General features: G+C 46.0%; 1 protein-coding gene and 1 long non-coding RNA gene across 4 annotated transcripts; one reads left to right on the top strand and one right to left on the bottom strand.

Annotated features, from left to right (window-relative positions):
- Positions 1-25574: 25574 nt before the first annotated feature.
- On the top strand, positions 25575-119828 carry WASF2 (WASP family member 2). Of its 3 annotated transcripts, none has more exons than XM_033227584.1 (9): positions 25575-25775; positions 94363-94535; positions 105471-105605; positions 106129-106282; positions 108768-108885; positions 109909-110039; positions 112178-112333; positions 114969-115483; positions 117076-119828. In XM_033227584.1, the coding sequence occupies exons 2-9, from the start codon at positions 94406-94408 to the stop codon at positions 117231-117233; spliced, it is 1497 nt and encodes a 498-aa protein (XP_033083475.1). In that variant the 5' UTR covers positions 25575-25775; positions 94363-94405; the 3' UTR covers positions 117234-119828. The 3 variants fall into 3 exon arrangements, with proteins under 3 accessions (XP_033083475.1, XP_033083477.1, XP_033083478.1); XM_033227586.1 differs by lacking the exon at positions 25575-25775 and adding an exon at positions 42152-42260 and having other exon boundaries at positions 117076-119796; XM_033227587.1 differs by lacking the exon at positions 25575-25775 and adding an exon at positions 91696-91863 and having other exon boundaries at positions 117076-119796.
- An 855-nt stretch (positions 119829-120683) lies between these two features.
- On the bottom strand, positions 120684-121581 carry LOC117093034. The gene is made up of 2 exons (XR_004441009.1): positions 121056-121581; positions 120684-121015 (listed from the first exon to the last, which is right to left on the bottom strand). It is a non-coding gene; the product is annotated as an uncharacterized LOC117093034 (long non-coding RNA).
- Positions 121582-125683: the final 4102 nt, after the last annotated feature.

Raw genomic sequence — 125683 nt, forward strand, 5'->3', positions numbered from 1 at the left:
GTGCTGTGGCCAGATCTCAGCTCACTGCAAGCTCCGCCTCCCGGGTTCACGCCATTCTCCTGCCTCAGCCTCCCGGGTAGCTGGGACTACAGGCGCCCGCCACCTCGCCCGGCTAGTTTTTTGTAGTTTTTAGTAGAGACGGGGTTTCACCGTGTTAGCCAGGATGGTCTCGATCTCCTGACCTCGTGATCTGCCCCTCTCAGCCTCCCAAAGTGCTGGGATTACAGGCTTGAGCCACCGCGCCCGGCCTAATTTTTGTATTTTTAGCAGAGACTGGGTTTCGCTATGTTGGCCAGGATGGTCTTGATTTATTGACCTTGTGATCTGCCTGCCTTGGCCTCCCAAAGTGCTTGGATTACAGGCATGACCCACTGCACCTGGCCTGATGTTTTTGTTGTTTTTTTTTTTGCTCTGTTGCCCAGGCTGGGGTGCAGTGGTGCCATCTCAGCTCACTGCAACCTTTGCCTCCTGGGTTCAAGTGATTCTCCTGCCTCAGCCTCCCAATTAGCTGTGACTACAGGTGCTTGCTGCCATGCCTGGCTAATTTTTGTATTTTTAGTAGAGACAGAATTTCGCCATGTGGACCCGGCTGGTCTTGAACTCCTGACCTCAGGTGATCCACCTGCCTCAGCCTCCCAAAGTACTGGTATTACAGGAGTGAGCCACTGCGCCCAGCCCAAAATGGATTTTTTTTCTTTTTTTTTGAGACGGAGTTTTGCTCTTGTTGCCCAGGCTGGAGTACAATGGCATGATCTCCCCTCACCGCAACCTCCGCCTCCTGGGTTCAAGTGATTCTCCTGCCTCACCCTCCTGAGTAGCTGGAATTACAGACACGTGCCACCACACCTGGTTAATTTTGTATTTTTAGTGGAGACATGGTTTCACCATGTTGGTCAGGCTCCTGATCTCAGGTGATCCGCCCGCCTTGGCCTCCCAAAGTGCTCGGATTACAGGCATGAGCCACCGCTCCCAGCCTAAAATGGATTTTTTAAAAAGACAGTCACAAGCACTGAGCTCACAAGGCTGCAGTACAGTAGGGGGGATGAGACATTAAACAAGGAATTACACAAATAATTGTTTAATTACAGTTGTGACAAGTGCTACAATCAAGTGGAAGGTGTCATGAGACATGGAGTAGGATGACCTGATCTAGTTTGGGAGTAGTCAAGGAAGACTTCTCAAAGGAGGTGGGGTATCAGCTGAACTGTAAAGAATAAGAGTTAACAGAGTAGGAATGATTCTCAACCCCTACTTCATACTGCACAAAAATTAATTCAACATGAATCATGGACCTAAATGCGAACACAAACACTTGAAGCTTCAAAACCTATGGGGCTGGGCGTGGTGGTAATCCCAGCAGTTTGGGAAGCTGAGGCAGGTGGATCACCTGAGGTCACAAGTTTGAGACAGCCTGACCAATAGGGTGAAAGCCTGTCTCTACTAAAAATACAAAAATTAGCCAGGCATGGTGGCGTGCACCTATAGTCTCAGCTCCTTGGGAAGCTGAGGTACGAGAATCACTTGAACTCGGAAAGCGGAGGTTGCAGTGAGCCAAGATCTTGCCACTGCATTCCAGCCTGGGCAACAGAGCAAGACTTTGTCTCAAAAAAAAAAAAAAAAAAAAAAGGAAAGAAAGAAAACATGGAGTTGGCCGGGCACGGTGGCTCAAGCCTGTAATCCCAGCACTTTGGGAGGCCGAGATGGGCGGATCACGAGGTCAGGAGATCGAGATCATCCTGGCTAACACGTTGAAACCCCATCCCTACTAAAAAAAAAAAAAAAAAAAAGGCAGGGCGCGGTGGCTCAAGCCTGTAATCCCAGCACTTTGGGAGGCCGAGACGGGCGGATCACGAGGTCAGGAGATCGAGACCATCCTGGCTAACACGGTGAAACCCCGTCTCTACTAAAAATACAAAAAACTAGCCGGGCGAGGTGGCGGCGCCTGTAGTCCCAGCTACTCGGGAGGCTGAGGCAGGAGAATGGCGTGAACCCGGGAGGCGGAGCTTGCAGTGAGCTGAGATCTGGCCACTGCACTCCAGCCTGGGTGACAGAGCGAGACTCTGTCTCGAAAAAAAAACAAAAACAAAAACAAAAAACTAGCCGGGCGATGTGGCGGGCACCTGTAGTTCCAGCTACTCGGGAGGCTGAGGCAGGAGAATGGCGTAAGCCCGGGAGGCGGAGCTTGCAGTGAGCTGAGATCCGGCCACTGCACTCCAGCCTGGGCGACAGAGCCAGACTCCGTCTCAAAAAAAAAAAAAAGAAAGAAAGAAAGAAAGAAAACATGGGAATATTTTCATGACCTTGAGACAGGCAAAGATTTCTTTTGTTGTTGTTGTTGTTGTTGCTGTGTTTTAGAGACAGAGTCTTGCTCTGTTGCCCAAACTGGAGTGCAGAGGCATAATCATGGCTCACTGCAGCCTTGGACTCCTGGGGTTAAGCAATCCTCCTGCCTTGGCCTCCCAAAGTGCTGTGACTACAGGTGTGAGCCACTCTTCCCGGCCTAAGCAAAGATTTCTGAGGCATTGAAAGCACTAACCATGAAACAAAATTATCAGGCAGTGGGGGAAACATTCAAGACAGAGAAAACAGTATATGTGAAAGCCCAGAGGAGAGAAGGGGAAAAATGTTGGAAGAGCTGAGGAAAGGCCAGAAGAAGCAAAGTCAGGGAGAGAGTGAAGTGAGAGAAGGGCCAAGAGGTTGGAGACAAAGGTCAGCGATAATGTGACTTTAACCAGAGTTTGCAAAAACCTAGTATTACCCTCTTTGACGTGCTCAGGACTACAAGGTGTTGCCTACACAAAAAGGAGAATAAAAGGGAACATGCCCCCTTCTCCCAGCTCAGCAACAAGGCAAGGCCAGGCTTGGATTCTGCTTCTTTGCAATCGAGACGTAGTTTTTTTTACAACTTGAAAAGTCACTTAATCCAGGTGCCAGGATGAGGTGGGGCATTGCAGGTGGGGACTCGGGCTGTTAGGCCCTGTCCTGCCAGGCCCAGCCCTGGTCTTAGAGGAGCTGGAGTTTGCCAGTTCCCACCCACGCCTCAGCTCCTGCTATAGCCCCACCCCACTCCTGCTCAGCACCTGGACCTCCTCATCTCCTCTTCCCTCTCTCCCTCTCTTGGAGGGCTGACAAGTCCCACAGGAAAGAAAGAGCTCAGAGGTGAGGAGTTTCCTCCACCCACTCGCACTCCCACATACATCCCAATATACCCTAAACCAGAGCTGGGGGCGGGGGGTGGCCTCAGGCAACCAAGTAGCCACAGAGTTCAACTGTCTCATCATTAAGGCCTCTTCCCTGCAAGGCGCTCAGGAAAGACTGATGGTGGTGACTCCATTCAATTCAACCAACATTGAGTACTTGCTGCATGCCAGGCCCTGTGTTAGAGTTAAGAAGGGTGTTGTTCCCACTCTCTGGGAACTCTTGGGGCAGTGGGGGAAAGATAGTGCACACAGTCCACAGTATTATATGTGCTTTATAGTGGTGCAAAGTGCAATTGAGTATAGAAAGTGAGACTGATTTCACTTGGGGAATGCTGAGTGGATATCAAGGAAGATTTCCTCAAAGAGGTGGCCTCTGAGCTGGGCCATAACGAATCAGTTCGACTGCCAGTAAGAAATGCTCTCTGAGGCCAGGCATGGTGGTTCATGCCTGTAATCCTAGCACTTTGGGAGGCTGAGGTGGGAGGATTGCTTGAGGCCAGGAGTTCAAGAGCAACCTGGCCAACATAGCGAGACCGTCTCTAAAGAAAACAAAAAGAAGCCAGGTGCGATGGCTCATGCCTGTAATCCCAGCACTTTGGGAGGCCGAGGAGGGCAGATCACAAGTTCAGAAGATTGAGACCATCCTGGCCAACATGGTGAAAACCCGTCTCTACTAAAATACAAAAAAAAAATTAGCTGGGCATGGTGGTGTGTGCCTGTAGTCCCAGTTACTTGGGAGGCTGAGGCAGGGGAATTGCTTGAACTTGGGAGGCGGAGGTTGCAATGAGCTGAGATCCTGCCACTGCACTCCAGCCTGGTGACAGAGCAAGACTCTGTCTCAAAAATTAAAAAAAAAAAAAAAAAAGAAGTGCTCTTTTTAACAGAGGAAAGTATGAGAATTATAGTGACTACCAGGAATGTGAGGTAGTTTGCTCAGCACCTTATGTATTCATTTAATTGTCACGATGACTTTGTGAAATTGTATAATTATGGCTATTCTCCAGATGTGGCAGCTGAGGCTTTGAGACACACAGCTAGTAAGAGGCAAAACTGGGATTTCAGCTCAGTGCTATCTGCTTCCTTGAGTTGAACTTCTGCCACCTAGAGTAGCCTGAGCAAAGGACATGTGGCAACATGAGCAGAAGGCCATGAGGTGAGGCTGGAGGGCTGAGTAGCAGGGGTTGGGTTGGGGGAGCCTTGGTTGAGGAGTGTGGGCTTTAGCCAGAGAGCAATGGGGGGGGGGGGCATGGGAGGTTCACTAATGGGGGTGTGGGGTAAAGAAAGATGATGCTTAAGATTAGCTTTCTGTTTTCAGAGGCCCACTTTGAAGAGAAGAAATTAGAGGCAGAGAAACCTGTGTGGGAGTTGCTGCAAAAATCCAAGAGAAAGATGGGGGTTGAGGGATGAAGAGGAAGGGATGCATCCAGGAGATACCAAGCGGAACCTGGGGATTGATTGGTTCCGGAAGACAAGTGGAGCGAGGAGTCCAAGGTGATGTCTCAGGCTTTTGGCCTGTGTGCTCCAAAAGGAAGCCCAATAATTAGGTTTTGTGTTTCGTTTTGTTTTTCGTTTTTTGAGACAGGGTTTCACTCTGTCTTCCAGGCTGGAGTGCTGTGGCACGATCAGAGCTCACTGCAGGCTCGACTTCTCTCCACACTCAGGTGATTCTCCAACCTCAGCCTCCTGAGTAGCTGAGACTACAGGTGTGCTCCACCATGCTCGCTCATGTTTTGAATTTTTTGTAGAGATGGGGTCTTGCCATGTTGCCCAGGCTGTTCTGGAACTCCTGGGCTCAAGTGATTCACCCACCTCAGCCTCCCAAAGTGCTCAGATTACAGGCATAAGCCACCATGACCGACCTTGGCTAATTTAATTTAATTTTTTTTTTTTTTGAGATGGAGTTTCACTCTGTCACACAGGCTGTAGTGCAATGGTGCGATCTTGGCTCACTGCAACCCCTACCTCCCAGGTTCAAGCGATTCTCCTGCCTCAGACTCCTGAGTAGCTGGGATTACAGGCACGCGCCACCATGCCCAACTAATTTTTGTATTTTTAGTAAAGACAGGGTTTCACCATGTAGGTCAGGCTGGTCTCGAACTCCTGACCTCATGGGGATCCACCTACTTCGGCCTCCCAAAATGCTGGGATTACAGGCATGAGCCACTGTGCTTGGCCAATTTTTAAAATTTTTTGTAGAGATGGGGTCTCGCAGGACAGGCATGGTGGCACACACCTGTAGTTCCAGCTACTCAGGAGACTGAGGTGGGAGCCTGGGAGGTTGAGGCTACAGTGAACCCTGATTGTGCCACTGTACTCTAGCCTGTGCAAGAGAGTGAGACCCTGTCTCAAAAAAAAAAAAAAAAAAAAAGACCAGGCGCAGTGGCTCACACCTGTAATCCCAGCACTTTGAGAGGCCAAGGCAGGCAGATCATTTGAAGTCAAGAGTTCAAGACCAGCCTGGTCAACATGAGAGAATGGTCTGTGTTGCCCAGACTGGTATTAAACTCCTGGGCTCGCCGGGCGCGGTAGCTCAAGCCTGTAATCCCAGCACTTTGGGAGGCCGAGACGGGCAGATCACGAGGTCAGGAGATCGAGACCATCCTGGCTAACACGATGAAACCCCGTCTCTACTAAAAATACAAAAAACTAGCCGGGCGAGGTGGCGGGCGCCTGTAGTCCCAGCTACTCCGGAGGCTGAGGCAGGAGAATGGCGTAAGCCCGGGAGGCGGAGCTTGCAGTGAGCTGAGATCTGGCCACTGCACTCCAGCTCGGGCGACAGAGCGAGACTCCGTCTCAAAAAAAAACAAAAAAAAACAAAAAAAACAAAAAAAAACTCCTGGGCTCAAGCAATCCTCCTGCCTTGGCCTCCCAAAGTGCTGGGATAAGAGGCATAAGCCACTGCATCCAGCCCCAGTAATTAGTTTTTAACAACATACTGGGTACCTCCTAGTCCCCTACCATGACTCAGCCCCACATGTGGCACCTGCAAAACTCACTCCTGAAAGGTGCTTTATTCTTCTCCAAATACTCATTTATATTCATCACCTATTTGTGCATGTATTTATCTAACATATATGGAGCACCTACTGTATGCCAGAGGCTGTGCCAGGAACCGGGGATACATCAGGACACAAACTAACCTCGTGTCATTAGTGATATAATGGTTACAGCCAGGGGTCTGCATTTGGGTCCCAAGTAGCAGGGACTACAGGCACATGCCACCATGCCTGGCTAATTTATTTTTTGTAGAGACAGGGTTTTGCCATGTTGCCCAGGCTGGTCTTGAACACCTGGTTTCAAGTAATCTTCCCACCTCAGCCTCCCAAAGTGTTGGGATTACAGGCCTGAGGCACCACACTGGCCAGTTATTTGATTATGTACAACCATGATAAATACAGCACTGCCGTCTTTCTTCTTCTGAGGTGCCTCCAGCTGGAGGTAAGGGAAGGTTTCAGGGCAGACGATAGTCCCATTGAGCTGAGCTAAGTGAGTTGGGGCTGGCCAGGGAAAGCATGAGGGACGGAGGGGCATTCCAGGCAGAGGGCACAGTGAGAAGGCAGACCAGCGGGTGGAAGGAAGCGCTGAGAGCTTTGTATTTCCAGAAGTTTACTTGGAGCCTCAAAACAGTGCTGAGAAGTAGATCAGGCAGATACTGTGCCCCCATTTTACAGAAAGGGCACTAAGGCCCAGAGAGGAACAATGACTTAGCAGGTCTGTGACAGAGGAGGTGCTCGTCAATGTTCTGCCAGCTGATCCAAGGGGCTGGAGAGGACAGGCCTGAGAAGAGGCCTTTGTCCCTTTGCCGGCTGGGGTGGGAGCAGCAGAGGCTGAGGCTGCAGCTGGCCACCAGCAGCTGTGGTGGCCAGAGCTGCATTCCTTCCCCTGCCAGCAAGCAAGTCCAGGTTTATGACAGGGGCTGGGAATTTTCTTTTTGTCTTTAAGAAAAAAAGCACTTTAGTCAACATTAAGTTGTGACTTCAAACAGACACAGCTCCTAAGTGTCCTCCTCAGCTCTCCAACTCCCCAGGGTAAGCCCCTAGGCAGCCAAGTTTCTGGGAAAGGCAGGAGGCCTGGACTTGGAGTCCAAAGACTGTGGTGAGCCTTGGCTCAACCTCCCACTTGCTGTGTGACCTCAGGCAGGTCACCACCCTCTCTGGGCCTGAGAGTCCTCTGCAAAACAGGGAAGGGAGGGTTGGATGACATAAGGTGGGGTGGGGAGCCCAGCAGCTGGCTCTAGCCAGTGGCAACACAGCTCTGCTGCTCTCCAAGTTTGAGGCAGTGGGGCCTTGGGGGTCCGGAAGCTGGGGACAGGCAGCCTTTCATCTCTGCTGGCCCAGGGTCGCTGCAGGTTGGCAGGCCCCACATCCCGAGATCGCGTTTCAGGCTGGAAGGGGCCTTCCTGTGACCTCAGCCGGCCAGGCCTGCCCCTGACTCCCTCCTCCCCATTCTCACCAGAGGGAAGCAGGCAGTATCCCGCCCAAGGTCACCAGCCAGCAAGTGGCTGTCCTTCGGCCTGCCCTTCCCTCCCACCCAAGCCGGCCCCCACCGGCCTCCCACTGTAAAGCCTCAGGTCTCCTGGGCCATTAGGAATCTGCCAGGCGAGGCGTGGTCTTTTTCCTCTCTCTTGTTTCTTGGCTTGTTTTCCCAGTTCTCCAACAGCCGCCTCCTGCAAAAGCCTCCGGGTGCGTGTACAGGAACATTTTTCTTTAAAAAAAAAAAAAAAGAGAGAGAGAGATTGAGAGAAAGACAGAGAAATACAGCAGAGTTTGGGTAAAAAAGCAAGCAACTCCTTAATCCTTTCTCTGTAACCTCTGGCTTCTCAGCTGGGTTGGCCCCAGGCACTGGGAAGGCAGGCTTTGCTGGGGTGAGAGGCCTGGGCTTGTCCCCCACTCGCCCCCTCCTCACCCGCCTCTGTTCTCCGGGGTTTGGTCTGGCTTTTGGAGCCAGGAGGAGACAAACTGCAGGGCTCAGCAGGGCTGGAAAAACATGGGGGTGCTGAGGGGCTTGGCTGGGACTTTGCCTCCCTGCCCACTTGGCCACCTTCTATGGAGGTTACAGGATCTGAATATTTCACCCGTAACCCATTCTCTCTCTTCCTGCTTTCATTCCTTTATCCTCTGTCTTCGGAATCACTGGCCTGTCCAGTGCTAGGTCCCTGAGTGCCGTTTCCCATCCCTGTACGCAGTCACCCCACATGGGGCGTGGCTTTCTTGTTGTGTGAAAGTCATACACTTTCACACTTTGTCTTTATCCAGTCAGACCCCTCTGTAGAGGTGGCACTCAGTGTCCTGCCCTTTGTCCTGTCTGAGGAACCCCTAATTATCTGCTGTAGTCACAGTTCCTGAGTCCATGCCTGACACATAGGAGGTATGTTGGGGCGCTTCTCGAATGAATAAATTCAAACCATAAATAGGTCACTCAAAATATTCAGAGTAAGCCGGGCACGGTGGCTCATGCCTGTAATCCCAGAACTTTGGGAGGCCGAGGCAGGCGGATCACAAGGTCAAGAGATCGAGACCATCCTGGCCAACATGGTAAAACCCCGTCTCTACTAACAATACAAAAATTAGCCAGGTGTGGTGGTGCGCACCTGTAGTCCCAGTTACTCAGAAGGCCGAGGCAGGAGAATCGCTTGAACCCAGGAGACGGAGATTGCAGTGAGCCGAGATCGTGCCACTGCACTCCAGCCTGGGTGACAGAGCCAGACTCCATTTCAAAAAATATATATATATATATTCAGAGTGATCCTGCAAAAGGGACATTTGATTGTGACACATCTCTGTTAAAACTCTTCCATGCCTCCCCAGCACCCCTAGAATCCAGTCTAATTTTCCATCTCCACCTGTCCCCACTCACCAGCCCTCATCAAAGGATGTCCTTTTTCCCCAATGAGTCATCATTTTTTCTCTTGCCTCTGGGCCTTTGCACATGAAATTCCGACCACCTGCCTGCCTCTCCTGGCTGACTGTCTCAGACCTGTTCCCTTGTCAAATTCAGAGCCCAGCAAAGCAGGGATACTCAAGACTTTTTTTTTTTTTTCAAATAGTTTGACATTCAATAATTTTTAAAAACCACTGAAATAGGCCGGGTGCAGTAACTCATGTCTATAATCACAGCACTTTGGGAGGCGGGTGGATCACCTGAGGTTCGGAGTTCAAGACCAGTTTGGCAAACATGGTGACACCCTGTCTCTACTAAAAATACAAAAAGTGGCCAGGCACGGTGGCTCAAGCCTGTAATCCCAGCACTTTGGGAGGCCGAGGCGGGTGGATCACGAGGCCAGGAGATCAAGACCATCCTGGCTAACACAGTGAAACCCCGTCTCTACTAAAAATACAAAAAATTAGCCAGGGGTGGTGGTGGGCGCCTGTAGTCCCAGCTACTTGCAAGGCTGAGGCAGGAGAATCGCTTGAACCTGGGAGGCGGAGCTTGCAATGAGCTGAGATTATGCCACTGCACTCCAGCCTGGGGGACAGAGTGAGATTCAGTCTCAAAAAATAAATAAATAAATAAATAAATAAATAAAAAATAAAAATACAAAAAGTAGCCAGGCATGGTCGTGGGCGTCTGTAATCCCAGCTACTCCAGCAACTGAGGCAGGAGAATCACTTGAACCCAGGAGGTGGGGGCTGCAGTGAGCCGAGATCCAGCCACTGTACTCACTCCAGCCTGGGCGACAGAGTGAGACTTCGTCTCAATAAAACAAACAAGCAAACAGAAAACCACTGAAATAGTGTTCATGGGAAAATTCAGAATTTTATTGGAGCTCCTTGGTCTTATTTTCTGGATGGTGAGTTTTGTTTTTATGTTGAATTTATACCTAGGCTGGTATGGCACTAGGTGACACGATCTGGCTCTGGTCTTGAAGTCTCAGCCTAGATGTCAACTACTCCTCCAGATGGGTTAGATCTCTTCTTGGTGCTCCTGAAGCCTCTCTTTTTTTTTTTTTTTTTTTTTTTGGAGATGGGATTCTCACTATGTGCTGGGATTGTAGGCATGAGCTGCCATACCTAGCCCCCTATGGATTTTTTATATCCATATTTTTGTTTTACTTATTACTTTCCATTTCCTTACCCCAAGTCTGTAAGCTCCCTGAGGGCCTAATATTTTTCTACTTTTTTTTTTTTTTGAGACGGAGTTTCACTGTTGTTGCCCAGGCTGGAGTGCAATGGCACGATCACGGCTCACCGCAACCTCTGCCACCAGGGTTCAAGCAATTCTCCTGCCTCAGCCTACCAAGTAGCTGGGATTACATGCATGTGCCACCATGCCCGGCTAATTTTGTACTTTGAGTAGAGACGGGGTTTCTCCATGTTTGTCAGACTGGTCTCGAACTCACGACCTCAGGTGATCCAGCCACCTCGGCTTTGCAAAGTGCTGGGATTACAGGCGTGAGCCACTGTGCCCAGCCGTATTTTTCTACTTCTATACCTGCAGTGCCTAGTATGGAACCTAACATAAAACTGACCCAAGACATGTTGGCCGGGCGTGGTGGCTCAAGCCTGTAATCTCAGCACTTTGGGAGGCCGAGACGGGCGGATCACGAGGTCAGCAGATCGAGACCATCCTGGCTAACACGGTGAAACCCCGTCTCTACTAAAAAATACAAAAAACTAGCCGGGCGAGATGGCGGGCACCTGTAGTCCCAGCTACTCGGAAGGCTGAGGCAGGAGAATGGCGTGGACCTGGAAGGCGGAGCTTGCAGTGATCTGAGATCCGGCCACTGCACTCCAGCCCGGGCAACAGAGCGAGACTCCACCTCAAAAAAAAAAAAAAAAAAAAAAACTGACCCAAGACATGTTACTCTCCAGTCTTTTTTTTTTTTTTTAATTTCTTCTAAAAAAAATGGGATACATATGCAGAACGTGCAGGTTTATTACATAAGTATTCGTGTGCTACGGTGGTTTGCTGCACCTATTGACCCATCCTCTAAGTTCTCTCCCCTTACCCTCCATCCCCTAAACAGGCCCTGGTGTGTGCTGTTCCCCTCTCTGTGTCCATGTGTTCTCAATGTTCAACTGCCACTTATGCATGAGAACATGCCGTGTTTGGTTTTCTCTTCCTGTGTTAGTTTGCTAAGGATGATGGCTTCCAGCTTCATCCATGTCCCTGCAAAGGACATGATCTCATTCCTTTTTATGGCTGCATAGTATTCCATGGTGTATATGTGCCACATTTTCTTTATCCAGTCTATCATTGATGGGCATTTGGGTTGGTTCCACGTCTTTGCTATTGTAAATAGTGCTGCAATAAACATACATGTGCATGTGTCTTTATAGTAGAATGATTTATATTCCTTTGGGTATAAACCCAGTAATGGGATTGCTGGGTCAAATGGTATTTCTGGTTCTAGATCCTTGAAGAATTGCCACAATACCTTCCACAATGGTTGAACTAATTAACATTCTCACCAACAGTATAAAAGCATTCCTATTTCTCCACAGCCTCACCAGCACACCAGCATCTACTGTTTCCTAACTTTTTAATAACTGCCATTCTGGCCAGGCGCAGTGGCTCACGCCTGTAATACCAGCACTTTGGGAGGCTGAGATGGGCAGATCACGAGGTCAGGAGATTGAGACCATCCTGGCTGACATGGTGAAACCCTGTCTCTACTAAAAATACAAAAAAAAAAAAAATTAGCCAGGCATGGTGGCGGGCGCCTGTAATCCCTCCCAGCTACTCAGGAGGCTGAGGCAGGAGAATGGCATGAACCTGGGAGGTGGAGCTTGCAGTGAGCCGAGATTGCGCCACTGCACTCCAGCCTGGGCGACAGAGCAAGACTCTGTCTCAAAAAAAAAAAAAAAAAAATTCGCTAGGTATGGTGGCACGCACCTGTAGTCCCAGCTACTGGGGAGCCTGAGGCAGGAGAATCACTTGAACCTGGGAGACGGAGGTTGCAGTGAGCTGAGATCACGCCACTGCACTCCAGCCTGGTGACAGAGATAGACTGCACTCCAGCCTGGTGACAGAGCGAGATGCCATCTCAATAAATAAATAAATAATAAATAAATACATAAATAAATACATAAATAAAAATAATCGCCATTCTGACTGGCGTGAGATGGTATCTCATTGTGGTTTTGATTTGCATTTCTCTCAAGGCCAGTGATGTTGAGCTTTTTTTCATATGTTTGTTGCCTACATAAATACCTTCTTTTGAGAAGTGTTCATATCCTTAACTCACTTTTTGATGGGGTTAGTTTTTTCTTATAAATATGTTTAAGTTCCTTGTAGGTTCTGGATATTAGACCTTTGTCAGATCAGTAGATTGAAAAAATTTTCTCCCATTCTGTAGGTTGCCTGTTCACTCTGAGAATAGTTTCTTTTTTTTTTTTTTTTTTTTTGAGACACAGTCTCGCTCTGTCTCCCAGGCTGGAATGCAGTGGTGCAATCTCGGCTCACTGCAAGCTCCGCCTCCCGGGTTCACGCCATTCTCCTGCCTCAGCCTCCGGAGTAGCTGGGACTACAGACACCCGCCACCATGCCCAGCTGATTTTTTTGTATTTTTAGTAGAGACGGGGTTTCACTGTGTTAGCCAGGATGGTCTCCATCTCCTGACCTCGTGATCCGCCTTTTCGGCCTCCCAAAGTGCTGGGATTACAGGTGTGAGCCACCGTGCCCAGCCGATAATAGTTTCTTTTGCTGTGCAGAAGCTCTTTAGTTTAAATTAGATCTCATTTGTCAATTTTGGCTTTTGTTGCAATTGCTTTTGGCGTTTTTGTCATGAAGTCTTTGCCCATGCCTATGTCCTGAATGGTGTTGCCTAGGTTTTCTTCTAGGGTTTTTATTCTCCAGGCTTTTTTAATTCAGTCTGCTTTGCAGGGTAGATCATATTCTGTTCCTACTTCCTAATTCTGCCTGAGGAACTCCTACTCACCCTTCAAAACCCCTTCCAAATGGCCCCTCCTCTGTAAGTCTGTCCCAATCTCCCAGTTAAGTTCTCTACTTCTGTAAGCTCATAACTCCTACTGCAATCAGTCTCTTCTGCTTTTATTGTCATTTTTATGTATATCTTCTCCCTCATCAGATTGAGAGCCACTCAAGGGCAGAGTCTGAGTGGACTGATCCCTCCATCCCAAGTGCCCTACACAAGCCTGGCCAGGGCAGGCAGCAATATATCCTTATTAAATGAATAGACTGGAAGATGTCACAAAGGAGGTAAAATTGGGGCAGGATTTTGGACTGGGTGCTGTGGCTCATACCTGTAATCCCAGCACTTTGGGAGGCCAAGGTGGGCAGATTGCTTGTGCTCAGAAGTTCAATACAAGCCCGGGAGGCTGGGCCGGGTGGCTCACGCTTGTGATCCTAGCACTTTGGGAGGCCAGGGCAGGAGGATTGCTTGAGGCCAAGAGTTAAAGACCAACCTGGCCAACATAACAAGACCCCCTGCCCCACTCCCCATCTCTATTTTAAAAAGGAAGAAGAAGAAGAAGACCAGCCTGGGCAACATGGCAAAACCCTGTCTCTACAATAAATAAATAAATAAATAAAAGTTAGCCGAGCATAGTGACATGCACATGTAGTCCCAGCTACTTGGAGGCTGAGGTGGGAAAATCACTTGAGTCCAGGAGGTAGAGGCTGCAGTGAGTTGAGACAGCACCACTGCACTACAGTCTGGTGCCAGAGTGAGACCTTGTCTCAAAAAAATAAAAAATAAAAAATAGGCCGGGCGCGGTGGCTCAAGCCTGTAATCCCAGCACTTTGGGAGGCCGAGACTGGCGGATCACGAGGTCAGGAGATCGAGACCATCCTGGCTAACACGGTGAAACCTCGTCTCTACTAAAAAAAATACAAAAAAACTAGCCGGGCGAGGTGGCTGGCGCCTGTAGTCCCAGCTACTCCGGAGGCTGAGGCAGGAGAATGGCGTAAACCTGGGAGGCGGAGCTTGCAGTGAGCTGAGATCCGGCCACTGCACTCCAGCCCGGGGACAGAGCGAGACTCTGTCTCAAAAATAAATAAATAAATAAATAAATAATAAATAAATAAATAAAAAATAAAAATAAATAAAAAATTCAGGCGAGATGTGGTGGCTCACACCTGTAATCCCAGCACTTTGGGAGGCTGAGGTGGGAGGATCACCTGAGGTCAGGAGTTTAAGACCAGCCTGACCAACATGGAGAAATACCGTCTCTACTAAAAGTATAAAATTAGCCAGGCATGGTGGCACATGCCTGTAATCCCAGATACTTGGGAGGCTGAGGCAGGAGAATTGCTTGAACCCGGGAGGCGGAGGCTGTGGTGAGCCGAGATCGTGCCACTGCACTCCAGCCTGGGCAACAGGAGTGAAACTCTGTCTCAGAAAAAAAAAAAAAAAACATTCAGGCAGGATTTTGAAGGTAGGAGGAAAGAGAATAACAGGTACTTACTGAGGACACAGTGCCAATAAGAACAGGCTGGGCATAGTGGCTCACACCTGTAATCCCAGCACTTTGGGAGGCCAAGGTGGGCGGATCATGAGGTCGGGAGTTCGAGACCAGCCTGGCCAACATGGTGAAACCCCATCTTCCAAAAATTAGCTGGGCGTGGTGGTGGGTGTCTGCAATCCCAGCTATTCAGGAGGCTGAGGCGTGAGAATCACTTAAACCCAGGAGGCGGAGGTTAGATTGCAGTGAGCTGAGATCATGCCACTGCACTCCAGCCTGGGTGACAGAGAGAGACTCCATCTCAACAAAAAAAAAAAATAAGAAAAAAGAAAAATCATAATCGTTATCAGCAGCAGCAGCAGCATGTCATCATGGGAACTATCACTAAGTGTGCCATAGTGTGATGAGTAAGGGCACAGATTAAGCTCCACCCCTTACTGGCTGTGAGAGCATGTGCAAGTTATAGAAATCTCCTTGTGTAGGCCGGGCGCGGTGGCTCACGCCTGTAATCCCAGCACTTTGGGAGGCCGAGGCGGGCGGATCACAAGGTCAGGAGATCGAGACCACGGTGAAACCCCGTCTCTACTAAAAATACAAAAAAAAGTTAGCCGGCGCCCTGGCGGGGCGCCTGTAGTCCCAGCTACTCGGGAGCCTGAGGCAGGAGAATGGTGGGAACCCGGGAGGCGGAGCTTGCAGTGAGCCGAGATAGTGCCACCGCACTCCAGCCTGGTGGACAGAGCCAGACTCCGTCTCAAAAAAAAAAAAAAAAAAAAGAAATCTCCTTGTGCCTCAGTCTCCTTATCTGCAAACTGGGGTTGGTAATAGGATCTACCGTATCAGGAGTTAAATAGGTAAATATGGCCGGGCGCGGTGGCTCAAGCCTGTAATACCAGCACTTTGGGAGGCCGAGACGAGCGGATCACGAGGTCAGGAGATCGAGACCATCCTGGCTAACCCGGTGAAACCCCGTCTCTACTAAAAAATACAAAAAACTAGCCGGGCAAGGTGGCGGGCGCCTGTAGTCCCAGCTACTCGGGAGGCTGAGGCAGGAGAATGGCATAAACCCGGGAGGTGGAGCTTGCAGTGAGCTGAGATCCAGCCATTGCACTCCAGCCTGGGCGACAGAGCGAGACTCCGCCCCCCCCCCAAAAAAAAAAGGTAAATATATGCAAGGCGCCGAGAGCCAGGTACACATGGGCACTGTGTATTTCCTATCACTGTTATTCTCTCAATCGCTGAAAACTTTGGTCCTGCCAGGCAGTTTGATCTGCCATCTCACTTGGTCCTCACAACAGCCTGAGAGACAGGGATTGTTGTCCCCTTTTACAAAGAAATGAGGCATAAACAGGCCAGGCAGCTTGCTAAGGTCACTTGCTGAGTAAGTGGCAGGAACGGGATTTGAACCTAGGTCTCTCTGGCCCTGCCACCCACCCCATTTCCCTGACCGTGGCACCTGCCTGAAGGAAGAGGAGGAGGAGGAGGAGGAGGAGGAGGACGAGGAGGAGGAGGAGAAGATGGCATAGTGGGAAGGCAGGGAGGCTTCACCGAGCCAGGGCCTCGGAAGCAGAGCAGCAGGCATTTTTCCAGAGCTTTCATTTCCGTCTGCTTCTTCTAAGCAGGTGAAAAACCCCACAGAGGGCCCTTCCCTGAGTACCCCCGCCCCCACCCTGTTTCCTCCCCCACCCAGCACTGCCTCCATCCCCCACGCTGGGAGGGGGGAGGTCAGGCATGCAGCATGGGGGATGTAGGAGAGGGGAGTGAGGAGGTGGGGGAGCATCATTCCAGATCCTTCTCCTCAGCAACCCCCTCTTCCCCATCAAAGGCACTCAGGGAGGAGAGAGCATTCCAGGTGGAAGGAATGGCAAATGCAAAGGCTGCAGATTAAGGATGTGGAGGTGGGGAAAGCCTGCAAGCTTGGCTGGAACCGAGGTTCGGGGCCCCCTGGGATTGCTCAGTGGAGAAGAACTTGTTTGACGAGAGAAAGACAGAGAGAGAGAGATTGTGGACCCAGTAAGAGCTCAGGATGCTAGAGGGACGGGGGTGACCTGGAGATCATTCTGGGCTCTGAGTACAGTGCTCTCCACCCTTCTCCCCTCAGATGGGGGTCGGGGAGAGGGGAAGAGTGATTTTTCCTGATCCCTGCACTTTGTTGCTCCCCCTGGAATTCGTCAGCTGACTGCACTCTGTCAGTTCTGTACCTAGTGCTGGCTCATAGCTTTTTAACACATTCTCTCACTGTATTTGTATTTTCTCTCCAGCTCCATAGACTAGTTTTATTCACTCCATTTTATAGGTTAGAAAACTGAGGCTCAGCCAGGTTTTTTTTTTTTTTTTGGCGGGGGGGCGGGGAACAGAGTTTCACTCTGTTTGGCTGAAGTACAGTGGCTTGATCTCAGCTCACTGTAACCTCTGCCTCCCGGGTTCAAGCAATTCTCCTGCCTCAGCCTCCTGAGTAGCTGGGATTACAGGTACCCACCACCATACCTGGCTAGTTTTTGTATTTGTATTTTAAAAAAAATGTTTTTTGAGACGGAGTCTCGCTCCATCACCCAGGCTGGAGTGCAGTGGCACGATCTTGGCTCACTGCAACCTCCACCTCCCGGGTTCAAGCGATTCTCCTGCCTCAGCCTCCCAAGCAGCTGGGACTACAGGTGTGCACCACCACGCCCAGCTAATTTTTTTGTATTTTTGGTAGAGACGGGGTTTCACCACGTTGGCCAGGATGGTCTCGATCTCTTGACCTCGTGATCCACCTGCCTCGGCCTCCCAAAGTGCTGGGATTACAGGTGTGAGCCACCATGCCTGGCCTCAGTCGGGTTTTGTAACTTGTTCAAGGTAAGACAAGGCATAAAAGGCAGATCTGAGACTTGAACCCAGATCTGTTTCCGGAGATGGCAATTTGGCCTGCTGTACTGACTTAGGCAGCTTTCCCAAAGTGCTCACTGTCCCCATAGCAACAATGAGAAGAACTCTTGTGTGGACTGCACTGTAGAGTTTATGCAGAGCCTATTTCTTCTCCTCACAACCGCCTTGTACACAGAGCTGCTACTCCTATTTCACAGATAAGGAAACTGAGGCTCAGGGAGAGTGTGTGACCTGGCCAAGATTATCCAGTCATTCAGCAGCAAAGTTCTGGCGACTTTAAATGTCTTTTTGCTTCTCCTTGTGGAGGAAGACCGTCTGTCACCAGGTCTTATCAGGAAACAGGCAGGGGTTCCTTTTGAGAATTCATAGGAAAGGAATAGGGGTTGGCCTTTGGAACTGGAGAATTTGCTACCGGCAGTGAGTAATTTCAGTGCTCTGGGAAACAGCTTTAACTCCTTGGGAAGCAGAGGAAAAAAGCTTGAGAGTGGTAGCAACCCCTCTCAAGTTCCATGGCTGTGTTTGAATTCTACCTGTGTTGCTTCGTAACTGGGTAGCATCCCTGGGCAAGTCACTTCCTTTACCTCATTTGTTATTGTTGTTTAGGAGACAGAGTTTTGCTCTTGTCACCCAGGCTGGAGTGCAATGGTGCGATCTCAGCTCACTGCAACCTCCGCCTCCTGTATTCAAGTGGTTTTCCTGCCTTAGCCACCTGAGCAGGTGAGATTACAGGTGCCTGCCACCATGCCCAGCTAATTTTTGCATTTTTAGTAGAGACAAGGTTTCACCATGTTTGTCAGGCTGGTCTTAAACTCCTGACCTCAGGCAATCTGCCCGCCTCGGCCTCCCAAAGTGCTGGGATTACAGGCATGAGCCACTGCACCTGACCCTGTTTTTTTACATTTTTATCTATTTATTTATTTATTTTGAGCCTAGATTATGAAACTGGCTAATTTTTGTATTTTTGGTAGAGATGGGATTTTGTCATGTCACCTAGCTGGTCTTGAACCCCAGGCTCAAGAGATCTCCTGCCTTGGCCTCCCAAAGTGTTGGGAATACAGACGTGAGCTACCACGCCTGGCCCTTTCCCCTCATTTGTAAAATGAGGATGATAATAACAGGACCTAATTTATAGGACTGAGGCTGGGCACGGTGGCTCATGCCTGTAATCCCGGCACTTTGGGAGGCCGAGGCAGGCAGATCACTGGAGGTCTGGAGTTCACAACCCACCTGGTCAACATGGTGAAACCCCGACTCTACCAAAAATAGAAAAATTAGCCAGGCATGATGGTGTGAGCCTGTAATCCCAGCTACTTGGGAGGCTGAGGCAGGAGAATCGCTTGAACTGGGGAGGCAGAAGTTACAGTGAGCCAAGATTGTGCCACTGCACTGCAGCCTGGACGACAGAGCAAAACTGTGTCTCAATAAATAAATAAACAAATAAATAAATAAATAAATAATTTATAGGACTGATACGAGGATTGATGAGTTAATGCATGTCAAGCAATTCGCACATTCCTGGCACACAGCAAATGCTCAATAAATGTTGGTCCCTATTAATATTACCACTAAATGCACAATACCACCTCCCACTCTAAAAGCAACTTCTTTTTTTTTTTTTTTTTTTTTTGAGACGAAGTCTCGCTCTGTCCCCCAGGCTGGAGTGCTGTGGCGGATCTCAGCTCACTGCAAGCTCCGCCTCCGGGTTCACGCCATTCTCCTGTCTCAGCTCCCGGGTAGCTGGGACTACAGGCGCCGCCACGTCGCCCGGCTAGTTTTTTTTTTTTTGTAGTTTTTAGTAGAGACGGGGTTTCACCGTGTTAGCCAGGATGGTCTCGATCTCCTGACCTCGTGATCCGCCCATCTTGGCCTCCCAAAGTGCTGGGATTACAGGCTTGAGCCACCGCGCCCGGCCTGAAAGCAACTTCTTTATCTGCATTGCCTAAAAGGAAAAATTAAGGCTCCTATTTTTGGACAACCTTCAAGCAATCAGTGTGCTTAGTTTTTCACATTTATGATCATGTTTAATTTGAACGTACCTGGGAAATAAAAATAATTATGGCCATGCCTGGAGGCTCGCGCCTGTAATCCCACCACTTTGGGAGGCTGAGGTGCTGAGTCCAGGAGTCCTAGACCAGCCTGGGCAACACCGCAAGACCCCATCTCTATTTTTTTTTTTTTTTTGAGACAAAGTCTCGCTCTGTTGCCCAGACTGGAGTGCAGTGGTGCAATTTCGGCTCACTGCAACCTCTGCCTCCGAGGTCCATGCCATTCTCCTGCCTCAGCCTCCCGAGTAGCTGGGACTACAGGTGCCTGCCACCACGCCTGTCTAATTTTTTGTATTTTTAGGAGAGACGGGGTTTCACTGTGTTAGCCAGGATGGTCTCAATCTCCTGACCTCGTGATCAACCTGCCTCCGCTTCCCAAAGTGCTGGGATTACAGGTGTGAGTCACTGCACCCAGCCAACCCCATCTCTATTTTTTTTAATTTTTTTTTTTTTTTTTTTTTTTTTTTTTGAGACGGAGTCTCGCTCTGTCGCCCAGGCTAGAGTGCAGTGGCCGGATCTCAGCTCACCGCAAGCTCCGCCTCCTGGGTTTACGCCATTCTCCTGCCTCAGCTCCCGAGTAGCTGGGACTACAGGCGCCCGCCACCTCGCCCGGCTAGTTTTTTGTATTTTTTAGTAGAGACGGGGTTTCACCATGTTAGCCAGGATGGTCTCGATCTCCTGACCTCGTGATCCGCCCGTCTCGGCCTCCCAAAGTGCTGGGATTACAGGCTTGAGCCACCGCGCCCGGCCATTTTTTTAAATTATTAAATAAAAACAATTATGATTTTCATTTTATCAATAAGGAAATAGAGGCTCAGAGAGGTGAAGTCACCTGCCCAAAGTCACACAGCTAGGAAGTGGTATAATAGTAATCCCAGCACTTTGGGAGGCCGAGGCAGGTGGATCACCTGAGGTCAGAAGTTTGAGACCCGCCGGACTAACATGATGAAACCCTGTCTCTACTAAAAATACAAAAAAATTAGCCGGTGGCCGGGCGCAGTGGCTCAAGCCTGTAATCCCAGCACTTTGGGAGGCCGAGACGGGCGGATCACGAGGTCAGGAAATCGAGATCATCCTGGCTAACATGGTGAAACCCCGTCTCTACTAAAAAATACAAAAAACTAGCCGGGCGAGGTGGCGGGCGTCTGTAGTCCCAGCTATTCGGGAGGCTGAGGCAGGAGAATGGCGTAAACCCGGGAGGCGGAGCTTGCAGTGAGCCGAGATAGCACCACTGCACTCCAGCCTGGGCGACAGAGCGAGACTCCGTCTCAAAAAAAAAAAAAAAAATTAGCCGGGTATAGTGGTGGGCACCTATAATCCCAGCTACTTGGGAGGCTGAGGCAGGAGAATCGCTTGAACCTGGGAGGCAGAGGTTGCAGTGAGCTGAGATCACGCCATTATACTCTAGCCTGGGCAACAGAGCAAGACTCTGTCTCAAAAAAAAAAAAAAATTAGCCGGGTATAGTGGTGGGCACCTATAATCCCAGCTACTTGGGAGGCTGAGGCAGGAGAATCGCTTGAACCTGGGAGGCAGAGGTTGCAGTAAGCTGAGATCATGCCATTATACTCTAGCCTGGGCAACAGAGCAAGACTCTGTCTCAAAAAAAAAAAAAAAATCAGCCAGGCACAGTGGCATGTGCCTGTAGTCCCAGCAACTTGGGGGCTGAGGTGGAAGAATTGCTTGAGCCTGGGAGTTCAAGGCTGCAATGAGCCATGATTGCACCACTGCAAGCCAGCCTGGGTGACAGATTAAAATCCTGTCTCAAAAAAAAAAAATTAAGTTCAGATGACAACTTGTCCAGTTCATGGATGTCTGTATCAGCTTGAACTCATCTGCTCCAACTGCTGCCTCAGGCTCACTTCCCTCCATGCTGGGAAGACCAAGCATTGTTTACTGAGCAACTTTTATATGCCAGACAATTTACATATATTTCCCATTAAATCCTCACCCCTACCTTATGACCCTCTATTGTTATCCCCATTCCTTAGAAGAGTAGCTGAGACACAGTGAGGTTCGATGACTGTTCAGGTCACACAATCCTTGGTGAGTTGGGAGAGCTAAGATTCAAACCCAGGTCGGTCTGCCTCAAAGCTTGCATTCTTTTTTTTTTTTTTTTTTTTTTGAGACGGAGTCTTGCTCTGTTGCCCAGGCTGGAGTGCAGTGGCAGGATCTCAGCTCATTGCAAGCTCTGCCTCCTGGGTTTATGCCATTCTCCTGCCTCAGCCTCCCGAGTAGCTGGGACTACAGGTGCCCCCCACCTCGCCCCGCTAGTTTTTTTGTATTTTTTAGTAGAGATGAGGTTTCACCACGTTAGCCAGGATGGTCTCGATCTCCTGACCTCGTGATCCGCCTGCCTCGGCCTCCCAAAGTGTTGGGATTACAGGCTTGAGCCAACGCGCCCGGCCAAAGCTTGCATTCTTTCAGGGCTATGAGAAAAGTACAGAGACCCTTGATGAACAGCACCACTTTATTTATTTATTTATTATGTTTTTAAATAAATGAGATGGGGATCTTACTTTGTTGCCCAGGCTGGTCTCAAACCCCTGGCCTCAAGTGATCCTCCCACCTTGGCCTCCCAAAGTGCTGGGATTACAGGCGACCCCCCACTTTCAAAGCTGAGTTTCCTTCCCTGTAACATCCTCACTCATTCATTAACAACCATGATACTTTCCTTGGTGGCCCACAGGACCTGAGTGCTCCACCCTTCCTCCCTACTGCCACTAACCCCTTTGGTTTCTATGTCTTTCCACACCCTTTCCCTTGGCCTGCGACACTTCTCCCAACCTCTAGTTCATTCAAGAACCCCAGGCCAGGTGTGGTGGCTCATGTCTGTAATCCGAGCACTTTGGGAGGCCAAGGCAGGTGGATCACTTGAGATCAGGAGTTTGAGACCAGCCAGGGCCACATGGAGAAACCCCGTCTCTACTAAACATACCAAAATTAGCTGGGTATGGTGGCACATGCCTGTAATCCCAGCGACTCAGGAGGCTGAGGCACAAGAATCGCTTGAACCCAGGAGGCGGAGGTTGCAAAGAGCCAAGATTGTGTCACTGCACTCCAGCCTGGGTTGTAGCCTGGGTAACAGAGCAAGACTCTGTCTCCAAAAAATAAAAAATAAAAAAAAAAGAGTAAATGAACCCCCTTTCATCAACTCACCTCAGACATCATCTCTTCAGGAAAGTCTCCTTTGACCCCACCCCATTCCCTGACATTCACTCTCATAAACACATTGCACTTTACCTTCTGCTTCCTTATCTCAGTTTCTGTTTTTGATTTGTCTGATCATTTGGTTAACAATTTTCTTCCTTCCCAGACTTTAAACTCCATGAGGGTCTGAGTCTGTTTTGCTTGCTATTGTAGCTACGCCACTGTCAGGCTGCCCCCGATGTGGGTGCTTAATAATTTTTCATTGAATGGATGAATCTATGAATGAATAAATAGCTACCCGGCACTTTATATACATGACTCACTAATGCCACAATTAACTCATTGAATCCTCACAACTGCCCTTTTGCCATCATTTCAGAGAAGAGGTAGGTGAGGCTCAGAGAGCTAGAGAGTGGTGGCGCTAGGACTCGATCTCAGGTCTGCATAACCCCAAAGCCACTGCCTTCGGCACAGCTGCCTCCCAGCACCCAACAGCCACAGCCAGGATTTAAATAGTCCTCGGTTGTCAGACCACATGTCCCAGTTTGAGCCTGGAGGACACCAATTCGGATGGCACCAGGGCCCTGCTGGCACCACCCCCTTGGCTGTCTCTGCCCTTCTGAAGTCTTAGGCTGCTTCCCCTCCCACTCCCTTCTTGGCCTCCTTCCTTTCCAGGGAGGGAAAAGGGCTAGGAATTACAGCCAAGCAGCTCTTCTGGGAAAAACAATCCTGCGGTGAAAAGAGCCCTGTTCTGAGAGCAGAGAAACCTGGATTTAAGTCCTGGCATGGAGGCAGCCCTGCTGAGGGCTCACAGTGGCATCACTGCCCCCCTCTGAGCCTCTCCATTCTCATTTGAGATTCTGCATAGGTTCTCGACCCATCTGTCACCCCCTTTTCACGTCCTGACTCCTCGGACCCCAGAAACAGCCTGGGCACACCCCTAGTGTCACTTTTCCTCAGGCACCCTGATGGTTAACAATAGCTGGGGGGTGGCCTGTGCCCAAGTCTACGTTGATCAGAGAGATGAGGGACTGGCCTGGCACCCTTAAGACCTTTCCTGGAATGCTAAAGGGATGCGTGAGGGAAGAGTGCGGGGGGAGAGGGGAGGGAAGTCATTCTCATATGATAATAGGCCTGAAAAGGGAGAAGTACAGGAATGGAAACCAAAAGAGACAGGTTTGAGTTCCGGGGCTGTTTCAAATTCCCTGGAGAACCCTGGGTAAGTCATGCAACTTCAGGAAGACTCAGTTTTGTCTTCTGCAAAAACGAGGGTAATAATCTGCCTTACAGAGTTGCCCTAGAGAACGAAGTGAGGTATCTTTGCTAACGTGTGAATTTGTCACATTTCTATCTAGCTGCGGCGCCCCCCTTTTTTTTTTTTTTTTTTGAGACTCGTTCTGTCTCCCAGGCTGGAGTGCAGTGGCATGACCTCAGCTTACTGCAACATCCACCACCCAGGTTCAATCGATTCTCCTGCCTTCCAAGTAGCTGGGATCACAGGCGCGCACCACCAGGCCCAGCTAATTTTTGCGTTTTTAATAGAGGCAGGGTTTCTTTTTTTTCTTTTTTTGAGACAGAGTTTTGCCCTTGTTGCCCTTTGGAGTGCAATGGCGTGATCTCGGCTCACCGAAACCTTCACCTCCCAGGTTCAAGCGATTCTCCTGCCTCAGTCTTCAGAGTAGCTGGGATTACAGGCATGCGACACCACGCCCGGCTAATTTTTTGTATTTTTAGTAGAGACCGGATTTCACCATGTTGGCCAGGCTGGTTTCAACCACCCGACCTCAGGTGATCCACCTAGAGGCGGGATTTCACTTAGCCAGGCTGGTTTTGAACTCCTGACCTCAAGTAATCCACCCGCCTCGGCCTCCCAAAGTGTTGGGATTTCAGGCATGAGCCACCGCGCCGGGCCTTTTTTTTTTTTTTTTTTTTTTTTTTTTTTTTTTTTTTTTTTTTGAGACGGGGTTTTGCTCTAGTTTCCTAGGCTGGAGTGCAATGGCGTGCTTTCCGCTCACTGCAACCTCTTTCTCTCGGCAGAGAATTCAAGCGATTCTCCTGCCTCAACCTCCTGAGTAGCTGGGATTACAGGCATGCGCCGCCACGGCTGGCTAATTTTGCATTTTTAGTAGAGACGGGGGTTTCTCCAAGTTGGTCAGGCTGGTCTCGATCTCCCGACCTCAGGTGATCCGCCCGCCTCGACCTCCCAAAGCGCTGGGATTACAGGCCAGAGCCACAGCGCCCGGCCATCTGCAGCCTTTTGTAATCAACAAGACGCGCATATTCCCCACTCATGCATGAATCCTCAACAAACACTCCCGCATGTGAGGCACAGACGACTGCTCCTATTTTGCAGAAGGACAAACTGAGACCCAGATAAATTCTGGAAGATGTCTGAGGTCGCAGAGTGAAGTGGCTCAATCAGGGATCCGCTCACTTTGACCATGGCTTTTCGGTGCTATCCCCCATTCCCAGGACCCGGGCCTCGCACCAGATGGACCGTGCAGGGCGGGCTAGAGTTTGTGACTCACTCTCCCCACCCTACTTTCTGCTCTGGCTGAGACAGGCGTGAAGGGACACCACCATCTGCAACTTGAGGGGTGTCCACAGAAAGTTTACGGGCTTGGCCCCTTCCTTTCACCAAATATAGCGGTTCTTTGAAGGCTAACAAGAATAATTCATATTTTAACACACTTTGTACGAGGTTTTACACTTTCTTCGGTGAGTTTTCCCTACTTCGAACTTAGGAGTCGGTTTGCCTTAATCTCTGCCCCCCACTTCACTTGGTTTGCACCCCGCTGTTTACTCGGATTGCGGAAGTCGCCCGGGTGGAGCTCCGGGGAGGGTACCCGTGAGTACGTCTTTTGCGTAGTTATTTAACTGGCATTTTACTCAGGCCAATGGAATGCCCCGAAGCCCCGGGTGGGTTGGGCAGTGAACCAATCAGGGCCATTGGCGGGGTGCGGCTGCGTCCCAGGGCGGGGAATACCGTAATGGCGGACACGGGCCGGGCGAGCGCGGCTGGGGGCGTAGCGCGCTGAGGAGGGTCCGGCCGTGTGGCACCCTGCGAGGCAGTCCGCAGGACTACACTCTGTGCGGAGACTGTGCGGCCGGCCGGCCTTTCCTGTCTCTGACGGCGACTGCAGGAGGCCAGGTGAGCAACAAGTCCCCTTGGGTAGATCCCGCTGGGAGGCGCGGGCCCCGGCCGGGCCGCTCCTCCCAAGCCGCAGGGTTCCGGGGGAGTGGGTGCCGCGACTCTTACTGCGGAGTGGCAGAGGCTGGGCGAGCGGTCAGCGCGGGGTGGTGTCTTAGTCCACCCCACCCCCTCAGGGAGGGAGGGAGTGACCCGGAGTCCCCTTCGGAAACTTGGAGGGGTCCGCAAGTCTGAGGGACTACGAGTGTCCCGACCTGACCTGGTTCTGCCATCAGCTCCCTGTGTGGTCTTGAGCAAGTCACTTTCCTCTCTAGACCTTAGTTTCCCCATGTGTAAAACGAGGGTTTAGTCGGCAGATGTATGTACAGGAGTTGGGTCCCAGCTGTTGTCTGAGATCTTGGACAAGTTCTTCCCCAGGCTGAGCCTCAGTTTCCATCTCTGGACTACGAAGTAACTGAGGTGCTCGTTGAGGCCCCGACCTGCTAAATATTGAGGAGCGGGAGGAGGACACTGTGTGTGTGTGTGTGTAAGAGTGCGTGTGGGTGTGTGCGCGTACAGGATGGTCTGCAGAGTAAGGAGGAGAGTTGTCTAAAGGGGCTATTCCAAGGAGGACGTGGGTGCTACCCAGACTATAATGGGGTGAGTTGGGGTCCTCTTGATTCTCCAGGAATGCTAGAGCCTCTGAGAGGGGAAGTTTTAATACGGTTGTCCATAGAACCAGAGAAGAGGAAGGACTCCTTGGAGCCCCTTGGGGCTCTGATTGGAATTTAGGCCGAGAAATCAGGAGGGTTAGAAGGAGGAGGAAGAACTTTTATGGCAGCCCTACTAGGTGCCAACCCTCGCTTAGGCCTATGAACTTTTACAGTGACCCTTGAGAATTTACACATAAGGAAACTTAAGTTTCAGAGGAGTTAAGTAACTTGCCCAAGGTCACACAGTAAAGAGCAGAGGTTACTTAACTAAATTGTTTCCTCTCAGAATCTCTAGGCAAGGGGGAAGTCACTGCCCACTTAAAAGATAGTGTTAGGGAAGTTTGCCTTGTTGCAAATGGGGGCAGAGGTCTGGCCCCAGATATGTGATACGACTTCTGGCATGGGGACAGTCTTGATCTCTGGAAGGTTAATTATAAGTCCAGCCCTTTATCCATTCTGTTAAGTTGAAAAGAATTATTTGTAAGTCGTAAAAGTCACTTTGAGGTGTGTCAGATCCTCAGAGAGCTCCATTTGAATCCTGGTGGGGTTGCCTGTAGAAGAAAGTTCAGCAGCTGTTGGTGTATAGACTAGACTTTGGTTCAGGGTGGTGCCAGCCCATTCACTTTTCTCGTGCATCAGAGGGCCACATTTTCTTGGGATGGGAGAAATTTCCCATTTTTTAGTTCAAATTTCTTTGGATTTCTTGGGGTGAAAGGTTCAATAGCCCGCCTCCGATTAAGCTTAATACCCCTTTCTTTGTGCAACCTGTTATTTGACTTCTAATGAGTGAAGATTGTGGATCTGAGGTAGGTGGTAGTTGAGTACAATAACTTGCTGCCCTTAATTTTTCCAAACCTCAGAGCTTTTGGTTAATCAGAATGGTAGGAATGGCTATGGGTATTGTTCTCATATGTGAATGGTGGAGAAGAAAACTGGAAGAGGAAGTTGCTGAGAAAAAGGGCGTTTCTTAGCAGTGGAGCCAGTATGTATTTCTTTGTTTGAAATTCTAAAACCAGAAAAGCAGCAACTAAAGGAGGAAGGAAGGAAAGAACTGTGAAACTCTTTTTCCCGTTCAAATATCTTTAAGAACTGCTCCTGTCTCTATCCATGTCCCAGGCTCTGCTTTCATAGAAAAAGTCAATTGTAATTTGTTCAGAGTTTTCTTCTAGAATGAAATAATTTTAAATCTTAAAACCTCTGAGAATAGTTGTTTAAAAATCAGAGCATTTTATTGAGTAAGTTATTTACAGTGGATTATTCTTTTTCTCAGCATATTACTAATTCGGTCTTATATATAAATATATAATATATAATAAAAAATATAATATATAAAATAAATATATAAATATAAATATGTAACATATACAATATATATTATAAATCATATATGAATTATATATAATATATAAATATGTCATATATCATATAAAAATATATAATATAAAAATGATTTATATATATAACATATATATAAATATATAATATAAAACTTATATATATAATACATATAACATATAAAAATATATGTATTATATATAACACACACACATATATATATATATCTGTATCTGTCACCCAGGCTGGAACGCAGTGGTGTGATCTCGGCTCACTGCAACCTCTGCCTCCCGGATTTGAGCGATTCTCCTGCCTCAGTCTCCCAAGTATCTGGGACTACAGGCATGCATCCCCACGCCTGGCTAATTTTTGTATTTTTAGTAGAGATGGGGTTTTGCCATGTTGGCCAGGCTAGTCTCAAACTCCTGACCTCAGTTGATCCACCTGCTGCGGCCTCCCGAAGTGCTGGGATTACTGTGAGCTGCCACGCCTGGCTGAGTCTTTGGCTGTATTTTAACTGTGATTTCAACCTAAGGAATTGATTTAGATATTACAGGATGCAAATATCACCGTCACTTGAAAAACACATAATAATGTGTTTGGCTTTTGACACGTTAAGTCTTTTTTTTTCTTTTGAGAAAGAATCTTGCTCTGTGGCCCAGGCTGGAGTGCAGAGTGATCTTAGCTCACTGCAAGCTCCGCCTCCTGGGTTCATGTCATTCTCCTGCCTCAGCCTCCTGAGTAGCTGGGACTACAGGCGCCCGCCACCACGCCCAGCTCATTTTTTGTATTTTTAGTAGAGATGGGGTTTCACCATGTTAGCCTGGATGGTCTCGATCTCCTGACCTCGTGATCCGCCCGCCTCGGCCTCCCAAAGTGCTGGGATTACAGACCTGAGCCACTGTGCCTGGCCTGACATGTTAAGTCTTTTTATGCTTTATTTTCCAGGATTGTGTGTACATGATAGTTGTGAAGACCCTGAATTTATTGCACATGAAGCTCTGTTAATACATTAATTCTCAATGTGTTGCATTTTCTGTAAAATAATTAGTCTTACTTAGTATACCAGTCCACAGTACCTTATTCAAAATCCTTGGCGCCAAAGAAAAAGTTATTAGGGGCCGGGCGCGGTGGCTCAAGCCTGTAATCCCAGCACTTTGGGAGGCCGAGACGGGCGGATCGCGAGGTCAGGAGATCGAGACCATCCTGGCTAACACGGTGAAACCCCGTCTCTACTAAAAATACAAAAACTAGCCGGGCGAGATGGCAGGCGCCTGTAGTCCCAGCTACTCGGGAGGCTGAGGCTGGAGAATGGCGTAAACCCGGGAGGGGGAGCTTGCAGTGAGCTGAGATCCGGCCACTGCACTCCAGTCCGGGCAACAGAGCGAGACTCCGCCTCAAAAAAAAAAAAAAAAAAAAAAAAAAAAAAAAAAAAAAGAAAAAGTTATTAGGACCAAATGTATATCCGAATTTAAAAATTTTTGGATTTTTGGGTTTTGGAAAATAAATATGATACTATGTGTTATGTAATACCCCAGAGAGGTCAGGGCAGCATTTTTTTTTTTTTTTTTTTTTTTTTGAGACGGAGTCTCGCTCTATCGCCCAGGCTGGAGTGCAGTGGCCGGATCTCAGCTCACTGCAAGCTCCGCCTCCCAGGTTTCCGCCATTCTCCTGCCTCAGCCTCCCGAGTAGCTGGACTACAGGCGCCCGCCACCTCGCCCGGCTAGTTTTTTGTATTTTTAGTAGAGACGGGGTTTCACGGTGTTAGCCAGGATGGTCTCGATCTCCTGACCTCGTGATCCACCCGTCTCGGCCTCCCAAGTGCTGGGATTACAGGCTTGAGCTACCGCGCCCGGCCAGGGCAGCATTTTTAAATCAGATGCATTATTATTTCTGTAGTAAAATGTCTGGATGTTCATACTAACTGGGATAAATAAATACTGCACTATCATTAGCCTCATATCATTTCTTGTCAGGTTTTGCCTCCAAATGAATAATGAAAAACGTATTTTTCACAGCCTTTGAATTTTGGAGATAAAGTGAAGGGATTTTAGATCTCTATAGGAAAAACTTACATGACAGGCTGGGCATGGTGGCTCAAGCCTGTAATCCCAGCACTTTGGGAGGCTGAGGCGGGCGGATCACGAGGTCAGGAGTTCGAGACCAGCCTGACCAACATGGTAAAACCCCGTCTCTACTAAAAATACAAAAATTAGCCGGGTGTGGTGGCGCCTGCCTGTAATCACAGCTATTCAGGAGGCTGAAGCAGGAGAATCACTTGAACCCAGGAGGTGGAGGTTGCAGTGAGCTGAGATCACACCACTGCACTCTAGCCTGGGAGACAGAGGGAGGCTCTGTCTCAAAAAAACAAAGAAAATTACGTGATAACAAGAGCAATTACAAGGAAAAATATTGTATAGCCCAGCTAATTTCAAAGTCATAAGTCCTAAAAATAATATTACATAGAAGATACCTTTTTTTGTTTCTGTCATACAGAAATCTTACTGTGATTAAAATGTGCCTGATAAGCATTTTTCCTTAAGTACCACAATTTATCTTTTAATATCTTCACTGGTCTCTGAAATGTTAGAATGACACCCTCCACCTCTTTTATTTTTAATTTTTTAAATTTTTATTTCTTTTCTTTTCTTTTTTTCTTTTTTTTTTTTGAGACGGAGTCTCGCTCTGTCGCCCAGGCTGGAGTGCAGTGGCCGGATCTCAGCTCACTGCAAGCTCCGCCTCCCGGGTTTACGCCATTCTCCGGCCTCAGCCTCCCCAGTAGCTGGGACTACAGGCGCCACCACCTCGCCCGGCTAGTTTTTTTGTATTTTTAGTAGAGACGGGGTTTCACGGTGTTAGCCAGGATGGTCTCGATCTCCTGACCTCGTGATCCACCCGTCTCGGCCTCCCAAGTGCTGGGATTACAGGCTTGAGCTACCGCGCCCGGCCAGGGCAGCATTTTTAAATCAGATGCATTATTATTTCTGTAGTAAAATGTCTGGATGTTCATACTAACTGGGATAAATAAATACTGCACTATCATTAGCCTCATATCATTTCTTGTCAGGTTTTGCCTCCAAATGAATAATGAAAAACGTATTTTTCACAGCCTTTGAATTTTGGAGATAAAGTGAAGGGATTTTAGATCTCTATAGGAAAAACTTACATGACAGGCTGGGCATGGTGGCTCAAGCCTGTAATCCCAGCACTTTGGGAGGCTGAGGCGGGCGGATCACGAGGTCAGGAGTTCGAGACCAGCCTGACCAACATGGTAAAACCCCGTCTGTACTAAAAATACAAAAATTAGCCGGGTGTGGTGGCGCCTGCCTGTAATCACAGCTATTCAGGAGGCTGAAGCAGGAGAATCACTTGAACCCAGGAGGTGGAGGTTGCAGTGAGCTGAGATCACACCACTGCACTCTAGCCTGGGAGACAGAGGGAGGCTCTGTCTCAAAAAAACAAAGAAAATTACGTGATAACAAGAGCAATTACAAGGAAAAATATTGTATAGCCCAGCTAATTTCAAAGTCATAAGTCCTAAAAATAATATTACATAGAAGATACCTTTTTTTGTTTCTGTCATACAGAAATCTTACTGTGATTAAAATGTGCCTGATAAGCATTTTTCCTTAAGTACCACAATTTATCTTTTAATATCTTCACTGGTCTCTGAAATGTTAGAATGACACCCTCCACCTCTTTTATTTTTAATTTTTTAAATTTTTATTTCTTTTCTTTTCTTTTTTTCTTTTTTTTTTTTTGAGACGGAGTCTCGCTCTGTCGCCCAGGCTGGAGTGCAGTGGCCGGATCTCAGCTCACTGCAAGCTCCGCCTCCCGGGTTTACGCCATTCTCCGGCCTCAGCCTCCCCAGTAGCTGGGACTACAGGCGCCACCACCTCGCCCGGCTAGTTTTTTTGTATTTTTAGTAGAGACGGGGTTTCACCGTGTAGCCAGGATGGTCTCGATCTCCTGACCTCGTGATCCGCCCGTCTCGGCCTCCCAAAGTGCTGGGATTACAGGCTTGAGCCACCGCGCCCGACCTCTTTTTTTCTTTTTTTAAACAGTAGAGATGGGCTTTCAAAATGTTGCCCAGGCTGATCTCAAACTTCTGGCCTCAAGTGTTCTTCCCACCTTGACCTCCCAAAGTGTTGAGATTACAGGTGTGAGACTTCATGCCCTGCCCCCACCTCTTATTTAAATAGTAATTTGTGGGGTCTTTGCCCATCATTTTTTTGTGTAGCATTTAAGAAAATTGTACTTTTTGCATATAATTCAGAGAAAAACAAATCGAATGCAGATCTGTAGATTCATGTTTGCCAATTTTTTTTTTTTTTTTGAGACAGAGTTTCGCTCTTGTTGCCCAGGCTGGAGTACAATGGTGCAGTCTCAGCTCACTGCAACCTCTGCCTCTTGGGTTCAAACGATTCTCCTGCTTCATCCTCCTGAGTAGCTGGGATTACAGGTGTCTGCCACCACACCCGGCTAATTTTTGTATTCTCCAAGTTGGCCAGACTGGTCTCAAATTCTTAACCTCAGGTGATCCACCCACCTCGGCCTCCTAAAGTGCTGGGATTACAGGCATTAGCCACTGCGCGTGGCTGTGTTTGCCAAATTTTAAAGCTGATTTTTTTCCTGTATTCTTTTTTTTTTTGAGACGGAGTCTCGCTCTGTCGTCCAGACTGGAGTGTAGCGGCACGATCTCGGCTCACTGCAAGCTCCACCTCCCGGGTTCACGCCATTCTCCTGCCTCAGCCTCCCGAGCAGCTGGGACTACAGGTGCCGCCACCATGCCCAGCTAATTTTTTTTTTTTTTTGTATTTTTAGTAGAGACGGGGTTTCACCTTGTTAGCCAGGATGGTCTTGATCTCCTGACCTCGTGATCCGCCTGCCTCGGCCTCCCAAAGTGCTGGGATTACAGGTGTGAGCCACTGCACCCAGCCTAGATAGTATGAGGTAAAAACTGTGGATGGGATTTGGGTCAAATTTTTGTTTACTTTTAATTTATGAAGCTTCCACAATTTGCACTTCTTGGTGTAAGGAGTTTACTAAAATACATTTAATTTTGAGTATTTTTATTTTATTTTTTATTTTTTATTTTTTTTTGAGACGGAGTCTCGCTCTGTCGCCCGGGCTGGAGTGCAGTGGCCGGATCTCAGCTCACTGCAAGCTCCGCCTCCCGGGTTTACGCCATTCTCCTGCCTCAGCCTCCCGAGTAACTGGGACTACAGGCGCCCGCCACATCGCCCGGCTAGTTTTCTTGTATTTTTTTAGTAGAGACGGGGTTTCACCGTGTTAGCCAGGATGGTCTCGATCTCCTGACCTCGTGATCCACCCGTCTCGGCCTCCCAAAGTGCTGGGATTACAGGCTTGAGCCACCGCGCCCGGCCGAGTATTTTTATTTTAAGTGTATGCTATATGAGAAACTTCTGTTTACCAGCCATATGAATTTGGGTGGTTTCTTTAAATGGCCAAGGGCCTCTACTAGCACATTTTCAATAACTCAGGCTACTCTTAGTTTTCTCGGACATCTCTACTGTAGAGTGAGATGGACTGGTATTGTTGGAGGATGAAAAATTATTTTTTCTCTTTAGAAGAAAGCCCCATGACAGCATGGATTTGTGGAATTCTGTCCTTTAAGAAACCAAGTAGCTGCCTGGTTTGAGGGCCTGAATTCATCTACCTACTTGGGGTGGCTCCATAGTTCCTAAGAATGGTACCTTCACTGTCTTGGAGATACAAGGGGTGAGAAACTGTATCCAGAGTTGCAGGAGTATGATTGGACTTCGGAATGGGAAAAATTATTATTGTTATTATTTGAGACAGGGTCTCAGTCTGTTGCCCTGGCTTGAGTGCAGTGGCAGTATCACAGCTCATTCACTGCAGCCTTAACCTACGCTCAAGCAGTCCTCCTCTTGCCTTAGCCTCTCAAATAGCTGAGACTACAGGTGCGCGCTACCATGCCCACTTAATTTTTAAGATTTTTTAGAGATAAGGTCTCACTATGTTGCCCAGGCTGGTCTTAAACTGAGCTCAAGCCCTTGGCCCCCTAAAGTGCTGGGATTACAGGCATAAGCATAAGCCACCATGCCCAGACCCCTGACCCCCTTTTTTTTGTTGTTGTTTGAGATGGAATCTCACTCTGCTGCCCATGCTGGAGTGCAGTGGTGTGATTTCGGCTCACTGTAACCTCTGCCTGCCACGTTCGAGGGATTCTACTGCCTCAGCCTCCCTAGTAGCAGCTGGGATTACAGGTACGTGCCACCATGCCTGGCTAATTTTGTTTTTTTGTTTTTTTTTTCCGGGACGGAATTTTGCTCTTGCTGCCCAGGCTGGAACAATGGCACGATCTCGGCTCACTGCAACTTCTGCCTTCCAGGTTCAAGGCGAGTCTCCTGCCTCAGCCTCCCGAGTAGCTGGGATTACAGGCATGTGACACCACGCCCGGCTAATTTTTATGTTTTTAGTAGAGATGGGGTTTCACTGTGTTGGTCAGGCTGTTCTTGAACGTCTGACTTCAGGTGATCTGCCCGCCTCAGCCTCCCAAATTGCTGGGATTACAGGCGTGAGCCACTACGCCAGGCCTAATTTTGTATTTTTAGTAGAGACGGGGTTTCACCATGTTGACCAGGCTGATCTTGAACTCTTGACCTCAAGTGATTTGCCCACTTCGGCCTTCCGTACTGGGATTACAGGCATGAGATGCTAATAATGCTTTTATTATGGCCTCTGTATTCTGCTTCATTGTTGTGTGCTCCTCTTCCATTTCATGGTCAGACCAGGAATACTTAAGCAGCATCCCTGGTCTCTACTCCCTGGATGACTGGATGCCAGTAGCACCCCCCTGCCCCAGTTGTGATAACCAGAAATGTCTCCAGATATTGTCTCTTTTATCCTGGGGGGATAGATTTCCCCCTGTTGAGAGCTACTGTATCAATAGGGGTAGAAGTGGTAGAACAATAGAGGAAAGTGATTATAGATGTCCTCAAGTGCATGTTCTCCTTTTTCTCCTTCTTTCTGGTTATGCAGTTCCTGTCTCTGATTTTGGATAAGAAAATGAGAAAAATCAGGAGGTGACCACTTAAAAATAGCCCCATTATTTTTATTCTGTTCAAATTTTATTTTATTTGGTTTAAATATATTAGAGCAGGGCAGATAGCTGAATTATTTATGCAGATCTATGTAAATTTAATTTCTACCACTGATTAAGATTAGATGGAGTAAAGAACTACTGGAATATTGTTACCCACCTTGCATGAAAGACTTTCTCAGAAAAGCTCATAGCTGGCCGGGCGCGGTGGCTCAAGCCTGTAATCCCAGCACTTTGGGAGGCCGAGACGGGCGGATCACGAGGTCAGGAGATCGAGACCATCCTGGCTAACACGGTGAAACCCCGTCTCTATTAAAAAGTACAAAAAACTAGCCGGGCGAGGTGGCGGCACCTGTAGTCCCAGCTACTTGGGAGGCTGAGGCAGGAGAATGGGGTGAACCCGGGAGGCGGAGCTTGCAGTGAGCTGAGATCCGGCCACAGCACTCCAGCCCGGGTGACAGAGCAAGACTCCGTCTCAAAAAAAAAAAAAAAAAAAAGAAAAGCTCATAGCTGAAAAGTTGAACACCTAAAGGATAACCATCATTGCTTATATAAAGAACTTGCCAGAACTTGTTGGGATTCTTTGCTAATTTTTGAGCTTCATGGCTAAGATGTATCTCTTGATGTCCCTGCAAAGACACTTCATAACTCCAAAAAGCATGTTTAGAATGGGCATGCTTTTCTAAGCTCAGTATTTTTTGTGACAGGCGGTTTGGTCAAGGCAGTGGTCCTTGGTTCCTCTGGGCATTCATAAATTAATGACAAGGTAGTGATAACATTTGAAGACTTAATTCTCTTTTGGCCAACTCTATACAATATAACATTATAATCATTCATGTCTTAGTCACCATTAAGGTAAAGTTGAATGAATGTTTTTTCCCCATTCTGTTTGAAGTTATGAATGGTACTTTACAGAATTCAAATGTATAGTTATGAATAGTATCTCAGAATAGTTACCATTTATGCAAATGAAACACACTTCTTAACTTAGAAACCAAACAGAATTGAATTAGAAAAGAGAAGAATAGAAACAAGAATTGTTGAATGCTTGCTGAAGAAATAATGTTCAGATATAGAAGTATCTCAGAAAAATTTGCTTTTCATCATGATTTCCACAAACTAATAAACAATTTGAGATTGATAGGAGAGGCTATTAAACTGCCTGTGATATTTCTTTTCAAGCTCTGTTTTTCTTTCTGGTAAAATACAGAGAAGTCTGAGATGTACTCTCAGCTGTAAGATTAATTCCATTTGAACAAAATAGTTTCTTTTTTTTTCTTTTCTTTTTTTTTTTTTTTGAGACGGAGTCTTGCTCTGTCGCCCAGGCTGGAGTGCAATGGCCCGATGATCTTAGCTCACTGCAGCCTCTGCGCAAGCCCTCCCCACCCACCCCGGGCTCAAGCGATTCTCCTGCCTCGGCCTCCTGAGCTGAGTAGCTGGGATTACAGGTGCCCAACCCCATGCCTGGCTAATTTTTGTATTTTTAGTAGAGACGGGGTTTTGTCACGTTGACCAGGATGGTCTTGAACTCCTGGCCTCAAGTGATCCGCCCACCTCTGCTTCCCAAAGTGCTGGGATTACAGGTGTGAGCCACTGCACCTGGCCCCAAGTTTTTTATTTTGAGAGTACAGAAGGCCTTTTGAGAAAAAGCAGTGGTTTGACTCATATCCAATTTGAGTGAATATGTGTATGTGTATACACACATGCATTATTGTTTTTTCATACGGAGTCTCCCTCTGTCGCCCAGGATGGAGTACAGTGGTGCGATCTCAGCTCACTGCAACCTCTGCCTCTCAGGTTCAAGTGATTCTCCTGCCTCAGCCTCCTAAGTAGCTGGGACTACAGGCGCCCACCACCACAGCCGGCTAAATTTTTGTATTTTCAGTAGAGATGGGGTTTCACCATGTTATCCCAGGTGGTCTCGATCTCCTGACCTCGTGATCCACCTGCCTCGGCATCCCAAAGTGCTGGGATTACAGGCGTGAGCCACCGCGCCCAGCCTTATTTTATTTTTATTTTATTTTTTTTGAGAGGGAGTCTCATTCTGTTTCCAGGCTGGAGTGCAGTGGTACAATCTCAGCTCATTGTAAACTCTGCCTCCCGGGTTCAAGTGATTCTCGTGCCTTAACCCTCTTGAGTAGCTGGGATTACAGGTGCCTGCCACCACACTTGGCTAATTTTTGTATTTTAGTAGAGCCGGCACTTCACCCACCATGTTGGCCAGGCTGATCTCGAACTCCTGACCTCAAGTGATCTGCCCACCTCGGCCTCCTAAAGTGCTGGGATTACAGACATGAGTCTCCACTCCTGGCCATAAGTTTGCTCTTTTTTTTTTTTTTCTTTTTTTTTTTTTTGAGAAAGAGTTTCGCTCTGTCACCCAGGCTGGAGTACAGTGGCACGATCTCGGCTCACTGCAAGCTCCACTTACTGGGTTCATGCCATTCTCCTGCCTCAACCTCCTGAGTAGCTGGGACTACAGGCGCCCGCCACCATGCCCGGCTAATTTTTTGTATTTTTAGTAGAGACGGGGTTTCACCGTGTTAGCCAGGATAGTCTCGATCTCCTGAGCTCGTGATCCGCCCGCCTCGGCCTCCTGGGATTACAGATGTGAGCCACTGCACCCGGCCAAAAGTTTGCTCTTAAATCAGGTCTTGAGAAATTTTGTTTAACTGTGTAGAAGAAGGTTTTGGGTCATGCCTTTTGATACTCCTTTTCATTCACAATTGGGAACTGTAAGTGAATTTCCCTTTGTGGAATATTGATAGTCTTTAAAGAATAATATTTCTGAACACCAAACACATCTGTGGAATTATGAGAATTAGAAGACTAACTTCTTCCCTCTGTTTACTTTTAAAGTTCCTTCAGCATTCATTGGATGGAAATTTGCAAAGCACAGTGCTCTACTTTGTTGTATTCTATTACAGTTAGTCCCTAGCACTTGAGATATGTTAGTAGCTACATTTTTTTTTTGTTTTTTTTGTTTTTTGAGACAGAGTCTTGCCCTTGTCACGCAGGCTGGAATGTAGTGGTGCTATCTCGGCTCACTGCAGCCTCTGCCTCCGTGGTTCCAGTGATTCTCCTGCCTCAGCCTCCTGAGGCTGAGACAAACCACAACTACTAATTTGCTGATTCTTACATCATATACTAGGATTATAAGCATGTGCCACCACACCCAGCTAATTTTTGTATTTTTAGTAGAGACGGGGTTTCACCATATTGGTCAGACTGGTCTTGAACTCCTGACCTCAGGTGATCCACCTGCCTCGGCCTCCCAAGATTTTTTTTTTTTTTTTTTTTGAGATGGAATCTCACTCTGTCGCCCACGCTGGGGTGCAGTGGCGCAGTCTCGGCTCACTGCAACCTCTGCCTCCTGGGTTCAAGCAATTCTCTTGCCTCAGCCTCCCGAGTAGCTGGGATTACAGGTGCCTGCCACCACGCCTGGCTAATTTTTTGTGTTTTTAGTAGAGACAGGGTTTCACCATGTTGGCTAGGGTGGTCTCGAACTCCTGACCTCGTGAGCCACCTGCCTTGGCCTCCCAAAGTGCTGGGATTACAGGCGTGAGCCACTACGCCCGGCCCTAGCCAAGATTTTTAAAGGTAAAACTTACATACAGTGAGATGGAAGTATATAATTAGATGAGTTGTGACAAATATAGACACCTATGCAGCCAACACCCACGTCAAGAAACAGAACATTTTGGCTGGGCGCAGTGGCTCACACCTGTAATCCTAGCACTTTGGGAGGCTGAGGCGGGTGGATCACCTGAGGCTGGGAATTAGAGACCAGCCTGACCAACATGGAGAAACCCCGTCTCTACTAAAAATACAAAAAATTATCTGGGTGTGGTGGCGGATGCCTGTAATCCCAGCTATTCGGGAGGCTGAGGCAGGAGACTCGCTTGAACCAGGGAGGCAGAGTTTGCAGTGAGCCGAGATCAGGCCATTGCACTCCAGCCTGGGCAACGAGCGAAACTCCATCTCAAAAAAAGAAATACAACATTTTTATAACCCTCTAAAGTTCCCTCCTTCCAGTTCCCCTTCCAGTCAATCTCCACCATTTTATAGGCAACCAATGTTCTGATTTCTGTCCCCACATATTAAATTTACCTGTTCTTGAATCATACAGTATGCACACTTTTGTGTCTGACTTTTTCTGTTCAACATAAAGTTTTTCACATTTGTCCAAGTTGATGGGTATATGAACCCAGCTCCTTTGATGCGTGTCTAGAGTTCTTTCCAACAAACCACAACTACTAATTTGCTTATTCTTACATCATATCTTTTTTTTTTTTTTTTTTGGCTTTGCTATTTGCATGAAATTTATTTTCCACATCTTTCTTTCTTTTTAAATTTTGTTTGGAGGCAGAGTCTTCCCTCTGTCCCCCAGACTGGAGTGCAGTTTCAGGATCTCTGCTCGCTGCAACATCCACCTCCTGGATTCAAGCAGTTCTTCTGCCTCAGCCTTCCAAGTCTCTTTTTAGTAGAGACGGGGTTTCACCATGTTGTCCAGGTTGGTCTTGAACTCCTGGTTTCAAGTGATCTACCTGCCTCAGCCTCCCAAAGTGCTGGGATTACAGGCATGAGCCACCATGCCCGGCCTACCTCCCATTTCTGATATCCTAAATTTATTTATTTAAAAAATCTCTTTGAAGTTACAAAAGTAATACTTGCTCATTGCAGCAGATTATTTTTTATTTTTTGAGACGAAGTCTCGCTCTGTCACCCAGGCTGGAGTGCAGTGGCATGATCTTTGCTCACTACAACTTCTACCTCCCTGGTTCAGTGATTCTCCTGCCTCAGCCCCTCGAGTAGCTGGGACTACAGGCATGTGTCACCATGCCCAGCTAATTTTTATATTTTTAGTAGAGATGGGATTTCGCCGTGTTGGCCAGGCTGGTGTCAGATTTCGGGCCTCATGTGATCTGCCAGCCTCAGCCTCCCAAAGTGCTGGGATTACAGGCATGAGCCACCACGACCAGTCATTGCCACAGATTATATAATCAGAAGTGAATAAAGAGTGAAAGTTTCCTGAGATTTATTTTTGTTTCTGCCTTTTCCCAATTATGAAAATAATTAGTGTTCTTTGTAAAAAACAACAACAACATATATATATATATATACACACACACACACATATATATATATCCAATTCAGATAATATGAAGCAGAAAATAGGTATCAGTCATCATCCTACCAGTTAGCATTTTGATACATTTTCCTCTCTCCCAGAACTTTGTTTACTACAGCTGAGAACATAGTTCAGGGATTTTTAGGTTTCTCTTTTTGTTAGGTTTGTCACCTCCTCATTAATCAGTTCATGGTATTTCAGTGTTCATACTTTGGGCCACCCTAAATCTGACTAGCTGCTGGTAACCACGGCTGGCTTGGCCTAATGGGGCACTTTTTTTTTTTTTTTTTTTTTTGAGACACAGTCTTGTCTATCACCCAGGCTGGAGTGCAGTGGCGTGATCCTCTGCTCACTGCAACCTCCGCCTCCTGGGTTCAAGCAATTCTCCTGCTTCAGCCTCCCAAGTAGCTGGGATTAAAGGCACCCGCCATCATGCCCGGGTAATTTTTGTATTTTTAGTAGAGACGGGGTTTCGCCATGTTGGCCAGGCTGGTCTCGAACTCCTGACCTCAGGTGATTCACCCGCCTTGGCATCCCAAAGTGCTGGGATTGGAGGTGTGAGCCACCGTGCCCAGCAATTGGGCACATTTTTTAACATTTACTGTACACTCCTTTGGCTGGGTGTGGTGACTCATGCCTGTAATCCCAGCACTTTGGGAGGCCAAGGAGGGCAGATTGCTTGAGGCCAAGAATTTGAGACCAGCCTGACCAACATGGTGAAACCCCATCTGTTATGAAAAATACAAAAATTAGCCGTGTATGGTGGTGTGGCTACTCAGAAGGCTGAGGCACAAGAATCGCTTGAGTTTGAACCTGGGAGGCAGAGGTTGCAGTGCGCTGAGATCATGCTTACTGCATGCACTCCAGTCTGGGTGACAGAGTGAGACTCTGTCTCAAAAAAAACACAAAAACCAAAACCATTTAGTGTACACTCTTTTATCACGTACCTCATTCTTGCATACCCACCACTAAACATTTCTTGTAGAATAGGAGACAGTATTGTTCCATGGTTAAGAGTATAGATTCTGGAGTCAGACCATGTGGGTTCAGTTGTAGGCTTCTCCACTTACACTAGCTCTGTAGCCTTGGGTAAATGATACATATAGCCTCTCTTAGCTTCAGAGATCTCATCTGTAAAGTGGAGACCTATCTCATTGTAAAATATAGAGCATATATCAGAGGCATGTTGGAACTATTATATGATATTACTTAGTCCAGTGCTCAGTAAGTGTTAACAGTTGTTATAATTAAGAAATGGCATATTTGGTTAGAACATCATCTACCTAATCCAGAATTCTACCTTTTGTTTTTTTTCTGAAACAGAGTCTTGCTCTGTCACCCAGGCTCTAGTGCAGTGGCATGATCATAGCTCACTGCAGCCTTGAATTCCTGGACTGAGGTGATCCTCCTGCCTCAGCCTCCTGAATAGCTGAGACCACAGGTGCCTGCTATTGCACCTGGCTAATTTTTTTTTTTTTTTGAGATAGAGTTTTGCTCTTGTTGCCCAGACTGCAGTGCAATGGTGCAATCTTGACTCGCTACAACTCCGCCTCTCAGGTTCAAGCGATTCTCCTGCCTCAGCCTCCTGAGTAGCTGGGACTACAGGTGTGCGCCATCAAGCCCAGGTAATTTTTTGTATTTTTAGCAGAGACGGGGCTTCACCATGTTGGCCGGGCTGGTCTTGAACTCCTGGTCTCAGGTGATCCGGCCTCCCAAAGTGCTGAGATTACAGGTATGGGCCACTGCGCCTGGCCACATCTGGCTAATTTTTATATTATTTGTAGAAACAACATCTCCCTATGTTGCCTAGGCTTGTCTTGAACTCCTGGGCTCAAGCAATCCTCCCACCTTGGCCTCCCAAAGTGCTGGGAATATAGACATGAGCCACCCCACCCAGTCTTCGTGTATTCATGGTTAGCCAGCTGAACTCAAGTTGGATGATTCCAATTTTGCTTGCAACATTGAAAGCATAGTCAGGAGCTGGTCAAACACATGCTGTCTTCCATTCTGATCAGGGTGTTGACTTTGACCACTTCAGTGTTGTAGAGCTTTTTCACAGCCTGTTTGATCTGGTGCTTGTTGGTCTTGACATCTGCAATGAAAGTAAGTGTGTTGTCTGTCTTCTTCATGGCAGACTCAGTGGTGAGATGATGGCATAGGGTTCAAGTTTGTTTCCCCTGGGGGTGCTCTTCTGAGGATATTTGGGCTCTCTCTGGAGCTGCAGTGTGTCGGGCCACCAAAAGGTAGGTAACGTGTGGATCTTGTTTTCTTGTGTGTGGCCGTGGATGCCTTTTAGCATCGCCTTCTTGGCCTTCAAAGACTGCTTTGGCTTTGGCTTTGGAAGGGGCAGGAGCTTCCTTCTTCCCCTTTGGTGCCATCTTGGTTAAAAGGCAGAATTCTACTTCTTAAAACCTTCCAAAGGGTTGTTTGAAGGGAAGACATGAAAATGTTTAACTTCAAAATTCAGACCTGTGTTGCCCCAAATTGACAATTTCTCTTATGGGAATGTCACCTATGAATTTATGCTATTTTTGAATTTTTTTTTCTTACATTCTGTACTCCCCACCTGAGTAATGAGTGCTATGCTGTACTGTACTTCTTGTTTATTTTTCTTTTTTCTTTTTTTTTTTTGAGACGGAATCTCACTTTGCTGCCCAGGCTGGAGTACAGTGGCACAATCTGGGCTCACTGCAACCTCTGCCTCCCTGGTTCAAGCAATTCTTCTGCCTCAGCCTCCCGAGTAGCTGGAATTACAGGCGTGCACCACCGCACCTGGCTGTTTTTTGTATTTTTAGTAGAGACAGGGTTTCACCATGTTTGCCAGGCTGGTCTCGAACTCCTGACCTCAGGTGATCTGCCTGCCTTGGCCTCCCAAAGTGCTAGGATTACAGGCATGAGCCACTATGCCTGGCCTATACTATTTCTTATATATACTAGATTGGGTAGTAAACCATTATTTTTTATGGGTTCTGATACAAGCAATAGCTACTATATAGTGAATATATATACTCTGTGCCAGGCAATGTGCACATCTTCATCTTCACAGCAATCCTTCAAATTAGTTGTTACTTACTGGTAAAAGAGGCACAACAAAATTAAGTAACTGCCTGTGGTCACACAGCTAAGCCTACTGGGACTAGAATTCAGAATCCCCATTTCTCTGATTTTAAAACCTGGGCTTAAGAAATTCTTTTTAAATGTATTTCTTGGCCAGGCGTGGTAGCTCACGCCTGTAATCCCAGCACTTTGGGAGGCCAAGGCAGGAGGATTACTTGAGCTCAGGAGTTTGAGACCATCCTGGGCAACATAGCAAGGCCCTGTCTGTAATTTAAAAAATAAATAAATACACTTCTTTCTTTTTCTTTCTTTCCTTCCTCCTCCTCCTTCTCCTCCTTCTCATTCTTCCTTCTTCTTCCTCCTCCCTCCTCCTTTCTCTCTCTCTCTCTTTTTTTTTTTTTTTTTTGAGATGGAGTCTTGCTCTGTCACCCCAGGCTGGAGTGCAGTGGCCGGATCTCAGCTCACTGCAAGCTTCCGCCTCCCGGGTTCAAGCCATTCTCCTGCCTCAGCCTCCCGAGTAGCTGGGACTACAGGCGCCCGCCACCTCGCCCGGCTAGTATTTTGTATTTTTTAGTAGAGGTGGGGTTTCACCGTGTTCGCCAGGATGGTCTCGATCTCCTGACCTCGTGACCCGCCCGTCCCGGCCTCCCAAAGTGCTGGGATTACAGGCTTGAGCCACCGTACCCGGCCTCTTTTTTTTTTTTTTTTTAAAGAAACAGGGCTTCATTGTGTTGCCCAGGCTGGACACAAACTCCTGGGCTCAAGTAAACCTCCTTCCTCAGCTTCCCAGGTAGCATGTGCCTTTCGTTGCACGTGGCTATTTCTTTAGATTTCTAACTGCTTCATAATTCTTTTTTTTTTTTTTTTTGAGACGGAGTCTCACTCTGTCGCCCAGGCTGGAGTGCAGTGGCCGGATCTCAGCTCACTGCAAGCTCCGCCTCCCAGGTTCATGCCATTCTCCTGCCTCAGCCTCCTGAGTAGCTGGGACTATAGGCGCTGGCCACCTTGCCCGGCTAGTTTTTTGTATTTTTTAGTAGAGACCGGGTTTCACCATGTTAGCCAGGATGGTCTCGATCTCCTGAGCTCATGATCCGCCCGTCTCGGCTTTCCGAAGTGCTGGGATTACAGGTGTGAGCCACCGTGCCCGACTGCTTCATAATTTCTAAGATGTGATACAGAAGTCTCTATCTACCACTTTGTTTCTTGTTAAAGTATCTAATTTACCATATTTTTAAAAAGACATTTTTTTCCCCCAAGACAGAGTTTCGCTCTTGTTGCCCAGGCTGGAGTGCAATGGCGTGATCTCAGCTCACTGTATCCTCTGCCTCCTGGGTTCAAGCAATTCTCCAGTCTCAGCCTCCTGACTGGCTGGGATTACAGGTGCATGCTACCACGTCTGGCTAATTTTTGTATTTTTAGTAGAGATGGGTTTTCATCATATTGGTCAGGCTGGTCTCGAACTGCTGACCTCAGGTGATCCGCCTCAGCCTCCCAAAGTGCTGGGATTACAGGCGTGAGCCACTGTGCCTGGCCTTAAAAAGACATTTGAAAAAATCTGTGCTCATATGGAAGCCCTTCTGGTTCCTTTGGTCTTTTGCGATATCTTTCTAGGCCTTCTCTATTTTACCTTTTTTGTGCTATGATAACTACAACTACACATTCTATTCAAGGTACAGGTACACTTTGGTTTGTACAAGGCTAGGATAATGTGTTCTGTGTTTCCAAAGCTTTCATAATGACAGCCACTATTTTGTCGCCTTTTTGTAGCTGTATTCAGGGTACAGTCTAGGGACTTTGAAACCCCTTTCCTATGTTAAAACAGGTAGCTTTAGAGCTCATCATCTGATATAGTTTGAGCTATTTTTCTGTCACTGAATTACCTTATTTTTGTCTACATGGAAGCTGTTTTTCACATTCCTGAACACATAGAGCCTTGCACCATTGTACTTCTATGTGTTGCTATAGAGTCATCTGCAAACTGGGAAGATTTCACTATTGTTTTTTCTAGATAATTTCTAAAAATGTTAATTGTGGTAGATTTCAGCCTTGATCCCTAGGGGACCCTTTGTTTATACGTCTTTAGAGAAGGGACTGTGTCACAACTCTCTTATTTCTGTTTTTAAATGAAATTCTCTGGGGGAAAAATAGTCTACTTGTTTGCTTTTTTTTGTTTGTTTTTTAGTTTTGTCCACTTAATTCTCATTATACTATGTGATGTAGTTTGAATATGTATCCTCTCTAAATCCCATGTTGAAGTGTAATTCCCAGTGTTGGAGATGGGGCCTGGTAGGAGGTGTTTGGGTCATGAGAGCAGGTCCCTCATGAATGGCTTGGGCCATCCCCTTGGTGATAAGTGAGCGCTCACTCTGAGTTCACATGTGACGTGCCTGCTTGCACTTTTCCTTCCACCGTGAGTAAAAGCTTCCTGAAGCCTCCCCAGAAGCACATGCTGGCCCTGTTTCCTGTACGGTCTGCAGAACTGTGAGCCAGTGAAACCTCTTTTCCTATAAATTACCCAGTCTCAGATATTTCTTTATAGCAATGCAAGAATGGCCTAATACACCATGTATCTTCTCATCAGATGTGTATATGTGTTACCTGAGGCCTCGTAAACAGTAGATTTTCTGTAAGCCTTTGCTATATTAAACATGCAGCAATAGGCTAATGCCTAGTATTGGGTTATTAGTTTAACATTCAACAGATTTATTAAGTGCCACTGTGTGTCATATACTACTAAGGATACAACTCAGTGATCTTGAAAGAAACAAGGTCCATGCTCGCATGCAGTTTGGGAAGCCTTGGCTAGACAGTAAAGACATAAATAAGACTGGCTGTAGTGGCTGATGCCCACTTGGGGAGGCATGAGGCCAAGTATTTTGGGAGGCCAACGTAGGCAGATCACTTGAGCCCAGGAGTTTGAGACCAGCCTGGGTAACATGGTGAAACCCCATCTCTACAAAAAATACAAAAATTAGCTGGATGTGGTGGTGTGCACCTGTAGTACCAGCTACTCGGGAGGCTGAGGTGGGAGGATCACTTGAGCCCAGGAGGCAGAGGTTGCGGTGAGCCAAGATTATGCCACTGCACTCCAGCTTGGGCAACAGAGCCAGACACTGTCTCAAAAAAAAAAAAAAAAAAAGGGATAAAATGTTAAAGATTGTGATGTATGTTAGAAAATAAAATAGAGTGCTATAATAGAGAGTAATAGAGGAACTTAGATAAGGATGGTCAGGAAAGACTTCTCTGAGAAAGTGATACACTGAAAGTAAAGAATGAAAATGAACCATCCAAATAAAGAAATGAGGGAAGAGAGTTCCAGGGAGAAGGAACTGGTAACAGCAGAGGCCCTGAATCAGGACAATCCTTAGTGTATTCTGAGAGTGATGGAAGCCTACCATGGCTATATATTAGTGAATGATGGTAACAAAATATGTGATTGGAGAGGGGTAGGAGCCAGATATTTCAAAGCTTTTTAGGACTGTTAAGGGGTTCTGTTTATTTTTTGAGACAAGGTCTTGCTCTGTTGCCAAGGCTAGTGGCACAGTCATGGCTCGCTGCAGCTTTGAACTCCTGGGACTGAAGTGATCCTCCTGCCTCAGCCTCCTGAGTAGCTGGGAATACACTACACCTGCCTAATTTTTCAATTTTGTGTTTAGAGATTGGCTGTCACTATGTTGCCCAGGCTGGTCTCAAACCCCTGGCCTCAAGCAATTCTCCCGCCTCAGCCTCCTAAAGTGGTAGGCTTTCAGATGTGAGCCACCACATCTGGCCAGGAATTTTGTGTGTATTTTGTTTTGTTTTGTTTTGTTTTTGAGACAAGCTCCCACTCTGTCACCCAGGCTGGAGTGCAGTGATCTGTGGCTCAAATGATCCTCCCACCTCATCCCCCTGGGTACTTGGGACTACAGATGCAGGCCACCATGCCAGGCTAATTGTTTTATTTTTTACGGAGATGGAGTCTCACTATGTTGCCTAGGCTATTCTTGAACTCCTGGGCTCAAGTGATCCTCAGCTTCAGCCTCCCAGAGTGCTGAGATTACAGGCGTGTGAGCCACTTTGCCTGGGTGTGTTTTATTTTTAAGTAAAATGGGAAGTCTGGAAGAAGTGTTTTGTTTTTAAATTGAAGTGCTTGAAGATTAAAAAAAAAAAAACTTTTTAATGAAAAATATCAAGCATATATAAAAGTAAAGAGAATGATGTAATGAACTCCTGTGTATCTCCTAGCCTCAACAAGTATCAACTCTTGGCCATTACAACAGGTCTTTGAATAACATTATTTTGTTCAACTTCATTGCGTTATAATGTTGATGAGAAAAAAATGTATTCCTGGCTAGGGCTACTGTCTGTGTAGTTTGCACATTCTCCCCACATCTGTGTGGGCTTTCTCCAGTTCTTTGGTTTCCTCCAGGTACTCTGGTTTCTTCCCACATCACAAAATTGTGCGTGTTTGATAAATTGGTGTCTCTACATGGTCCCAGTCTGAGTGAGTGTGGGTGTGTGTGTAATTGATGGGATGGCATCCTCTCCAGAGTTGGTTCCTACCTTGCTCCCTGGGCTGCTGGGACAGGCTCTGGCCACCCATGACCCTGAACTGGAATAATTAGGTAAATACTTATCTTTCTTGTTTTTATTAATCTTTCTTAAATGTTTGTATAGCTCACATTTGTTTCAGTGTTTAATATTAGAAGTGTTTTGGTCTTTCTTTAGAAGTTTGGTGATGTTTTTTGTGACCAGAAATATGCTATAGGAACTTAACTTTACATTAGACTATGGTTAAATTGGTTTTGTTATACATTGTGTTGCTTAAAATGGTGATATCCAAGAATCTGTTGATGAGTTAAGTGAGGACTTACTGTGTTGTTTCTTCCAATACCCCCCTTTCCTCCCCTATTACAATCTTTTCAATGATTAACAGTGTAACTTTTTTTTTTTTTTTTTTTTTGGCCATGGAGTCTCTCTCTGTCGCCCAGGCTGGAGTGCAGTGGCGCAGTTTCGGCTCACTGCAACCACTGCCTCCTGGGTTCAAGCGATTCTGCTGCCTCAGCCTCCCGAGTAGCTGGGACTACAGGTGCCCACCACCACGCCCGGCTAATTTTTTGTATTTTTAGTAGAGACGGGGTTTCTATGTTAGCCAGGATGGTCTTCATCTCCTGACCTCGTGATCCGCCCGCCTTGGCCTCCCAAAGTGCTGGGATTACAGGCATGAGCCACTGCTCTTGGCTGTTTATTGGCTATTTGTATGTCTATTTAAATCTGTTGCTTCTTTTAAAATTGGGTTATTTGTCCTTTTATTGTATTTTAATAGTTCTTTATTCTGGATACAGGTTCTTTATCAGATACATGATTTACAAAGATTTTCTCCCATTCTGTGGGTTGTCTTTTCACTTTTCATGATCATGCCCTGTAAAGCACAATTTTTTATTGTTGTTTGTTCCCCCCTTTTTTTTTTTTTTTTTTTTTTTTTGAGACAAGGTCTTACTGTATCTCCCAGGCTGGAATGCAGTGGTGCCATCATGGCTCACTGCAGCCTTGAATTTCTGGGCTCAAGGGATCTTCCCACCTCAGCCTCCTAAGTAGCTAGGGCTACAGACTCACATCCTTATGCCATGCTAATTTTCTTCCCTTTTTTTTTTTTTTGTAAAGATGGGGTCTTGCTTTATTGCCCAGATTGGTCTTGGAACTCCTGACCTCAAGTGGATCCTCCCCTTGGCCTCCCAAGGTGCTGGGGTTACAGGCATGAGCCACCCTGCCTGGCCTGATTCCCCCCCTCTTTTTTTTTTTTTTTTTTTGAGACAGGGTTTCACTGTGTCACCAAGGCTGGAGTGCAGTCGTGGAATCTCGGCTCACTGCAACCTCTGCCTCCTGGGCTCAAGCAATCCTCCCACCTCATCCTTCCAAGTGGCTGGAACTATAGGTACTAGCCACCATGCCTGGCTAATTTTTGTATTTTTTGTAGAGACTGGATTTCACCATGTTGCCCAGGCTGGTCCTGAACTCCTGAGCTCAAGTGATCCACCTGCAGTGGCCTTCCAAAGTGCTGGGATTACAGACTTGCGTCACTGTACCCAGCCCTGATTTCCCTTTTTTTTTTTTTTTGGAGACGGAGTCTTGCTCTGGCACCCAGGCTGGAGTGCAGTGGCATGGTCTCAGCTCACCACAACATCAGTCTTCCGGGTTGAAGCAATTCTCCTGCCTCAGCCTCCGGAGTAGATGGGATTACGGGCGCCCGCCACCACAGCCGGCTAATTTTTGTATTTTTAGTAGAGACGGGGTTTCACCATGTTGGGCAGGCTGGTCTCCATCTCCTGACCTCGTGATCCGCCCACCTCTACCTCTGAAAGTGTTGGGATTACAGGCGTGAGCCACCATACCCGGCCCTGATTTCCATTTTTAAAAGACTAATCCAATTGCTACAAAGAGAGTGGATTATTTGGGGGCAGGACTTGATTGAGGTGGGTTGAACAGAAGGCTACTGCAGAAATCTAGGCAGTGATAGAAGTTTGAACTACTAGGTAGGTGGCTGAAGAGATGGAGAGAAATGGATGTGTTTAGTATATATGTTGGAGGTAGAGCTGATAAGACTTGTTGATGGGTTGGATTTGTGGGTCAGGGAAGAAGATAAAGATTGAACAGGCCTTCCTTCTGGACATTCTTCTTTTAGCTTTTATGACACAGTATTGTTCTGGTTCTCTTTCTGCCTTCCTCATCCTCCTTTGTCAGTCTCTAAGTTGTCTCAGGCCTTGCTTCTCTTTTTTTGCTTTTGTATTGAGAGGTCATCTACTCTTGTGTGTGTGGTTTTTTGGGTTTTTTTTTTTTTTTGAGACAGGTTCTTGCTCTGTTGGCCAGGCTGCAGTACAGTGGCGCCATCTCGACTCTCTGCAGCCTCAGCTTCCTGGGCTGAAGTGAGCCTCCCACCTCAGCCTCTCAAGTAGCTGGGACCACAGATGTGTGCCACTATGCCCAGCTAATTTTATTTTTTGTAGAGCCAAGGTCTCACTGTGTTGCCAAGGCTGGTCTCGAACTTATGGACTCAAGTGATTCTTCTGCGGCGGCTTCTCAAAGTGCTGGGGTCACAGGTTTGAGCCTCTGTGTGCAGCCTACTCTTGTGTCTTCTATTACAACCTTCATGCAGTAACTCCCACATCTATATTTTTGCCTCTGAGCTCCAGTACCAGAATTCCTATTGGACCACTTCATTGATGTCCTGCTTGCACCTCCAGCTTTTCATGAGCTGTCTGCTTTTGAGAACCTGTGGTCAGATTGTACAGGTTGTCTCCTTGCTTGGGAGGCATGTTTACTGGTTTTAAGGATGGGTTTTATACCTTTTATGTAGGTTTTAATGATGAGTCCTTTGCTTTAGAGAAGTGCATTCCCAAGAAAGATGCATAGCACTCCTGGGCAGCATTTTGTTCTTCAGAACCTTGTGAGGAACACAGGTTCAATGAGAAGGGTCAGCTTATCTCCTGCCCATCCCACTCCCCAGCCCCCCAAATCCCCTGACTTACTGCTCTTCATCCTGACTCATGTATTTCTATTTATTTATTCACTCAGCCAGTCATTTATTGAACACTATTCAGGGCTGATATAGGTCTGCCAGCATGCTAAACATGGGTCCCACCATTCTCCCAGTTCATCCAATTTTATTTTATTTTATTTTTTTTTGAGGTGGAGTCTCGCTCCATCGCCCGGACTGGAGTGCAGTGGCCAGATCTCAGCTCACTGCAAGCTCCGCCTCCCGGGTCCACGCCATTCTCCTGCCTCAGCCTCCCGAGTAGCTGGGACTACAGGCGCCCGCCACCTCGCCCAGCTAGTTTTTGTATTTTTAGTAGAGACGGGGTTTCACGGTGTTAGCCAGGATGGTCTCGATCTCCTGACCTCGTGATCCACCCGTCTCGGCCTCCCAAAGTGCTGGGATTACAGGCTTGAGCCACCGTGCCCGGCCCATCCAATTTTAAAATCTTAGTTACTGTTGACTTCTCAACTCCTGCCTGTTTTCTTGCCCAGACACTCTCAGATCCCTCCCTGTCTTTTCCTCCCACTACTCCATTTTAGGTCCTGTGTTATCTTTTGCCTTGATTATTTATCCTTATTTTCATCTCCCTCCCCAGCTCTATTCTTTTCTACTATACTTAGGTGAGGTGTATAGTTTCTTCCTAAATATTCTATCATCTAGAACTCCAAATGTGTGACTCCCAATGCTTATTGACTAAATTACAAACTCAGCCTGATATTTAAGATTCTATGGTCTAGCCCCTACTTGTCTTTCCGGCCCTGCTTCCCACTATGGGTGCAATAATGCGCTCATCTTCATTTCCCAAAAATGTTTCATTATATTCTGCCTCTGTGCTTCTGCTGACACTGTCTGTACACTTCACATATAATACTCCCTGCCACTACATGTCCAAATCCTATTTTTCATGCCCAGTTATATGACACTCTTCTCTGATGACTTCTGACATACTTAAAAAGTACCTTGTTTATGATACTTAAACCATAACTTCACCTTTTTTTTTTTTTTGACACAGAATCTCATTCTGTTGCCCAGGCTGGAGTGCAGTGGTACAATCTTGGCTCACTGCAACCTTTCCACTTCCCGGGATCAAGTGATTCTTTTGCCTTAGTCTCCCGAGTAGCTGGGACTACAGGTACACACCACCACACCTGGCTAATTTTTGTATATTTAGTAGAGATGGGGTTTCACCATGTTGGCCAGGCTGGTCTCTGACTCCTGACCTCAGGTGATCTGCCAGCCTTGGCCTCCCACAGTGCTGGGATTACAGACATGAGCCACCGCGCCTGGTCAACTTCATCACTTTTTACCTTGTTTTTTTTTTTTTTTTTGAGGTGGAGTCTCGCTCTGTCGCCCGGACTGGAGTGCAGTGGCCAGATCTCAGCTCACTGCAAGCTCCGCCTCCCGGGTTCACGCCATTCTCCTGCCTCAGCTTCCCGAGTAGCTGGGACTACAGGCGCCCGCCACCTCATCTGGCTAGTTTTTTGTATTTTTTAGTAGAGACGGGGTTTCACTGTGTTAGCCAGGATGGTCTCGATCTCCTAACCTCGTGATCCGCCCGTCTCAGCCTCCCAAAGTGCTGGGATTACAGGCTTGAGCCACCGTGCCCGGCCAACCTTGTTTTATGTTTAGGTACTTTTCTCATTTCTCTTATATGACTAAAGTCCTGAAACAGAAACTGTTTCTTATATTTCTGTGCATCTTCTACGTTAGCACCTTTGTGCTTAATAGTTACTCAATAAATATTTGCTGAATGTGATAATGTTGTAGTGTGTCCTGGAGGCAGTACACTGGGATCGAATGATCTCTTGAAGTATTAGCCAGGTCTGTGACTTATTTTCATATATTTTTGTAGATTCAAAAGCTACAAGAAGTTTTTATAGATAAACTTGTCTGCTCATCTCATTTTGTAGAAAATTATAGAAAATTTCAAACATATACAAATGTGGAGAGGATGATATAGTGAGCCCTTATATGCCCAACACTCAGCTTCAACATTTATCAGCTGATGGTCAGTCTTGTTTCATCCATACCCCTATTCGTTCTCTCATCCCCCTTGGATCATTCTGAAACAAGTCCCAGACATATCATTTCAATGCTAATTTCTGTGTATAGCTGTAAAAAATAAAAGATACTCTTTAAAAAACAACCGGCCGGGCGCGGTGGCTCAAGCCTGTAATCCCAGCACTTTGGGAGGCCGAGGCGGGCGGATCACGAGGTCAGGAGATCGAGACCCTCCTGGCTAACACGGTGAAACCCCGTCTCTACTAAAAAATACAAAAAACTAGCTGGGCGCAGTGGCAGGCGCCTGTAGTCCCAGCTACTCGGAGGCTGAGGCGGGAGAATGGCGGGAACCCGGGAGGCGGAGCTTGCGGTGAGCCGAGATCGCGCCACTGCACTCCAGCCTGGGCGACACAGCGAGACTCCGTCTCAAAAAAATAAAAATAAAAAATAAAAAACATAACCACACTGTATCCTGTTAATGTTTAGATTTCCACAATTAATTTTTCTTTCCACTGTCCCTTCATCCCTGCCATCCTTTCTCTCTGAACATTGGGTTTATTTGAATCAGGTTTCAGACAAGGTCGATACATTGATTTGGTTTACATAGCCTCTATGTCTCCTTTTTTTTTTTTTTTTTTGAGACAGAGTGCCCCCTCTTTTGCCAGGCTGGAGTGCAGTGGCGTGATCTCAGCTCATTGCAACCTCTGCCTCCACTACAACGCCCAGCTAATTTTTGTATTTTTAGTAGAGACGGGGTTTTGCCATATTGGCCAGGCTGGTCTTCAACTCCTGACCTCAGGTGATCTACCCTCCTTGGCCTCCCAAAGTGCTGGGGTTACAGGCATCAGCCACCGTGCCCGGCCTCTTTTACGTCTTTTTTAATCTACAGGTTCTCTCAGTTTTTTTGTTGTTGTTGTTGTTTGTTTGTTTTGTTCCGGAGATGGAGTTTTGCTCTTGCCGCCCAGGCTGGAGTTCTGTGGCGCAATCTCGACTCATTGTAACCTCTGCCTCCTGGGTTCAAGGGATTCTCCTGCCTCAGCCTCCTGAGTAGCTGGGATTACAGGCATTAGCCACCACGACCGGCTCATTTTTGTATTTTTAGTAGAGACGGGGTTTGACCATGTTGGTCAGGCTGGTCTCTTAACTCCTGACCTCAGGTGATCCACCTGCCTCGGCCTTCCAAAGTGCTGAGATTGTAGACATGAGCCACCACGCCTGGTCAGTTCTTTTTTTCTCTTGTGTTTTTTTTTTTTGTGTGTTATTGCTGTTGTTGTTAAAGAAGCAAAGTTGTGTAATTTTCCCGTTCTGGACTTTGCTAATTGAATTTCTGTAATTCATTTATGTTCCTCTATCTCTTTTATTCCCTATAAACTGGTTGTTAGGTCTAGAGAGTGTTGTCTAGTAGAAATATTCAAGCTTCAAATTAAATTTAAAATTTCAGCCTGGTCAACATGGTAAAACCCCATCTATACTAAAACAGAAAAATTAGCCGCTTGTGGTGGCATGTGCCTGTAACTCCATCTACTTGGGTGGCTGAGACTCGAGAATTGCTTTAACCCAGGAGGTGGAGGTTGCAGTGAACTGAGATTGTGCCACTATACTCCAGACTGGGCGACAGAGTGAGACCCTGTCTCAAAAAAAAAAAAAAAATTATTTGGCACGTTAAAAAGATAAGAAGAAACAGGAAAATGCTTTGTTGCTCAGGCTGGAGTGCAGTGGCACCATCTCAGCTTACTGCAACCTCCGCCTCCCAGGCTCAAGCAATTCTCCTGCCTCAGCCTCCCCAGTAGCTGGGACTACAGGCGTGTGCCACCACGCCTGGCGAGACGGGGTCTCACCGTGTCAGCCAGGCTGTTCTCCATCTCCTGACCTTGTGATCTGCCCGCCTTGGCCTCCCAAAGTGCTGGGATTACAGGTGTGAGCCACTGTACCCCACGGAAATTCATTTTAATAATATACTTTATTTTGGCCAGGCACAATTTAAAAAGTAGCTGGGTGTGGTGGTGTGTGCCTGTAGTCCTAGCTACTTGGGAGGCTGAGTTGGGAGCTCAGGTGGTTGAGGCTGCAGTGAGCTGAAATCAGACCACTGCACTCCAGCCTGAAAAACAGAGAGCTCATCTCAAGAAAAAAAAAAAAATCACAATAACTTTTTATTGATTATATGTCATTATATCACTGTTAAAATAATAAGAGTTTTCAGGCTAGGGTGCGGTGGCTCACACTGGTAATCCCAGCACTTTGGGAGACTGGGGCAGGCAGATCATTTGAGCCCAGGAGTTTGAGATCAGCCTGGACAATGTGGAGAAACCCCATCTCTATAAAAAATATAAAAATTAGCTGGGTTAGTAGTGCACGCCTGTAGTCCCAGCTACTTGGGAAGCTGAGGTGGGAGGATCACTTGAGCCTGAGAGGTGGAGGTTGCAGTGAGCTGAGATAATGCCACTGCACTACAGCCTGGGTGTCAGAGTGAGATCCTGTCTCAAACACACACACACACACACAAACTAATGAAAAAAATAATAGTTTGCAACTGTTGGTAAAATAAAGTTTTTTTGTTTGTTTGTTTTTGAGACAGTGTCCAGGCTGGAGTGCAGTGGCCGGATCTCAGCTCACTGCAAGCTCCGCCTCCCGGGTTTTCGCCATTCTCCTGCCTCAGCCTCCTGAGTAGCTGGGACTACAGGCGCCCGCCACCTCGCCCGGCTAGTTTTTTGTATTTTTTAGTAGAGATGGGGTTTCCCCGTGTTAGCCAGGATAGTCTCGATCTCCTAACCTCGTGATCCGCCCGTCTCAGCCTCCCAAAGTGCTGGGATTATAGGCTTGAGCCACGGTGCCCGGCCTAGATTTTAATTCTATCATTCTTTTTTTTGTAGTTTATCAAAAAACAACAAATACTGAAATACTTCAAAAAAGAAAAAGTTTACCGATCAACTCTTTGGTTAGTTACCCTGGGGTTTGATATGTACAAGGAAGGCAAGATAAATACTTAATTCATTCCCTTTATTCTTTTATTTACTAGTTTTCAAAATAATGAGCTGGTTTTCAGATATACTCCAGAGAGGACCAGTGACTTTTTAGGATTTTTTAGGGCATGATCAGGAACTTTTAGGAGTTAACATATTTAATGTGTTTTAATCCATTGTAGTTATTCTTATTGATGTTCAATTTGTTTCATATTGGACCAGTGGGAAGTTCTTCAAGCTCGCTCCTGATTCTTTTTGACATACCTTCAGCAGTCTTTGATAGTGTTCCTTCCTTTCTAGTACGATAAGGTGTTCCCAACTCATCTTGTACATTTTCTGCCCTTTCCCCTAAGAGCTCTGGATCCTTTTAGTGGAATATTGTGTTTAGAGACCACATTATTAGCTCCCTAATTTTGTAAAAGAGGCAACTGAAGGCAAGAGAAGTCGAGTGATGTAACTCAGCACAGATTTAGTGCCATAATCTGCCCTAGAACCCTAGCCTTCCTTAGCCATTGCCATTTTGTCTTGCGTCCTCTGCCTAGTCTCTAGGACAGGTGGTTTAACTACATTTTAGCTTATACTCTAGGAGTCATCAGGGGAAGATAGGTTTTGTGGGTCACCATGGAGGTAGTATTAAACCTCATTAATTTGGGCTAATTGGGGGAAAACCTAGTGAGAGTGTTATAGGTTGTTTTTCTTTAGGTGCAGCTGTTACTTTGAGTTCATACAGTAATTGAAACTAGGCTAATAGTGTTACCAGGTTATTTTGTTAGATAGAGATCCTTGTACCTGGTTTAATGAATAGCTGAGAATGATGTGCAAATTAACTTTAATTGTATGTAAATTAGACTTGCAATGCTTTAAAACAGCTCATTAAACATTTCTCCCTGCGATCTTATTTACACTGTTTTCTTGGTCTTTATTAGAGTGCAGAGGTAAACTTCAGCTCAGTTCTGAATTTAGCTCAACTTTCATGTGTGGAGTCTGTATTAATAAAGTGTTGCTGTAACGTTCAGAGAATTTTAGAGAGATATTTGAGAAGTAAAGAGGAACAGCATCTGAAAGTCAGACATCTGGCAGTCTCAACCAATCAGAATGTATTTCCTTGCATCTAAAAGTAAGCTGTTTTTCTCCTGCTGCTTTTGGAAATAAAAAATAAAAGTAAAGGCTGTAATCCTGGCACTTTGGGAGGCCAAGGCGGGTGGATTATGAAGTCAGGATTATGAAGTTCAAGATCAGCCTGGCCAACATGGTGAAACCTTATCTATACTGAAAATACAATAATTAGCTGGGCGTGGTGGCACACGCCTGTAATCCCAGCTACTCTGGAAGCTTAGGCAGGAGAATTGCTTGAACCCAGGGGGCAGAGCGAGACTCTGTCTCAAAATGAATAAACAAATAAATAAATATAAAAGTAAGCTGAGGCCGGGCGCGGTGGCTCAAGCCTGTAATCCCAGCACTTTGGGAGGCCGAGATGGGCGGATCACGAGGTCAGGAGATCGAGACCATCCTGGCTAACACGGTGAAACCCCGTCTCTACTAAAAAAATACAAAAAATTAGCCGGGCGAGATGGCGGGCGCCTGTAGTCCCAGCTACTCGGGAGGCTGAGGCGAGAGAATGGCGAAAACCCGGGAGGCGGAGCTTGCAGTGAGCTGAGATCTGGCCACTGCACTCCAGCCTGGGCGACAGAGCGAGACTCCGTCTCAACAAAAAAAATAAAAAATAAAAAATAAAAGTAAGCTGAAAGTGCTTCCAAGTGGTAAAGATTGTTCATTTTACCTCAAAAGTAGCATCACCTCAGGGCCTCACTCAGATAATTGTGTGTGTGTGTGTGTGTGTGTGTTTTTTTTTTTTGGTGAGACGGAGATTTACTCTTGTTGCCCAGGCTGGAGTGCAGTGGCTCACTGCATCCTCCGCCTCCCAGGTTCAAGCAATTCTCCTGCCTCAGCCTCCCGAGTAACTGGGATTACAGATGTGTGTCACCTCGCCCGGCTAATTTTGTATTTTTATTAGGGAATGGGTTTCACCGTGTTGCCCAGGCCGATCTTGAACTCCTGACCTCAGGTAATCCGCCCGCCTCGGCCTCCCTAAGTGCTGAGATTACAGGTATGAGCTACTGCACCCAGCGATAATTGTGTATATTGAGACACAGAGAACCCAGGTATATGAGGGCTGACTGTGTTGCCTATTGACTCTGGCCCAAAGTGTCATTTGACCTCTTTGAGCCTTAATTTATTTGTCTATAATTAGGTAGTTAAAATTGGGAGTAGTAATATATGTTTTTTACTTCACGGACTGCTTGCAAAATTCATATCAGCTAATTAATCAAATGATATATTTATTGAATTAATGAGAGATACGAAAGTACTTTCTTTTTTTTTTTTTTTTTTTTTTTTTGAGACGGAGTCTCGCTCAGTCGCCCAGGCTTGAGTGCAGTGGCGCGATCTCGGCTCACTGCAAGCTCCGCCTCCCGGGTTCACGCCATTCTCCTGCCTCAGCCTCCCAAGTAGCTGGGACTACAAGCGCTCGCCGCCACCCCCGGCTAATTTTTTTGCATTTTTAGTAGAGATGGGGTTTCACCATGTTAGCCAGGATGGTCTCGATCTCCTGACCTCGTGATCCGCCCGTCTCGGCCTCCCAAAGTGCTGGGATTACAGGCTTGAGCCACTGCGCCCGGCCTCTTTTTTTTTTTTTTAAGACAGTTTTCGTCTTTTTTTTTTTTTTAAGACAGTTTTCGTCTGTCGCCCAGGCTATAGTGCAATGGTGCGTTCTTGGCTCACTGTAACCTAACCTCTACCTCCTGGGTTCAAGTGATTCTCCTGCCTTAGCCTCCCGAATAACTGGGATTATAGGCACCCACCACCATGCCCGGCTAATATTTTTAATTTTTGTAGAGACAGGGTTTCAGCATGTTGGTCAGGTTGGTCTCTAACTCCTGACCTTAGGCGATCCACCCGCCTTGGCCTCCCAAAGTGCTTGGATTACAGGCATGAGCCACCATGCCCAGCTGAAAGTACTGTTTAACTAGAAGCTTTGTATGACCAAAAGTATTATTAGAATAATATAGATGAGACTGGGAGGCCGGGGTGGGCGAATCACCTGAGGTCAGGAGTTCCAGACCAGCCTGACCAACATGGAGAAACCCTAATCTCTACAAAGAATACATAATTAGCCAGGCGTGGTGGCGCATGCCTTTAATCCCAGCTGACATGGGAGGCTGCGGTTGCGGTGAGCCAAGATCATGCCATTGCACTCCAGCCTGGGCAACAAGAGTGAAACTCTGTCTCAAAAAAAAAAAAAAAAAAGAATAATATAAAGGAGGCATGTTAATACGTACTTATGATCAGAAGCAGGACAGCAGATGGAGATTCAAGTTGTCTGTCCAGAACTTTGTAGCCATTTTACTATATAGGCATATATAAACCTCACACCTCAGGTGCCTCTGACAGTATCACAGTTTTTTTTTTTTTTTTTTTTTTTTTGTTTTGTTTTTTTGAGGTGGAGTCTCGCTCTCTCACCCAGGTTGGAGTGCAGTGGTGCAATCTCAGCTCACTGCAAGCTCTGCCTCCTGGGTTCACACCATTCTCCTGCCTCAGTCTCCTGAGTAGCTGGGACTACAGGTGCCCGCCACCACTCCTGGCTAATTTTTTGTATTTTTAGTAGAGACAGAGTTTCACCATGTTAGCCAGGATGGTCTTGATTTCCTGACCTCATGATCCACCTGCCTCGGCCTCCCAAAGTGCTGGGATTACAGGTGTGAGTCACTGCACCGGGCCAGTATCACAGTTTTATAGGAGTACCACTGCAGATGTGAAGACCCCGAGTTTCTAAGAAAAAGTTAAAATATCTATAATACATTCTGTTTAGAAAATAATTGATATGTACAATATATTTTATAGATTTTCCTTAAAATAACTTCAAAAAGCATAGTGTCTAAATAATTATTTCCATTATCTGACAGTTTTACCTTATATGAAATCTGCCATTCTCTAAAAGCAGCTAACGGCCAGGCATGGTGGCTCATGCCTGTAATCCCAGCACTTTGGGAGGCCAAGTCAGGCAGATCACTTGAAGTCAGGAGTTCAAGACCAGCCTGGCCAACATGGTGAAACCCTGTCGCTACTAAAACTACTAAAATTAGCCGGGCATGGTGGCGCGCACCTGTAATCCCAGTTACTCTGGAGGCTGAGGCACAAGAAATGCTTGAACCCAGGAGGCGGAGGTTGCAGTGAGTCTAGATCACACCCCTGCAGCAGAATGAGGCTCCATCTAAAAAAAAATAAAATAATAAAAATAAAAGCAGCTAACACCTGCACTAAATATCAGCAAATGTTCTAAATTCTTTATTGTATTTACTCTTTCATTTTTCTCAATAATCTTATGAAGTAGGTGCTATTATTAATCTCCGTTTTACAGATGGGAAAACTGATATACAGAGAGGTTAAGAAATCTACCCAAGATTCTTTATTGGGATTCTGGGTTGAGGAAAAAATTTTCTATAAAGAGGATTAGTATGGGAGGGTATGGTGGCTCATGCCTGTCATACCAGCTCTTTGGAAGGCCAAGATGGTAGGATCACTTGAGCTCAGGAATTTGAGACCAGCCTGGGCAACATGGAGAGACCCCATCTCTCTCTCTCTCTTTCTCTCTCTCTCTCTCTCTCTCTCTTTTTCTTCGAGAGTATTAGTGAGACAACTGGTAGAATTTAGATGAGGACTTCACGAAGTTAGATAATAATAGTGTGTTGGCCGGGCGCGGTGTCTCACGCCTGTAATCCCAGCACTTTGGGAGACCGAGGTGGGCGGATCACGAGCTCAGGAGATCGAGACCATCCTGGCTAACAAGGTGAAATCCCGTCTCTGCTAAAAAAAAAATACAAAAAATTAGCTGGGTGTGGTGGCGGGCGCCTGTATTCCCAGCTACTCAGGAGGCTGAGGCAGGAGAGTGGCGTGAACCTGGGAGGTGGAGCTTGCACTGAGCCGAGATTGCGCCACTGCACCTTCAGCCTGGGCGGCAGAGCGAGACTCCGTCTCAAAAAAAAAAAAAATAGTATGTTATTGTTAATTTTCCTAATGTGATAATTGTACTGTAATTTGTTTTTAGAAAATAACCCATTGAAGTATTTGGAGAAAGGACATGATGTCTACAACCTATTATCAAATGGTTAAAAAATTAGTAATAAGGCCGGGCACGGTGGCTCACACCTGTAATCCCAGCACTTTGGGAGGCCGAAGTGGGCAGATCATGAGGTCAGGAGTTTGAGACCAGCCTGGCCAGCGTGGAGAAACCTTGTCTCTATTAAAAATACAAAAAATTGGCCAGGAACGGTGGCATGTACCTTTAGTCCCAGCTACTTGGGAGGCTGAGGCAGGAGAATTGCTTTAACCTGGCAGGCGGAGGTTGCAGTGAGTCGAGATTGCACCACTGTACTCCAGCTTGGGTGACAGGCGAGACTGTTTCAAAAAAAAAAAAAAAAATTAGTCATAAAATAGTGAGTGTCTGGGTGTGGTAGCTCAGACCTGTAATCTCCACACTTTGGGAGGCCAAGGTGGGAGGATAACTTGATCCCAGGAGTTTGAGGCTGCCTGGGCAACATGGTGAAACTCTGTCTCTATCAAAAATACAAAAAAATAACCAGGCCTATTGGTGTGTGCCTGTAGTCACAGCTACTTGAAAGGCTGAGGTGGGAGGATCACCTGAACCTGGGAGGTCAAGGCTATGGTGAGCCATGATAGCGCCACTGCACTCCAGCCTGGGCGACAGAGTGAGACCTGGTCTTAATTAATTAGTTAATTAATTAATTGTGTGTGTGTGTATGTGAATGTATGTAGAGAGATGTGTAAAGTAAATATGCCAAAATGTTAGCAATTAGTGAACCTAAGTGAAGGGTATATGGGAATTCTTTGTAATATTCTTGCAGCTTTTCTCCAAGTTTGAAATTATTTCAAAATAAAAAGTAAAAAACTTTTCTAAGGTTATACAGCTGAAGAGTATATGTAGCAGGACTGAGATTTGAACCCAGGTCATTTGGTTTCAGAATTCATGTTCTGAATTATAGGACTATTTTGCTGTATTCACAGCGTTAGATGAATGAGGTGTATCTGTACTGCATTTTGACTATGGGACTATGATTGAACCCTGAACATGGGGCTATGTTAACAGCTCTGCCTCCTGGTTCTTCAAGGATAGGTTGATCATATAATGTAAACTGGTTCACTTTTAAGAGTGAGAGGAAATACTTTTAATAATCACTCTGGGATTATTGATGTAAAGCAAGGTGAATGGACACCCTGAAATGATACCTCTTGGCAGAATTTAGTTTTCACAAATGTGACAGGGCATGATAATTGCTTCATTTTAATTGAATCTTGTTTACCACTGATTGTTATTTACATAATACAGGTGCATTTTTTCTTCTGCCATCAGAACTCAGGCCTTTACCTGGTTCATTTTCATATTCTCTCGATTTTGCTAATTCTTTTACTTCCCTCTAGACCACTCAGGAAATACTCTTTGTCAAACTTCATTTCCTCCAAGTCTGAAAAATACCAGCAGGAATTTCTATAACACTTGTCCCATTAAAAAAAAAAATGGCATTTAAAGCCATAAATCCCAAAATATCTTTATTAACATGATTTCTACAAGGAGAGGAGCTGGTAAATGCATCTGCATTACTAGACTGTCAGAGAAATATTACTGTCATCAACTTCCTATAGATATTTGGAAATAACCTTATTGTATGGTACTAGAGGCTGTGTTAATGTTTGTTAAAAAGGATTATACCAGTCTAGACTCAAAGCATATGTGTTGTCTCATTGATCTGTTGTATCATACTTATTTGCAGTAACACTATTCCGGAGCTGCATCCAATTAGAGGTTGTCCTTCATTGATAGAGGGCTAGTATTTGTAGTCAAAGGGCTGAACTGTCAAAATTATTCTAATAGAATCTATTCTGGATTTTTAAAGATCAAACTACGTCTTCGCTTCCTTATACAGTAGTATGTCTTTTTTTTTTTTTTTTTTTGAGACGGAGTCTCGCTCTGTCGCCCGGGCTGGAGTGCAGTGGCCGGATCTCAGCTCACTGCAAGCTCCGCCTCCCGGGTTCATGCCATTCTTCTGCCTCAGCCTCCCGAGTAGCTGGGACTACAGGCGCCCGCCACCTCGCCCGGCTAGTTTTTTGTATTTTTTAGTAGAGACGGGGTTTCAGTGTTAGCCAGGATGGTCTCGATCTCCTGACCTCGTGATCCGCCCATCTCGGCCTCCCAAAGTGCTGGGATTACAGGCTTGAGCCACCGCGCCCGGCCTAGTAGTATGTCTTTAACCAAGTATGTATCCACTAGGGTGATAGGGGGTGGGACAGGCAAGGACACTGAAATTTATATCAGATAGCTTTCCTACCAGTTAACTACTATGGTATAAATTTTGGGGGAAGAATGGATAAAACAAATGTGAACGTAAGTTTTTTTTAAACCACTAAAATGACTTTCCCCTTAAATTATGAGATGTACTTTTATAGTAACAATAGTCTTAATTACATTTTTATTTTTTAAAAATAATGTGTATTTTATAGTTCAAAGCTGTTTAAATTTCCTATTCTTGGTTGCTGTTTTCTTTAAATTCAGTGAATTCCTATATTTAAAAGGATAGATGTTTTATTTATGTCAAATTTTATGAATGTGGCCCAGCAAGGTGGCTCAATGCCTGTAAATCCTAGCACTTTAGGAGGCTGGATCACTTGAGCTCAGGAGTTGGAGACCATCCTGGGTAACAGCCAGACCTTGTCTCTACTAAAAATTTTAAAAATTAGCCGGGTATAGTGGCGCATACCTGTATTCCTAGCTACTTGGGAGGCTGAGGCAGGAGGATCACTTGAGTCTGAAAGATTGAAGCTACAGTGAGCTATGATCACGCAACTGCACTCCAGACTGGATGACAGACACGGCCAGGTCTCAACAACAACAAAAAAAATTCACAAATGAGAATGGCATCTGAAACCTGTTTTTTTTTTTTTTTTTTGAGATGGAGTCTCACTGGTGTTGCCCAGTGGAGTACAATGGTGTGATCTCGGCTCACTGCAACCTCCGCTTCATGGGTTGAAGTGATTCCCCTGCCTCAGCCTCCTGAGTAGCTGGGATTACAGGCGCACGTCACCTCACCCAGCTAATTTTTGTATTTTTGTTTGTTTGTTTGTTTTTTGAGATGGAGTCTCACTGTCGCCCAGGCTGGAGTGCGGTGGCGCGATCTCGCCTCACTGCAAGCTCCACCTCCTGGGCTCATGCCATTCTTCTGCCTCAGTCTCCCGAGTAGTTGGGACTACAGGCACCCGCCACCACGCCCGGCTAATTTTTTATATTTTTAGTAGAGACGGGATTTCACCATGTTAGCCAGGATGGTCTCGATCTCCTGACTTCGTGATCCGCCCGCCTCGGCCTCCCAAAGTGCTGGGATTACAGGCATGAGCCTCCGCGCTAGGCTGCCAGTTTTTACAATTTTTATTTTTTTTTGAAACGGAGTCTCGCTCGTAGTAGCGTGATCTCGGCTCACTGCAAGCTCCGCCTCCCGGGTTCACCCCGTTTTCCTGCCTCAGCCTCCGACTAGCTGGGACTACAGGGACTACAGGTACCCGCCACCATGCCTGGCTAATTTTTTGTATTTTTAGTAGAGACGGGGTTTCACCGTGTTAGCCAGGATTGTCTCGATCTCCTGAGCTCCTGATCTGCCTGCCTCGGCCCAAAGTGCTGGGATTATAGGTGTAGGTGTGAGCTCCCACGCCCGGCCTTTTTTTTTTTTGAGGCAGAATCCTGCTCTGTCACCCAGGCTGGAGTGCAGAGGAGTGATCTCGGCTCACTGCAACCTCCACCTCCCAGTTTCAAGCAATTCTCCTGCTTCAGCACCCCATGCAGCTGGGATTACAGGCGTGCACCACCACACTCAGCTAATTTTTGTATTTTTAGTAGAGACGGTTTTTCACCATGTTGATCAGGCTGGTCTTGAACTCCTGGCCTCAAGTGATCCACCCTCTTTGACCTCCCAAAGCGCTGGGATTACAGTGAGCCACCGTGCCCGGCCTAATTTTTGCTTAATTTTTAAAAATCTTTATTTTTGAGGATAACTACAAGTATTAATTATCTTTAACTGGGATCAACCTTGCATAATCACAATGAGCTATTACAATAACAAAATAAATACCTATTTGCCTTAAATTACCAATTTTGTGTTTTTTATTTGATACAGGAAATCAACAAGGCCTTTTTGTTTTTTTGAGTCTCGCTCTGTCACCCAGGCTGGAGTGCAGTGGCACGATTTTGGCTCACTGCAACCTCCGCCTCCTGAGTTTAAGCAATTCTCCAGCCTCAGCCTCCCGAGTAGCTGGGACTATAGGCGCAGGCCACCATGCCTGGCTAATTTTTTTTTGTATTTTAGTAGAGACAGTTTCACCATGTTGCCCAAGCTGGTTGCGAACTCCTGAGCTCAGGCAGTCTGCCTGCCTTGGCCTCCCAAAGTGCTGGGATTACAGGAATAAGCCACCGCGCCTGGCCAACAAATACTTTTGATAACACAGTGTGTGCCAACACAGTGTGTGCAAAAGACACAATCTCCTGTCCAAAAGAAACCTACATTCTGAGAACACAGAGATACATTAAAATATTGAAATATTAGGCTGGGTGTGGTGGCTTATGCCTGTAATTCTAGCACTTTGGGAGGTAGAGGTGGGAGGATTGCTTGAGGCCTAGAAATTCGAGACCAGCCTGGGCAACATAGTGAGACCTAATTTCTACAAAAAATTTTAAAAATTAGCCAGGAGAGGTAGCTCACACCTATAGTCCTAACTACTCAGGAGCCTGAGGCAAGAGGGTCACTTAAGCCCAGGAGTTTGAGGCTGCAGTGAGCTATGATTAAGCCACAGCACTCTAGCCCGGGCAACAGAGTAAGACCCTGTGTCTTAAAAAAAAAAAAAAAAAAAGATCACAATATTGTTGAATCCCAGATCCTTATGTCTGGATTATACTCTGCCATTATTCCATTCTTCCATTCTTCTATCCATTTTGTCTTAATAACAATAATTTTTACTAATCCGCCTCGTGGGCCCAAGTGATCCTCCCACCTCAGTCTCCTGAGTAGCTGGGACTACAGGCGTCAGCCACTATGCCCGACTAAGTTTTGTAAGGTTTTGTAGAGTCAGAGTTGTCCAGGCTGGTCTTGAACTCCTGAGCTTAAGGGATCCACCTGCCTCAGCCTCCCAAAGTGCTAGGATTATAGGCATGAGCCACTGCGCCCGACACTACTAATCAATTTAAGAAATACTGTGCCAGTTAATTTGAAGACTTACATAAAAATGGACGAACTCTTAGAAAAAGATAACTTATCAAGATGATGTGAGAAAAAAATAGAAAACCTGGTCGGGCGTGGTGGCTCATGCCTATAATCCTAGCACTTTGGGAGGCCGAGGCAGGTGGATCACTTGAGTTCAGGAGTTCAAGATCAGCATAGCCAACATGGTGAAACACCCCGTATCTACTAGAAAAAAATACAGGCTGGGCGTGGTGGCTCATACCTGTAAATCCCAGCGCTTTGGGAGGCCGAGATGGGTGGATCACCTGAGGTCAGGGGTTTGAGACCATCCTGGCCAACATGGCGAAACACTATCTCTACTAAAAACACAAAAAAATTAGCCGGGCGTGGCGGTGGATGCCTGTATTCTCAGCTACTCGGGAGGCTGAGGCAGGAGACGCTTGAACCTGGGAGGTGGAGGTTGCAGTGGAGCTGAGATCGTACCACTGCACTCCAGCCTGGGTGACAGAATGAGACTCTGTCTCCCAAAAAAAAAAAAAAAAAAGAGAGAGAGAAAAGAGAAAACCTTTAACTGTTAAATAAATGGAAGTTTTACTTAAACAACTTCTTCCAGAAGAAAGCACCATGACCAAATTATGTATTTATTCATTTATTCCTAACCACTAGGGAATACCCAAATAATTATCCAGTTAAATTTGATCACTTTCAAGATACAGCCTGTAGTTTTAAAATCAGTTATAAATTTCACTTTCCATGTTGTTGTCCCCCACATTAAAATGGTGAACTATGGTTTACATTTTTACTTCCTGGCCTATCTGATATGGATCTCTACTAAGGGGACCCAGTTGTCCTATTTTCTTTTTCATTAGCTCCTGCTGCTTATCTCCTTCCTTGCTTTTTCTCTGATTTTTTTTTCTTCATAGTCTGCAAGAGTCAGAAAGAACCTTTCCATTTTTTTTTTTTTTTTGAGACAGAGTCTTGCTCTGTAGCCCAGGCTGGAGTACAGTGGTGCAATCTCAGCTCACTGCAAGCTCCGCCTCCCAGGTTCACGCCATTCTCCTGCCTCAGCCTCCCGAGTAGCTGGGACTACAGGTGCCCGCCACCACGCCTGGCTAATTTTTTGTATTTTTAGTACAGACGGGGTTTCACCGAGTTAACCAGGATGGTCTCCATCTACTGACCTCGTGATCCGCCCGTCTCGGCCTCCCAAAGTGCTGGGATTACAGGCGTGAGCCACTGCGCCCTGCCTGACTTTTCCATTGTTTAGAGATTTGTTTCCCGGTAGATTTCTGTTCATCTTTATTTTTATTTTTTATTTTTTTTTGAGACAGAGTCTCGCTCTGTCGCCCAGGCTGGAGTGCAGTGGCTGGATCTCAGCTCACTGCAAGCTCCGCCTCCCGGGTTCACGCCATTCTCCTGCCTCAGCCTCCTGAGTAGCTGGGACTACAGGCGCCCACCACCTCGCCCGGCTAGTTTTTTGTATTTTTTAGTAGAGATGGGGTTTCACCGTGTTCGCCAGGATGGTCTCGATCTCCTGACCTCGTGATCTGCCTGTCTCGGCCTCCCAAAGTGCTGGGATTACAGGCTTGAGCCACCGCGCCCGGCCTCTGTTCATCTTTCTATCCACTTATCAGGAATTTTATGAAGATTTGATGAGTGACAGAAGTACTGCTTAGCACCACGAGATTTAAAAGATAGTACCTTCCCTCAAAGAGCTCACAGTCTTCCTGTTCCAACTGTAATATGGGATGGATTCTATAATAAAGTAATAATAGAGTGCTCTTGGAGTAGACGAAAGCTTGATTAATTTTTTCTGGGGAATGGGGTCAGGATAGTTTCATGGAAGCAATTACACTTGAACTGGGCCGGGAAGCATTAATCACATTTTAAGAAGCAGGAAAAAAACAAAAAGGTAAGTAACCCAGGAAGTGGGAAATGTCTTGAGTGAAATCACAGAGACATTGGAATGCAGGGCTTCTGTGGTGAGCAGTGAGTGACTGGAGGCTAGAGCATTGGAAGGGTGTGGCCAGAAATGAGGCTAAACAAGTATGTTCGTGTCAGATAGTGAAGGGCCTTAAATAACACATATTCTCTCTGATCATTCCTAGTCTGATTTTTCTCAGTCTCGGCCTTTCTCACATCCCACCTCAGTCTCCTGAGTAGCTGGGACTACAGGCGTCAGCCAGTATGCCTGACTAATTTTTGTAAGGTTTTGTAGAGGCAGAGTTTTATCATGTTCTCAGATAAAAATTTTCAGGTTTCCTGCTGTGTCATGTGTTGATACATGCCAGAGGTTTGGTCATATAGTTTACCTTAGTGCTGAAAGAGACCAGACTTCATCTGGTTAATTATTAGGAGGTAGCTGCTGGTACATACTCTAGCCATTCCAGGCTTTCACAGAGAGAGCTTGATCTCAGTGTTTTGGAAAAACAAAAAGTAGCTCCTTCCTATGAAAAGGGTTGGGGATGCTCAGCCTCATCAGTAATTGGAGGAATGCAAATTAAAACTGCAGTGATTTATTGGTTTTATGTTCATCAGATTGGTAAAAGTTAAAGTCTGACAAAAAATATTGGGAAGGATGTGAAGTAACTAGAACTCTGCAAGCAGAAGTGTAAATGAGTACAACCATTTTGGAAGAACAATTTGGTGTTGTCTCATAATTAAAGATGTATATGTCCTGTGACCCAGAAATCCCACTCCGGGGTATCTACCTTAAAGAACTCTTACATATGTGGACCAGGAGGCATGCACAAAAACATCCATATAAACACCATTGACAGTAGCAAAACAAACAAACAAAAAATTCAAGTGGGAGAAAAAATCCCAGTGTCGATCAACTTGAGATTGGATAAGTAAATCATGATATGTTCCTATAATAGAATACTATATAACAGTGAAAATGAGTAAATTGCAGCTATAGCAACATAAATTAATCTCAAGAACAAATTTTAGAGTAGAAAATGTTGCAGAAGGGTATATATGTTAATATTAGAAATAAAAAAATCAGGTCAAGACCAGCCTAGGCAACATAGTGAGACACTGTCTCTACAAAAAAATTTTGGAAGTGGCTGGGCACAGTAGCTCATGCCTGTAATCCCAGCATTTTGGGAGGCCAAAGCAGGAGGATTCCTTGAGCCCGGAAGTTCAAGACCACCCTGGACAATATAAGAAGACCCTGTCTCTACAAAAAATTTAAAATTATCTGGGCATTGGTGGTGCATGCCTATGACTCCAGCTACTTGGGAGGATCACTTGAGCCCAGGAGTTTGAGGCTGCAGTGATCTGTAATTGTACCGCTGTACTCTACCCTGAACAACAGGACAACAGTCTCAAAAAAAAAAAAACAAAAAAAGAAAATTAGTTGGGTGTGGTGGCACATGCTTATGGTCCCAGCTACTCAGGAGGCCGAAGCAGGAGGAGTGCCTGAGCCCAGGAGTTACAAGTTACAAAGAGCTGTGATCATACACTGTACACCAGTCTGGGCAACAGAGTGAGACCCTGTATCTTTAAAATGAAAGAAAAGAAAAGAAAATTTTAGAGTCATATGAAGTTCTAGAATGTGAGACTAAACAATATAACATTTAGAGATAGAAATGTGATAAAACTATAAAGAAAAGGAAATGGTAAACACACATTTAAGATATTTCAGGATAAGGAAAGGAGATGGCTTTGGGAGAGTATGCAGGGGGCTTTAAGGCTAATAGTAATATTCTCTCTCTCTCTTTTTTTTTTTTTTTTTTTTTGAGAGGGAGCCTCGCTCTGTTGCCCAGGCTGGAGTGCAGTGGCATGATCCTGGCTCACTGCATCCTCCATCTCCCAGGTTCAAGCATCCTCCTGCCTCAGCCCCCCAGTAGCTGGGATTACAGGCATGCGCCACCATGCCCAGCTAGTTTTTGTATTTTTAGTAGAGACGGAGTTTCGCCATGTTGGCCAGGCTGTTCTCGAACTCCTGACCTCAGGTGATCCTCCTACCTTGGCCTCCCAAAGTGCTGGGATTACAGGCGTGAGCCGCCGCGCCTGGCCTTTTTTTTTTTTTTTGAGACAGAGTCTCGCTCTGTCACCCAGGCTGGAGTGCAGTGGCATGATCTCCACTCACTGCAACCTCTGCCTCCTGGGTTCAAGCAATTCTCTTGCCTCAGCCTCCTGAGTAGCTGGGATTACAGGCACCCACCACCACACCTGGCTAATTTTTATAATTTTAGCAAAGATGAGGTTTCACCATTTTGGCCAGGCTGATCTCGAACTCCTGACCTCAGGTGATCCATCTACCTCAGCCTCCCAAAGTGCTGGGATTACAGGCGTGAGCCACTGCTCCCAGCAATATTCTTCTTAAACTGGGTGATAGATAAACTGGCATTTGTTATATCATGATTGTTTCATGTATTTTTAATTTTTAAAATTTTTATTTTTATTTTAATTTTTTGAGATGGAATCCCACTCTGTCACTCAGGCTGGAGTGCAGTGGTGTGATCTCAGCTCACTGCAAACTGCCTCCTGGGTTCAAGCAATTCTCCTGCCTTAGCCTGCCAAGTAGCTGAGACTACAGTTGTGTGACACCATGCCTGAGTAATTTTTTGTATTTTTAGTAGAGATGGGGTTTCACCATGTTGGCCAGGCTGGTCTCAAACTCCTGACCTCAGGTGATCCACCCACCTTGGCCTCCCAAAGTGCTGGGATTACAGGCATGAGCCACTGCGTCCAGCCTATTTATTTATTTATTTATTTATTGACAGAGTCTCACTCTGTCACCAGGTTGGAGTGCAGTGGCACGATCTTGGCTCACTGAACCTCCCTGGTTCAAGTGATTCTCCTGCCTCAGCTTCCCTAGTAGCTGGGACTACAGGCGCGTGCCACCACGCCCAGCTAATTTTTGTATTTTTAGTAGACATGGGGTTTCACCATGTTGGCCAGGATGGTCTCGATCTCTTGACCTCGTGATCCACCCGCCTTGGCCTCCACTGCGCCCGGCCTGCATCTGGCCTAGTTTTAAAAAAAACTATATTTCTAAATAATTTTAAAGCATTAAGAAAAGATTGGTGACACTTGATCTAGCCTAGTGTTCTTCCTAGTTCTTCTTTTGCAAATAAACACATTCTTCAGAAAGTAAAAACTGAGGCTCAGAGAGATTAAATACAGTGGTCCCCCCTTATCCAGTTTCAATTACCTGTGTTCCACTCTGGTTCAAAAGCAGGTGAATACAGTGCAGTAAGATGTTTTGAGAGACCACATTCACTTAACTTTTACTACAATATGTTACTATAATTGTTCTGTTACTGTTCTTAATCTCTTATTGTACCTGATTTATAAATTAAGCTTTATCATAAGTATGTAGGTATAGGAAAAAAATACAGAGTTCAGTACTATCTGTGGTTTTAGGCATCATCTGACGGTATTGGAACTATGCTCTGAGGATAAGGGGTGACTACTGTAATTTAATTGTTCAAGGAAGAAAGTGTACCTGGTCTTTCAAACCCAGTATAGCACACTTTCCATCATCCTGTTTTGCATCTCTCCCGTTCTGTAGATTCTACCAATTAGAACTGCTTCTACTTGGACTTCTACCTCAGTCTTTCACTCCCTCATGTAGTACATTCTCCATACTGCTGCCAGAGAGTGCTTTCTAAATGCAAATCTGATCATGTCACTCTCTGGCCTCAATCTTAAATAGCTCCCTATAGCTTTCAGCCCACTCTATAAGTGCTGTAACCCGGCATACAAGGCTCTCTGTGCCTCTGCTTCTGTCTGCCTTATTAGCCTCATCACTCATGACTTCCTGCACTTCAGCCACATAAGCCATTTGCTGTTCCTGGAACACTGTTTTTGCCTCTGCATATGCTACTCCCTCCACCTAGAAGTTCTTAACTAGGCTTATTTGTCCTTAAGACACCTTTTCTTAACTGACCCCCCCTCTTTTCCCCAACTTGAGCTGGGTATTTCCATTATACCTTGAACTTAATATTTGTAGTCACACTTACCAGAGTATTATCGTCCCCTTTATTTATATCTCCAGGAGCTTGCACACACTCTGAGAGCAGAGGAAGTATTAAATTAATATCCTAAATGTATGTCACAGTGCCTGGTATGTAAGTTTCATTGAATGAACAAATAATTGTGTATTACTTTATACAAAGACAATATATATGCATGCTTTTTTTCTCTTTCTTTCTTTTTAAGAGATGGGATCTCACTATGTTGCTTAGGCTGGTCTCAAATTCTTGGGCTCAAGTGATCCTCCTGCCTTGGCCTCCCAAACTGTTGAGATTACAGGTGTGAGCCACCATGCTTGGCTCCATATATATTTTATAGTTGTCATTTGTGTGCCAGATTTTCATCAGGTCTACTCATATTTATTGAGGAAAGAAATGAAGAAGGAAGGGAAGGGAGGAGAAGGGAAGGGAACAGAAAAGAAGGGAGTGGGAGGCTGGGTGCGATGGCTCACACCTATAATCCCAGCACTTTGGGAGGCCAAGGTGGGCAGATCACCTGAGGTCAGGAGTTCGAGACCAGCCTGGCAACATGGAGAAACCCCATCTCTACTAAAAATACACAATTAGCCGGGCATGGTGGCACATGCCTGTAATCTCAGCTACTCAGGAGGCTGAGGCAGAAGAATCGCTTGAACCCGGGAGGTGGAGGTTGCGGTGAGCTGAGATCACACCTTTACCTGGGCAACAAGAGTGAAACTCTGTCTCAAAAAAAAGGATGGGGAGGGGGATAAAAGGAAGGCAGACAGCTTGGTGTGTAGATGGGTGGGAGAAAAGTATTGAGGAGAGGAAAACAAGAAGCTGGTTTGGGAGATTCAGGGTCTTATTAACATTTTAGGCCAAGTACCTGGGAAGTTTAACACACCCTGTATTTCTTTGGACATGTGTTAATTTTCATGACTTATTCTGACATTCCTTAGCCTTTTTGGAAATTTCTCTCCCTTGGCTGATAACTATCATTTTTCTCTCTTTACATTAGGGAGTAAGAGCTTTGAGGTACAAGAATGAGATGCTTGTGGCAGACAGCTCATGTTGGTCAGGGTAGTCTTGGTCTCTTTTTTTTTTTTTTTTTTTGAGACGGAGTCTTGCTCTGTTGCCCAGGCTGGAGTGCAATGGCGTGATCTCCACTCACTGCAATGTCTACTTCCCGGGTTCAAGCGATTCTCCTGCCTCAGCTTCCCGAGTAGCTGGGATTACAGGCACCTGCCACTACGCCTGGCTAATTTTTGTATTTTTAGTAGAGACGCGGTTTCACCATGCTGGCCAGGCTGGTCTCGAACTCCCGACCTCAGGCGATCTGCCCACCTCAGCCTCCCAAAGTGCTGGGATTACAGGCGTGAGCCACCACACCCAGCCAATAGTTTTTCACTTCTTTCTCTGCTCTGTCCCAGATTGGACCCTTGAGTTTGAGGGGTAAATGTAGATCCTGTCTCACGACCTGGTGGGATGCCAGGAATCTATTTCTAAAACAAAGGTTGAACTTGGGTTTTCTTCTCTCAGGAAGCAGTGCTATAAAACTGGAGGTCCAGACACCCTCTTTATCCTTATCTTTGTGAGAGCCAAAGCACGAGAACCAACTATAGCTTCATTCATTTGATAACCTTTTTTTTTTTTATTTTGAGATGGAGTCTCACTCTGTTGCCCAGGCTGGAGTACAGTGGCCCAATCTCAGTTCACTGCAACCTCTGCCTCCTGGGTTCAAGCGATTCTCCTGCTTCAACCTCCCAAATAGTTGGAACTATGGGCATGCGCCACCATGCCCAGCTAATTTTTGTACTTTTAGTAGAGAAGGGGTTTCACCATGTTGGCCAGGCTGGTCTCGAACTCCTGACCTCAAGTGATCGGCCCTCCTTGGCTTCCCAAAGTGCTGGGATTATTGGGGTGTGCCACCGCACCTGGCCTTGATAAACATTTATTGACCATTCTCTTGGTACCTAGCGTGGTGGTAGGCACGAAGATTAGAGATGACTCATAGCAGCAGCCTCAGAGAACTCACAGTCTAGTGAGAGAGCAAGTAAAAAAACCACTCATTTTAATCCCATGTGACAGTACAGACATGGACAACATGTTATAGACATTTAGAGAACCATTATGGCATGTAGAAGAGGGGACACCAACTTCCTTTGGGGCAAGGCCCATCAAGAGATGTTTTGCTTGAGCTCAGACTTGGAATACCTTATAGGCTGGTGGGGATTGTGGTGGGTGGTCAAACTTGAGCAAAGGTGTGGAGGTAAGAGAGAACATGGTACAGTGGGGAGCAATGGGAAGGTCTTGTAGGACTGCAAAGAAAGGTATATGTGTATGAGAATGTGACAGGAGATGAAACCAGAGCCATATAAAGGACTATATTGTGGATGCCTTTTTTTTTTTTTTTTTTTGAGATGAAGTCTCTCTCTTGTCACCCAAGCGGGAATACAGTGGTGTGATATTGGCTCACTGCTACCTCCGCCTCTCAGGTTCAAGCGATTCTCCTGCCTCAGTCTTCTGAGTAGCTTGGGACTACGGGCATGCACCACCGCACCTGACTAATGATAGTAGAGATGGGATTTCACCATGTTGGCAATGCTGGTCTTGAACTCCTGACTTCGAGATCTACCCACCTCGGCCTCCCAAAGTGCTGGGATTACAGCTGTGAGCTATTGTGCCTGGCCAGTGGATGACCTTTTCTACTTTCCTAGATAAACGGGATTGTCAGTAGAAGTGTTTCCATTCATCCAATGTTCGGTGTTAGTGTTTCTCTTACTATTGTCTTTTGAGTAAATGAGTTTTACCACTTTTCATTTCTTTGATTTGTTATTTTTATGATACCCAAATTTGGAACTCTCTTTTTATTCTTCAGGTGATTCTGCTTTGAGTACGATCTAGTCAAACCCTACACTTAGGCATTGTGGGATGGATGATACATTGCTTTTAAGGCAGTTTGGAAAGAGGAGGATTTAAATGACCTTCAAAGACTAATGTCAAGCCCCCTTGTCAATGTTACTGCAATTCATGCATGCATGGAGAATGGGAAAGGAACTTAATTATGGAGGAGGGGAATTGTAACCCTGTTTGAATGGGTGGTTGAAAGTCCTGGGCCCGCCCCTAAGGCTCAGAAAAGGACTTTCTTACATTTGCTGCCAAGAGGTCAGAGGGAGAGCCCATATAAATACCATCCTCCCTCGGGGTGTGTGAGCCAGTCTTACTCTTTTACTTCCACAGGTGCAGAATAGGTTCACCAAATAGTATTCTGATCTCCATTGAACAGAATCTGGCATCATATTGTCCTTCTTTAGAAAATCAATCCCTTTAAAGCATAAAACATGGCAATTGTAGGTCAGCAGGCATTTAAAGACACCTTTTTACATTTCAAGGGCTGGCCTAATAAGATATATTTTGTACAAAATACCAGTGTTATCAAGATGAAACTTGAATCGTTTAAATTTTGCAAGGGACTTAGTTTTAGTTGCTGGTATACCTTTTACCTGTGGAATTACTTCTTATTTTATTTTAATGGTGCTGTCCTTCTGGAGCACTGTGATCATCATCAGGTATCAGACTCCATTCCTTCAGCTAAACTTTGATAACTGTTCGAAATCCATTAGTGTTTGAGATGAGGAACCTACAGTAACCCATGTCACTGTCTTTTTGGACCATAAAATAACTTCCCATCGTTAGGCTGGATGACTGCAGAAACCAGTGCCTTACGTAGTCAGGAGCTGCTGCAACGTAGATATAATCTGAACAACCAAAGGAATTAATCACAGCCAGCCTCATGCCTTTCATTAATTTGTTTTGCCAAATAGTATCAGTGAGGCAGAGATACACCTTTGGCTCATTAATACAAGATCTGAATGGGAAAAATCTATTTCATTGAAATCCTTGAGAGTTGCTGAAAACACATGATACGTCTTAGTACTTTAAATAGAACTGTTCTAATTTGGAGGGAAACTGCTGTACAAACATGGCCCATTGCTACCTTCACAGCTTATCTATTCATACCGCTCTTGCCTTTTCTGAATTTTGGAAAAAGTTCTGTGTTAATGTAAATATAATTTTATTTTTCTGAATACATATTCATATCTTAAAATAATACTTATTAGTAGATTTTGGTAGGAAAGCTCCATCTTCTTAATTTTTCATTTATATAAGCTTCTTCCCTGCATTCTAGAAGACATTCTTCGGTGTATAGATGATGTCAAAGCCCATTTTCAAGGCAGTTTATAGAGATTTAGCTATGCAATTTATTTACCATTGGTCACTAAGAAAGTAAAAATGGAAGAACCAGAAGTCCGCTGAGGGAAAATGTTATAACAGCATACTCCAGGGGCTAGAGACCAGAGAGCAAGAAGAATACTTGAGGGTGGTCCCAGGGAGCTATGATTGATAGTAACAGAATAGCAATTAAGTAATGGAAAGTTCCGGCTACTGTACCAAAGACATTCCTCTTCTTTTTTTCTTTTTTTTTTGAGACAGGCTCTCACCCTGTCACCCAGGCTGGAGTGTGGTGGCACAATCTTGGCACATTGCAATCTCCACCTCCCAGGCTCAAGTGATCCACCCACCTCAGCCTCTTGAGTAGCTGGGACTACCAGTGTGCGCCATCACACCTAGCTAATTTTTGTGTTTTTTGTGGAGATGGGGTTTTGCCATGTTACCCAGGCTGGCCTCCAACTCTTGGGCTCAAGTGATCCGCCTGCCTTAGCCTCCCAAAATGCTGGTTGGGATTATAGGCGTTTCTTCTAACAAATATTGTCTTGGAGTTGTCTTTACAAGTGAAGCTTTTGTGATTATTGGAATGTGATAGAATTCATCTCTAGGCTTCTTGTCCCACTAAAGCATTAGAATTTAAAACAGACCCTTTAACATGATTTATAGCAGACAAGAAATAGCAGTTCAGTGTGGGCAGGTGGTATTTAATTGACCCTCTTTGTGGTTCCTGTAAAATTGTTTGTAGGTAAAATCACAACAAAGATCCATAAAGAACAGCTTTATATATATTTTTGAAAGAAATATCAGTTTCTTGCATTTTTCTAATGTCAAAGGTTAATTTAAAATACTAATGCTGAAAAGATTAATTTAAGATATTAAATCTAGGCAAGAATACATGTACATATTGTAATTACTTCCTTTTTACAATTAAAGTAATTGGATTATATTTAATGAGCTATTTACATTTAATAATTAAAAAAAGACTCATCTTTTCAGTATTCCCTATATGCAGAAATAGATGGGAGAAAACTCACTTCTGATGTAATTATCTTAGTTTGGGCTAAATAGGAAAAACAACTGTGCTTTTTAGAAAAAGAGTCAGAAGAATATTATATTAAAATACACATATACAGGTTAAGAATTACCCGTAGGAGCATTTTAGTTCATTGTAAAAGAAGATGAAAGATTAGGTGCTTAAAAAAAAGAGTCTCTGATGAGAAGATTTGATGAGCTAAACAGAGAGTGAAACTTAAAGTGATTCTCAGAGACCCTGCAGATAAAAGTAACCTGTCAGAAGTGTTGGAACCCCTAATGCCTAGCTGTTTGAAAACAGGAGTTTGAAAAGCAGTAGCATCTGCACATGTTATCTGAGGCTGGGATTTTAAATAAGCCTGTGTTTATGTTGTTTAAAGGAAAGATGTGAAGCCCCTGAGCATCTGGCTAAAATTGGGTGCAGAGAGGGAGAAAGCAGTATGCTTTACTCATTAAAACCATTTCAGTTTTAGGGTAAATAGGAAGGGTTTCTTGTGTTATCATGCAGTCTTTTTTCCATGGGAAATAAAGTAGTCTGGAATTTGATAGCACTTGTGTATAAAGATGAGAAGTCTAGGCATATTTGTCTAACTTCTTAGTTTGGGTGTTTTGTGTAGAATCAGTGTGGTGTCATGGAAAGAACATAAAGTTGGGACACAGTTGGACGTGGGTTTGAAAGCTGTCTTATCTGTGTGACTTTCATAAAGTTATGAATCATTCTGGGTTTTAGTTTTCTAATCTGTAAAATCAAAATACTACTACTTACCTTGGAAAATTGTTTGGAGGATTAAAAATATTCAAGAAAATGTGAATAAATATCTGGTACATTTTAGGAATTTAACAGGTATTTATTGAGCAGACACTACAGATGAAAAGAAATTTTAAGAATCCTACTTTGTCTCCAGATAGTTGCTGTTGCTACTACTGCTTTATGTTAGGTTTGAAGATACTTTGTTTTTCAATTCCTGTATTCAAAGAGTTGTATACACCAAAAATCTGTGCTATAAAATAGACTGTAGTGACTGCTATAAAAGAGGTTCAGCATACCTCATTGACACTTGGAGAGAGGAAAATGACTTTAGACTAGAAAAGTCAAGGAAGGCTTCTTAGAAGTGGTGATACTCACCTCAGGCTTTTAAGATGAAAGTTTTTATGTGTGTTTTTATAAAGAAATACCACAATCCAGATAATAGTCTCTTGAAGAATGTTTTGCCTTCAAAGTACATAAAGTGAAAATACTGGATTGACTCTTGACTGTGATTTGGAAGACTGATACCCTTTGTTGTAATCCTTAAAATAGGTATAATGTAAGCAGAAGCCATCTATCTTTTTCAGTATTTGTCTCCATATTCCTGAAGAGCCTGTCTCAGAAGATAAGAGGCCCACCTACTTTTTGGCCTCCACTGAAACCAAATAAAAGAGGACCATTTAGGAACACCTTTGTGTAATGCTCATTGTTGTTTAATTTGACCTGCTCTCTTTAGATTATTTCATTACTAGGAGGTAGGTCCATATAAACTCATCATTCCTTTGAGTTAGTAATAATGAGAGCTATCAGTTACTGAATACCTACTGGGTGCTGGGTACCCCTCTGGAATGCTTACATATGTTATCCCATCTTATCCTTAGAACTATCCTAAGTTGGCCGTGGTGGTTTATGCCTGTAATCCTAGCAGTTTGGGAGACTGAGGTGGGAGGATCACTTGAGTTCAGGAGTTTGAGACTAACCAGGGCAATATAGTAAGACCCTGTTCCTACAAAAACTAAAACATTAGCTGGGCATGGTGCTGCACGCTTCTAGCCCCAGCTACTCTGGAGGCTGAGGTGGGAGGATTACTTGAGCCCAGGAGACTGAGGCTGCATGAGCCACATTCATACCACTGCACTCCAGCGTGGGTGACTGAGCCAGACCCTGTCTCAAAAAAGTAAAAATAACTAAGGGCAGTCACGGTGGCTCACTCCTGTAATCCCAGCACTTTGGGAGGCCAAGGTGGGCAGATCACAAAGTGAGGAGTTCGAGACCAGCCTGGCCAACATGGTGAAACCCTGTCTCTACTAAAAGTACAGAAATTAGCCAGGCATGGTGGTGGGTGCCTGTAATCCCAGCTACTCATGAGGCTGAGGCAGGAGAATTGCTTGAACCCAGAAGGTGGAGGTTGGAGGTTGCAGTGAGCCGAGATCGCCCCCACTGCACTCCAACTGGGGTGAAAGAGTGAAACTCCATCTCTAAATAAATAAATAAATAAAACTATAGTATAAGGTAGTTTGTATTTTACGGATGAGGCTCCGAGAGATTAACTACCCTAAGGTTTTATAGCTAGTGGCTCAAGAAATCCTTGCTCTCTTTGTCTGAACATTCTTCTGGATTTACCAAGCTATATTAATTTTTTTTTTTTTTTTTTTTTTTGAGTTGGAGTTTTGCTCTTGTTGCCCAGGCTGGAGTGTAGTAGCGTGATCTTGGCTCACTGCAGCCTCTGCCTCCTGGGTTCAAGCGATTCTCCTGCCTCGCCTCCCAAGTAGCTGGGATTACAGGCACCTGCCACCATACCCAGCTAGCTTTTGTGTTTTAGTAGAGATGGGGTTTCACCATGTTGGTCAGGCTGGTCGCGAACTCCTGACTTCGTGATCTGCCCACCTCGACCCCAACAGTGCTGGGATTACAGGTGTGAGCCACCAGGCCCGGCCCTTTGGCTAATTTTTTGTGTTTTTCATAGAGATGAGGTTTACCCAGGCTGGTCTCAAACTCTTGGCCTCAAGCAATCTGCCCATCTCAGCCTCCCAGAGTGCTGGGATTACAGGCATGAGCCACCATGCCCAGCCTATTTTCATTATTATTATTATTTTTTTTTTTTTTTTGAGATGGAGTCTCACTCTGTCTCCCAGGCTGGAGTGCAGTGGCACAATGTCGGTTCACTGCAACCTCCACCTCCTGGGTTCAAGCGATTCTTTTGCCTCAGCCTCCCGAGTAGCTGGGACTACAGGTGCATGCCACCACGCCTGGCTTTGTATTTTTAGTAGAGACAAGGTCTCACCATATTGGCCAGGCTGGTCTTGAACTCCTGACCTTGTGATCAGCCCACCTCGGCCTCCCAAAATCCTGGAATTACAGGTGTGAGTCACTGCGCCGGCCTTTATTTTTAGTTTTTAACTTTGTAGGTACATAGTAGTTGTATATGTTTATGGGATCCAACAAATTTTAAAAATTTTTTGTAAAGATAGGGTCTTTCTATGTTGCCCAGGCTGGTTATATTGATTATTTATTTTATTTACTATCTTTTTTTAGAGATGAAGTCTCATTTTTTTGCCTAGGCTGGAGTACAGTGGAGCAATCAGTCATGGCACAACACAGCCTCAAACTCCTGGGCTTAAGGAATCCTCTTGCCTTAGCCTCCTTAGTAGCTGGGACTACAAGTGCACACCACTGCACTCAGCTGAGTTTTTCTTTTTTTTTTTTTTTTTTTTGAGACGGAGTCTCGCTCTGTTGCCAGGCTAGAGTGCAGTGGCACAATCTTGGCTCACTGCAACCTTCGCCTCCTGGGTTCAAGTGATTCTCATGCCTCAGCCTCCCGAGTAGCTGGGACTACAGGCGTGTGCTACCACGCCCAGCTAATTTTTGTGTTTTTAGTAGAGACAGAGTTTCACCCTGTTGGCCAAGCTGGTCTTGAACTCCTGACCTCAAGTGATCCGCCCGCCTCGGCCTCCCAAAGTGCTGGGATTACAGGTGTGAGCCACCGTGCCCGGCCATGTTTTTCATTTTTTATAGAGACAGGTCCTTGTCATTTTGCCCAGGCTGGTCTCAACATCCTGGGCTCAAGTGATCCCTCCACCTTGGCCTCCCAAAGTGCTGGGATTACAGTCATGAGCCACCACTCCCAGCCAGTATGTATTTGTATATCCAAACATACCTAAACCTAGAAAAGGGGCTGGGCACTGTGGCTCACTCCTGTAATCCCAGCACTTTGAGAGGCTGAGGTGAGCAGATCACTTGAGCTCAGGAGTTCAAGAGCACCCTGGGCAACATGGTGAAACCCCATTTCTACCACAAATACAAAAAATTAGCCGAGCGTGCTGGCACGTGCCTGTGGTCCCAGCTGCTCAGGAGGCTGAGGTGGGAGGATAGCTGGTACCCAGGAAGCGGAGGCTGCAGTGAGCTGAGATTGTGCCACTGCACTCCAGCCTGGGTGACCCCATCTCAAAAAAAAAGTGTTATGATCTTATGGGACCACTGTCATATAGGTGGTCCATCATAGTCCATCATTGACTGAAACGTTGTTATGTGGTACATAACTGTATTCTCTTGTAAGTCTGAGTTATAGAATGCATTTTAGTGTTAAGAGATTTTTTAAAGACCACCTTGTCCACCTTCTGAGGCTGGAGGATTGCTTGAGCTCAGGAGTTCATGGCTTCAGTGCACTGTGATTGTGCCTGTGAATAGTCACTAAATTTCAGCCTAGGTAACATGATGAGACCTTATCGCTAAAATAATATGTTTATATTTCATTGACTTGAGGTATACATTTTTTCCTCACATTTTAACATCGCTTTTTTTTTTTCTTTTGAGTCAGGGTCTCACTCTGTCACCAGGTTGGAGTGCGATCACTGCTCACTGCAGCCTTGACCTCCTGGGCTAAAGCGATCCTCCCATATCAGCCTCCTGAGTAGCTGAGACTACAGCTGCACGTCACTGCATTCAGCTAATTTTTGTATTTTTTGTAGAGACAGTATTTCTCCACATTGCCCAAACTGGTCTAAAAAGCCTGAGCTCAAGCGATCCACTCTCCTTGGCCTCCCAAAGTACTGGGATTACAGGCATGAGCCACCATAACCACCCCATTTTAACATCTCTTGAATCATAATGCCTCTTTCAATCAGTGGCATTCTAAATTTGATGAAATATGGTAGAAACCCGTTGGAATTGTAACTTTTCCATAAACGCTAGTGGTAAAGTTCAAGACTTCTGTTTATCATATTAGGTCTCCTTGAAAAACCTTCCCCTCTGTTTTTTACATCCAAATTCTACCCAGTTCAGATCTTGGGTTTTGGGTTTTGTTTTGTTTTGTTTTGATTTTTTGAGACAGAGTCTTACTCTGTCCCAAAGGCTGGAGGGCAGTGGCATGGATCTTGGCTCATTGCAGCTTCAACCTCCCGCATTAAACTTATTCTCCTGTCTTAGCTTCTCAAGTAGATGGGACTACAGGTGTGTACCACCACACTTGGCTAACTTTTACGTTTTTTTGTAGAGACAAGGTCTTACCATGTTGCCTAGGCTAATCTCGACCTCCTGGGCTCAAGCGATCCTCCACCTCGGCCTCCCAAAGTGCTGGGATTACAGGCATGAGCCACTGCACCCAGCCCCAGTTCAGATCTTTAAGGTTCCAAGGAAACTGTTCAGTCCTTTCAGTTCACAGTGATCTTTTCATCCTTTCTATTATCATAATTGAACTTCTATTTATTTGCTATATTGTTACTTAATTGTGGTCTTCTTTCTCTCTCCTCAACTAAATTATAAGCTCCTGGAGTCAAGGAAGAGATTTTATACTTCTTTGTGTCTTTTAGTGTCTTCTTGAGAAATATTCAGTGACTGATAAGAGCACTATAATTAGTAGTTAATCATTAATACGACCTGAAGCTTATTAAGACAGTATTGTATAATGGTTAAGAGAACCATATATAAAACATTTAAAACAGTGCATGTGCTAGATAGATGTTAATCATTCTACTGCTACTACTGCTACCACCACCACTACCATGATACTACTGTTACCACTACTGTTGTTTTAATTATTCTGTGCCAGACACTGTGCTAAACATTTTATAAATGCATTATTTCCTTTGTCTTCACAATAACTTTACAGATGAGGGGTCATGATAATTATTTAACAGGCTAGGAAATAGACTGAGAGATTAGATTGCTTGCCAAGGTTCCAAAGCTATAAAATGTGGCAGTGGTGGAGTGAAACCCACACCTGTGTCTCTTAATGTTCATGCTCTTGCTCTGCCCTACTGCTTACTAGATTTTTAGGGCTTTGGCAACTTCATGGTAAACTGAGGTTAGAAATGAAAGAACAGATACTTACTTTTCCCTCTGCTCAAGGACTTTAGCTTGTCAATCTCATGCTTTGAGTGCTGACTAAACATTGTGAGAGGAAGTAGATGTACAGCTGCCCTTTGCTGCTGACTCTTAGTCACTTGGTGGCTTGGCCATTAGTGACAGATGTGTGTGTGACACTTTTCAGGAATGAATTCTTGTTACAGCTGGCTATTGAATAGTTCATATGGAATTGCATGGCAGTTTGCTCCATAATTCCACTCCCTGTCTCACATGTAGTTGTGATTGCTAGGTCTCTCTCCTCACTTAAGTTGGTGTATTAATAGTCACATCTCAGGACTGCTGCTTCTGCCTGCTCCATGAACACACGGCGTGTTTGTGTATTGCCCTGAAGTGTCAACAGAACATTTTGCTGAATTTTCTTTTTGTTGTTGCTCTGCAACCTTGTTTTCCCTGGCCTTTCTTAGTTGTGTAAAGTTGGTTTCTTTTTTGGTCTTTCCATCCCAGAGAGGGTGCAGTTCCTGTGAAGAGAAGCTTGAAATAAGAAGTAAGGCATCATTACAATTAAAACAAATGGTTACACAGCTAGCCAGATGAATTGAGACTTAGTGCCTGATGTGCAATTCAGCTCTTAGTGTCTCCTTCCTCTTCCATTTTCAAACCTGCCACTGTAGCTAATCCACCAGTGGATACTCTAATATCTTGTCCAAAGGAAGTTTAACCTAGTACAGTACTCAGTGCTACTTGCAAGAGCCAAGAAAGAAAGGTTGCAGTCTAGCCCCATCTTCTCCATCCCAGAGTAGGATAGTAAAATGGGGTTAGACCCTTCCATAAAACCAGGCTGTGTATTGGACTTTTGGCTGTTTATCTAGGAAAATATATGCCCAGGTTTGGCTTCCTCCCAGGTTCTTGGAGAGGTAATGCATTTTGTGTCTGTCCTCTTATCTCAAATTTCTGGGTACCACTAACTGGAGAGCACACTCTTCTGTCATTGGCTATAAATTTAAAAAGAAGCGTTTGAATATGAAGGGTATTTTTATTGGGGCTTGTGTGAGTTATTGACATATTTCTAGTAATCTAGTGAACTGATTTGTTGAGGTTTGATACTTTTTTTGTTTTGTGTGTGGGTGGTATTTTTTCAGAACAGCTTAGTTGTTTTTCATGTTAAACTCCTGTGTAAATTTTTTTTTTTTTTTTGAGACGGAGTCTCTGTCACCCAGGCTGGAGTGCAGTGGCCAGATCTCATTTCACTGCAAGCTCCGCCTCCCGGGTTCACGCTATTCTCCTGCCTCAGCCTCCGGAGTAGCTGGGACTACAGGCGCCCGCCACCGCGCCCGGCTAGTTTTTTGTATTTTTTAGTAGAGACGGGGTTTCACCGTGTTAGCCAGGATGGTCTCGATCTCCTGACCTTGTGATCCACCCGTCTCAGCCTCCCAAAGTGCTGGGATTACAGGCTTGAGCCACTGCGCCCGGCCAACTCCTGTGTAAATTTAATGTTCACTTGATGACAATGGCTGAAAGAAATCTGGTACCTTATTAGGGATAAAGGGTAAGATTTCTCCATTTATGAGTACAATTATTCGTAATCTGTATTTATCCAATCAAGTAAAACCCCATTTAGATGGGTAGTTTGAAGTATTTCAAACCATACAATTTTGGTGATATGGGTTTTACTAGAAATTGGCATTAGATTGGGAAAGTAAAATGAACTTTGTAACTGAAAGTCATCAGTGACCACGTTGTAGATCTTGTGTCATTTAAGTGGCTCCATAACAGGGATTTGGGCCAAGATGGAGACACAAGAAATATTTTATGCGGGTAAATCTTTTCCTCAGAGCTCTGAATACTTTGCATATAAAATCTCTGTTTCATATAGCATCTTTCAAGCATTTTTTAGTGTAGTTTACAGCTGGACTAGAGGGATGAATTGAAATTTTATCCCCGATTGCCTGTCATCATTAGACTTAAGAGCTAGAATCCAGGTTTCCAACTCATAGTTTAAATGTATTTTCTTTTGGACAACCAGATGGATCCTGCTAAAAAGAGAGTCTAATTTTGGCCATTTAGAAGACAGTTTTCTATGAAAAAGTTGATACTAGAAGAAACCAATTTGGAAGGTTAAAGAGATTCCCCCAATTTTAGTTTTAAGAACAAAACTATGATTAGACCCTGAAGTGTAAAAAGGTAAGAACAAAAGGTGCTATTGCCCCCAAAAGATAATAAAAAGTGACGGAATTACCAGGTGTGAATGAATGGTCCTTCATGGATGTACCTTGTGCTCAAGGAGTAAGATACTGGAGTTTAGAAGTTCTGTTTCCTCAGCTACTGTCTTGAAGCCATATCAAGACAAGAAGTATCCCTACATTGATTGGATGTGGGCACAGAATTGGTGTGTCATTCCTTTATTAAATTGGAAATATCTCTTTTAGATCACAAGTAATCTATTTTTCTCAGTTTTCCCAGTCAAATACTTTCTGTGTCTACCGCAGGAGTTCCATTTCTGTCCTACTAGCTCCTTTCGACGTTGTTTTAGTGACCTAAACGGATCTGTCATTCCTTGTGCTTGGAGAGAGAGTGTGGTTATATTTGTTAGTTCAGCCCCACCCTGTATTTCAACAGGAAGTGGGTGGGTGCATAAGCCTATAATGAAGTGTTCTTCCTTGTAGTTGCTGTATCGTAATGAGGACTGCTATATGCAACAGTAAATTCATACTTTAAACATTTTAATATACAGACTTAAATTACACTAAGACCATGTATTGTCTATCATTTTGAAGTCAAATGACTATTCGACTTTCCAACTGAAATTCTTAAACCTGGTGAAATGCATATTCTTTTTCTTTTTTGTTGCCTTCTTTTTTTTTTTTTTTTTTTTTTTTTGAGGCGGAGTCTCGCTCTGTTGCCCGGACTGGAGTGCAGTGGCCAGATCTCAGCTCACTGCAAGCTCCGCCTCCCGGGTTTACGCCATTCTCCTGCCTCAGCCTCCCGAGTAGCTGGGACTACAGGCGCCCGCCACCTCGCCCGGCTAGTTTTTGTATTTTTAGTAGAGACGGGGTTTCACCATGTTAGCCAGGATGGTCTCGATCTCCTGACCTCGTGATCCGCCCGTCTCGGCCTCCCAAAGTGCTGGGATTACAGGCCTGAGCCACCGCGCCCGGCCTGTTGCCTTCTTTTTGAGACAGGGTCTGGCTTTGTCACCCAGGCTGGAGTGCAGTGGTGTGATCATAGCTCTCTGCAACCTCCAAGGCTCAAGCAGTCCTCCTGCCTGAGCCCCCTGAGTAGCTGGGACTACAGCCGCGTGCCACCACACCCAGCTAATCTTTTTGTTTTTAGTAGAGATGAGGTCTGACTTTGTTGCCCAGGCTGGTTTCAAATTCCTGGGCTCAAGCAATCCCTCTGCCTCTACCTCCTAAAGTGTTAGGATTACAGGTGTGAGCCACCACACCCAGCCATATTCTTTAACGTAAAGAAATGTATCTCTTGAAAGAGGAAACTCGAGAGTAAACCTCTTCTCATATGTCCCCATCCAAAGTGCTGTTAACTACAGAACAGTGGGAAACGCTGAAGTGAAAGCAGAAGTCCTAATTGCCACACATGCAACATCCCCACATGCTATTGCTGATCAGCATTTTGGGGGTATGTTTCAAAGAGGAACTGCCTTGAGAAGCATTTCTGTTGTGACAGTTATTGCTATAGCTCAAATATGCTTGCTTTTTGGATATGACCATAGAAATCTGCAGGTGTTATCAGTGACCTTGGCTCAAAATGTAGCATGGTTTATTTGTCATGAACAGCTAGTAATAAACATAGCCAGAATGAGCAGTCATCTGTCTTCTGTCCTGGTAATAACAGGAATTAAGAGTGTGGGGCACAGATGAGTGTATCCTCCCTTCTCTCACAGATAACCCTCCTGTTGTATTTTCTTCTACCGTCTAACCCCCAGTTCACCTCATCCTACCCCACCCCACCCCAGGCTGTTGGGAGCAGAGTCATGAGAGTTCAGAAAGTAGGGAGGATATCAGAGTCTCTGTTGCCCAGACTGGAGTGCAGTGGCACAGTCACAGCTCACTGCAGCCTCAACCTTCTGAGTTCAAGTGATCCTCCCACCTCAGCTTCCCGAGTAGCTGAGACTGTAGGCATATAGCACTACACACCCAGCTAATGTTTAAACTTTTTGCAGAGACAGGGTCTTGCTTTGTTGTCCAAGCTGGTTTTGAACTCCTGAGCTCAAGCAGTCTTCTGGTCTCAGCTCCCAAAGTGTTGGGATTACAGGTGTGAGCCACTGTGCCTGGCCCCAGAGTCTCTTTTTAACTTTATACTGACCAAATATGATATATAAAAATATTCTATGATAGGCCGGGTGCAGTGGCTCATGCCTATAATCCCAACACTATGGGAGGCTGAGGTGGGCGGATCACCTGAGTTTGGGAGTTCGAGACCAGCCTGACCAACATGGAGAAACCCCGTCTCTACTAAAAATACAAAAATTAGCGGGCATGGTGATGTATGCCTGTAATTCCAGATACTCGGGAAGTTTGAGACAGGAGAATTGCTTGAACCTGGGAGGCGGTGGTTGTGGTGAGCCGAGATCACGCCATTATACTCCAGCCTAGACAACAAGAGCAAAACTCCATCTCAAAAAAAAAAAATTCCATGATAACTTCAAATACACAGACTTGAAGAATCTCACTCTTTGAGGGGACCTTAAAGGGCCTCATCCACTTTCCATTTCAAAGTACGAATACCATCATGGCGTTAACAGTCCAGACTGGTCAGTATACTGCCAGGCCATGGCTAGGAAGGCCTGGCAGTCTTTTATTTGTTTTCACACTCATTCTCAAGTCCCTTAGGCTGAAACTTGCTACAGATGAAGATGGGGTTACTGCTGAATCTGGCCTGGATGTTTGGAGCTGGTCCAAAATACAATTTTTCCTTTGGAATTTTTTTGGGTAGCTAACTCCCCCATCAGTCTGGGAGCCTCTTGGGTATAAATAACCTCAGGGCTCTGTCTGGAACTTCCTTTGGGCCATTCTGGATCTCACAGGTCCTGGTAATTAGACAAATGTAGACCTGGAGAAGGGGCATGATTCATGGCCATAATCCACCCCTCTCTACAGTCCCTAAATGTGCCTCTGATTGTGTGTTCAGAATGCAAGTGGATGTTGGCTGAGTGAGGAGATTATGGCAGCTTGGGTAGAAGCACATCTAGAAATTTTAGAGCTGAGAAGCTTCTAAAAGATTGTTTAGCTTAGTCCATTTATTTTGTAGATGAGGACACTAACGCCCAGAATAAACATTATAACATCTTTGATTTAGAAGGCATTGTAGAGGTCATCTAGTCTGACATTCCAACACCTTCATAAATGCTAGAAATTTCTCCCCCAACATGCCTGATAGCTGATCATCCAGAGCATGGGGCTGGAGAACTCATAACCTTTTCTAAAGATAAGCCATTCTACTATAGGACAATTCTAATTAAAATGACCTAGATAAATTGAAATCTACTTCCCTGTAACTTTTATATTCTCAGCAGTTCTAATTTAATTCCTTTCCTATTTAACATCTCCCAAGGTAAGACCTTCTCAAATCCCCAAATTAGCAGATATCACTATAGTATATAATTTCCCTAATCAAAGTAAAAGATGTCTGAAAAAGAGCTTCACGGATTCCATAGAGATAGGGCATTCCACTCTTTCGTGTATCCAGAATTTCTTTTTTTGACCAAGAACCACCACTTCATTGGTTTTCTTCACTTTCTCTTCGTTTTCCTTCATTGGGGCTAGCATGCAGCTCTTCTGATGCTTTTAATAAAGAAACGTACATTTTATCATTTGTGAGTGTAACTGTATAAAACTAAAGAGAGCAGCAGGTGGGGCTGAAGGGCTGGACTCACCCCTGCAGCTGCCACCTGTCTAGTTTCTCAGTTCATATTTGCTAGCTGTGGTAGAGTGGGCCTTTACATTTCTACTTTCTCCTTCTCAGCCTGTGAAGAATTTCCCAGTTGGTCTTCTTACTTCCAGCCTTCTCCTGCCCAAATATAACTTCTGTGCTTATGCAGAATGATTTGTCTAAAATGCAAATGTGGCCCTGTTGTACTTCCTTAATTCAGTGGTTCCCCAACACCCAGTGCACTATACCAGTAAAGTGCTACTGATGATAGAGAAGCCTTTCTCAACTGGAGTTCCATGAAAGAATTAAATCTTAATGTCGTTAAGCATTCATTGTATGTAATATATTAACTTTCCTCCAGTATGCCTAGAATGGTGCTAGTTATGTACAGTCTTGAGGGGAATTGAGAAAACTGTCACTCTAATCATCTTTTTTCTGTGGTTCACATGAGGAATCCAGTTATGAAAGACTGGAAGAAAGAGATAGTATATGTTCTTCAGGAAGTCCAGGATCGCTGCTGGAAACAGCCTCCAGGAAAAACCCACCAAATTCCTTTGAAGGCTACAGTATTGTATTTAAATTTTTTATGTAAATATTGTATTCCACCACATAATATGTCTATGGTTAAAAGTATTTTTTTTTTTTTTTTTTTTTTTTGAGACGGAGTCTCGCTCTGCCACCCAGGCTGGAGTGCAGTGGCCGGATCTCAGCTCACTGCAAGCTCCGCCTCCCGGGTTTACGCCATTCTCCTGCCTCAGCCTCCCAAGTAGCTGGGACTACAGGCGCCCGCCTCGTCGCCCGGCTAGTTTTTTTTGTATTTTTAAGTAGAGACAGGGTTTCACCGTATTAGCCAGGATGGTCTCGATCTCCTGACCTCGTGATCCACCCGTCTCGGCCTCCCAAAGTGCTGGGATTACAGGCTTGAGCCACCGCACCCGGCCAAAAGTATTTTTAAATATTTATCAATGAGGGGCCGGGTATGGTGGCTCACACCTATAATCCTAGCACTTTGGGAGGCCAAGGTGGGAAGATTCCTTGAGACTAAGAGTTAGATACCAGCCTGGACAGCACAGCAAGGCGCCATCTCTATAAAAAATAATAAATTTGCCAGGCATGGTGGTGTGTACCTGTAGTCCTAGCTACTTGGGAGGCTAAGGTGGGAGCATCACTTGAACTCAGGTGTTTGAGGTTTCAGTGAGCTGTGATCATGCCACTGCACTCCAACCTGGGCAACAGAGTGAGACCTGGGTGACAGAGTGAGACCTTGTCTCTTAAATAATAAAATAAAATATTTATCAGTGAATAGGATTTTTTCTACAGGAGGATTTGCCTAGGGTCTGTGGAACCACAAATAGCTGCCTCTTTTTTTAAAGTCCTGTAATGGGTATTTTTTTATATATATATTATTTAATGTCTCTAGGAAAATTGCCCCCAAGATCACACAGTTAGTAAGGTGTGCTAGTCAGGGTACTAACCTAAGAATGTCTCGACTCCATAAAGTCCATACATTTTCTATAACTTGAAGTGTGAGAGAGAGAGCCTGGAAATCTTTTTGCCCAATTCTAAGTTTATCTTCACCTGAATGTAAGATTTTTTTCTTCTTGGTCAAGTTATTGTTGTGGTTCAGATCATGCATAACTCCATACTTCTTGTACAAACCAGTCCTTGATTATCCAAAAGAAAAATGAGCAATGGTGCATGTAATTTCACATAACAAGGAATTTTGTCTCTCTTTGGTGGCTTTGAAACAAATCACTTTAAACAGTAGCAGATAAACTTTTCTAATTGTTTTGCCCTAATAGATATTGACATATTGTTTTTTCTTGAGTACCGTCCCACTGGTTGTGGTAACTGGCCTTTTTGACAAGAAGCCATTTGCTTTTGAAAACTTGGTTCCAGGTAAACCCTAAACAGATGACATACAATTAATTGTTTCTTCTGCTTATCCAAGGCAGTTAGAAAACCACAAATGCTACAGTACCAAGGTGTTAGAATTTGCCCGCCACCCTCAATCTGAAATTTATGTAGCCACCTGGAATCTAGTTTCCATTAGGTATCCAGAGGGAAAGTCCAGAATGCTCTGTCATTGGTGACATTCAGCACAGCATTTCAAGGTGGTCTGGTTCTTTTAGCTCCTCTGAGAAGCTGGAATGAGTACTCAAATGATTACCAGTGGAAGAGCCACAGTGGCTGTTTTCAGTCATTCCTGGCTGTACACCAAATTTCTGGTTGATCTTGAAAGTTTGAAATTTGGGAATCTAAGGACACCTAGAGGATGGTGTTCAGAGCCCTGCAAGGTTCTTTCATGTGTAACCTCCTCCCACCTTTCCGGTTCTAAACTCTTTTTACCATGTGTTACTGAAGATTGCATCTTAGTACCTGATACCCTTTACATTAAATAAAAGAGGGAAAGAGTTAAATTGGAAAGTGCAGGATTTGGACTAGAAAATCCATGGGGTCAAAGGGAGAATTTAGCAGAGGAGTGGAATGGAAATCATTTCCTTAGACAGTAGACAAGTATTCAGGAAACACCTCTGCACCCCAAAGATAGGCACAGCTGCCACACAGTGACTATTAAAGGGAGGTTCAAAGTTATAAGCAAACAGCTGATTCTTTTGGTTCTTGGGCTGTTGCTGTTGGTGACAGGAAATCTTGTTCCCCAAGCTGCTGGCTTCCTGTTTTATTTTTACTTGTAGCAGATCAGAATGTCCATAACAAGGAGCAGTCTGTTCCAAAGGGTTCTACTCCCTCTTTGAGCCTGAAAGATTTTTTTTCTCTTTTGGTCAGACAATATGTCTGTAATGTTTAGTTTGGTTTAAGCATTTTGTATTCACAGTCAACTTTTTGGTGATGAGCTGGTGTTTTAAGATTTGATGTAAGTAAACCCTTGTTTTGCTTTATATATTTATATATAAAGAGGAGTTTATAATATTGGGGACTTGGCCCAGCTACTCAGAAAGCTAAGGTGGGAGGATCATTTGAGCAAGGCAGTCAAGGATGTTGTGAGCTGTGATTGCACCATTGCACTCTGTACTGGACGACAGAGTGAGACCCCGTCTCAACAAAAAGGCTGGGCGCGGTGGCTCATGCTTATAGTCCCAGCACTTTGGGAGGCTGAGCTCAGGAGTTCGAGACAAGTCTGGGCTACATGGCAAAACCTCATCTCTACAAAAAATACAAAAACTGCCGGGCGCGGTGGCTCAAACCTGTAATCCCAGCACTTTGGGAGGCCGAGACGGGCGGATCACGAGGTCAGGAGATCGAGACCACCCTGGCTAACACGGTGAAACCCCGTCTCTACTAAAAAATACAAAAAAAAACTAGCCGGGCGAGGTGGCGGGTGCCTGTAGTCCCAGCTACTCCGGAGGCTGAGGCAGGAGAATAGCGTGAACCCGGGAGGCGGAGCTTGCAGTGAGCTGCCTGGGCGACAGAGCAAGACTCCGTCTCAAAAAAAATACAAAAACTAGCTGGGCATGGTGATGCATGCCTATAGTCCCAGCTACTTGGGAGGCTGAGGCGGGAGGATCGCTTGAGCCCAGTAGTTGGAGTTTGCAGTGAGCTGAGATCGTGCCACTGCACTCCAGCCTGGGTGACAGAGTGAGACCCTGTCTCAAAAAAAGAATAAAAAATAAGAAAAAAAATTGAGGACTTAGATATGTTAACTTTATGCTTTACCTTTTCACATGAAGTGAATTTGTCATTTTCCCTAGCATGAAAACCATTAGGCTGTTTTAGATTTCTTTAGTTTTATAAGATGTGGAAAGAGGACCAGTCCGGTGTACCTTGACTGTAGTCATATCCATTTTGTGGAAATTAAAACTCTCTCCTATCCTTGTAAAACTGGGAATTTGGTAATCTAAATCTAAAACAATAGCTCAGCATGAACCTGAAGTGCTGGGGGATTTCCTAGGGAAAGGGACTCAGCCCACCGGATAAGAAACAGTAAGTGGAAGGTTTCCGGATCTGCTCCAGACATTTCCTGCTGTCTCTAGAGCCTTTTGGCCCAGGTGTGTTGAACAGGATGGGAGCGAGAATGGGAGCTGTTGGGTAGAAGAGAAAGCACCAGGGAATCTTACAGCACAGTTTACTCAGCATCATGTTTGACATATTGAACGTGTAAAATGTTTACTTTATATTCTCTCATTCTGTCAATTTACAAACTAAACTTCAGAGATACTGGCATTAGTAGTTAGCTATACTTTTTTTTTTTTTTTTTAGATTTTGAGACGGAGTCTTGCTCTTGTCACCCAGAATGGAGTGCGGTGGCACAATCTCAGCTCACTGCAACCTCCGCTTCCCGGGTTCAAGCAATTCTCCTGCCTCCTGAGTAACTGGGGTTACAGGTACCCGTGACACGCCCGGCCAGTTTTTTGTATTTTTAGTAAAGACCGGATTTCAGCCAGCCGCAGTGGCTCAATCCTGTAATCCCAGCACTTTGGGAGGCCGAGACGGGCGGATCACTAGGTCAGGAGATCGAGACCATCCTGGCTAACACAGTGAAACCCCGTCTCTACTAAAAAAATACAAAAAACTAGCCGGGCGAGGTGGCGGGCGCCTGTAGTCCCAGCTACTCGGGAGGCTGAGGCAGGGGAATGGCGTAAACCTGGGAGGTGGAGCTTGCAGTGAGCTGAGATCTGGCCACTGCACTCCAGCCTGGGCGACAGAGTGAGACTCCGTCTCAAAAAAAAAAAAAAAAAGACGGGGTTTCACCATCTTGGCCAGGCTGCTCTCAAACTCCTGGCCTCAGGTGATCCACCTGCCTCAGCCTTCCAAAGTGCTGGGATTACAGGCGTGAGCCACCGTGCCTAGCCTAGTAGTTACCTGTACGTTAACAGCCATTCACCAAGGAAGGACTGGAAAAGTTATATCCTGATGTATATCCGTCATTATTGGCAGCTTGATTTCATTGTGGAGATTATCAGGTGACAGTGTTCTTTTTTGATTTTTATAATTGGTGGCCTAGTATCTGATCTGTCCTGGTTATGAACACCCCAAGGATAGGATCTATACCATCCAGTGTCTGCTGAATGGGCTGTTTTCTAACTATGCTTCCTTGCCTCTGGGGACTCTTGTTGGTTGGAGCCGTAGTTGGCACTTTAACGTTTCTGTGCTGCCTATGTACCTCAGGCAGCAGTCACCAGTCCAGAATTTCTAAACTTACATACAGATCTTCTAATAGCAAACCTTTAAAAGGGCAGGGGAGGGAGGACTTAAAAATGAAAGAAAAAAAAAAGATAGGGGGAGTGAAAATTTTTTAAAAGCTGTTTTAGATCAGGGTAAGACCAAAAAAAAAAAAAAAAAAAGAAGATTCACACAGCCCTAGTGTGCCTGGAATTTGTGGTTGAGTAATACTTTCCTGTTATTTCTTTTTTAGGTTGTTTTTCATCATTCAGAACATTGCCTGAAGCAGGTCCACCATGCCGTTAGTAACGAGGAACATCGAGCCAAGGCACCTGTGCCGTCAGACGTTGCCTAGCGTTAGAAGCGAGCTGGAATGCGTGACCAACATCACCCTGGCAAATGTCATCCGACAGCTGGGCAGCCTGAGTGAGTGCCTCAGAGAGCCTATGCTTTGCCCTCAGGGGTCGTTGGTGCTCTTTATTTAGTTTCCTTCTCCTCCCGCGTTCCTGTTTCTCCCCCATCTGCCTTCCCTAGGTAATGCGAAAATGTATCCTCCCTCTCCTCCCCAAAGAGAGGCTCCCTTTTGGTGTAGCTTCTCCTCTTGAACCTTCTTTATCTACCACCACCCTCTAAATCCCCACCCCCCCACCTGCTTCAACAGAAATCTGTGGGAAGGGTGGCAGGAAGGGCTGCAGCAAAAACTGCAGACGGAATGACAGAGCAGAATTCTGTGTGTGTAAAGTGGGAGGTTCACAGAGCAGTATCTTGGGTCGGGGAATGTGCCTGTAATTACACGAGCTGTTCGATGTAGCTTGACTTTGTTGAAGCCTCAAATGTGCCAATAGTCTTTATCTACCCAACACCCCCACCCCTTTTCTTCCCAAAGAGGAGTAAAGCAAACATGCCTTTGGAGAGATTCTGACTGTCTTGTCCACCCTGGTACACATTTAATTGTGCTGCAAGCCCCCAGGTCCAAGTTCAGGGTACAAATTACTTCTGCATTCTCTGGGGTATTGGGAGTTTTGCAAGCTGTGTGAACATACAGTGACACAAATAGTAGCTGGAGCCATTCTTCCTTAGGAGGAAGATGGAGGTTAGCCCAGACTGTTTTGGAGCTGAAGGAAAGCCAGCTCAACTATATATATTTTTTTGATTGGCAAGAATGAATGAGACTGCCTTGGGTGGGGTACATGCATGTGGTTTGGATTTCATTCTGAATCAAGTTGACTTTGTTTGCTTGAAGCTGAGATAAGGGAAGGGCAGATGCTTGGATTGGCTCTGCATTTGTCTAGTGCCACTCCAGCTCCCATAAGAACCTCCGTCAAAATGTCATTTTAGTGATCTTCCTTAGCAAAGGCATTTTGGTGTGAATTATTTCAGATACTCACGCCTCCTATCGCATCACTGCCCTTAGTGAAGGCAGTGGAATATCAGGAAAGCCTGCATTCCCCCATATAGCAATAGGCCCAGCCTTTAAAATAGGAGACAGAACTCTATGACCAGATGATGTGTGCAGTCTGAGATTCCTAAGCCTTCACCTACCTCAGGGACCATCTCAGTTGATCCAGGGCTTAGAGAAACCTAGATGGGGCATCATGAAGAAATGAAACCCTGCCGGTGCATATCTTATACAAAGGAACACTGACAGTAGCGCAACAGCAGTGCAGCTGACAAGGAAGCACATCAAGGCTGCAGAGACCTCACTGATTTTTAAAGGCATAATTTCTGCCTCTCTCTCTGAGAAGGCCAAATGGGTGGAAGTCAATCAATCACACACTGGTTCCTTCTTCATAGGACAAAGAACATCTAGCTAATGATGCTTCTTATTTCCACTTACTGAAGTTATGCTCTCTCTCAGCTATATTTCCAGGGTGGTGTTGATGGATGCCGTTGCTCACACTCCCACTTGTGATCAGACCACTCCTATCTTGAGGAAGCTGATCTGAGGGCCAAAGCCACCTTATGCCCAAGGAAACAAGATTTTCTTACATTGTGGGGGCTAACGGACCCTTTATTCATCCAATAAACATGTGTTGAACATATTTTATGTACCATATGCTGAGGGGATACAGCAATAATAAGAAATGGTCTCTGCCCTCCAGGAGCTCATAATCTATAAGGGGAGGCAGAAATAAATAATTCCTAAGAAGAGAGAATGGGGAGAGAGTGAGAACGGAACCCACATTTGTTGATTGCCTACTTTATGCCAGGTTTGGATAAGATCTTGACATAGATTATCTCATTTAATCTTCTCAGTAATCCTATGAGATTAGGTAGTGGTATTCCCATTTTTCAGATAAAGAAAATAAGGCTCAGAAAAGTAAGATAACTTGTCTAGGCACAGTGGCTCACGCCTGTAATCCCAGCACTTTGGGAGGCCGAAGGGTGTAGATCAGTTGAGGTCAGGAGTTGAAGACTAGCCTGGCCAACATGGTGAAACCCTGTCTCTACTAAAAATATAAAAATTAGCCAGGCATGGTGGCACACACCTGCAATCCCAGCTACTTGGGAGGCCGAGGCACGAGAATTGCTTGAACTCGGGAGGCGGAAGTTGTAGTGAGCTGAGATTGTACCACTGCACTCCAGCCTGAGCAACAGAGCGAGACTGCGTCTCAAAAAAAAAAAAAAAAAAGTAACTTGCTTAAGGAGATACAGCCAGTAAGAGGCAAAATCACTGTTTAAACTCAGACTTCCTACAAATTTCTCAATTCTGTCCCTTACTCTCTGTCTCTGCCAATATTGCCCTATTTTAGACTTCATTGACTTTCACCAAGCCTCCCTCTACCTTCTTTCTCTGATCCAACCCCCTTAAATCTGTTCCTATATCCCTGCAAGAGTGATCTGCCTAAAAATCAAATCTTACTTTTTACTTTTATGATTCTGAATTTCTGAAGCTTTGAAAGTTAATTATGTGTTAACTTTTGTAAGGTAACAAGTGTTTTTATAGTCAGAGTACACATCTCAACTATTTCTCTCCCTTCTTCTTCACTGTGGAGTTATTTAAGTTCCTTGGCCTAGCATTCAGGACCCTGCAATACCTGCCTTCCTTTCTAGCCTCATTTTTTACAATTCCATGTTAACAATTTTTAAAATTTTTTTTATTTTTGAGACAGAGTTTTGCTCTAGTTGCCTAGGCTGGAGTGTGATGGCGTGATCTCGGCTCCCTGCAGCCTTTGCCTCTGGGTTCAAGTGATTCTCCTGCCTCAGCCTCCTGAGTAGCTGGGGCTACAGGTGCACGCCACCACACCCAGCTAATTTTTTTTTTTTTTTTGACGGAGTCTCACTGTGTCGCCCAGGCTGGAGTACAGTGGCGCCATCTCGGCTCACTGCAAGCTCCGCCTCCCAGGTTCATGCCATTCTCCTGCCTCAGCCTCCTGAGTAGCGGGGACTACAGGCGTCTACCACCACACCTGGCTAATTTTTTTGTATTTTTAGTAGGGATAGAGTTTCACCGTGTTAGCCAGGATGGTCTCAATCTCCTGACCTCATGGTCTGCCCACCTCAGCCTCCCAAAGTGCTGAGATTACAGACGTGAGCCACCGCGCCTGGTCAGTTTTTTGCATTTTTAGTAGAGATGGGGTTTCACCATGTTGGCCAGGCTGGTCTTGAACTCCTGACCTCAGGTGATGCACCCGCCTCGGCCTCCCAAACTGTTGGGATTACAGGCGTGATCCACCATGCCCAGCCTTCACTTTAGTCTTTTAAAATCTAAAAAGGGGGCCTGGCACACTGGCTCACACCTATAATCCCAGTACTTTAGGAGGCTGAGGCACAAGTATTGCTTATGCTCAAGAGTTCGAGACCAGCCCTGGCAACATACTGAGACCCTATTGCTAGAAAATTTAAAAAGTACCCAGGTGTGGTGGTGCACACCTATAGTCCCAGCTGGTTGGGAGGCTAAGGTGGGAGGATCGCTTGAGCCTGGGAGTTCAAGGCTGCAGTGAGCCATGATCATGCCACTCCAGCACTGGCCAACAGGGCGAGACCTTGTCTCAAATAAATTAATTAAATAGAAGGAAAAAGGAAAGGAAAAAAGAATTAATTATTACCTACTAGCAGTTCTCCTGAGACAGACCATGCTCTCTCATATTTCCAAACAGTGCTCTTGCTATCCTCCCTGGCTGAACAGCCCTTGCCATCTTTGTCTGCCTGGCTGCCTGTAGCTAATCCTTCAAGGTCCAGCTCAGGAATCTTCTCTTCCAGGTTGGGCTAAGAGTGCTCCTCTGAGCTCCCATTATATGTCTATATTATCCTATCACATTTTATCACAAATCACCTATGTCTCATACTCAATTAAAAATTCTTGGCCGGGCGCGGTGGCTCAAGCCTGTAATCCCAGCACTTTGGAGGCCGAGACGGGCGGATCACGAGGTCAGGAGATCGAGATCATCCTGGCTAACCGGTGAAACCCTGTCTTACTAAATACAAAAACTAGCGGGCGAGGTGGCGGGCGCCTGTAGTCCCAGCTACTCGGGAGGCTGAGGCAGGAGAATGGCGTAAACGGAGGCGGAGCTTGCAGTGAGCTGAGATCCGGCCATGCACTCCAGCCCGGGCGAAAGAGCAAGACTCCGTCTCAAAAAAAAAAAAAAAAAAAAAAAAAATTCTTGGCTGGGCACAATGGCTCATGCTTATAATCCCAGCACTCTGGGAGGTTGAGATGGGAGGATTGCTTGGGCCCTGGAGTTTGAGACAGCTTGGGCAACATAGTGAGACCCTTTGTCTACAAAATATAAACAAAATTAGCTGGGTGTGGTGGCATGCGCCTGTACTTCCAACTATTTGGAAGGCTGAGATGGAAGGCTGAGGTAGGAGGATCGTTTGAGCCCAGAAGGTCAAGGCTGCAGTGAGCTGAGATGGCGCTGCTGCACTCCAGCCTGGGTAACCAAAAAAAAAAAAATTGTTGAAGGTAGTAATCATGTATTATTTGTCTTTGAACTCCAGTGTCTACCTTGTGTAGTACCTGTCACCCAGTAGAAGCTCAGTAAATGTGGAATAATTCACGCCTATATATTTCCCACTATCCCATGCTGTTGATGCACAAAGAATGTAGGAATGGAAATAATACTTTCTGTGGGTAGTGGGGGCACAGGTAGGGATAGGCAGGGTCAAGGAAGACTTCATAGAAGAGGTTACATTTGAATGGGACCTTGAAAGATGACTGGGATTTCATCTAGCTGAGAGGAGTGCAGGGAAGGGTTCATATGTGCTTCAGGCTCATGACCTTGGCCTCATGTGCGTTGTACCTGGGTGGAACTTCTCAATTTAGTACTGAAAGGCTGATTATGGAATGGATAAAGCATAAAACTAAAAATCCCACAGCCATAGATTGCTCTGTGACAGCACATCCAGAATTCTTATTTTTTTCTCAGAACAGTGAGATGGCATTTCGCATATTCGGTTGCTGTATCTTAGGAAATACAGGCACGGCCAGCCAGCACTTTGTATCAGTATTGTGGCCACCCAGGAGAATGGAACCCCCACTTGGGTCATTAGAAAATCAAGCTAGATATTAGGTTTCTAACTGACTGCAGTGTGGGTGAGGGGGTGGGGCATGCCATTGGGGAGCTCCAAGACTCCCACTCAGACTTCAATAAGAGCAACTTCACATTTTAAAAAATCAGTTTTACCTGTTCTACTTCCACGTAACATTTCATTTGAAGAGTTCTGCTAAGGAAAAAACAAAATTGAAGACTGCTTCCTAGAATCTTTTGCAAAATGTGGTATCTGTTATGAATGTTGGATAATGATGGATATTTGGGTCTCTCTTGGTAATCTGAATGAGTGAAGTTTAACTCTGAACAAGACACTTTGATTTTCCCTAGTTCAGTATCACATTTCTGTTTTCAAAAGTTGGAGTAAATTTTAGCACTTGAAGAATAGAGATTATCAAATTACTAATTGGAATTATATTTAAAATTTTTCTCTAAACTTAAAACTTAGGATATTTAGGCTGGGCACAGTGGCTCACGCCTGTAATCCCAACACTTGAGGAGGCCAAGGCAGATCACTTGAGGTTGGGAGTTCGAGACCAGCCTGGCCAACATGGTGAAACCCCCTTCTTTGTTAAAAATACAAAAATTAGCTGGGCATGTGCCTGTACTTCCAGCTACTCAGGAGTCTGAGGCAGGAGAATCTCTTGAATCCAGGAGGCAGAGAGGCAGAGGTTGCAGTGAGCTGAGATTGTACCATTGAACTCCAGCCTGGGCAACAGAGCAAGTGTCTGTCTAAAAAATAAAAAAAAAATTTTTAAAACAAAAACTTTAGGTATTTAGAATTTACTCTGGTTTTTTTTTTTTTTGGTTTTGTTTGTTTGTTGAGATGGAGTCTTACTCTGTCACCCAGGCTGAAGTGAAGTGGTGTGATCTCGGCTCACTGCAACCTATGTCTCTTGGGCTCAAGCAGTTCTCATGTATCAGCCTCCTGAGTAGCTGGGATTACAAGATGGTGTGCCACCATGCCTGGCTAAGTTTTATATTTTTAGTACAGACAGGGTTTCACCATGTTGGCCAGGCTGGTCTCAAACTCCTGGCCTTCAGTGATCCACCCGCATTGGCCTCCCAAAGCTTTGGGATTATAGGCATGAGCCACCGTGCCTGGCCTTAGGTATTTATACTCTTTTTTTTTTTTTTTTTGAGGCGGAGTCTCGCTCTGTCGCCCGGACTGGAGTGCAGTGGCCGGATCTCAGCTCACTGCAAGCTCCGCCTCCTGGGTTTACGCCATTCTCCTGCCTCAGCCTCCCTAGTAGCTGGGACTACAGGCGCCCACCACCTCGCCCGGCTAGTTTTTGTATTTTTAGTAGAGACGGGGTTTCACCGTGTTAGCCAGGATGGTCTCGATCTCCTGACCTCATGATCTGCCCATCTCGGCCTCCCAAAGTGCTAGGATTACAGGCTTGAGCCACCGCGCCCGGCCGGTATTTATACTCTTAAGTCATGTAATGTGGTTGAGGAGTATAAGGAAGAATCTCATTGTAACAACTCACATTTTTAGCTCACTTAATCCTTATGGTAACTTGATGGGGTAGTGTTATCCCTACTTTACAGATGAGGAAACTAAGGCTGGGAGTTTGTGACTTGCTGATGAGTACACAAGTATAAATAGAAAGAGCTGAGACTTTGATTCAGATTTTCTGATTTGAAGTCAACTGCTCCTTCCATGTCTCAAAGTATAGTTCTAAGTCTGCCTCAGGCCTGAGGTGATGAGACAGTGGGGAAGCCTTCACACCACTTCACTTCCTCTTAAAATAGAGATCTTATAGTTACTAGTTTTATATGTTGAGGTTCTTTGTAAGATTTTATCTTGAAAACCACTGTGCCACACAGAGCCTCTACTTCTACTATCACTACCCTCTTCACTTAAGGACCAGGAAATCCTAGGTACTCTTGGTGACTCTTTTGGTGTAAGTTGATTGGTATTTTTTTTTGTCCCTCCAGAATAGCTGGAAGATTAATTGATATTTTTCTTTTTTCTTTTATTTAATTTTATTTATTATTATTATTTTTGAGATAGGTTGGAGCCAGTGGCACGATCTGGGCTCACTGCAACCTCTGCCTCCCAAGTTCAAGTGATTCTCATGCCTCAACCTCCTCAGTAGCTGGGATTACAGGTGTGTGCCACCACACGCAGCTTTTTTTTTTTTTTTTTTGGATGAAGTCTCGCTCTGTCACCTAGGCTAGAGTGCCGTGGTGCGATCTTGGTTCACTGCAACCTCTGCCTCCCAGGTTCAAGCAGTTCTTTTGCCTCAGCCTCCTGAGTAGCTGGGGTTACAGGTGCCCGCCACCGTGCCCAGCTCATTTTTGTATTATTAGTAGAGATGGAGTTTCACTATGTTGGCCAGGCCGGTCTCAAAATCCTGACCTTAGGTGATCCGCCTACCTTGGCCTCCCAAGTGCTAGGATTACAGGCTTGAGCCACCGCGCCGGCCGGTATTTATACTCTTAAGTCATGTAATGTGGTTGAGGAGTATAAGGAAGAATCTCATTGTAACAACTCACATTTTTAGCTCACTTAATCCTTATGGTAACTTGATGGGGTAGTATTATCCCTACTTTACAGATGAGGAAACTAAGGCTGGGAGTTTGTGACTTGCTGATGAGTACACAAGTATAAATAGAAAGAGCTGAGACTTTGATTCAGATTTTCTGATTTGAAGTCAACTGCTCCTTCCATGTCCCAAAGTATAGTTCTAAGTCTGCCTCAGGCCTGAGGTGATGAGACAGTGGGGAAGCCTTCACACCACTTCACTTCCTCTTAAAATAGAGATCTTATAGTTACTAGTTTTATATGTTGAGGTTCTTTGTAAGATTTTATCTTGAAAACCACTGTGCCACACAGAGCCTCTACTTCTACTATCACTACCCTCTTCACTTAAGGACCAGGAAATCCTAGGTACTCTTGGTGACTCTTTTGGTGTAAGTTGATTGGTATTTTTTTTTGTCCCTCCAGAATAGCTGGAAGATTATTGATATTTTTCTTTTTTCTTTTATTTAATTTTATTTATTATTATTATTTTTGAGATAGGTTGGAGCCAGTGGCACGATCTGGGCTCACTGCAACCTCTGCCTCCCAGTTCAAGTGATTCTCATGCCTCAACCTCCTCAGTAGCTGGGATTACAGGTGTGTGCCACCACACGCAGCTTTTTTTTTTTTTTTTTTGGATGAAGTCTCGCTCTGTCACCTAGGCTAGAGTGCCGTGGTACGATCTTGGTTCACTGCAACCTCTGCCTCCCAGGTTCAAGCAGTTCTTTTGCCTCAGCCTCCTGAGTAGCTGGGGTTACAGGTGCCCGCCACCGTGCCCAGCTCATTTTTGTATTATTAGTAGAGATGGAGTTTCACTATGTTGGCCAGGCCGGTCTCAAAATCCTGACCTTAGGTGATCCGCCTACCTTGGCCTCCCAAAGTGCTGGGATTACAGGCATGAGCCACCATGCCTGGCCTAATTTTTTTGTAATTTTAGTGGAGGCGGGGTTTTGTGATATTGCCCAGGCTGGTCTCGAACTCTTGGCCTCAAGTGATCTGCCCACCTTGGCCTGCCAAAGTGATGGGATTACTGGCGTGAGCCACCACGCCTGGCCTTTTATTTTTAACAGACATTTTTGAGCTTGGTTTATTTTCCACATATAATGTTGCATATTTCTCTGTTTTAGCCTTCCAAACACAATTTTCCATTACCTAGACAAGCATGATACAGTATGGCTTTTATAGGAACTTAGCCATATTATGAACAGGGATCAGATACAATCCTCAACCTGCAGAGTAGAAATGCTTATCAGCTGATTTGAGTTATTTGAGCCCAGGAGCTTCCCATAATTGTTTAGGTCACAAATGATCAGTATGCAAGGACTTGCTTCTTCCTTGATTAGAAGTCCTTATTGACTTAATAAGCAATTCAAAATATGCAGTTGATTGGTCTTATCCCCACTCTTCATGTTGTACTGGGAAGGTGAGCTGCAGTTCACCCTGAAGGTGTGGTTTTGGCCTTTCAGGCTATTTTTTCCCCTTCAAATATGGACTAAGCATAAATGTAGTTTCGAAGCTAGAAATTAAAGCCTACTTTAAATAGTTCTCAAAAAAAATTATCATTTGATTGGGCACAGTCTCTTATGCTTGCCTTCACCTTGCAAGAAGCTCAGATGATAGGTCCATGCGCGGTGGCTCATGCCAGTAATCCCAGTACTTTGGGAGGCCGAGGTGGGCAGATCACCTGAGGTCAGGAGTTTAAGACCAGCCTGGCCAACATGATGAAACCCTCTCTCCACTAAAAACAAAAAAAATAAGCCGGGTGTTGTGGCAGGCACTTATAATCCCAACTACTCGGGAGGCTGAGGCAGGAGAATCGCTTGAATCCAGGAGGCAGAGGCTGCAGTGAGCCGAGATTTTGCGCCACTGCACTCCAGCCTGGGGGATAGAGCAAGACTCTGTCTGGGGGAAAAAAAAAAGCTCAGATAGTATATTTATTCGTATGCACCACTTTTCATTCCTAGTAAGAATGTGCCTGTGGCTTGGAATGACAATATAGAGGTAGTGTCAAATTGCTGTTATGTTTCTTTGGCTGCAGATTCTCCTTGCATTCCAGGGTTGAAAGTACGGAACTTTTCTTTTTCTAAAAAACAAGACATTGTGGAAAGAGACCACTGGTATGCTGCTTTTCAGAGGGCTTGAAAGTTTCAGCTTTTCACTTGGTTCCTGAGATGTAGATTTGAAGGACTGTAACCTAGAGCAAAGACTTTGAAAGTTGTAGGTGACAAGCTGGGCATGGTGGCTCAACACCTGTAATCCCAGCACTTTGGGAGGCCAAGGTGGGCAGATCACTTGAGGCCAGGAGTTTGAGACCAGCCTGGCAACCTGGCAAATCCCTGTCTCTACCAAAAATATAAAAATTAGCCTGGCATGGTGGTGCGCATCTTTAATCTCAGCTACTCAGGAGGCTAATACATGAGAATTGCTTGAGCCCAGGAGATGGAGGTTGCAGTGAGCCAAGATCATGCTACTGTACTGCTGCCTGGGCGACAGAGGGAGACTCTGTCTCCAAAAAAAGAAAAAAAAAATTATAAGTTATAAAACATAAAGTAACCTTTCCACTTCTTAAAAGAAGTTGTACATCTCTGCTATGGGTTGTTGATAAGCTCAGGGCCCCTCACATTTAACACACTAATCATAGTTGTTCACTGTACTTTCAAGGCTCCATTGAGGAACTAATTTCTTACTTTTCATGTTAATTTTAGATACCTAGAATGTCCTCTAAACTCCCAATCTGTTTTTCAGAACCATTTTATAAGGTACTTTTACAGAACAATAAGAGGCTAAGGGCTATGGGCAAATGTGTAGTGTTATTTTATTAGTTTAGTTTTAGTCTCGCTCCGTCACCCAGGCTGGGGTGCAGTGGCTCGGTCTCAGCTCACTGCAACCTCCGCCTCCCAAGTTCAAGTGATTCCCCTGCCTCAGCCTCCCCAGTAGCTGGGATTATAGGTGCCTGCCAGCACACCTGCCTAATTTTTGTATTTTTAGTAGAGACGGGGTTTCACCGTATTGCCCAGGCTGGAAATGTATAGAAATATTATCTGTTCTTCCAGGCTTAATTTTTTGCTTTACACCTTTCAGTTTTATTCAGCCTGTTTTGAGTCTCATGACTGTTCACATCTGTCAAGAAGACTCTATTAGTTATAGAACATACGCAGACTTCCTAAACTATGAAGAGTATTTCTCTAAGAGCAGTCATCTGCATATAGCCCAAACCGTCTTAGGGTATGTGTGTGTGTAGTATGTGTTTGGTGGTTAGGGAACACGATCTTTAGTAGCCAGTTTTTCTGACCATTTACGTTACTTCAATGCACTATGACTTGGTTTCTTTGCTCTTCCCAGGTAAATATGCAGAGGACATTTTTGGAGAGCTCTTTACCCAGGCAAATACCTTTGCCTCTCGGGTAAGCTCCCTTGCTGAGAGGGTCGACCGACTACAAGTTAAAGTCACTCAGCTGGATCCCAAGGAAGAAGAAGGTAAGAAAGCTGAGCTCAGCATTTGCAGGCTCTGCTGAGCAGTTTTGTAGAATTTTTTCCCCCTGATTTATTAAAAAAAAATGAGGGGAGAAATCACAGAGACCTATAGAGTTCTGCTTTGAAGTGACACAAGCCTGAGTGCTGGAAAGAACCTTTTTAACTCCACCACACCCCCATGCACTCCTTTCTCCCATTCCCCCAATTCCTTCTTTCTCAAATTTCCCCTCCCTCAATCGTATTTTGCTACCATAAAAGTACTTGGAAGATTCATTCCTCCTAAGGAGAGGCCTGCTAGATCTGGCCACATAGTAAACCTTTGTGTTGCCTCATTTTGTTCAGTCGTGAAATGACTGGGCTGCTGACAGCCTTGTGGGGCTTCCCCAGAGGGGGAGGGAAAAAAAAGCCTGACTGCAGACAGCCGCAGCCAAGAAATGCAGCAGCTGAGGCCTCTCTGACTGGTGTGACTCAGTGTTTGCTCAAATAGCCTGTCGTCCATTTTCTAACGCCTTCCATCTTCTCTCAGTGTCACTACAAGGAATCAACACCCGAAAAGCCTTCAGAAGCTCCACCATTCAAGACCAGAAGCTTTTTGACAGAAACTCTCTCCCGGTGCCTGTCTTAGAAACATACAATACCTGTGATACTCCTCCCCCTCTCAACAATCTTACCCCTTACAGGTAATGGCTGGCTAGCTCCTCCCTTTTTCAACCTGTGGTTTAATAACACTAAATTGTCTTTTTATCTGAAGTGGTTGTTTACATGTATCTAAAAGCTTACTGCCTACCCCAAAGTTGTGTGTGGCAGCAGAAACTAAAATTTACCCCATAAACACTTGTCACTTATTATTGTTTGGTTTCTGAAATTCATAGTGAATATAATACATATTGAAAGTTTACTGTAACCATGGCATGCTACAGAGTTTAATTTCATATAAACCAGGTCCATCTTGGATTCCATCCAAGGAATTTAGTTATTATAGAACCAAAAGGACTTTGTTACAAGGCGGTCCTACAGCATGGATCCCAGGGGCAACATTCTAGCAAGGCTCCCACTTACTTGGAAACCACTAGATTACCAGATGTTTGGGTGTGTTAGTGGGGCCAGCCTCTTGGACTGGCTGCTCTGGGCCCAGAGGGGTCTTTCCAAAGCTTAAGGAGTAATTGGCATTCTTCCAAATGAGCATTGTTCATTTTGTTTTGAACATCCTTTGGACATTTTCTTCTGAAAGGACCTACTCTGCTGTCCCTGGACTTGAAAAAGAACGTAGCCTTATAGACAGCTTAAAGCCCCTCTCCTCTAGTGGTTTGGTAGTATTGTCATCCTGCAAAAAACCACTGAAGAGGGACAGAAGGTGAATATTTATCTTGCTTACATCCGTACATATCTTTGGAGCAGGTAAAAAGTAATTACAGATAGCTGGAGGCGGATGTCTTCTATCAGACGTGTACACTGCAAGGTAGAGTGTGTGTGTGTGTGTGTGTGTACCCATGTGAAATTCAAGGACACCAGTCCAATTCAGGGAGCCTTCTCACACAGATATAAAGTACATGGCATCTGTCCTTCATTTTACTGTGTAAAATTATGTTTGCCCCTTGGCTTTCAAAGGGACCAGCATAGCAGGACAGAGGTTTGACTCTGCAGCCTCCATTATTTTTTATTTTTATTTTATTTTATTTTTTGAGGCAGAGTCTCGCTCTGTCGCCCGGACTGGAGTGCAGTGGCCGGATATCAGCTCACTGCAAGCTCCGCCTCCCAGGTTTATGCCATTCTCCTGCCTCAGCCTCCCGAGGAGCTGGGACTACAGGCGCCCGCCACCTCGCCCGGCTAGTTTTTGTATTTTTTTTTTTAGTAGAGACAGGGTTTCACAGTGTTAGCCAGGATGGTCTCGATCTCCTGACCTCGTGATCCACCCGTCTCGGCCTCCCAAAGTGCTGGGATTACAGGCTTAAGGCACCGCGCCCGGCCAGCCTCCATTATTGAGTCTAGTTGGGTTTGGGCAGAGGAGTTATTGGGCAGAAAGGGGTCATACAACTGATAATATTGTAGGGAGTATAACGTAGGGTTTGTGTAGTGGGATTGGATAAACAAATGATATTAGGAGAATTTTTTTCTTCAGTTAATGGTATTTTTCTTTTTAGCATATAGTATCAGAATTAGCATGGCCTCTCAGTTATCTGAACTTGGCCCAACAGAAATGAGTGGTGGTGTATCTAACTCAGGAGAAGATTTAATATAGAAATTATTAATGTTTGATTTGGAAGCGCTTTCTGTGTTGTGATAGGATTGGAGGGCAGGGAATAGAATTGCCTTTCCATTTCTTTTTAGTTCAGAATAATGTTAAGATAAATGTTCACTCCTAAGCACATACTTTCTGGATAGCGAGAGGACCTTATCCATGCCAAAGTGCAAGATTCCAACCAGGACCATTGAGTCTGGCAGATAGCCCTTATATGGACACTCAGTAGTTTACTCTGTCCCACTGGCACAGCCACTAATTAGGAACTGGTGATTAAACCTTGTGGTCTTAAAACAGCTGGCCGTCTTTTCTCACTGGAGCCCCCTTGTGGTTGGGGTGTGTGTGGATGCTGAGCTATTCTAGAAGGGAGCAAGAGGGTGGAGTGCTGTGGTTGGTTTTCTGTGTGTGCAGAGAAATAACAGCTGTACACACACACTTTTCATGTATGCATGTGTACATATGCATACACATGAACCCCCATATGTGTACACAGGTTTCCGGTGGGTGGGAAGCTACCGATGCTTCCTAAAGAGTCCTGCAGAACTGGTGGGAAAAGAGGAACCAGTGGTAGAAATCCCCTCTGATGTACCAGGATATCTGAATATCCTCAGAGAGATCTCTGTGGCCATGCAGATCATTAGAAGTAATCAGGATCCCTGCTGCTATCACCTGTTCTTGCCCTGACAATGCAAATTCATCTACCAGGAATTGAAAGTAAGGCTAAGGTTCTTTAAAAGTCTGATAAGTAGAGAGGTGCCATTCGGGGGCATTGAAATGCTGGTATGGGAGAGGAGGTATGCAATCGATTCAAATGACTTCTTGATTCCTTGGTGTAAAAACTGCTAACTGGTAGGTGTTTGGAATATTGGATTTGGTTGGGAGCTCATCTGTCTACTGACAGCTACTTGTCTTCATTTCTATCCCAGGGACGATGGAAAAGAGGCACTCAAATTCTACACAGACCCTTCATACTTCTTTGATCTTTGGAAGGAGAAGATGCTGCAGGACACCAAGGATATCATGAAAGAGAAGAGAAAGCATAGGGTGAGGGGAAAGGGGCCTCTGTTCTCCACATCAGTAGGCACGATTGTGGAGGGGGATAAAAAGGAAGCCAGTCTTATGTGAAGTAATCATTTCGAGTGGCTGCTTGCTTGGATGCCAGGTGAAACTCTTAAAAAAATATGTCCACACCAAGCACAACCAAGATGAAAGTATAAATCACACCAAAAATGTGTTTGTTCCCCCCAGTGCTATTAACAATTGAGTATATTCAGGCTGAGTTTTAGAAATTGACTTTTCTATTCACCATTTATTTCTCTTGCAATTTGCACCTGACTCTGCTGGACACTCAAGCTAGGCTAGTCCCTTCTCCGCCAGTTGTGCAGCTCATTTCTCAGAGATCAGCACAAGGTTCTGCAGTGTTTGATTTGCAAAAGGAGCAGTTTAATGCCTTCACTACTGACTGGGCAGGGCTAGGGTGGGGGGATATATGTAGGTTTGGGAGATTCTCCCTCCCCATAGACTCTCCCTGGTATGTATGTGACCTACCAGTTGCAACCTTAATCCCATTAGCATGGCTGCCAGGAGGCCCAGGAGAGTGCCAGGGGCAAGAGCAGCTGCACAGGCTGAAAAAATTCTTCATTGGTTTTTGTTTTGTTTTGTTTTATTTAAACTATTTCCTTATATATGCCCCAGATAACTGCAGGTCTCATTACATCTCATCTCTCTTGACTGACCTTTGGGGCCGAGCAAATAATAAATAGCTGTTCACTAACTTCTAGCAATTAGAGCTTTTCAAATATGTGAATGAGTTATCCAAAGAGGAAGTGAGGTTCCCGTTGCTGGAGGCATTTGAGTGTGGGATTGAGCAAATGTTTCACCCAGGGATGGTTTGGATTAGATGGCCTCTAGGTCACTTCAAACCCAGTAATTCTATAAGTTCTATAGTTATTGTGTGTTGTCTAGGCAAATCATCTCTTAGATATGCATCCATGAAGATGGGTAGAATTTTAATGAAGAACTTTGGAAAATGTTCTACAAAGACCTTTCTGTTCCTTTTCATTATAGAAAGAAAAGAAAGATAATCCAAATCGAGGGAATGTAAACCCACGTAAAATCAAGACACGTAAGGAAGAGTGGGAGAAAATGAAGATGGGACAAGAATTTGTGGAGTCCAAAGAAAAGCTGGGGCCTTCTGGGTAGGTAATGCCTTTGTACTGTTGGTAGCATTCTTTGAAGGGAGTGGGGACAACAGTCTGACAGCTCTGGTGTGACACCTTTCACACCCCCTGAAGTCTGTCTCTGTAGCTTAGATCAATACCACTGTTAATCAGCTACTTTAAAGTGCATCCATCTGGTGATTAAAATTTGCTAAATAAATCAAGAGACTCAGCAATTTAAATGAGGTGACTGGAGTGGTCTGGAAAAGAAAGCCCATGACTCCTAGTGCCCTTACTCTGTGAGACACACATCTAAGGGCCCCAGAGGAAAGACTGGAAAGGGAAGAAAAGTGGTCTTGGGAATCCTTTGCCTCCAGAGCATTGATTTGAAGGTCATGCCTAAGAACTGGGCATTTCAGTCTCACGGCTGGGGAGGGCCAGGCAAGAAAGCTGTTCACATCACCAAAGCAACTTTTCAGTCAGCCTTTGTCAGTCTTGGGAGAGAGGCTGGCCAAGGGACTGAATGCAGACCTCATAGACAGTGTGGGAAAGGTTGCTCGGCCAGTATTGAAGCTATATATCTCTGTGGAGAAATAAGAGGTGTCAGTCTGACCCCATTTCCGAATACCAAATCACACTGGAGGTTTAAAGGGGGGAAAAGATGGTTTTAAAGGTTGGTTTGATGCTTATCCTGGTGTCTGACCTGGTTGACATTCAAAGCCAAGTCACCATGACTGCTTGGCATGAATGTCACCCTGGTTTTTTCTCTAAATACATTGCATCATGGCTGTCAGAGAACCATGCCAGCTTATGCTGGGTGTCTAGGAATGATAAAAGAAAAGAGTTGAGTTGTTCTTGCTTTTAGAAATAACTCTACCATGAAAATCTCGACTTTTAAAAATCTTGACACTTCTGACACTTGTTCTTCGTGGATTAAGAGATCTGTTTTAAAGAGTGATGAAGATGGTGAAAGAAAAAATGAACCTTTTTCTCTACTGGGAAATCAGCCCTGAGGGTACCTTCATTACCTTCAGCTCCCAATAAAGGGGGGGCCATTTTGTTCCATGGACCCCTTTTTGCTACAGACTGGGCGGGGCTAGGGTCAGTAGCACTGTTCAGACAGGCAGTTGTCATAGGTTCAGTGACTCTAAGGCCAGAAGCTTGTGTGTTCAGAATGCCAGCTACCCATATGTGTCTTTTTTTTGTGGAGTAGGAAGATGAGGATTTGTCTCCCATTTTCCTGTTGTCCAGGCGGTTTGGAGTTGGGGCTTCATGGTTAGTCTATCTGGACATGCCTGTTGGTGAACCTATAAAGAGACGTGCCAAGGCTCCAGGGCTCCAGGCCTTGGGGATTTTCCACATCAGAGCATCTTTTGATTCAGTTAGTTTCCTCCAACTCTGTTCTCCCTGGGGTCTGTTTTAGATGAGTTCTTTAGACCCCAACAATGGTGGAAAGAGGGGGAAGTGGAGCAGAGCAGGCCAGATTTTGTTAGCTGATGCTTGTTGTATTTGTGCTTGTTTGAAGTTTTGTTGTTGTTCACCCAGAACAAATTCACCCAAGACCCAGTGCACTGAGGGACAGGTTTTCATGAGGCAAGCCCTAGTACCCTACTTTAATCGTCAGCTCATTTTGTTTGATAAGAGACCTGGCAGAAAGACCACATTTAGTACCACATAGCACCCTGCATTCATCCTGAGCTTGATTTTGCAATCCATTGCCTCCTTGGCCTTCCAGCTTTCCAGAGGCTTGCTGACCTCAAAATCAAGCTGTGTGCCAGTCACGTGTTTGCAGCTCACTAGCCTCTGGAACTTGGCTTCACCGTTTGCCACAGGATAGACTTTGGGATTCAGGTATATCTGCACCTGACACTGGGGAGATAATTTAAAAGAACTGCTGGGTTTGACAAGGCCAACACTGGGCAAGGAGCAGTTTTGATAATCTGGGTTGAATCCTGTTACTACAAACAATTCAGCAGAAATATCTGGGATATATTTGACAATAGAATATTTAGTCTTAAAATAAAATTTCAGTGTAACAGAAAATATGTGGGAAATATACCTATTTTATTTCTCCCTAATAGCTTTTGTATCGAATGCATTTTTGTAGTACCTTTTAAGAAGAAAAAACCCACTCAGGCTCTTTAAATGACAGTTTTTGGCATTCGGTTCATTGACAGGTATCCACCCACCTTGGTGTACCAGAATGGCAGCATTGGCTGTGTTGAAAACGTGGATGCAAGTAGCTATCCGCCACCACCACAGTCAGACTCTGCTTCTTCACCTTCTCCTTCCTTCTCCGAGGACAACTTGCCTCCTCCACCAGCAGAATTCAGGTAAATGGTGGTACCTACTCCATCCACTATCGGTGGTTATACACTCAACAACAAAAGGATGGACCAAGAGCAGTGGCTCACACCTGTAATCCCAGCATTTTGGGAGGCCAAGGTGGGAGGATCTCTTGAGGCCAAAAGTTCAAGACCAGCCTGGGTAACATAGCAAGACCTCATCCCTACTAAAAATCAAAAAAATTAGCCAGGCTTGGTGGCACACGTCTATGGTCCCATCTACTCAGGAGACTGAGGTGGGCGGATCGCTTGAGCCTGGGAGGTTAAGGCTGCAGTGAGCCATGATCATGCCACTGCACTCCAGCCTGAGTGACAGAGCAAGACCAAAAAAAAAAAAAGAGTTAAAACCCTAGGTCAAGATCACTAAAATAACTTCAAACAAGACTGTCTAGATCATAGAAATAATTAACACTCTATGTATATGTTGCTTCATTCCCATAGGAGTCCTCTTTTGAGATAGGTACTGTTATTCCTATGTTACAATGAGTAAACTGAGGCACAGGGGGAGTCAATGAAATGACCCAAAGGTCACAGCCAGTAAGGGCAGAGCCGTGATTGGTCAGTTGGACTCCAGAACCTATATTCTTAACTACTCCTGTTTAGCCTATACCCAAACAAATAGAAGTTACCACCTTCTTTCTTGTTTTTTCCTTAACTTTATTTTATTTTATTATTATTATTTTTTATTTTTTTATTTTTTGAGACAGAGTCTTGCTCTGTTGCCCAGGCTGGAGTGCAGTGGCCGGATCTCAGCTCACTGCAAGCTCCACCTCCTGGGTTTACGCCATTCTCCTGCCTCAGCCTCCCGAGTAGCTGGGACTACAGGCGCCTGCCACCTTGCCAGGCTAGTTTTTTTTTTTTCTTTGTATTTTTTTAGTAGAGACGGGGTTTCACCGGGTTAGCCAGGATGGTCTCGATCTCCTGACCTCATGATCCGCCCGTCTCGGCCTCCCTATATATTTATTTGAGACGGAGTCTCTGTCACCCAGGCTGGAGTGCAGTGGCGTGATCTTGGCTCACTGTAAGCTCTGCCTCTCAAATTCATGCCATTCTCCTGCCTCAGCCTCCCGAGTAGCTGAGACTACAGGCACCCACCACCACACCCAGCTAATTGTTTGTATTTTTAGTAGAGATGGGGTGTCACTGTGTTAGCTGGGATGGTCTCGATTTCCTGACCTCATGATCTGCCCATCTCGGCCTCCCAAAGGACTGGGATTACGGGCATGAGCCACCGTGCTGGGCCTTTTCCTTAACTTTAACTCATCATGAAATGAAGTGGTACAATCTGCTGTTCATGAAATAGTTAGCAGATACCTTGCCCAGTTGTCTAGGAACCTAGCATAGAGTCACTTCCTCTCTTAGTGCTTCTGGTTAGTTTCACTGCTATGTTGAATCTCCAGAAACAATGAAACAAAGGGAAAAGGGGGATGAAACTCCAAATTTGTCCATTTTTATATTTGTCAGTGTCCTAGCGGAGGTGTACAATGGAAGTGTTAGGCAGTAATGACTGCAAAGAGATCTGAGAATTGTTCAGATTACACTGTTTTCTCTGTTACTTTTGTCCCTTCTAATGCCTGATAAATGAGCGCTTTGAAAGATGCACTTTTCTCCTTGGATACTGCTTAATTAGAGATTGAATATGTTGAGGACCCCTCACATGGAGACCTAAAGCAGTGCTGTCCTCCTCCTCTCCCCTCGTTCTTCTTGGCCCTAGAAACCATTAATCTCAAATCTCCTTCTGCTTCCCAAATCACTTCCTGCTGGTGGCCCTGTCAGATGCAGCTAAGATTGGAAGGTCTGTGGAAAATTCCAAAATGGCTGCTTTTCTAAGGCGTAGCTGTTAGTGCAGGGCAGATACAAAGGTGGAAAAAGAAAACCTTCAGCTTCACACATGGCCTGAGACCTTGCAGCTGCAGCCAAGCAAATCTGATCCCAGGAGAGGTGTAGCCATAATCCTCTTTCAGGCCTGGGTCAGGAGTCTGAAAGAGGTGGCACATTCATTTCCCATCTCTGCGGATTCTCAGATTGAGATTCATTCTCTCTCAAGATTTTCCCACATGAGCACTGAAGATGCATTCACCTAAATCTATATCCCACTCAGGTGTGGTCAGCCTGGTTTGGGTTTCCTGCCCTCTCCAATGCTGGTGAATGTTAATAGCCTGAGAAACAGAGCCTAGTGTGTGGGTGGTGTTTGAATTTTTATTCCAGTTCTTTCTTGCATGCACCCTTAACCTGGCTCCAGGATTAAATTAGCAACTGCCATGGACCATCCTTCTTAGAGAAAGGGAGGGAGGGTGCCTTCCCCTTAGAGCTGGAAAGGCAGAGGGGTCTGAGAGATGTCTCAGCTAGCCCTTACCTGGTAGAGGAATCTCAAGTCCACTTCTTTCAGGTAGTTTTACTCAATCTGGCTATCCTCCTCTGCTGGTGGGAAGCTCATTACCTTACAAGGCTGCTTATTTCATTATTTGTCTGTTCTGACCATCTGTAGGTTTTTTTTTCTGTTTAAGCCAAAGTGAAATGGTATAGTCCACCAAGATAAACCTCGGCTTATAGACAAGGCTAACTGTAGGTAGGTGTTTGCATTCTAAGCATGATGGTGAGTCTTTTTCCTTTGGCCTTTTAGTTACCCAGCGGACAACCAAAGAGGATCTGGTTTGGCTGGACCCAAAAGATCCAGTGTGGTCAGCCCAAGCCATCCACCACCAGCTCCTCCTCTAGGCTCTCCACCAGGCCCTAAACCTGGGTTTGCTCCACCACCTGCCCCTCCGCCACCTCCGCCTCCAATGATAGGCATCCCATCTCCACCACCACCTGTAGGATTTGTGTCTCCAGGGACGCCTCCACCACCCTCACCCCCATCTTTCCCACCTCACCCGGATTTTGCTGCCCCTCCACCTCCTCCTCCACCACCGGCAACTGACTACCCAACTCTGCCACCACCTCCCTTGTCCCAGCCAACAGGAGGAGCACCTCCTCCTCCCCCTCCTCCTCCTCCTCCGGGGCCCCCTCCTCCCCCTTTCACTGGTGCAGATGGCCAGCCTGCTGTACCACCACTGCTTTCTGATACCACCAAGCCCAAGTCCTCCTTGCCTGCCGTGAGTGATGCCCGTAGCGACCTGCTTTCAGCCATCCGTCAAGGTAAATTTCAGTGGTGGGTCTGGGACTGTGGAGCCTTGTCTTTCTGAAGCTGGGATGACTGATTAGGGGATGGGTGAAGGGGTCCCTGTGCCCTTCCCAGGAAACAGCTTTCATTGGGTGGGGAGAGATTGGGACATTAGGTCTGGGAGCAGCCTGAGAAAAGGCTTCACCCTGAAAATATGGAGATTTAGATTTCTTTCCACCTTGGTTTAAAAGTAAAGGATTCTTGGCCGGGCGCGGTGGCTCAAGCCTGTAATCCCAGCACTTTGGGAGGCCGAGACGGGCGGATCACGAGGTCAGGAGATCGAGACCATCCTGGCTAATACGGTGAAACCCTGTCTCTACTTAAAAATACAAAAAACTAGCCGGGCGACGAGGCGGGCGCCTGTAGTCCCAGCTACTCGGGAGGCTGAGGCAGGAGAATGGCGTAAACCCAGGAGGCGGAGCTTGCAGTGAGCTGAGATCCGGCCACTGCACTCCAGCCTGGGTGGCAGAGCAAGACTCCGTCTCAAAAAAAAAAAAAAAAAAAAAAAAAAAAAAAAAAGTAAAGGATTCTTTTCTTTTCTTTTTTTTTTTTTTGAGACGGAGTCTCACTCGGAGTGCACTGCAAACTCCGCCTCCCGGATTCACGCCATTCTCCTGCCTCAGCGTAGCTGGGACTACAGGCGCCCACCACCATGCCTGGCTAACTTTTTGTATTTTTAGTAGAGACGGGGTTTCACCGTGTTAGCCAGGATGATCTTGAACTCCTGACCTCATGATCCGCCTGTCTTGGCCTCCCAAAGTGCTGGGATTACAGGCGTGAGCCACCGCGCCCAGCGTAAAGTAAAGGATTCTTAAGCTGGGATCTTTGAAGTCTTTGGAAATGTATGCTTATGCGTGTTTGCATGCATTTTTTTTCTTGGGGAAGGATCCCCATTTTTCATCAGTTTTTCTGAAGGGTTTTGTGCCTTCGAAAAAAAACAAGAATCACTGTCCTAGTGGGCCATTGTTCAGCTGTACTCAGCAACCCCCCAGCCTTCTCCACTGCTCTGCCCTTCATGTCTTTCTTCCTTGCCCCCTGCCCTCTTTCTCACCCCTTTTTTCTCCCATTTTCTTTTATCTCCTCTTTTCTCCTCTTCCCTCCCCTCCCCTCCCCCTTCATCATTTCACCCTCCTGGAACATTGGAGCATTTATTCTATCAAGGGGCCAGGTGTGGTCCCAAGGGGTTATCGTGGTTCTGTTTGTGATCCTCAAAAAACTTCTAGTCTAGAGAGGACAGTCTATGGCAGCTGAGCCCCATTATAATTGATGGAATTGGGCAGGCTGAGGATCTGCTGTATGGAATGTGGTGCCTGCTCCCCACTTCAAAGCCTCATGAGAAGTCCTTACCAGCCTAAAAGTGTGTAAACCAGAAAGGACAGCAGGCTGCCTTTCAGACACACCTCACCAATTTCATACACTCATCTTCTGCTTTTCCACAACAACCTTCTTTTTCTCTGTCCTTTGCAATACCCCTTACCCACTGGTGGCCACTCCCCCTTACCCAGTTCCAAATGGATTCCAAGGCTGAGGACATGCCTTCCTCACCCCTCTGTCTCTTTGCCACCAGGTTTTCAGCTGCGCAGGGTTGAGGAGCAGCGGGAACAAGAGAAGCGGGATGTCGTGGGCAATGACGTGGCCACCATCTTGTCTCGTCGCATTGCTGTTGAGTACAGTGACTCAGAAGATGATTCCTCTGAATTTGATGAGGACGACTGGTCGGATTAACTCTTTCTGCCTGCTGTCCACCTTCTTTTTCTTTCCTTCCTACCTGCCTTCTTTGATGCCAACCCCAACAGATCTGTAGGGGAGAAAGGGGAGGAAAAAAATAATTTTAAGGGGCCAAAGCTTTCCCTGAAGCAACCAAAGATATATCCAGGTGCTTCCTCCAAATCAACATGTATTTCCTCTCCCCATTGTCAGGCCCTGTGGGGCTCCTGAGGTTCAGTAGCTGGGATGTTCCCTCTTTCCTTCAAGTGCCTGTTGCATATTGCAAGGAAGGAGAAATCCCAAAGCAGATTCCTTTGATCGGGTTTCCGTTGGAGATGGGGCCTTCCCTTAGGAGCCATATTCAACTGCAGTCTTCTAAAACCCGTGCCCTCAGCCACTTCAAATAATGCCGGCCACTTTCTGGTTCTAAAGCAGGGGGAGTGGCCTGAATGGACACAGCTGGCCCCTTTCCTGTGCCCTGAAAGGGCAGAGCAGGCCGAAGGCTCCAACAGCCAGACTGCCTCACCCTTTGCCCTAATCAGTAGGGTGGGCCTGCCTTGTGCTAAATGATCTCTTAGGCCTGGGATGCCCTTTATTCCAGAAGGCATCAAGCCTCTAAAGAATGTCTCACCTCTTCTGCCCAAAAATGATGCCTTTCTGCAGGCTGGAGTTGTTGCCCCCCTCCCAGGATCCCTTTGGTGAGTATGGTGTTCAGGATGCACCACCACCACCTCTAGATGCCTTCAGGCAACACAGCCCAGTTTTAACCTCTAGTATCCATGACCAAACTGTCCCTGACACATGAGAACAGGGGCCTCTTCTGGCTGTCAGGAGCAAAGCCTGAAGACTTGGAGCTGCAGGACTGGAAGAACAGTGGAGCCCCGTGGGTCCCACCCTTTAAGGATGCTGAGGCCTAGAGATGGGAAGTGACTTGCTCAAGGTCACACAATTGGATAGTGACATAGCTAGAGCCCAGAGTTCCTGATTCCAAGTCACCTGTGCTTTCTGGGACCAAAGAATGGGCACCTACTGGAGTCTGGGCAGAGCTTTCTCAGCTGTATTGCTACTCCAGACCTCACCATAGGTTGGGGTCCCAGTAGGAGGGCTCAGGGTCTGTGCCAGCCCTGTCAGTGCTGCTCAAACCTTCATAGTCTCTCTTGTCATTCTTTGTTGCCCCTTTTCTGTCACCAACCAACCGCATAGCCTTGGGACCAGCCCTTTTGGGGGACCAGAAGTAGTGAGAGAAGGAAGGGGATAGGCAGCTGTGACAGGTGCTGTTTTCAATTCCTCTGCAACTCCTCCCCCTTTTATTTCCCCAATTTAAACAAAGATTCTGCCAACTGTGGAAACTTCAGTTCCTCAGGCTGGCAGCCGTGCTGGTACCTGCCTTGGGGGGCCTGGCAGCCGTGAAGTAGGCTGAAAGGCAGAGGGGCTCCAGGTCCTGTTTCCAGCTCCCCTCACTGCACATGGTGAAGCTCCCTCCCTCCCTCCCTCCCTGCTTTTCCCAGAGCTAATACACAGGTGCTATTATTCAGAAAAAAACTGGTCAGCTCTAGCCAACAGTGAGGCTTCTTCTCTTCTGCCCTAACTATTGTGTAGCCTCTTATGCTGAAATCGACTTCTGCTGGCTTCTCCGGCTTTCAGAGCCCTGAAACAAAGAGAAACAGGATCTGTCCCTACCCAGCACAGCAAATAGTCGCAGTAATTGCCAAAGCCCTCGTAAAGCCCTCCGGCTTGAGGAGAGAGTGTAGTCATGGGTTGTGTTTCTGTGCCCTTGCTGGCTGCTTCCCCTCTGCTTTCTTTCCTGGAGCTCAGGGTGTGGGGACTGAGCCTGTAGAGGCCAGGATGCACTCCTGCCGTGGCCACTCCCAAGTGTGCCCTCTTCCCTCTCTCCACATCAGGTGTCTCTGGCACAGGACTTGGCACCAAGCTCCACGCTGAGACACCAGGCTATGTGGACCCCCATCTTGTTTCCCAGCCTGCACCTTAGAAGCCGAAGGCGCTTTCATCAGAACCCTAAAATGGCCGTTGAAGGCGTCTGGGCCGCAGCCCAGCAGTAGCTAGAGAGGCAGGCAGAGGGCAGTGGTTCTTCCAAATAGGAGACCTGGGGCCTGGCCAGGCCAGGGTTTGGGCCTAATGGCTTTGGCTGAATTACCCCCATCCTCCTCCTTTCCGGAAAAGGGAGAGCTAGAGCCACTCACTGTCATTCTGCTCTGACCTTGAAGGGGGCGGTGTTGGCCTGCCTTCTGGAATGGACTGAGTCCGTGGTGGAAAGGACTGGGGGCAACAGGAGGTGGGGAGGGCGCTGCCTGCGGAAGGTAGGATTAGATCATTAGCTCAGTGACCTCCTAGGGTTTCGATGTGCTGTGTTCTCATCCTACAGCTGGTTTGGTAATGATCTGCAAGTCCCGGAGAGCAACAGCACAGCTCTGCCTGACGCTCTCATTAAAATCTATGCAGCCAAGCTCGGCACTTTGTAGCAGCCGGTCTTGCGAAGCCTCCTCAACTTGGGGGGCAGGGGACCCAGTGAGCTGAGAGGCCCTCTGGGCTCCGCTTATGCATATGCACCAAAAAAAAAAAAGGCTACTTTAGACCCAGAGCCCTTTAAGATGATAAAGGACGCAATGCAGGTAGTCCTGTTTTTGGACTCACGTAACATAGAATGCAAAGTTTAGTGATTATTTAATCTGGGCCTAAGCTAGTGAGAATATGGAACAATGGACCATAAGAACTCCTAAGCGCTGAAGCCAAGGAGCCTCCTCCCTTCCTGGTTCACCCCGACCAGGGGACCTGCCCCCATTCCTGTGGCCCTGGGGCCCAGCTTCCAATAGTGTCAGAAGCGACTTGTGGCTTTGCCTTGGTTGTGAGATGGGTACATTCCAAAGGAGCAGCTCGGGGGAGGAGGCAGGCTCAGCCAGCCCTTGGAGGCTCAGAGCAGCTGGCCCAGGCTCCAGCTCGCCTCTAGTGGAAGCTCAGAGCGCCCTCAGAAACAACCCTGGCCAATGTCACTGCATAGCAGAGGCGGTGTTGTCAGGGCTAATGTGAAATCTCTTCCCGTGGCGCCGATCCTCCGACTCTGCAGCGCCAGCTTGGACAGATTGAGGTCTCTGTGGTTTTGGTGACCCTGCTTAAGCATTCCCACCGTGTCCCAGCTCTGCTCTAGGACTACCTTCCACTGTGGCCCCTCACCTGACCTCAGGGCATGGGGAGGGAGGGAGCCAGTGCTCCAAGGCCAGGGGGCTTTGCTCATGAGAGATGTCAGGCTTCCTGGAGGCATCAGGCTTTGAGCCCTGCTGGGGTCCAGCTGACCTGGGACCAGGTGCCGCGCAGAGAGATGTGCCTCACTGTGTGCCTCCTGCCGTGTTCACTTTAACCGTGCCTCAGTGTGGGTTAGGGAACAATTTTGTTATTGTATTAAGTTTATTCAGTTAATTCACTTGAGGAACTAACCAAGTTTTACTTTCTGTCTAGAATGATGTACATGTAGTAGAGTAAGCCATAATGCTCCCAAAGTGCCTTGTTTTCTCTGATACAAACATACTTATAAGGACGTATTCCAGTGGGTTCTTGGGTGTGTTTGCCACATCAAGATTTTAGGGAATGGGTGTATGTGTAGTAGTGATGCTGTTTGAAAACAGGTCCTCTTCCCTTGAGGATGGGAAAGGAGCTCTTCAGTTGGAGATCTGGGCAGTGGGTTAAACCAGACCCCTAAAGTGACCCTTTCCTATTCTGCCCTGTTCTTCTCAGACCCTCAGAAAGACATCCAATTTTTTTTAAAGCCCTGTAGCTCCAAGCCTGGTCTTACTTGCTTCCCTGCCAGGCTCGTCATGGGTATACCACATTTGTGCCCCATTGACCTGAAGGTTCCATGTAACTGTATACACATGAATACTTAAATGCCAACATTTTAAATAATTTGATAAAGTCTTTACAGCCACTCAGCCACCTCTGGTGTTTGTGGTATTGCTTTAATGGGACAAGAGATTAGAAGAAAGTGATACTAATAGTCACAGGTGGTGGCCAGAGCTCAGGAGGGGGCTCCAGTGTGGGTGGGCCTGAAGGGCAGGAGGCTTTTGGGTGCAGAAAGTGCACCATGTGCAGAAGGCTGGAAACCATTTCAATTTAGGGAGAGACGCAGGTTGGAGGGCCTGCAGGCCCAGATACCCAGTCCCCTTTTCACCATGAGAAGGGGTGTGCTGGGGCCGCAGGAGACAATCTGCTGGCAACTGTTTGCATCAAGCAGGAGAGGAGTACAGGCTGAATGCTGATGCTGCGCCCAGCATCTGGCCGGCATCTTGTCTGCCTTTCAGACCCAAGCAACTTACCTTAAATAGAACGATTTACAATGGAATCCGATAAAAGGTTTAGGCTGCTGCATGCCCCTTCTGCCTGAGGAAGGCGAGGGGGCTGGGTTTGTATTCTGACCCAAAAAATGACCTACCCAGGAAGCAACGGTTGTTCCAAGCACAGCTGCTGCGGGTAACTGTCCCTGGGGGTAATTTATGAGCAGACACCCAGTTCCGGACCCAGCAGACACAGTGTAGCGGCCCCCGGGAGAGGGGCGGGAGCAGAGTTGGTGACTGCGGGTCACGCCTGCTGGTCGGAGAGTCACCCACTGGCGTCCCAGGAGAGGGGGCAGAAGTTTTGAATTGTCAGCAACTGCTGCGCCAGCCGCTCTGAGCTCATCGCTGGAGGTGGTGGTGCAGAGAAGGGGGCCGCGGAGCCAGTTCGCCCCTGCAAAGCCCCTTCCCTCCACCCGTCTGCTCAGGCCTGTGTTTAGTCAGCACTTGGCTTCCCAAGGCCAGTGACTGACAGGCAGCCAGACGCCCGCCCTGGCAGAAGACAAAATGGTGGTTCGGGAGCCGCCCTTGCTAGGGAATTGGAGGGAAGGAATGTGGCTCTGGGAAGAAAGAGGCCTGAGCTTGAATTCTGGCCCTGCCACTCGGGAGCTGTGACCCTGTGCAAGTCTCTTCACCTCCTTGGGCTGATCCTAAGAAGAATAAGCATTTATTGAGCGCCCACTACCTGCCAAAGACGGCATATCTTTTATTTCATTCTTAAGAGGCAAGGGTCCCCCGTTTTACACAGGAGAGAAACAGGTTCACAGTTGCCTGAGATCACATAGCTGGCCAGGAACAGAACGTGGTTCAAACACAAGCCCCTCTCTAGCCAGAGCCCAATGCTGTGTTTACCATGCAACTGAAACAGCTTAAGAGTCTCCATCCAAAATCACTGAGGGCTTTAACGTTGTAGGGAGCCTGTTAAAGGTTCCATTCTTACCTGCCCAACTCCCTGGTGCCCAGTTTTATAAGGGCAGTAAATGGTGATGGTCATTTTTGCTCTTGCTTTGAAATCCAGTGAGCTTGGCTGAGGGCCTGCCTATCCCAGACCGTTAGAGCAGAAGTATCTGCACCCTTGGCTGCCTAAGAACAAAGTGGATTCCCTGGGTATGGGCTGGGGCTTCATAGAGACACGAGTGGGCACACATGAGGACCAGTGCACATATTGTGTGCAGATCCCTGTCGTTTGCACAAGGACACAAACTAGCACATGATGACAGGAACCCATAATCGCAGGCAGCCTTCACACATTGCTCAGGAGCTGTCCTCCCTACTTGCTGCCTCCACCAGTTCCTCACTGTCCCCTCCTGGCTGCCCAGTGGCCAGGGCAACCTGGCACCGTTTCCTGGAAGTTCTGCTCGGGGCTAGTTAACTAGTTCCCTCCTAGGTCATGGGGCTGGGAGCAGTTTCAGGTGCTCCCCCTGAACTTCTCCTCAGCCCCAGGAGGTGTGGGTGGTTAGAGGGTGCTCTTGAAGCTTAAGGACAAAAAGCCTTTTGTGGACCAGGCGCAGTGGCCTACACCTGTAATCCCAGCACTTTGGGAGAGGCCAAGGCGGGCAGATCACTTGAAGTCAGGAGTTCAAGACTATCCTGACCAACATGGTGAAACTCCGTCACTACTAAAAATACAAAAATTAGCCAGACGTGGTGGCATGCACCTGTAGTGTCAGCTACTCGTGAGGCCGGGGTACAAGAATCACTTGAACCCAGGAGGCGGAGGCTGCAGTGAGCTGAGATTGTGCCACTACACTACACTCCAGCTTAGGCAACAGAGTGAGACTTCATCTCAAAAAAATAAGTTAAATAAATAAAAGCCTTTCACATCCAAAGGAATCTTTTATGGGAGAATTGCTAGTCCCTTGATGACAAGGAGAGCAGTTAATACTTGGGGCAAGGGGTCCTGCCTAGATGCCTTCCCTGCCTTTACCTAAGAAGCTGTCCATGCATGTCCACAATGTGCACACATGAGCTCACACTGCACACATCATTAAAAAGGAGCAGACTTCCTGGCTGAGAAGTCAGACGTCAGATCTAGCTCCCACCTTGGGCCTCAGCTTCCTCACCTATTCAACAAAGAGTTGACTGTGATGATGTATGCAGCCCCTCCACTCTGGCTTTGCACCATCTTGGGAACTGATGCCGCTCCCAGAGTGTGCGTCTTGGAAATATTACAAATACAGCGCCTTTTGTATCTATTTTATAGATGAGGAAACAAGGTACAGAGAGCCACAGCAACTTGCCTGAAGTCACACAGCAAGCTAGCAACAGACATTTGAAATAGAAACCTTCCTTTTTCCAATGTCCTAGACTGCCTACGAGAGCAGTAACACCTTGTGGGCTTGAGCCACAGCCAAGGAGACTGAAACTGCAAGGGAAGCCAGAAGTTCTGGCCTTTTGTCTTGGAACCATGACAGGGTCCCTGTGGCTGCCTGAAGGCTTAGGGGGAACCCAGAGGAGGTCCCAGGCTTAGGTATTTAGCATGGAGGCTGGAAAGAGACAGGTTGGAACTTGAGTAGGTTCCATCACTCCCTCTCCCCACTAGTAGACTGAGCAAACCTCAAGCTTTTATGTAAAGCCAGAGGCTAGCTAAAGAGGGTTCTCCCTAGCATGTGGCCACTTGGTAGCTTGTTCATCGGGTATATACCCACGTGAGCTGTGTGCATGGATGTATGTGCATGCATATCTGGACTCCACATGTATATATCACAATGTGGATAGTAGCTGGATGTTGGTGCATGCCTGCAAGTACACTTAGGACCTTCATGGGCATGTGTAAGTGTATGTGTTTGTGAGCCCATACACATGCAACTGCATGTGTGTTTGGATGTAAATATATAAATGATGTCTGCATATCTGGCAGGTAACTATGAACATGTAAAATTTTGCTTGCATGCATACTTGGTACATTTATGAGTGTACTTCGGTATGTGCAGATGTTCACCTGTTAGTGTGCCGAGCGGGGTGGAATATGTCTGCACACATGGCTGGTGAGTGTGTATAAATGTGCATGCAGGGCTGGCTTCAGGTGACTATGTAGATAATGAATCATAGGAGTACCCTCCCAAGAGAATAGGAAGCCACTGTTCTGCCCAGCCCTGGAATAGGGGGTGCACTGCCTGGCTCCACCCAGGCACTGTGCTTGCAGTGCCCCCACCCTCATCCTCTATATGCACAGTATTCCCTAGACCCATCCTGCTTGGCCAATTTGCAGCCTCTTGCTCCCAGCTCCTGAGAAGGCCTGCAGCAAAGTCAAGGGGCTGGTGGCCAATTAGCGAGGGGGTTAATCATGGATCGGGGGCCTCCCGGGGGCGGGAAGCCGAAGGCAGGCATTGGGGTTGGCAGGAGCATGAGCTGCCTGTCATGAGGCAAGGGGAGAGGGGAGACAAGGAATGGAGGCTGAGCCAGCCCGTTGGTTCTGGAAAACGAGGGTCAGCCTGTAAATTCAGGATTGCTGAGCACTGCCAGCAGCAGGGAGCATGTGCGAGTGTGTGTATGCTGTGTGAAAGGGCGTGCACATGCATTCAAGTCCTTGAATCTGGTACTGCTTGCAAATGTGTATACATGACTGTGGACATTATATACACGTGCAGTTGTGTGTATATGTGAGTGTGCTAATGGGTTTAGGTATGCATACATGTTTGTGTCTGTGTACACATACTTGTACACAAGGGTGTGCAAGGGCATATGTGTGCTTCAGCACTAAACATGCACAGAAAGTTGACATGGTCAGTGTACACATGTACAATGATGTATCTGAACAAGTGTGTGTGTGCTAGTGTGCAGGTGTAGGTATGGGTGTACCTACGTATGTGTCTGCATGTGTGTGCTCAGAACAGCCAGGGGCCTAGACATGTGTGCCTGCATGTAACATGAGTGTGTGTCTGTGCCCGCAGGTCTCAGCATGGAAGGAGCTGGGGGATGCGGGACTGGCAGTCTCCAGGCTCCAGGAGGGAATCTGACAGCCGAGCCTTGCCACAGCCCCCAGCCCCCAGCCCCGGGAGCCTGTTTTCCAGCCTGCGGAAGCTGTGAGCCTGTGAACTCATCTTATATTAATAGCTGCTGTCTCCTCACTTATTGCAAGGAGAGGCGGACATGGCCCCTGCGGAGGCTCAGCACTCAGGGCTGCCC

Source organism: Trachypithecus francoisi, unplaced genomic scaffold, assembly GCF_009764315.1.
Source record: "Trachypithecus francoisi isolate TF-2019V2 unplaced genomic scaffold, Tfra_2.0 Lachesis_group12, whole genome shotgun sequence".
In the NCBI taxonomy this organism is placed as follows: domain Eukaryota; kingdom Metazoa; phylum Chordata; class Mammalia; order Primates; family Cercopithecidae; genus Trachypithecus; species Trachypithecus francoisi.

Coding starts and splice junctions, on each gene's coding strand:
- WASF2 (XM_033227584.1), top strand. CDS start 94,406: ATGCCGTTAGTAACGAGGAACATCGAGCCAAGGCACCTGTGCCGTCAG. Junction 94,536..105,470: donor CCGACAGCTGGGCAGCCTGA/GTGAGTGCCTCA, acceptor TGCTCTTCCCAG/GTAAATATGCAGAGGACATT. Junction 105,606..106,128: donor GGATCCCAAGGAAGAAGAAG/GTAAGAAAGCTG, acceptor ATCTTCTCTCAG/TGTCACTACAAGGAATCAAC.